The sequence below is a fragment of the Colletes latitarsis genome, chromosome 7, assembly GCF_051014445.1.
Source record: "Colletes latitarsis isolate SP2378_abdomen chromosome 7, iyColLati1, whole genome shotgun sequence".
Taxonomy (NCBI): domain Eukaryota; kingdom Metazoa; phylum Arthropoda; class Insecta; order Hymenoptera; family Colletidae; genus Colletes; species Colletes latitarsis.
In genome coordinates, this window is record NC_135140.1 from 2351309 (window position 1) to 2495487 (window position 144179).

Sequence of the window (144179 nt, forward strand, 5' to 3'; positions counted from 1 at the left end):
TAATGATAGATAGGCTGTTTTGTACTGAGACTTTGTAGACATATTTATTCATCTTCTAAGCATGTACAATATTTTTTTCATGGAAAAATATTAAAAATCGTGGGAATTATAACTTCTTATTTAATGGCTCTTTTGGAAAAGATGCTCCAATGGCTTCCAGGATTCCAGATAATTTGAAACAGAAGGGGTTAAAGTATCTTCATAAGGAAGGTTGTAGTGATAGCAGGAACTAGGGAGAAGTCAAAATCCTGATAAATAAAGAAATGGCGACGCTTCAAGTTCCGAATTTCTATTTGTTAATCGTTCTTTTGTCTTTAGCGTATCAAAAAAAATAGTAAAACTCAATATTTTTTTAAATCTCTAGTTCCAGCTATAAAGGCGTGTCTGCTGAATATTATCTCCAAATTTGAAGTCAATCGGTTTGCTGGATCTTGAAATATCATGTAAGCCAGTTTAAATGCGTTTTTTAAAACAAGAAGTTATAACTCTCGCAATTTTTAATATTTTTTGTTGAAAAAAATACTATACATACCTATAAGACACATAAATATATCTGCAAAATGTCACTACAAAACAACCTACCTGTCGTTAAAAAAAAAATCACAAAAAAAAGCCGAAGAAATGACAGCCTAGACAGCAATACTCCCTTAAACCATTAGATTAAATAAATATCGTTTTTCAAAGCAGTCCGACTCGGACATGAACGTTAAGGGGTTAGTGCACGATGTTCGTAATACTGCTACTTGCGTATGCAAGTTAGGAGTACGGTTACCGGTGGATGCATCGTGAACTCCTCATTCCACTTTCGTACATTACGCCAAATCACGTATACGTGAGACGTATACTCGTAGAGTTTCGGACAGTCGACAAAGACAAATCGATATTCGCCTACTTTCTCGATTCTCCGAAGCTATCCGAAGTGAGCGTGGATGCACTTCGGACCGTCTCGAGAGAGTCGAGAGAAAAGACACATGTGGACCTTTCCACCTCGCTCTCAAACCATAATGAAAACTTTTTTTTAAGGAAATACACGTTTTAAGTCCCCCTGATCATATTTTAACTATTAAAAAAAAAAATTCTTTTTACTATTCCTATGTATGAGCGTACATATGTATACACTTTACCTTCGTTCAGCTATTTGAACTTTTCATATTAATAATATAGACATGTACGCTCATCATAGAAATAGTACAAAAGATTTCTTATTTTTCAATAGTTAAAATATGATCAGTATGCTGTAAAGTATGCTTCTGTCTTTTCTGCTTAATGCTTGACAATGGAAATGGCTACTGATTATGCCTATTTGGACCACACCAAATCTTATTTAATATGTACAGAGTCACTTAGCTTACTATAGAGATTTAAAAAATCTCTTTTAGCCCTGAAACTAAATATTTTCAATCATGAAAGTACTATGAAAACATATTATTTATCAATTTAATTCATTTATAATACGTGCTATCAAGATTTCAAGGCATGTTTTTTTTCTATTTAATAGAGTTAGAAATGTGTAAAACATTCCTTATATTTATATTAATATACAATCAAAATCCTAGTGCATCTTTTCTGTACTTTTTATTTACATTCTCCTCTACCTTTCCCACTAATTTTTTAATTTTCAAAGATTCCAAAGTTGTATAATCCCATATAACTCCTCCAAGTATTATTCGAATCTATTTAATATCTATTTAAGTTTTTCAACCATTTTTTACGCATTTTTTCATCTAAGTAATTAGTTATAAACGATTACTGGAAGCGATACTTAAATCACCGCGTTAAAAAAGTTCCGAAATACGTGGCGCCATCTACGAACGGGGATTCTAACTATCGAAAAGTATCAGGATCATAGAATAGGAAAAGTGGTCGGACGCTAATAGAAAGAGAGGGCGATACTGTGCGAGAGAGACAGATATTTTCGCCCATTCGATTAATCAAACGACGGTTTAATTATTTACTAATTACTCTGTTTCTGTAATTAAATTATAACCTTTAAAATTTAATAATATAATATAGACCCTTCTATATTATATCGATAGCATCATTCAAGGATACTCTTTTTAACCATTCCGCTCGTAATTAAGAAGTTATAAACAAATATTAACGATTGTATTACTGTCTGCTTTAATCGATGAATTATCAACTTTTCTATCTCAATCTACATATTTTTGCACTATCATCAAACGAGTAAACATCCCTGGCAATATTCAAGGACCAATTTTGCAACGATTCTCGCTAAAATGAATTAATTATTAACGACAGTTCTCCAAGATAAGTTAAAACATTCGAAAAAATGTTCCGACTTCCGATATTCATTAACAACTATTTAATTGCGGACGAAATGGTTCCAAAAAGTATCCTTCAATATTGCCAAGGGTCTATAATATATTATTAATCTCTAAAAGTTTATAAATTAATCCCAAAAAACGAATAATTAGTAAATTATCAAGCAGTGATTCAATTTATCAAAATGGCGGAATTGTGATTTCTCTCCCTCTCTTTCTAGTCGACTGCACCGCTATCTGCGGCAGAACACCCAAGTTTATCGAAAAATAGTAAGTACGTTGTTTTCACCACTATAATTTATTACAAATAACGCGTATGTATCGGAATAACTAAAAAAACAACAAGATTTAGTACAATCATTATTATCCATGGGTTGATTATGCTCACAGTCTAATCAAACCTTGAAATGAGAGTATAGAACCTAAATGTAGAGTTTTATTAAAATTTATTCAACTACTTAGGCTCAATCGTATTAATAATATACGTGTGTACGCTCATACATAGGAATAGTAAAAAAATTCAGTATTTAACGAAAGTTCTGTATGAATAATACGTGTAACGGCGAGAATATAGCCTGGGAAACTATACCCGCTACTAGACGAACTCCGCGTTCCATCGAAAATTCCGTTGGTTCGATTCTCAGAGCGCATACAGGCACTGGTAGGTAGGTAGATAAATGATCGTGCTTGTGGCCGTGCACGTGCACAAGAGCACCATTCAGGGGAAAGGGGGATTATCGACGCCGTGCCGCGGCGCCTCGCGGAGAAGGAGAGTAAAAAGAGAAAGGAAAACAGAGGGTGCATATGAAGAAGAAGGAGATGAGAAGGAGATAGTTCAACCACGCTGCGCATAGGTAAAACCATAGGTGTAAGCTAGTGATGGGACTAATACCGTATTTATACTATAATATTGCATAGATGACTTTCATCAAATTCGAATCCAGGAGCGAAATTCTTGCGTCCAAGGTATTTTTTATAGAAGGGAACTGGAACATTTGTCTGACAAAGGTACATTTTCTCCTTCGTACCACTCCTTTTTACCACTCCCTTCACTTTCCGCTCCACTTCTTATTTCCCTCTATCCTTTGCCTCTATTCTGAATGTCTGAACTTTTGTAAATTATCTTCTATACCGTTTTTTCGCAACTCGAATGCACACCATAAACGCTCGCTTACACCACACATCACCAAGTTCTTTTTCTTTATCATACCGTTACAATATTCTTTTTTTTTTACTTTTCTTCTTAAGTTCAATCTAAAGATGCTTGTGGGCGCTGCTTTGCTGCGGGTAGAATACGGAAAATTTCGTAGAACAGAAAAGGAAAAGTGCCTTAGACGACTGGGATATTGGGAAGTCGATCGAGGATTGTGTATGTATATGTATAGCAACCGAGGGGTCGGTCGAACACTTGCGAGAGCGCAACCCCTCTGGTGGTGAGCATGGGAGGCGACGCCACATGATCAATGAGATTCAGGTTCAGAGACTGTGAAGGAAGGGCAGTTGATAACATACGTATATGGGATATTAAAACTAATCCATTGGCAAACAATATACGAGGTCTGTTTTGGATCATTATCTAGTTGGAAATAATAATCTGTTTCCAAATTTAATTTTTCTACACTCTGTTTTAGATTTTGTTTTAAAATACTCAAATAGTCGAATTTATCCATTGAATTTCCAACAATTCCAAAAAATTTCCAAAAAATCGTTTAATCACTAATAGATATGGTTTATTATTTACGAGGTGTTGTAAATTAAGTAATGAGACTGGCAACGTAGCTTTCGATCAGTCAATATTTGGGACGCGGTACTTGGAGAGACGGTAGGTGAACGTGTGATACGCCTTTGATACAAGTTTGTACCCGCTAGAGTCATTTGGTTGTCCGTAGCAATTGTTTTCGTAAAACAGTTCTAAAAATGAGTCAAAAGTCATGCTAATTTGCTTTTTCGATAGCCAGGAAATCGTCCACAAACAATTTGTGCCTCAAGGCCAAACGGTCAATCAACACTTTTACCGAAAGTTTCTAGAAAAACTTCAAAAAAGAGTCATGCGTGTGAGGCCAAACATTAAGAATAACTGGGTATTGCATCACGACAATACTCCTTGTCACACAACAATTTCAGCAAATAAGTTTTTGGCCAGTAAAAACATTCCTGTGGCTCTTCAGTCTCTTTATTCGCGTGACTTGAGTCCTTGTGATTTTTTCTTCTTTCCGAGATTGAAAAATCACCTCAAAGGACGTAATTTTGGGACACTCGAATACATTGAAGCGGCTATAACCGACCAGCTGAAGGCTACACCAGCATCCGAGTTCCAGCACTGCTATGAGGATTGGAAGAATCGTCTCCAGCACTGTGTGCCTTCCTAAGGAAGTTATTTTGAGGGAGACAATATTGAATTGTAATTCTATTCGAATAAAAAAATTTGTTTAAATCAGTCTCATTACTTAATTTACACACCTTGTATTATCGAATTGTCGAGTAGCTTTGGTATACATATAGGTATCGTATCCGTCCCGTCGCTAGGCGTAGCTGGTGGGTTTGTGTGAGATGGTGCATAGTAGTGTAGACCGCGTGCCGGAATACGCCGGTAGTGAATGGTGGGGAGAAAACGTGAATGATCCATAGAAGTCGGTAGCGTTGTATGGTCGTGTGAAAAGCGTGTGCTTGCGTAGAGAGCAGTATACACCAACGATAGAGAACAGAAGAGTAGTGGAACGGTGAGAAACGTCAAAGGTGTGGTAGGGATAGAAGAGGAAGGGAGAAGTGGGGTGCGGGTATGAGTTCGGCTTCGGAAATGGCCGCGGGAAAGTAGAGAGCGTTACGTCGTCCGGGGCAGGCAAATCAAAAGTTTTTGGTGTGCGCGGTGCTCGTTAACCCGGCGCTTCGGGCGTGCGATTCACCAGTCTCTCGAGCACGGTGCGATGTTCTAAGGAAAAGGAAACGCGGCCACGAAGATTCCGTAGGTGTACGAGTATCTGGTCGCGAGACAGGATCGCCGGACGGACAGCCAGCCGGTACCTCGTAGAGATCAGTGCGGGCGGTCGTGCACGAGGATGGCCGGCGACGACGGTGCACCGCCGAACAATGAGATCCTCGCCGCGGACGAAGGGGGGCAGGGCGCGTCAGTGCGGGGGGAACCGCATTCCAGAGTGGGCGGCATCCTGGAATGCGATCCCCCCGGTAACAGGAATTCGCCAAGCGAGCGAGCCTGTAACGACCACGACGACTGCGACGACGGAAGCGGTGAAACTGTGATTGCCGACGACGATTGTAACAGCGGCGGAGGCGTTGGAACCGCGATTGCCGACGATAACGGTGGTCTGTGCCGATATGCTATCGGCACCGCTAATACCGCTATGTCTTTCATCGAAGTTTGTCAGGTAACGATACGCACGATTGCCGGGTGTTGCGTGCTTTAATCTCTGCTAGCTGTCAATGAGCTCTATGTTCCTCTTTCTCAAACCTAACCGACTACTCTGTAGTTTCTCTTTTGCGCGCGTTTCTTTCCCCTCTCTTCGTCTCGCTCACGTGAGAAAGTCCGTAACCTGCATTTAAAACGAGAAGATCGATACCGGAACGTCGGACCATCAAATTTGAACGTCCTTCGTTTTACCCATCGGAATTTCTCGTCTCGGTCTCGTGTACGGAGAAAATTTCAACGTCAATTTGGTCCAGAGAGATCGTTTAACGTATCGAATTATCCGAACCTCGATGCAACGAGAACGAAGCACCGTTAATCGTTTAATTGCCATCAAGCTTTCTCCTACAAATTTCTGTATTTCGAAGGATTTTCATTGCTATGCGACCGGGTTATAAGAATTCGTCTCTTTTTTAGATTCGGCTGCAACATCTCTTCCCGCAATTAGTTTCATCCTCTCAGCGGTACAGCCTCTGCGAGGATTCCATCGAATTCACGGCGGAATGTTTGGCGAACGATGTGATACGATATCTACTGAAAGAAGATATTTATCTTATATCACGAGACCCGGTATCTCGTAGCATGAGACATAATGTATATCAGATGTTGAACAAGCACAGTATCTTATTCGCCAGTATGGTGAACCGTTTAAACGTTGTACCGGACACGGCGTACGAAGCGTTCATGGGAGTCGCGGACGAGCTCTTTTTACATGGTGGAGTTACATGGGCAAGGATCGTTTGTTTGTACGCGTTTATAGGCAGGCTCGCCCTCTGGGCACGAGACAGACGAATGCACGCTCTGAAGAAAAAACTACCGCTGTACGTTTCCCGATTTATTGGCGAGAAAGTTGCGCATTTTATCAAAGGATACGGAGGATGGGTACGTATTATACATAAAAATATTTAATAAAATTGGCAACCAAAATGGGCAACTATGACATTTTCGGCCATTTCTTATGCGACGATGTCATTAAAAGCAAATTAATCAAAATATCGATTTCGAAAATAAATATCTTGCCCTTTGTATACCCCAGACACTGAATAGAATTAATCTGAACAGAAATACATGTAACGTACAAAGAAATTTGTTGGGTCAAGACAATTTACTTTTTCTTTTGTCATTTTATATTTTCGATTCATTTTTTCATCTAGAAATACCATATTGTTGCTTGTACAATCAGTTACCAGACACCCTGTATACATATGCGTATTATGCTTTCTCAGGATCAGCTTTGTATAGAATATCCTGTGGCAGAAGAAATAAGCGGAGCCATCTGGAGAAGCCTTCTGATGACAGGTGCTACTCTTGGTTTGGTCGCAACAATTTTAACCGTAACTTCCTGATATCCCCTTACAAATCAAGTAGTACAGGCTAAATATTGCACAAGACCTCTTAGCGTACTTATATTTTACCAAAATGTGCTTAAAAACAGTTTCTAAGGGTTTATAAATTGCTCTTATATTGGCACAGAAAGTGGAATTGTGTGATTCGAAAGCCATTTTTTATTATGCATTTGTAACAAATGCAGGATGTAAATTTAACATCATCCTTGCAGTGCATACAATTTTCATATCGATGTAGCTCGGATTACAAACATTCTACTTTTTACGTAACTGCAACAAATATGTAGCACGAGCGAAGAATAACGATACAAGTTCCCTATTATATTCGTATTTTGTAATAATTGCAGCTCGATGGATTAGTTAAATTAGTAAAAACAAATCTTATTTAATATTAATCTAGATGTTTTTATCAAAATAATTTCATACGATACTCAAAATTGATGTTTCAGATATTTATGCCAAACAAGAATCTCAAAATTATATTGAATTTAGGTAGAAGCAATCTAAGTGTATTTATTTATAATTTATTTTAGGTAGAAAATATATTAAATAATAAATTTCCTCGTCATTCAAAGACCATCGCGGACGCTTAAAATTTATAAAAAAGCAATCGATATGACAGTACTCGTTACATATACGGGGTAACATTTTTAAACAACAATGAATATTAAATACGATAGCTTCTAATAACATTGCAAAAATTTTATACAAGTATTCGGAGATAATAAATGTTTCTACAAAATATCAGATTTCTTAGTTGTATCAATTATTTTATAAACCTGTAACAAAAATGTCATCTGCAGAATCATATAACGGTTACATTTTGCATGCATGTATTTAAACATTTTGTATTATTAAGGTATTTAGACGATATCATTTTAACTTTCGAATATTAAATTTTAGCAAATTTGGAGAAGACTCGACAATTCGATAAGAGTAGCTATTTTTACGAAACATGTTCAATCATTTCTATTGAGAATATTAATATATTATTTTATCGCTTAACGGTCGCATTTAATATAATATTAATCGATTATACGTGTTAAATAGTATCGATACTATATTCTAAAATATGTAATAAAAAATATCAGATTTTAATATATTTGATGATAATAAAAAATAATAAGTGGATGTAAAACAAAGTCACTGTCAATTTCATAAACAAGTATTCTTAATCATAATAATTTATATATGTCATTAATATCTAAAAAAAAAAGTAAAATGAAATAATAATTTAGGTTGCAAAATCTTATCTGTATCGAACAAATTAATCTCAAAAAGATATTTTTTTTAAAAGAAGACTAATATTTGAATACTAGAATTATTAAAAATATATTTTGCAGATATTGGTATAGTTTTATTTAAAGTAGTATACTTATTCAAACATAAATACAATCTACGTACTACTCAAAATATATTGATTTATCGATCGATACTAGAATGCAAGTATTTAAAAACCAAAAAATGTCTAAACTACATGATTAATATTGAGAGTACTATTATATGACTTGCATCTTTTACTCTTTGAACAAACGAGATAATATTACTAAAGTACCAGCGTGCAGCATTGATCTTTTGTTTGTAGAATTAAATACACAATTTTACGTGGTTTTTGTGTACATATTACCGATAATTGGAAATTATTAAATATAAAAAACCAGACAGAATATTTTCTCGAGTAACACTGTTGCTTTTGAATGTCAAATTCTTGACACCATTGAAAGATCCTAGTATGTACTGATTAAGTTGTTAACTTCTTCGGATATATTTAACAATTTAGAAGTCGAAAACTAATTGCTCAAATTTATCGCACACGTCTTAATAAATATATGATGACTTTAAGGGCGAATAATTGTTACACGGATTACATGTAAGTTTTTTAAGCTTTTTCTGAATATTTCTTACGTTTGAATATAAAAAAAGGTAATTCCATGATTATTATTTATAATTTTATGCATTACATGAATACACAATACAAAACCACGAACTAGAGAATAATTTCCTGTGAATATATCTAACAGTTTTCTTACTTCTACTCAAATTTTGTGACTGTACAGAAAACAACTGCGTTTACTTTTTTATTCTCTAACGTGGATAATAGTAAGAATCAACAACTTTTTTTTTTTTTTTAATAAACCTTCAAATGTTTCTACTTTAAGTTTGCTAATATTGATATTACAACTATATATACGTATGTATTATGCATTTATGTGTGAATATATAACTATATAACTGTACAAAACGGAACTCTTATTTCGTTCCCCACTTAAATAACAATAAGTGATCATTGTATCATGGTCATTAACCTTGAATTAGTTGGCTAGTGATATATGAAACATATCGTCAGCATTATGAGAATATCACATTGAATAAACTTGAACACAAGCGACAATATTGTCATGAAAAAAAAATACAAGTTGCTGAATTTTTTTTTTTTTCTTTCAAGTTTCGAACAAATAAAATTATGAAATGATATTGATGTATGATCACATATAATGAATATTAAACATTTGTAATCTAAATATTATGCTAATAAATTGAATCTTTTGTTAATTAATATATTAAAATTAAAACAGTGTGTACTACAACTTCCTAGAAATATTGGACCCCTTTATATTATGCAAATTCAATTCTCATGATTTATTCCGAACCAACGATCTAGAGTTTTACGAAAACTCCTCGACAAAAGACGCACGATCGGTTCGCTTGGAGATTTTTAATGACTATGGTAGACGATTTTATTCCAGAAATCGATTTGTCTTATATACACAGCCACCAACCGCGTGAGTTGTCGGGCCATTTACACTAAATGAACATAAACAGTGATGAGAATGATTCCAAAATTTTTATCGAGATACAAATCTGTGCTCTTACCAAGGAGTTTCCGTGCTCCATCAATATTTTGAAAAATTTTGTTTTCATAAGTGTAGATTAATTTTGGCTTTGTTGTTCCTATATGTACATGAATTATTAATTGTAAAAATAATTGCTTTGAATATCATCATGTAAAAAAGAGTAGTAAACATAAAGTAAATTGTAAAGAAACATAACAAATCGTACACGATACTGACGACATGCTCACGTTCATTCAATTTTCATAAAGATTGGCAATTATAGCCTGGACGTATTGCTGTCCAAAATAGAGCAAAATGTTAAAGTATTTTATAAGTCTTATTTGCACCAATAGCCTGTCGTATTCAATTATTTCTTCATAAATCGAATGCACAGGACTGAGAATAAGAGACACATTAAAGTATTCTAGTTCTATATTAACCTTTCCATGTACTATTTAAAGAACTCCTGAAAAGTCTTTCCTTAAAAGTTCAATTAATACCTTTTCAGAGAATCTTACAGTATTATGAAAAAGTGCACTGTATTATTACACTATGGCATTAAAATATATTAAGCAAATTTCAGTTAAATTTTTGTTCAGTACTGCAACACACTGCTCGATATCTTTCGTACCATCGTTTATCATCCGATGTGTCTGCATATGAAATTCATTTAAGATTTGAAAATATTATATTGCAAGGCTGAATATTATGAAGAATTTAAATATGGAACGATGAATAGCACACAGCAAGCGCAAATTAGCTTCAGTAATTAATACAAAAGTATTTTACATTTAGCCTGATATTAATAGGATTCAATTTTAATAAATTCAAAATTCATAACGATATATGTGTTGCCACAGATCATTGTGTTTAAAGTATGTCTAACACGTAAATCACTTAGTGACATGCTCTGTTTTTGTCTCTTGTCAGCTTTCTTGATTTATCACAGTTGGGGTAAAAATGACAAGAAAGAAAACTTGTCTCACACCCCTAAAAAATAAAGCTGGTATAGCTCTCTATTCCACATAGTCCCACCAGTCCTTTTCATAACCTTCATGTACATGTTCTAAAAGCACTTTTCTCCGACTGTCGCAATATCTTGAAAAATAAGAGAAATAATACAAATATATACGTATATACTTAACTGTAAAGTTTAGTTTTTCTTTATCAATGACATACTAACGTTAAAAAACACCAACAGAATACTCAAATGCTAACATTATTTTAATAATATGCCATTTAAAATACTATTTTCCTTGTAAATACAACTAACTTACCTATACTTATCTTGAACCTTTTGTTTAATATCAGCAAGATTTTCACTTGTAATGTCTCTTTCAAGATACTCCGAGAGACGTTCTGTTGTGCCCTCCAGGTCTTTCTGATTGTCTTCAAAAATCACAGACTGGTTATTTTTTCGCACGTAATAAGCAAAAACATAAGTATACATGAGAGTCTGTCTACAGGAACACAATATATCTACTGCTTTCTTTAAGAATTGCACCTGAAAATGATATTACGATTCATCTTAATGCTAATTACACACTTGCACGATGCTATTGTCCACTTAATTTTGATCAACTTTACCTCGATCCATGACATATTATGTTGCTGCATTTCTTCCATTTTTTCTTTTACACTTGCATAAAGTTTACTTTCGAATTTCAATGACTGCATATGATTCATATATCTATTGCAATAAAATAAGTATCTCTGTAATGCAGATCTTGATTTTTCTTGAGCATCCCTCGCAGCTTTAGCCTCTTCTTCATCGTAACGATTACAATTATACCAACTAGATCCATGTGGTTCCCAAGGCCCAAGACACACCCAACAAAAATGAGTTTTGCAATTTTGATTTTTGCACACCATATGGTTACATCCACCATCCTTTTCAATTGTGACAATACACTTAGGGCATTCCTTTGTATTTGCAGCAATCCAATTTGATGTTTCTGAATCGTCGTCGCACTTTTTTATCCATTTACGTAGTAAATGACATTTTACAGGATCATGCCAATTTTCGCCACAATGGAAACAGAATGTGTGTCCGCATTTACAAGTCACAGATCTTGCTTCTATATACTGTACTTTTATAGCATTGTTACAGTCCGGAGATGGACACCACCTTAATAACCTATTACACTATAGATTAAAATAATAATTAGTATACTTTAACGATAATTTTTCAAATTAATAGAAATGCACAACATTAATACTTACTTCCACAAAACTATTGGTTATTAAATGTTGATACTTCAGTTTAACTTTAGAGTCTTTTACAAGACGCATAACACTAGCATCATCAACTAAAATGTCGCAAGCATGTGCTGCACATGCAATTGTTTGACCAACCCCTTCTTCCATAATCTTAGTTGTAAGATATTCTCCCCAACAACCAGTACAAAAGCGATGTCCACACTCAAGTCCGGTCATCATCTAATTATTTTTTTAAAATATATAATTAGAAGATGATATTTCATTGTATTTACATTGTATTAAATATAAATTTATGTACACTTACTGCGGATGGTTGAATCATAAAACAGATTCCACATTCTTCAGTACCATTTGTTGACGTTCTTCTAGACTACAAATTATAAATGCATTACTGTTGAAATCTCTATTGTGTCGTTCATGTATGGAAAACAAAGAAATGAAAGCTTACTTACTAGAGAGCTTTGAGAAGATTGATTTCTATTTATTAATGGACCCTTTCTAAATGGGTTTATAACACGTGCTTCGGCAAATAACTTTTCTTGATCACCATCATAAAAGCGTTCCATTAATTTTTCTTTATCCCATTTAAAATGATTTAATAAAATACGCGTGGTTGTCGCTGGTATCTACAATACAGTTGAATCATAATGTACTATATTTAGATTTAAATATAATATATAATTTATGTTTTGTTGTATATAGCATTACTGTGATTGTTAAAGCTTTAAAAGAACAGGTATTCTGTATATACGCATGTGCATTTCTCATACTTTATTCATTTAACTTTAAGAAGTAAAACATTTTTTTACATACTTCTACAACCGTGTTTACTTCTTTTATAGAATCAATCATATGTTGCACTATCTCTTCTGTTGATAAAACTTCAAATGGATAATCGTCAACATCTGTTGTCCGTTCTCTTGGATTTTCTGCTTCTATTTCCATTGCAAAATCCACATCATCCCCGCTGGATTCATTGCCAGAATCAACATCGTCATACGTTTCTTCTTCGGAATCCATTGTGTCGTTAATTTATGAAGTAATTAAAACACGGATATATTTTTTTTTTATTTTGTATCGTTTACACCTGTATATAAAATGTTGCTATCAAAAGATACAATCATTGTATTTGATGCTCCATCTACAAAACCTCATGCCTTCTGTGTACACTTTGTTTTGTTTGTTCAACTACATAGTAAACATAGATTGGGAACAATGAAATCACTAACAAGTATGTGTCACAGTTAAGCGAAAACAGAACACATTTTTTATCTTAACTCGTGTTTCGTAGATTACTAAATAATTATGGGTCGAATAATAACACTAGCACGAACATAATTATTTTGCTATTTCGCTCGATGGATTTCAAGAAAATTTGAATACCACAAAGAAATATATCGCACCTGTACCCGCGAAATACTGTCGTAGCGGAACAAGGTGAAAACAGCTTATGTTTCAGCACATGACGTCATCGTTCTCTACTTCCCGAATAAAGCAAGAAGCTTTATCGTACGTTGTCCCTTACTTAATATTAATAGTATCACATAAAATTTACTGTCACAGCACTATGCAATCCGTTTATTAACACGTACAGTCAAACAAATTTCAAAATATTTCTAAGATACTCGTAAGCAAGGATTAAATCAGCTGCCAAAACATCCGAGTTGAACTCCGGTAGCTGTTACACCAAATGCTAAAGTCACGGCAAAAACGATGAATGAGTTACCGTGCCTTTAGCCAATTGGAAGCCTTCTTTACACATTTTTATCCAATAGCGTTTAGTGTTTATAGAATTGATATTTTATATTTTACTTTAGTTTTTATTAATATTTTGCTTTTAGAATTTAATAATTTAATGAGACAATCTCGGTAATGGTTAATAAATTAAAATCAACGTTGAAATAATCGAAATCTGTTTTGATGTAACATAGGTAGTACATTCTTTTAAAACGAACGTTTCTAAAGTTGCGACCCTACTCAATTGTTGTAAAACTTATATTTTACGTTAAATAAGAAACCTTATAAAAAGTTTATTAACTGTAATTAAAAGCTGTAACTTGTTAATTACAGTAAATTCTGTGACAAAAATTGTATTTTAAAATGATAGTATTCAAGTTAAATTTATGTAAGTAATTGTAACTATAATTATAATAACAAAAATAAAATGTATATCTTATTAACTCACGAAAAGATGATAATAATAATAAATTGTATTACATGACAAATCGTTATGCTATATGTAGGATATAACTACATAACCATCAAACCGGAAATATAAACGTTAAGGTTTAGCGAAGGAATCTTTTCTGCTTATTTCGATATTTGTTTCGACCTTCTTTAATTAACAAAAGTTAGGCAGCACGACATCCAATTTAATCGATGATTTTAACAAATACAAGAACACTAAACACACTTTACGCGATACCTCGAAAATTTATCGATGTTGAAACACATCACAGATTTATAAGATGTATTACCATGCACAACAATCTTTTCAGCCATTGCACCCAGCAAGTCACCAAATTAGTAGGCTTATCGGGTAAAACCATAAATTAAACCAGAATGCACCATTTGCCATGAAAGAATGGACGAGCTTATAGCTCGATTACTGCGATCACGTCCATAGTAGTGTGTGCCATGTCTTTTCTTCAACGATCGACTTAAATTTCCTGTTATCCTTTTCTGCGCTCACTGTTCGAAATTAAGGTTAGCTTGGTCGATGAATACAATTAGACACAAAATTTCGCGCAATACTATCCGAGAAATTGAAAATCTATCAGTGACGCGACAACAAAATGTCTCGTCACCAAGTGCCGTTTTACTAACTGAGTCAACTACTTGAAGTATGCTTCGTACGCGGCGCACAGCTGACGCACATGGGCGTCTCTACAAAGAGCACAATTGTGTGACATTTATTTATATATCTACCGCGTGTTAAAAAAAAAAACTGTCTTATAGAAATATTGAATACATTTAAGAATGTTTACAAAGAACCGGAAATTATCATAATTTTTTCCTAAAATAATATGATCTAGTGAATATATACATACATATATACATTTGATTAAACATCATTTAAACGATGTATATTATGCAAATACAGTATTTTCTCGTTGAATATCATATTTCACTTTATTGGAATTAAGTTCATATGTAAATAAATATGGGGTATGTATGCATATAAAGTAATATGTTGGCTATATGTATATACGTAATGTATCGGAACTTAGGAATAACACGTTTGCGGAACGCATTTCAAGTTACTACGCCAATGAATATACGAACGATAGTGAAGAAGCTCACAGCATTCTGTCAAGTTAAGTTAACCTTATAGTGTCGTAATAATTGGAGTAAATGTCGATGTGAATTAACAGTTATCGGGCAAAATGAGTTTGCCTAGTGTGAGTGATTATTCTTTGCTGGAAAAGATTGGTTCGGGAAGTTATGCGACCGTCTACAAAGCGTTCAAAAAGGTACGTGCGTTTTGAGGTTCGGAACGAAAGTAGACGAAGCATATTGTGACAGTGTCGTAACTACGTTCGCAGTAGCCACAATTTCACCCTTTAAATCGTAACTCGTATACATGTGAAATACACGACGCGGATCTTTTATTTTTTGTTTCTCTTAACGCGCATACAATTTTATGACCTACATTTTGTATCATTTAAGCTTAATGTGACTTTTCTCAGTGAACATTTAATACTTTTTTTACTTTGGTAGAATTCCGGAAAAAATGTATACTAAACATGTTATTAATAGAACGTAACAAAGTTAATTAGTGATTTACGATACAGATATATTTATAGTGTTTTCATTACACAGGAATTATGTCTATCGGAGTACGTGTATATGCTTGTGTTTACTTTTTACTTTGCATGCAAATTCAGAATAGAACACTGCAATGCAGTGTCGTAACGTCACACGGCATCTTCGGTCCATGCCGTGTACTAAACAATATTGTAAGTTAATAATTGCATCGTGATTCCAATGTCAATGCAGATTTGACAATTTTTAACTATTTATTTTTTATCGTAATTAAGTATGCATATTTGTATTCAGTGAAAAATTAATGAACTCTGTTTACTGCAAATTATCGCGAATTTAAAATGCGCTAAGTACGATCAAATTAAAATAATGCCATCGGAAAACGTCAAATGAGATAATTACGAATTTTTTTATCGATGGTAATAATAAAGTTTCTTAAAGCTTTTTAACATTTTCAAATTTCTTAAACTATCGTATCGGAAATGAAAACATAATATTTATAATTTTGTATACAGCCTGATAAATGAAAAATGTTAGTTAAGAATGCGTCTAAATTAAGATCGAAAAAGTAAGGCTGTGACCACATTGAGAACGGCTGGGTGGCTGAATGGTAAAGCGAATAGCAGCAAAGCGGTAAAAAAGAAATGAAACCTATAGATTCATACAGGGTGTTCGGCTACCCCTGGGAAAAATTTTAATGGGAGATTCTAGAGACCAAAATAAGACGAAAATCAAGAATATCTATTCCTTGACTGAGGCTTCATTAAAAAGTTATTAAAAAATTTCATATCATTCTGAAAAAATTATTTTTGGTTGCGGAGCTCAATTACAATCATTTTTGGTGAGCACACATACCTCTGAAATCCTACCCATTTTCGAGAAAAAAATTCGAGTAGATACTGAAATTTTTAGACGAAATTAAAAAATTTTAAATCAGACTAAAAAAATTATATTTAAGTACAGGGGAAAATTACAAGGATTTTTGGTGAATAGACATACTCCGAAATCCTACGCCATTTCGAGAAAAAAATTCTTTACCGAAAATCTAATGTAAGGTTAAGAAATGCTTCCCTGAAATTTCATGCGAATCTTTAAAATGTTATTACTCCTGAATGGATTGGAGGATTTTAATTTTTCAAAATGCAAACGACGCGTATTTTGGTGGAGAATATTGTAGAAATTCTAACAATATTGAAAAAGTTGTTTCTTAATACCGTAAAGTGAGAAAAACCCCCTAAAATTGGTCCAATTCTCAAACGGCCATAGCTTCTACAATAATAAAGTTATCTCATTGAAATTTTTTTCTGAAGCAGATCCCATGGGTACATATAAAAAAGTATTAAACAACATTTCTATACAGTGTCAAACAAATTTATCAAAAATGAAAAGCGAATTTTTAAGAAAAATCGACAAGGGGGTGTCTAAAGGCGAAAAAAAAATTTCAAATCGTTTTGGAAAAATTATTTTCGGTTGCAGGGGCCAATTACAATCATTATTGGTCATTAGACATACTCTCGAAATTCTATCCACTTTCGAGAAAAAAATTCGAGAAGGTGTGAAATTTTTCGACAAAATTAAAAAATTTCAAATCGTTCTGGAAAAATTATTTTTGGGTGCGCGAGTTAATTACAATAATTTTTAGTGAGTAGTCCTACTCCCGAAATCCTAGCCATTTTCTAGAAAAAAATTCAGTACTGGCGGAACTTTAAATGTTAATAACTTTTTAACGAAGCCTCCATCAACAAATTAGTATTCTTAATTTTCGTCTTATTTTGGCGTCTAGTATTTCCCAAATTTTTTCCAGAGGTGGCCGAACACCCTGTATAAAATGGGCTTAAAATCGGTTTCATTTCTTTTTTTCCCGCTTTCCTACTATTCGCTTTATCACTCAGCCGTTCAATGTGATCACGGATTAAATGTATTTGGTAGATTAATGAATTCATTGAGATACTAATTTCAGTCACAATGATTCGGTTTTTTTTTTACTATTTCGGTTAGAAACAATTTATTGCGTATAAAAAACGTATTTGTAGCAAACGCCATAATTAAATTAAATTAAATGCAAAATATTTCGATAAAACATAAATTTTATTTTGGTCGAACGTATTATAGAACTATGTATTAATAATCATCATTATTATGTGTATTGTATATGACGTAAGCTGATTCATGAAATCAATAAAGTTGCTATCGTTCATCGTAATAATTTCTTTACTAAATATAAATATAATAATATTAAATATAAACTTGTTCGATGACTTGAAGATAATTAATGTTTATTAATTCCTAGCTACTATTTCATTGACAAGATTATTTACGCGCGAAAGATAAGTTAACACGTGAATTTGTTAACGACATTGTATGTACATATGTATCAGATACTTGTATCAAATATTAAGGTTATTAACAACGATAAATAGATTTACTTATCGAGACACAATATTATTCTTTCCTTTTCTCTCGACCTATTTATTGATTAAAAACAGACAATTATGTCGTCGGGGATCATATCTTGTAAGATCTCGAACGACTGTTATTGACATGACTGACATTACACAAATGCCACGAACGTAATGCGTCCGTACACCTTATGTCGTCGATTGAAGTTTATACGAATACACTAACCTTAGCGTTAATTTATTTCTCTCATAGTACGTAGAAAAAAGTATGAGTTTAACAGCGTGTCACCGATTCCAGTGCTACTTGTTTTAATGTACACCAATAACTGGTCTCTATCCGTCGAGTGACACCGTTGATTTGAGATGTGGCCAGAAGGGTTGCATCGAAGCTTGAAAGAAGTAAGTTATCTCAAGGCGACTAAGCGTAATGCTATTGTTGGTCGTTTATAGGATGGATGCCGAGAGGTAGTCGCAATCAAGTGTGTAGACAAATCGTCGCTATCCAAATCGGCTATCGATAATATCATCACGGAGATCAATCTCTTGAAAATTCTAAAGCACGAGCATATCGTGGAAATGAGAGATTTCTTCTGGGATGAAGGGTTAGTTGATTTTTTCGAATTGTCTAAAAATTCAGCGTAAAAAGGATTGTAATTGCCAAAGTATCAACCAGTGAACGAATATACGCGAATCTACATTATTTCTCGTCAAATTAAGAAATAACAAAGTCTTGCCTTTTTCTCACTATTCCTTTACACGGATATTCGACACCTGATCGTATTATATTACGCAGAGACCTAACTTGACCCTCAGGCCGGGGGCACACAAGCGTCGAAGCGACGTACGTTTCTATATTCTTCCTTGTCTTGCAATCGAAAACAACGAAGATAGACAAGATCGGCGATCCTATGCTTTTCAATTGTAAGACAAGGAAGGGCATAAAAACGGACGTCGTTTCGACGCTCATGTGCCCCCGGCCTTAGTCCCTCTTCGTTTTTCATTTTCTATTGCTTTCTATGTTCGATTGTGTGGCAAAACGTAAGAAACATAGTCTTCTTTCGATTTCACATTTAACGCGATTTTCACATTTTCACATTTAACGCGGGAACTGCTACACGTTGGACAATTCGAGAAATTGCTAATTCGGGGCCGATAACGCGAAGCTACGGTACTGCTCAGTCGAGGCAAGTGAGCGAGCGACGCGACGCGTCGCATCGCGGCAGTAAAAGACCGTGCACCCGTTGCCGACAGATATTTTCTCGAATTGCTCGAATCCAAAGCCGCTTTGATATTCGTATGGGGGTAGTTCCTTTTTCGAAAAAGTTTACTAAATCCGATATCGTATAGACAATTCGTGCCAGGCAACGAACTTTTCGTAAAAATGCAGTGGTTATGTATTTCGGCACGTATTCAAATTTTGGCGGTTGTTTATAATTATGTACAAGCCTAAAATATTATAAAAATATTATAATTATTGATTCATACTGACATATTTAGGAATCTCTTCTCTATCATTTTTGTCCGAAATCAACAGTTTGTATAAAAATTCGTGTTTTTTGAAAACTGAAGATGATCGAGTAATTCGGCTTATAACTCGAGAAATTTTATTAGAATCACTCAATAGGTATTACAAGACAAAATTGGTATTGGACCGTGTTATCGATATAAGGATTAAACGTGGATTGTTAAATTTCTAAACCGTATCGTGATCATACAAAAATCATCTCTAGTAATGACATACAGGGTGTTCGGCTACCCCTGGGAAAAATTTTAATGGGGGATTCTAGAGGCTAAAATAAGACGAAAACCAAGAATACCAATTTGTTGATGGAGGCTCCGTTAAAAAGTTATTAACAATTAAATTCAAAAATTCCAAATCGTTCTGGAAAAATTATTTTTGGTTGCGGGGGTCAATTACAATCATTTTTGGTGAATACACATATTTCCGAAATCCTACCCACTTTCGAGAAAAAAATTCGGGTAAGTGCTGAAAGTTTTGGGTGAAAAAAAAGACTTTCGAATCGTCTTGGAAAAATTATTTTTAGTTGCAGAGGTCAATTGAAAGCATTTTTGGTCAACAGACATACCCCCGAAATCCTACTCAGTTTCGAGAAAAAAATTCCTTCCCGAAAATCTAATTTCTGGCCAGAAATGTCTGCCCGAAATTTCATGCAAATCTTTAAAATGTCATAACTCCTGAACGGATTGGACGATTTTAATGTTTAAAAAAGCAAACAACGCGTATTTTGGTAAAGAATATGTAGAAATGGCAAAAATATTGGAAAAGTTGCTCCTTGACCCCGTAAAATGCGAAAAACCCCATAAAAGTGGTCCAATTTTCAAACGGCCATAACTCCTACAATAGTGAATATATTTCATTGAAATTTTGGAGGAAAGTAGAGCTCATGAGTACCTACAAAAAAGTATTACACAACTTTTCTGTAGGGCGTCAAATAAAATTATTAAAAATTAAAAACGCATTTTTAAGAAAAATCGACAAGGGGGTGCCTCAATTTTTCGGCGAAAAAAAAATTTTTCAAAACGTTCTAAAAAAATTATTTTCAGTTGCGGAGGTCAATTACAATAATTTTTGGTGAATAGACCTACCCCCGAAATCTTACCCACTTTCTAGAAAAAAATTAAGTACGAGCGGAACTTTAAACGTTAATAACTTTTTAACGAAATCTCCATCGACAAATTAGTATTCTTGATTTTCATCTTATTTTGGCCTCTAGAATCTCCCATTAAAATTTTTCCCAGGTGTGACCGAACACCCTGTATACAGGTTGTTCGGCCACTTTTGGGAAAAATTGTAATGGGAGATTCTAGAGGCCAAAATAAGACGAAAATCAAGAATACCAATTTCTTGTCTGAGGCTTCATTAAAAAGTTATTAAAAAATTATTTTCAGTTGCGAGGCTCAATTACAATCATTTTTTTACATTCGAGAAAAAAATTCGAGTAGGTACTGAAATTTTTAGACGAAATTAAAAAATTTGAAATCATACTAAAAAAATTATATTTAGTTACAGGGATCTATTACAAGCATTTTTTGTAAATAGACATACACCGAATTCCTATGCACCTTCAAGAAAAAAATTCTTTAACGAAAATCTAATGTGAGGCCAGAAATGCTTCTTTAAAATTTCATGCGAATCTTTGATTTGTCATAATTCCTGTACGGATTGGAAGATTTTGATTTATCAAAATGTGAACAACGTGTATTTTAGTGGAAAATATGTAGAAATTCTAACAATATTGAAAAAGTTGTTCCTTGACTCCGTAAAGTGAGAAAACCCCCTTAAAACGGGTCCAATTTTCAAACGACCATAACTCCTACAGTAGTAAAGGTATCTCATTGAAATTTTTTTTTGAAGCAGAGCCCAAGGGTACCTACAAAAAAGTATTGGACAACTTTTCTGTAGAGCGTCAAACAAATTTATGAAAAATGAAAAACAAATTATTAAGAAAAATCGACAAGGGGGTGCCTAAATTTTTCGGCGAAAAAAAAAATCTCAAATCGTTCTGGAAAAATTATTTTCTGTTGCGGGGGCCAATTACAATAATTTTTGGTGAATGATCTACCCCCGAAATTCTACCTACTTTCTAAATAAAAATTCCGTACAGGCGGAACTTTAAACGTTAATAACTTCTTAACGAAGCCTCCATCAACAAGTTAGTATTCTTGATTTTCGTCTTATTTTGGCCTCCAGAATCTCCCATTAAAACTTTTCCCAGGAATGGCCGAACAGCCTGTATGTTTAAAGCTTTTTTTCTGTTTTCGTCATAGGTTCTAAGAACTCATAATTTTTATTATACAAAGATAAGAGTTTGTTGCCAGGACGAACTGCTCTTTACTCTTGCCTTTTTCGGCGGGTGAATCGAACAGTTTAAAAACCGATTTCATACAGAACGAACCTATATCTTTTAGCATAAAATAAAGACTATACAGGGTGTTTGGCCACCCCTGGGAAAAATTTTAATGGGGGATTCTAGAGGCCAAAATAAGACGAAAATCAAGAATACCAATTTGTTGATGGAGGCTTTGTAAAAAGTTATTAACGTTTATAGTTCGGCCAGTACTGAATTTTTTTCTCGAAAATGCGCCGGATTTCGGGGGTATGTCTATTCGCCAAAAATGATTGTAATTGACCCCTTCAACTAAAAATAATTTTTTTAGCACGATTTGAAAGTTTTCAATTTTGTTGAAAAATTTGTCTACGTACTTGAATTTTTTTCTCGAAAATGCGTAGGATTTCGGGTGTATGTCTATTCACCAAAAATGATTGTAATTGAGCCTCACAACCGAAAATAATTTTTCGAGAAAGATTTGAAATTATTTTTTTTTCGTCGAAAAATTTAGGCACCTAACTAGATTTTCGGTAAGGAATTTTTTTTTCGAAAATGCGTAGGATTTCTGGGGTATGTCTAATGACCAAACATGTTTGTAATTGATCCCCGCATCCAAATATAATTTTTCCAGAACGATTTGAATTTTTTTAATATTGTCGAATAATTTGTCCACCTACTCAAATTTTTTTCTCGAAAGTGGATAGGATTTCGGGGGTATGTCTATCCACCAAAAATGATTGTAATTGAGCCTCACAACCGAAAATAATTTTTCCAGAATGATTTGAAATTTTTGAATTTAATTGTTAATAACTTTTTAACGAAGCCTCCATCAACAAAATGGTATTCTTGATTTTCGTCTTATTTTGGCCTCTAGAATCTCCCATTAAAATTTTTCCCTGGGGTGGTCGAACACCCTGTACATTCATACAAATAAATATTGAAGAAGTATTTAATTATATAGCCCATAACCCCAAGTTCCAATATAGGCAAATACAGAATAAATCTAATTTTTTTTAAATTATTTCAATAAAATTAATTTAAAAAATGCAAACATATTCTTTAATATTATATAAATTGCAAAGCATTACTTTTTGAATGTGATACTGCCGGTCTTCAAGAACAAACTAGCGTTTAACGTTTTATCTGCCTGCTGCATTTTATATATGTGTGTATATTGCAGTAAAGTTTTCATGCTTAGTACATATTGTGTGTCTTAAAACGAATAGGATTGTTCTGTAAGATTTTAATCAGCGATCTGGACCAGACTCTGCTCGTGTATTGTTTGCTTGCACTTTCTGCGTTTTCTACTCTTCCTACCATACGATGGCACTACAGTCCTTTCTACATATGACTACGGTGGAGTCAACGAAAGAAGCGACTTGGGAGACCTCCCTTGTCTGTTGAGGGGACTTCTTTCCTTTCTTTCTGCCATACCTAGAGGCTTGGATGCTTCGAATTCGACAAGCAACAAAAGTAGCGATGGGATCGAACATATCGCATGTAACCTTATTCTTATGAGTATTATTGTTACAAAATGAACCTTGTATTCGTTTAATTGGTATTCTCAATATTGGTAATGATAATAAATATTATTGATGAAAAATTAAATTAAAATGTAACAACGTTGTTTAATAAGTACGACATTGTAAATGAAATTTCCGATCGCCAGGTCGATTCGATTTTTCGTTGACTACACTATAATCTATAATTATAATAAATTCGAAAAATTTCTCGAAATACATTGCTCGAAACAATTAAGGGGATCACGTATCTAGAATTTAGAAAAACAAAGAGAACATTAGAAACGAAAGAAATTCTGTGTATTTAGCTATTTCGTTCTATTGAGGCGACCATATAAGTAGGTATTAATTGTAAGTACACTTTGTAGATTGTAAAATCGAGCGACTGTCACAGACTGTACGCGTGCGTCATGGAGAGACCTGACTCGCGCGCAAGATTGTCCACAAATTGCTGTGATTTAGATGAATCATTAATTGTTAATGACTTTAAAACGAAGTCTCTATTGGAATATTTTATTCTTTTATTATAGAGACTTATTTTGGCTTGAAAAATCACTCCCTCAAAGGATGGTGATGTGATTGATAAATCGGTGTCGAGCTTTTCGTTTTGAGGTGGTTTCTGCAAGCGCGTCTACCCTCTGCTCATATGGCGTGTGTAGAGGCACTGGACTCAGGCTCCAACGTCGCACAGCGGGAAATTTTCTAAAAATCGTGGCCAAAATATATAAATATTGTATCTTTGAGTTGGACGAAATTTGGTATAGTAAGGTTTTCGTGGTAGCAAATTACGAATCTGAACTGAAAACTGTAACAAAAAAATGATGGATTTTAACACTTTGACTACCACGTCACCCATATGTGGGTGACAGAATTTTTAATAGTGGAACTAAAACAATTAATTCTCAAATTAAAATGTTAAAGAAAATAAATTTGAATAGGCTTCGTAAATTTTAACAAGGTTACAAAGGTAACTACTACGACAACTTTTAAGTTGTGAAGTTTACAATTGCCTAAAATCAATGTTTTGGTTTCGTAAACAATTTTAGGATTTTAGACTGGCAGTCAACGTGTTAAAGAATAACGGAGTACATCGAAAAAGTATTAAATTGTGATTAACAACTCCGACCATGGTAAAACTTGGTACACTGAAAGAATATTAAAAAATCTTAAACACGTATCAGCTGCTGATTTTTCCACCTCCAAAATACACTTCCCTAACACTTAGCAGCACAGAATTTCAGATAATAAAATAGACCTATGTTGCATAAAAATTTTATTGCGTTTTAAATTAAACAAAATTGGTATATTTTTTATTAATAAAGGTATCACATAATGTAAAAACATAAAAATATAGTAATAGTTTAATTAAATTTGTCGCAATAAACCTTCCGCTTGCAACAATTGATGAACCTATATTGGCATGTTGAATGTTGCCAACACAAGTGAATACATTTGTAACATTTGTTGAAGATATTGTAGGATTTTTGTAAAGGATTGGAGGAAAATGAAGAAATATATTAAACACACCGCTCGCTATCACGTCGCAAATATTATTAATAACAAAACTGCAATCGCTCCTTCGTTTTAAAACCACGCAACTCATGTCTCGCTCGCAGCCCCCCACTCTCACACGCGATTCAAACTAAATTGAACTGATCATCATTTACTATATCCTTCACTCCTACAATATTATCAACTGCTTTACGTAAATAAGACGAAATATAAACCTATAGGCATGCAGCTATTGCAATATTTCGAGGTGGGACTAAAAATGTCCCACCATGCATTACGGTGTATTAAAAAGGTGGAACACTTTTAATCCCAGCGTGTCCCAAAGAGTTAAGTATCTCAGAAACTAATGAAGGTAGCAAAAAATGTTAATGCAAGAAATGTATGGTTTTTCATGGACACTAAGATGATGTAAATGAAAATATTGTTAAATCATAGGTGGTGCCACTATTTTTGAACGGTACAATTATCGCGAGCTGTACCTACGGCACAATTATGATTATTCAATATACATCAACATTATAATCTGCTAATTTGCTGGGAACTTATTATTACAGACGACTAAAGAAATCTGTATTTAAGAAATACCAACTTTGCACTTTGTAGTATACTTCTAAAAGAACTACATATTACAGATTAATTACAATGGAGAACTATACTTCGATCATACATAAATAAGATACAATGCATACAGAACAAAAATTTGTTGGGTTTTGGCCACGATTTTAGGGAAATTCGCCACCGTGCGTCAAGTACCGTTATATCATGGATTTACGATATGGTAATCGTCATTGATGACGAAAGCTGGTCCCGCACATGGTCGCTAAAGTGCTAAATATTGAGGGGGTGGGAATGACTTCAAGAACCTTAATTTCTCGCACAATGAATTCACCTGATGGTTCTTATTTCCGAAAACTAATTACTAAAATTATGCGTATTGTACAACCAGACTTTAACGATTTTATTTCTTCGTCAACCGTATCTGGGTCTACTCTCATCCACGTCTGCAAGAGCCATAAAACATAGATATCTTTTTTTGGACAAGTATGAGCAAGATTTTTTTTCAGGATATTCTTTTACACATATTTATTAAGAACTGCTTTTCCAGCCCCAAGGAAATTAAAGTGCAAAAGTCTGTGAAGTGTGTGTCAGTGTTAAAAAACTTAAAGAAACATCTTGAAGATAAATTTAAAGATTTTGATCAATTAAAAACTGATATGTTAATGTTTAATAACTCTAAAGGATGTAATAGCGGAGAGCAGGAAATTTTATATCGATTGAAACTATGTTCTTTACAAACTGATCCATTTTTATTGAGCAGAAGCGAACATGGACTCAATTTCTTAAAATTGTTACCCGTCGAGAAGTATCCCAAACTTATGGATTTCGCTTTGAAGATTTTTTTAATCTATGGTTCCGCATATAATTGTGAAATCAGTTTTTCAATTTTAAGTAATATTAAATCAGTAAGTGACGAAAGACTATTTTCTTTACTGAAGCTAGCAACAACGAAAATATCTGTTGATATACCATTATTAATTGACAGAAAAACATGGCCGCAATGTTCACATTAGGAGCTTTGTATCGGTATGTATTTTGTTATAATTACAATCAAAATATTAAGTAACAATGCTATTTTCCAAATCTTCGAATAATATCCTCAGGGTGTTCGGCCACCCCTAGAAAAAATTTTAATGGGAGATTCTAGAGGCCAAAATAAGACGAAAATCAAGAATACTAATTTGTTGCTGGAGGCTCTGTTAAACCCCTTAACGTTCATGCCCGAGTCTGACTGCTATGAAAAACGATATTTGTTTAATCTAATGGTTTAAGGGATGATAATATTTGTTTTCTTTCAAATTATACGTTGGATACAATATTGTAAATAACAAAAACCGCATTTTTAGAAACAAATCCAATAAAGAAAACTGATCATTCTTGGTTAACCCGAAAAATATGAGCGTTAAGGGGTTAAAAAGTTATTAACGTTTAAAGTTCCGCCCGTACTGAATTTTTTTCTAGCAAGTGGGTAGGATTTCGAGGGTAGGTCTATTCACCAAAAATTATTGTAATTGACCCGCGCACCCAAAAATAATTTTTCCCGAACGATTTAAAATTTTTTAATTTTGACGAAAAATTTCACACCTTCTCGAATTTTTTTCTCGAAAGTGGGTAGGATTTCAGGGGTATGTGTATTCACCAAAAATGATTATAATTGAGTCTCGCAACTGAAAATAATTTTTCCAGAACTATTTGAAATTTTTTTTTCGCCGAAAAATTTAGGCACCTTGTCGATTTTTCTTAAAAATTCGTTTTTGATTTTTGATAAATTTGCTTGGCGCCTTACAGAAAAATTGACTAATATTGTTTTGTAGATACCTATGAGCTTTACTTCGCAAATAAATTTCAATAAGATACCTTTACTATTGTAGGAGCTATGGCCGTTTGAAAATTGGACCAATTTTAGGGAGTTTTCCCCATTTTACGGTGTCAAGGAACAACTTTTTCAATATTCTTAGAATTTTTGCATATTCTCCACTAAAATACGCGTTGTTTGCATTTTGAAAAATTAAAATCCTCCAATTCGTTCAGGAGTTATGACATTTTAACGAAGCATTAAAAAAGCATTTCTGGCCTCACCTTAGATTTTCAGTAAAGAATTTTTTCTCGAAGGTGCGTAGAAATTCGATGTATGTCTATTCACCAAAAATGCTTGTAATAGATCTCTGTAACTAAATATAATTTTTTTAGTATGATTTGAAATTTTGTAATTTCGTCTAAAAATTTCAGTACCTACTCGAATTTTTTCCTCGAAGGGTAGGATTTTAGGGGGTATGTCTATTCACCAAAAATGATTGTAATTGAGCCCCGCAACCAAAAATAATTTTCTCAGAATGGTTTGAAACTTTTTAATTTAATTTTTTAATAACTTTTTAACAAAGCCTCAGTCAAGAAATTGATATTCTTGATTTTCGTCTTATTTTGGTTTCTAGAATCTCTCATTAAAATTTTTCTCAGGGATGGCCGAACACCCTGTGTTATTCCTAGTTCAATGCAAACGTTTTGTACAAGAATACCGCAGCCTTCAAACTCTGTACGGATTGTTGGGAAATTTTCCAAAAACTATATTGTACTACATATCCACAATTTCATTAATTTAAGGCTGTAACAATATTACACTTTATGAGTAGAAACAAAGGCTATCCTATACTTACCTTTTACTTTTGCTTTTCTCTCTCTATATTTTCTGTCTCGTTTGCTCACCTACTTACGTATGCTTGGATATTCAGGTATCTCGTAGAGTACCTATCAACTCTACTTTCGACTTCCTCATAATATGGTTCACCTCGTAATAACACACAAAACTAACGAACGACAAAATAACATAAACAAACATACCCCAATTACAACTATGTTTAATCAGTAATTTTATCCCAATCTCTGTGTGGGGTGAAAAGTAATTTCGTGGCATACCAATTAACATAACTAACAATTGTAAAGTTAAGCGTAGAAAAGATATTGTAGAAACAATTCGTATCATATTGTAAATTAGAGATGCTTGGCTTTAACTTGTCAAAGTAATTGACACTGCGTCGATAGTTTCGAAGGTTTGAAAAAAAAATGTAGTAGGGTTCGGTCGCAAAAATATTAAGATGTTTTTTGTTTATCTCGATAAATACGAATTTCTGTGTTAGTACCAGAAACTTGTCCCAATATCGCGCAAAGTTGAAATTGTGAAAGTAACGGCGCCACAGCGAACAACGAAATTCATGTCAGTAGGTGATCCCCTGGCTATTTCGAACAATGTATAAAGACGTCTTTTTATACAGTTTCTATCACATAGCGTAACGCAGGCACATATATATCGTGATGGAATACTGTGACGCCGGTGATTTATCCAGTTTTATAAAGAAGAAATGCAAGCTACCCGAACAAATTTGTCGGAGATTCCTGCAACAACTCGCGCTCGCTTTAAAGTATCTGCGCAATCACAATATCTGCCACATGGACTTGAAACCGCAAAACTTGCTGCTAACGAGAAAGCCGCGATTGATATTAAAAGTTGGAGGTTCGTTCGCGTTTCGAAAATCTCTCGGTCTAATTCCCCGATCGATTTGTCACGAATAATTTTCTCTTTTCAGATTTCGGTTTCGCTCAATACCTTTCGAATTCGGAGCAAAGATTTGCGATTCGAGGCTCGCCCCTTTACATGGCACCAGAAATTTTGTTGAAACACAAATATGATGCTCGCGTCGATCTCTGGAGTGTCGGCGTGATCATGTACGAATGCCTTTTCGGCAAAGCTCCATACTCTAGTAATAGCTTTGACGAACTAGCGGAAAAAATCAAGGACAGTCGCCCTATAGAGGTGACTATAATATCGATATGCTTTGTTTAATGCAGAAATCCTCGTATTCTTTTTACCGTTACTTTCATCCCGTTAAACGATGTAGTAGACTCTCCGTTATCCGAACGCTCTATTATCCTAAGGTTCTATTATCTAAACGCGAATTGCCCTTTTCCGTATAGGAACAATCTCCTATAACGGTCGAAATTAATTTTGATCGCAAAATATTAGTATGGAACTTGCAACCTACCAGTACCTACCTACATACAGGATGTCCGACCACCTCTGAGAAAAATTTTACTGGGACATTCTAGAGACCAAAATAAGACGAAAATCAAGAATATCAATTTCTTGACTGAGATTTCATTAAAAAGTTATTAAAAAATTAAATTTAAAAATTTCATATCATCATGAAAAAATTATTTTTGGTTGCGGGGCTCAATTACAATCATTTTTGGTGAATACACATACTCCTGAAATCCTACCCACTTTCAAGAAAAAAATTCGAGTAGATACTGAAATTTTTAGACGAAATTAAAAAATTTCAAATCATATTAAAAAAATTATATTTAGTTACAGGAGTTAATTACAAGCATTTTTGATGAATAGACGTACCTCGAAGTCCTACGCACTTTCGATAAAAAAATTCGAGTAGATACTGAAATTTTTAGACGAAATTAAAAAATTTCAAATCATATTAAAAAAATTATATTTAGTTACAGGAGTTAATTACAAGCATTTTTGATGAATAGACGTACCTCGAAGTCCTACGCACTTTCGATAAAAAAATTCGAGTAGATACTGCAATTTTTAGACGAAATTAAAAAATTTCAAATCATATTAAAAAAATTATATTTAGTTACAGGAGTTAATTACAAGCATTTTTGATGAATAGACGTACCTCGAAGTCCTACGCACTTTCGATAAAAAAATTCGAGTAGATACTGAAATTTTTAAATGAAATTAAAAAATTTCAAATCATACTAAAAAAATTATATTTAGTTACAGAAGTTAATTACAAGCATTTTTGATGAATAGACGTACCTCGAAGTCCTACGCACTTTCGAGGAAAAAATTTTTTATCGAAAATCTAATATGAGGCCAGAAATGCTTCTTTGAAATTTCATGCGAATCTTTGATTTGTCATAATTCCTGTACGGATTGGAAGATTTTGATTTATCAAAATGTGAACAACGTGTATTTTAGTGGAAAATATGTAGAAATTCTAACAATATTGAAAAAGTTGTTCCTTGACACCGTAAAGTGGGAAAACCCCCTTAAAATTGGTCCAATTTTCAAACGGCCATAACTCCTACAATAATGAAGGTATCTCATTAAAATTTTTTTCTGAAGCATGGTCCATGGGTACATACAAAAAAGTATTAAACAAAATTTCCATACAGCGTCAAACAAATTTATCAAAAATAAAAAACGAATTTTTAAGAAAAATCGACAGGAGTTTGCTTAAATTTTTCGGCGAAAAAAAAAATTTCAAATTGTTCTGGAAAAATTATTTTCGTTTGCGGGGGTCAATTACAATCATTTTTGGTGAATAGACATACCCTTGAAATCCTGCCCTCTTTCGAGAAAAAAATTCGAGAATGTATGAAATTTTTCAATAAAATTAAAAAATTTCAAATCGTTCTGGATAAATTATTTTCGATTGTGGCGGTCAATTACAATAATTTTTGGCGAATAGACCTACCCCCGAAATCCTAGCCACTTTCTAGAAAAAAATTCTATACTGGCGGAACTTTGAACGTTAATAACTTTTTAACGAAACGTCCATCAACAAATTAGTATTTTTGATTTTCGTCTTATTTTGGTCTCTAGAATCTCGCATTAAAATTTTTCCCAGGGATGGTCGAACACCCTGTATGTGGTCGCATTTGAAATCACATCAGAAACGCCTACTGTAAAAATAAAACACGGGATGGTATAATTGTTGGAAATGAGGAACCCGCTACTTTTCTAATTAAAATTTTAATTGAATTAAATAATAATTTTGAATTCAATTAAAATTAACAAGAGTATACGGAATCGGTAAAATTATTCATCGTATCAGAAACAAGATTCAGACGATTTAAAGTGCAGGGAGAACTTTTAATAAAATCGTCTCTTTGCATCTTATTGTTTTACTTCTGTCATTGATACTTATTACTTTTTCTTGTATCAGCGAATGATCAATGTCGGAAAAATTATGTCTCCCCATTAATTATTTCCTTAATTTTGCTCCATTACACGCTTTAGTTGTATTATGTATTCAGTGTAAAAGAAAGGTCCAAGATTAATAAAATTGTACGAATAAAAATTTCGGAAATAACATTACAATATCAGTATAAGAAAATTTGTATATTTTAAACATTTAACGCTGTAAATTTTTTTTCTATTCAACAGTAACATGGTTTCTTCTACTATTTTTATTTTAAAAACGCGTAATACATTGAATAAAACGATGAATATTTAATACGTATGTAATATAACATTAGCATACTTACTTAAATAAATCGTCTAAATGTAAGAGAAAGTAGGTAGCATTCCTGTTAAAGTATTTGCACGAAATTACCTACTTATAAACAATAGAAGGAATTACGCCAATGTTAACTGACTTCTTAACTCAAACAAGGCCTTATCTTCTTTTAAACGACGCGGAATAGTTTAAATCAGGAAGAAATAATGTTCCTATTGTACATACTCGCCACTGTACATATTTACAGACATGCATAATTTACACACCTGTTGTATGTAATTACTATGCTTTTGTGTACAAATATAGAACATATGTAGCCAAGTATAGTTACGTAACTAACTATAATTATAGCTTATACATATATGATTTGTATTTACTTACATATGCAACATATGTCAATATACGTAGTGTGGCACGCAACAATATATGTATAATGTATTTGGCTATAACTGTATATAATATTGTTTGGATATGTATGTGTACGTACAAGGTTTAACATCTAAATATCTCAAAATTATAACAAGGTCAAGCCGCCGTGCGATTCTGAAGACCACTTTTTTAAGAACTCAACGTTCACAAATATGATTATGTTTACGAATATACAGGGTGTTCGGCCACCCCTGGGAAAAATTTTAATGGGAGATTCTAGAGGCCAAAATAAGACGAAAATCAAGAATATCAATTTCTTGACTGAGGCTTCATTAAAAAGTTATTAACGTTTGAAATTCCGCCATACTGAATTTTTTTCTAGAAAGTGGGTAGGATTTCGGAGGTAGGTCTATTCATAAAAAATTATTGTAATTGAGCTCTCTAGGTAAAAATAATTTCTCTAGAACGATTTGAAATTTTTATTTTCGTCAAAAAATTTAGGCACCTACTTCCCGTCGATTTTTCTTAAAAATTCGTTTTTGATTTTTAGTAATTTTATTTGACGTCCTACAGAAAAGTTGTGTAATACTTTTTTGTAGGTACTCATGAGTTCTACTCCAGAAAAAAGTTTCATTGAAATATATTCACTATTGTCGGAGTTATGGCTGTTTGAAAATTGGACCATTTTTATTGGGTTTTTTTCAGTTTACGGGGTCAAGGATCAACTTTTCGAATATTTTTGCAATTTCTACATATTCTTCATCTAAATACGCGTCGTTTGCGTTTCTGAAAATTAAAATCGTCCAATCCGTTCAGGAATTATGATATCTTAAAAATTTGCATGAAATTTCGGGGAACGATTCCTGGCCTGAAATTATGGCCCTAAATTATTTTCGGAAAGGAATTTTCTTCTCGAAAATGCGTAGGATTTCGGGGGTATGTGCAATGACCAAAAATGATTGCGATCGACTCTCGCAACCGAAAATAATTTTTTTAGAATGATTTGAAAAATTTTTTTTTCGCCGAAAAATTTCAGCACCTACCCGATTTTTTTTCTCGGAAATGGATAGGATTTCGGAGGTATGTGTATTCACCAAAAATGGTTGCAATTGACCGCTGCAACCGAAAATAATTTTTTCATAACAATTTGAAATTTTTGAATTTAATTGTTAATAACTTTTTAACAAAGTCTCCATCAACAAATTGGTATTCTTGATTTTCGTCTTATTTTGGCCTCTAGAATCCCCCATTAAAATTTTTCCCAGGAGTAGCCAAACACCCTGTATAGTCATCGACCAGATATTCAAATTATCAAAAGTGTAAAAATATTTAGATGTTTCGCCTTATTTGTGATGACTTGTAAATAGTTTATGTATGTTTTTATTTAAAAATATATTTCTATTTCTTTGCAACGTAATATTCAAAGACTGTATCTGTAAAAAGGATTTTATTTTTTTCTAAAGCTTCATATTTTGCAATATTTTATGTAAAATTTTCTTCTACTTCGTCAAGAAAGTATTTGTTAAATTTATCGTGCACGAAATTTCTAACGCTACTACTGTAAACTACAGTTACCGAGAGGATCGCACGTGTCGCGCGAGTGCAAGGATTTATTGATGTCCTTGCTAAAGCACGACCCCGACGAGAGGATATCGTTCGATGAATTTTTTGTCCATGATTTTCTGGATTTGGCTCATGCACCAACAAAGGAAAATTATGACAAGGCGGCAGAGTTAGTACAAAAGGCAGTGAAAATGGACGCGGAAAAAAATCTAAAAGAAGCATTTCATCTTTATTGCGAAGCTCTTAGATACTTCATTCCTATTCTCATAAGTAAGAAATTACAACTTTGGTATAAATAGAATAATGTCGTCATAAATCGATCAATAGAATGAATCAATAAACTAAAAATATATGCCACGTTTTTAGGCGAGACGGACGTAAAACGAAAAGAGATTTTGAGGTCACACGTAAATAATTACATTAAGAGAGCGGAAATATTGAAAGCGTCGTGTACAGATAATAGTAACGAGAAAAACCAATGTTTACAATTAGGGGGTAAAGGAAATACTTCATCGATCCAGACGATACCATCTTTAAATGAAACATCATCATTTGTTTATCACGAACTACGTTTGTATCGCAATTTCCTATGAATGATTATGTTATATAAAAGAATGCTCATAAAATAATATTTCTCCGTCTATGCAAAGTTAATTGGCCAACACAAACATATATTTAAAATTCATCAACGTTATATGTGTGTATACGCAGAACTATAATATTATAGATCGTCATCGTGTATGTTTATTGATAGGAACTCTTAGCAAAACAACAACCAGTATGGCGGATGCGCTCGAAATAGGAGAAGTTGGCGAACAATATCTTACGGAAGGAAATTATGCACTCGCGTTAGAAAAATTTCAATCGTGTCTAGGGATATTGGTACCCCTGTTGGGCAAAGAACCAGCAGGACGAAGAAGAGACTTATTATATAAACAGGTGATTATCAATTACTGTATAAATAATAATCCTGATCCATTCAAAATTTGAACTTTCAAGAGAACGTTCAGACATAGATTCCTGCTTAAGTAAACCGGGACAGAACGATTATATGTATACAATAGAGTTTGTATTACTTGGTATCCAGCTTTATCTAGGCATAGAATATATGTACCTGTTAAAAGAAAGGAACTATAAAATGAAAGAGAATCGTTTATTCTGATAGATCGCCCTCCATCTAAGCACAATCCACTATCGCAAGTTATGTATAAGTCTCATACCATGTTTATTTACCTATTTCGCTTCATGTACGAATAAACAAAAAAGAAAGTCTGAACTAAATGATTGCTTTCATCCCTCCTACAACTCTCAACTTTCTCCGCTCCCCACCATTTTTCCTTCCGCCATTTACGAAATTAAAAATAATTGATGCGTTTTATAGTCTGTATTTCTCCTAAAGCGTATATTTTATGTGCGAAATATTTTGTTTATCGAGGTAAAACTTATCATTTATGGAATAACAATTTTTACTTTTCGAGAACCTATTTCACCTCATAAATTTGAGATTAAATACAAACAATAAAATATATACGTTTTAAATTTTAACATTTAACAGTATATTTCAAAGAAAAGCGATGCCAGGCACTTCGATAATACCCCGTTAGTACGGGACCGCGCCGTGCATAGAACAGTAACGTATTTATAATGTTAATACCATAATTGTGTTAGCTCGACATGAAAGTAACAAGATATTTCTCCTTTAAATAAATAAAACATTGAGTTTAAGAAAATTCTAAGAAATTCTTGATAAATTCATTCTTTTTGTATTTAAAAACTTATACCACTTCATACATATACGATTGGTAATTTTATATTATGAATAAATATTCATACTAATTTCTACTCTATATTACAAGACCTATCACAAAAAATAAAATATTATAAATGTAATAAAACAGATTGATTAAAATCAATATGACGTAAAGTAAAATTGATTATACACAAATCCACGTTATCAACGATAAAGTATTGTTTCCAATATTATTTGTTATTTACAACAGGTTGATGGAATCGTTTCTTTTTATCGTAACATAAATGGTAGATTCATTTTACCATTTTGTTGTTAGTCAAACTATAACTCGAAGAAATTTAATTTCTTCATGTATAATTTGAACAGAATTTTTAATTTGAAAATGAGAATTTCAGTCTTTATATAATTCATAATATGCATATCTGCATATTTTTACTTATTTGTTTCTATAAAAATTCTGATATTGTTATTTAGTTCTTTGATTACTTTATTTACTTTTATTAATATAAATAACTTTCGCTAAATTGATTCTTTTTAACCTAAAAGTGATTTGTTGACTTTCTTATGAACTTGTTTTTACTAATATGTAGATATATATTGTTATTTTCCGCCATTAATCATACGAAATTATAGTTCAGAAAACTTCCTTTTATCTGATGAAATTTTAAAGACTTATTATTATTACTTATTATATGTTCTTGTTACATTTACTACAGTTACTATAGGCATGTATGTGTTTCTTTATTACATAATGTTTTATTAATGTATAGGTTCAACTTTGGATGAAAGAAGCCGAAAGCACGAAAGGTCTTTTAGCCACCAAAGATATTGAAGAATCCGTGCAACATGGTTCCGATTCGCCTAAGCAATGCACATTACAATAGTTTCGCATTTATCGTTAATAAAGATTGTTTTTATTATAATTGCATATTTAAAATTTGTAAATTAAATACAAGTCACATACTAATTTATGTAAAAATAAATAACTTTCTATTAAATTTTACAATATAAATTATATTATTTCATAAATAATTCCATTCCTCTATGATACATTATCTGTAATCTTATAATATACGGGTATGTACATACATATAGTATGTAAATATCGTACTACATACATACCGCTTGCAACAGTAAAATCTTCTCCGAATATATACATACATATGTATAAGACATAGTGTAAAATAACTAGTTTTTCGTTGATATACTATATAAAATAAAAATAAAAAATCCCAAAGGGGAAGTGTTTCACGATTTTAATTACATTTCCATTTACAATTAATTTGTATATACATCATACATTGTGCTTTGATTTATATATACATATGTAAATATACTTTGATTTATATATATATGTATATATATATATACATATATAATAGGGTAGTAAATACCTAGTGTTTGACTTTTACGACCTTGAACATGTAATTTATTAAAGCTATTACAATTCAAATTTAAACGCTTTATATGTATGTATACTCAATTCATCAGATTTGTCTCGACATTTTCAATAAATACAGAATAGGATATCTGTTTATATTATTCTCCTTACGTGTTGTTTATATTATTCTTGTTATGGAATATAGCACTGTTTTACGTTAGGAAGACTCTAGTATGACCTTGACGCTTTGAAGGAAATATGATTGTAAAATCCATTTCTAAATATAAAAAAATTGAAAGAGAGGACAAGAAAAACAGTAAGAATTGTGTAGGATTATTAAAAAATACTTTTATTGAAAAAGGAAGCAAATTATCCTCGCGTAGAACTTGGGACTTGTGACGGAAGATGAGGGCGCGCGCGTCGTGGCGCGTCGCCCTTACGATTTCCGGTAAAGCCACGTGACCTAGCTAACGGTCGCTGTTGCCCTGAAGCGTCATGGAAAATTCCCATTCCCGAGCAACAACCCTCTCCCCTCCTTTATGTACATACCCCCTGCTCGCCCCCACCCCCACGAAAGTCCCCACTATGGCGTTGTCAGGTACTTATGTACATCCCCCACTCCTTTGCGAAATTCTCCTTCCCCCACCACTTAGTCACTGGTACCGGATGTGCGGCAACGTCGCAACCGTTAAGTACATAAGGATGAGTGGAAGGGGGACGGAGGGGGATACGAGAAAGAACTGGCAACGTGTACCACATTCAAATCTGGACGGAACCCGGTCGGCCTCTCGGTTCACCTCTGCACAAAACAGCAGAAAACGCGGGCTACGAGAGAATTGCGTGCACGCTTGGAACGGGCAACCGACGAGCGTTTCGTGCGAACTGACTACGATCTTTTGTGTATACCGTCGTGTCTCGTTGTCAAGTACAGCAGCGAATAGATTACACCGTACAGAGCGCATTTCGCGGCGCCCTCGCGCGACGACCCTTTCGCTTTCCCCCGTAAGTGTGAATTTTGCGCGCGCGCACGCAGTTTAATGTAAATGTCACGAGAACGTAAGGGTAGCGAGACCGCGTGGCGGAAGTGTTGTTTCGTGTGGTGGAATTATGTGCATGGACATTCAGGTTAACAAGAAGAAGATGAGTGACAAGAGTGTCGACGAAGACGTACAAATCGTCGAAGCCCGAGTCATCAGAGGTAAGCTTTGAGGTTATGGGTGGCGGCGACATCAGACTCGCGCGTATCAACCCCCCCCCCCCCCCTTCTGTCTTCTTTCTCTCATGTGCTCTATCTCTATTTCTCCTTCTACTGTCTGCACTTGTCTCTCGTTGGCTCGTTCTTCCATCCTTCTTTCTCTTTTGCTGTATTCCTCACTCGATTTCCTACCACGTCCAATCACGTTACCTTCGACGTTGTGTGAGTGCCCAGTGCCTAGAAGTACACATCATGCTTTCTGTGTTTTGTTGTACGAGCTGCACCTCGTGTAGACCCGGCGAAACGTGGTTCCTCGATGTGACTACCTGTCAAACATCTGTAACATTTGTATTGACTACTTATTGCTGCAGCAGTGACACATGGAGCAGGAAAATACATTTTGCGTAGTTAAAGTCTATTATGTACTTTTCATCGCGTCTCCAATTTTTTTTAAATATTTGTACAACTGATTAATAGTACTTTTTGTCAGTGATTCTTCTATTTGAAAATACTCCATTTGTGGATACTATTTTATGATAGTTAATGAACAGGTTCATAGGTATATACAATATTTTGAGTTCGTGTATTTATACATTAATAAGTATTTAAATTCGACGATGTGTAAATAATTTCATTTTTAAGTGATACGTGCACGAAATTTTTAAAAAATTTTAGTGAATCTACGAATTATATTTGAACGATACACATTAATGCAAAAAGTAAGAAAGGAAAGTGTAAAGTTTTGGTATGTTAATTAATTATTTTACTGTACATAAAAGCCACGTGACTGTGCAATGACGGAATTAATTAAGAAATACAAAGCTTCTTAAGCTTGTTTCGACATTTCTATCAGCCTAAATCATTTGCAAAACCAATGGTTTATATGATTGTAAATTCTGTCAAGTACTAATTATAACTTTCTGTTTATATATAATAATATTTATAAATTATTAACAACGAAACTTATTTTCAATACGTCTTCGATCTATAATCAATAAAAGAATGTTAATTCTTATTTCATTTTATCCGCCTGTGCTTGCAGAGGATGACGTCACGGTTTATTTAAAGCAAATGGTAAGATGATCCTGGCAATATCATTGATGTTTTTTAGAAAGAAGCTGTATAACGAGTACTTAAATTAGAAAATCATGCAACTCTTATAAAGGTAAAATGTTATTTATACGAAGCTTGAAACGTACTGGCTTTTATTAACAATTTTTCCATACGAAGGATAGATATTTTCAAATATCAAGTATTGTTTACAAACGGAACATATTCTTAATACGTATAAAAGTGTACCTATCTTTCAATTACTATTAATGACTGTTACAAAGTCATCCGTTGTTTACTTAACACATTACAGTGTATATATGTATATAATGCGTGCGTGAGTACTCATTGCAAATGAAGGTTAGTGTAAGTGGGATATATTTTGTTAAACAAAAATATTTTATATTTATAGTTTGTATTATCAAGTTAAGTAACTTTATGGCACCGTCATATTAATGGCAATTGATAGATAAGAAAAATATTACATGCGTCTGTGTCAACGTAGTTTACATAAATGCAGTATACTTTTCGATTGTTAAAAATGATCGTGATTTGTTCATCAATCAATTCAATTTCATCCAATTTTTCAACTATTTTTATGTGCGGTTAAAACTTAGTCAATTGAAATAGAATTCCTGTCGAAATACTATACACGTACTGATACTACACAACACTGTGATTAGCAACATCGATGATCATTCCACTATCAGTAAGCGAAGAAATAATTGGTACAGCACCAAAGGTGGAAGAACATCGAAAGTTAATCGATCGCAGACATTGGCGGGGGATAGTATGGCGGCCCTCTTTGAGATTGTTATGATCAAAGAAAATGGTACTATTTTCCTTTCATACACAAAATAATTACAGACTTTTCGACGTCATATGTATAGCACGATTAGTAGTAGACAATAAACAGTTATTACCATCAAGTATGACATTCTAAATATACAAGGAATATTCTTAATTTTGAAATACTTTTTATTACTAATTTCTATAGAATATATAAATAAGAATTTCTATGACTAATGACTAATTAATGTTAATGATATTTAAACATTTTGTTTTATTAACACATCCTTTTAAAACATTTTTACCAGTCATACTCCAAAAATTTTGTTATATATAATAAATGATACTCTTTATTCTTGGAATACAATTTCCTTCAGAATTTAAATTTATATTTATATAAAAAATTAGTTTAATAACGAAATGTTGAAGAACATTAAAGTTCTAACTAAAATAACCTTATAAAAATTTTTGAACACTATAATATCATAGATTTCTAATAATCTAATTTCAAATAATAATTATTATATTTTACTCTAATTTATACAATTACCGATAACAAAACATCTATACTTCGTGTACTAGCGTCCGTTCTAGTTGCTCCGCATTTCTACGCCTCGTGTAACGCGGACCACAGCTCGCTCCTCCGATCGTCCGCCCGTTTGCTCCGCCGGCATATATATGCTAAGGCAACTATATGTACTGTACATACAAGAGCGCAAGTTGGGGGGAAATATGTGCAGCCGCGATACATAATGTATCCGCCCCTATGTACTACATAAGAACCGAAGAATGATGTAACAAAGAGGCCGTTTCACGAACTTTGCCGAGCGTTTCCGAGGCGGCGGCTTCGTGCAAGTCGCATGCGTGCTTGTGTACTATGGAACAGACACAATGAAACTTGTCAGCTGCTACAAGTGTACGCCGCCATGTGCAATTCTACTGAGTTGCGCAAAAAATTACGTCTACGAAAATGATAGAGCATACTTGGACGACTATTTTCCATCATTGCAATCGAACATTCACCCTTTTCGATTATATTCTTCTCTTTGTTATAAAATGAGCAAAATGATGACCTTCGCATCGTTTGTCTTATCACGATGGAAGGAAGCATATTTCATTTAAATGTGCCTAGGTGCACACATTTCACCGTGTTACGTAATGTTTGTACTTATGATTTCATAATTGAACAAAATGTAATAAGAAACGTGTCATTATTAGAGAGGAAAAACGAGTCTCTCAGAGAAGGACAGAAGACGTTGAAAAGATAGAGAAAGACATTGCAGTTATGGCAAAGAGACTGGATAGATTGGAAGAGGGCACATCCGGTTCAGCGCCATATTGTTCTTTAGTAATCTCTTCCCCCTCCATTTTCCATCATCTCCCCTCCCTTCAGACTAGTGTGCCTTTGCTCGGCATAGCAACAGCAGCAATAGAGGACTACTATAAATAGATCGCTATGACCTTCCAGTGTTGCCAAAACAACTGGCCCAGCGCACGTCGTGGAAGAAATCGGGCCAATCAAGGCCGCGTCAGCCATTTTGCGATGGCAACGTCGCATCATCAGAATGGTGATGTTTTTATTACTGCGGGAATAGCTTGTAGAGAAAGCGAATGAGTGATCGAGCATCTTCACTATTTTACATTTAATTAGTTTTCCAAATTTGTTATTATTCTTTCAAACTTCATTTATATTCGATTATCAATGTATAAACTATATATTCTAGTATGCTTTAAAAATTGACTCATATCGTGTTAATATAATAACGATAAACGCATTTTGTATACATTTTTTTGCATATTTCTTTAAGTATCGATCAAGCGACGTTGCCTTTTCCGCATACATATTCTATTCTATGTATTCGTATGTATTATTGAAAAGTGAAAAAAGTAAGAGAGAGTGGGCGTGCCTGCAGCAAGAACTGGCAACGCTGCAGCCGTAAATCATGATTAAAATAATAAGTATAATACATATGTAGTACATAGGAGGCTGTCGGGTATATGTATGTAAGAGCTGCGCAAAGGCACAAACAGCGATGTGTGTCTGGCCGGGTTCTGCGCAGCTTCAATTCCCCCACTTTTGTTATTTAACCCCCACTATCACGCAGAATCCCACGGATAAGTTCCAGAAGTGGCAGTGGGGGGTGAAACGCGGGCGTTAGGGGAGGGAAGGGCACCTGAAACCACGACTATATACCCCCGCGTGCGTTTACCAATCTTGGCACTTTGCCTGAAAGAGCATATCGACCGTGCGACGTTGTCACATCGTCCGTGCGATCTTACGCGCTGGCCCTGGCCACTCTTTGAGCGGTATGTACCTAGCTGCTGCAGCCGATCCCTGACACACGGTGCGAAATCTGATCAACGATATATGGTTCACCTATTTATATGATTCAGTAACGTACCTAGAGAAAATGCAATATTTCTTTAAATGGAAATGAATATCCTGAGATGATTAATACAAAAGTAATCAACACAAAGTCATGACTCTGTAAAGATAAAAATCGTAGAACCATAAAAAGTTTGTTGAATAGAAAATCTAATATAATTTAACGCATCGTTAACAATTTCTTCACAAAATGGAACATGTTTAAACGGTACATTTTATGATATTTTATAATTATTCTCACAGGGAAAAATAACAAGAAACAAAAATAGTATCTTGTAACTATTAAATCATAAATTTTCTTATAACATTTACAATGTAAATACAATAGGTATATTATTATTAAGTTTATGTATAAAACTTTATTTTATGTATAGTTTGTTCAAGTATTTATCCTTAATATAATAAAATCATTAACGTATTCTGTTCGTAACAGTTCGTTTAGTCGCACGCGTTATATCCATGAATTATAATGTTTAAATTCGCAGTTATTTTTATGCTACCTATATTATAATGGAGTCATGAAGGAATAATTAGTTAAAAATTAGTATAATTATTATTCGTGAACGTTCACTGTTGCTGACATTGTTATTAAATGATACTATTTAATACATAAAATGCGAAGAAACATAATTTATAGTTTTAACGTCTTTTGAAAACGCGTTGCTCCGTGTAAATACGATATATACGAGGAATGTGCTATAAGGTTTGCCACCCGTTTCTGCTTCGCTCCTCCTACAGTTCTTATTCGTTGTCGGCAATGTGCGTACAGTCAGTTTCAAATCGTTACAATGCGGAAATGAGGTTCATTGTGTAAATTTTCAAACATATATATTTCTTGTATGTTTATACATTATTAACTTGTTAATCTATGATAGAGTATGTTTGAAACGTGTGTGATAAAAACTTTTACTAGTTGAGACTTGAACATCATTCACATGGCACGGAACAGACATGCGTATTAACGGAGAAGGATATATAGATTTTCCTATTTTTCCTTAACTTTCTTGACACTTGTGTTTTTTTCGTTATAAAGTATTAAGATTGAAACAGCATTGCCAAGTTAACTTATACTTTTATGTGTTTTAATGTTTTGGGGCAAAAATTATAATACAGAACAATATTATGCACGTACATATATAGTCACAAAGTGTAAAATAATTATTTAAATCGTGATTTATACAAAATTTTACTAAGTTTATACCACAAAATTTAATACACCCTTCTCTTGTCACTGTTCAGCTTCGACTAAAGACTGCCGCCACGCAACGCTCTTATATACCTCTGTGTATCGAACATCAAAGTACGCGGCTATATCGCAATTAGTACAAAAAGAATTTCCTTTACATTTCATAAGTTATTTGTTAGTAATAGATCAACAAATAGTTCTTTACATTACATTACTTTTTTACTTACAACAACATAGGCATTATAATACATAACAATATATTCCTGTTTTAAATTTTTTGCGTTTAAGTTATTTTTACATTAACTTAAAACAAATTATCGACGCATGCGTTACATTCAGTTTATATCGAGAAATTAGATTTTATTTAATTAATAATATTATATGGAGTAGATAGATGGCGACAGTTACCGGATAGTTTGACAATTCCTTTTTATCTCGAGCAACAGATTTTTAGAAATAGCATAAAATTTCAAACTAGATTTTCAATTATTTAATCTTATGGCTGAAACGTAAACGTATTGCGAATTTATATATCGAATTGCAATTTTATTTTACAAAAGTCCATCGTTCATCATTTAAAGTTACGCATCGCGATCGAAGTCATAAAGATCAAAGAATATATTTTACTAAATTAAGAATAATTTTTATGTTTTACATTTTAAATTCTTAGCGTCAAGTAGCTCGCTTAGCTTCAGTAGTTAGATTTGTTAAACAAAAATATAACGAATTAAAAGCTAGATGTAAGAAGGATTGATTCGTCAAAAACATCAAATTTATATAAACGTCAAATAGATTCCTAAAAATGGAAAGTTAAAGTGAACTAGACATGTGTGCGCGGAGGACGATACTGGCACGTACCTAGCAGTACAGTCTGGATAGAAAATCAAGCGTGCCGCTTTGGTCTGTAGGATTCGTGGTTGGCTAGACCGTGGAATGCCTAGTGTCCCGTGCAGCTGCAGGCAGATAGCTCGATGCTACGGCATGGCCTACTGGACGGCCTGAAATCGGAGATTTACAGAGGCCAGGTCCGCGTAAAATGGCACTACCCTCGACCGAGAACACCTTAATCCATGGCAAAGCTTCGCCGGGGTCTAGAGGTACGCCCGTTCAAAGAACATGTACGTAGTCAGTGTCAACGGTACAGTCTACGTTCGTTTATCTACTCCCTAATGTATCCCTCGAGAGTTGTGCGTGGTGAACTGTTTCGCGCCACCTGCTATAATTGTAATCAGCAGACAAAGTGAAACGTCGAGGGAAAGCGTGAAAACTAGAAGTCAAGAGAGTCGAAACAGGGGAACTTTTCCGTGCGAGCCTGTTCGCTTCTCGTCGTGTAACATGGTCGTGTGTCGTCTCATCGACAGTGCACATCGGTAGGCAGACGCACTCGCGTATAACCTCTTCGCTGGTTTGCGTCCACCTTTGCATCCATCGAAATGTGATTACGATTAAAATAAAACACACGCTCAATCGTCGAAGATGAGGAACGACATTACGGACATGCACACAGCAAATGCTGATAGCAGCACGGATGCCATATGGCTAGAGAAAAGGAGTCCATCGCAGACTGCACCCGATCAAGTATCACTCAGTACGTCCTAAATACATCTTTCCGTATCAAAGAAAGATGTTGTGTTTTGCAAAATTAATCTATGAAGTCTAATAATGGTTTCTCGACGGTGTACGTCCGCGTATTTTCAATTAGCTCTTTGTTTTTATTGGTAATCCATGTTGATAGAAAAGAGCGTGAGGATCAGTTTCTTTTTCGTTCTTAAATTTGTCGATATAAACAAAAATTCGGTTAAACCCCTTATAATGTTTGTTAAGGAAACAATTAAACATTGTCTCGCCTGAATATTCACTCAAAAGTGAGTGCGGAAAACTACTAGACAGTGAATCGTCAATTAACACACGTCATGTGCACGGTGTTTTTGAAGTATCCGAGTATTTTATGAAATTACGAGTGCACATTTACGTACAGTTAAACATTTTATATTCCTACGTTCTGCGTCAATTACGTGTTCTTACAAAATGTGATATTTTTTAGACAAAAATCAGAATGTTTTAAAACTATAGATTAGACATAATAATTATTATGTATCATAAAAATGAAATGCAACGGTTCTTGTGTAAATATATTACAGAGTGAATTTTCAATGTTTTTTCCACAATTGTGCTTTGTACGAAAGTGTAAGAAATAATCTGTGCACAATTGTGATTAACATTTGTGCGTTACTAATTCATTAAATATTATGACTCATGATAGCAAGCAATAATTACAGTTTAAAATTTTAAGTAATTTCTTTTACCAATGTATTAATTATTTTTCGTGCGAATTAATTTTGGGTAAACAGTGTTTCTGACATGCGCATGGCTCACATACACGTGTACAGTTCGACCGTATCATAGAAACGTTAAAATTTTCTATATCACGAAAATTAATTTCGTATTAGGCAAAAAAGCTGTCTAAATCTTAAACGAATTAATTTGTTAAATAAAATTTAAGATTGTACAGAGTTATTAGTTTTATATGATGTGTACGACAGGTTAATGAAATAATTACTCGAATTCATTACCGACTATGTTGTATATCGTAATCGTGCATTGACACGCGATATGTTTTCCCGCGCTCTTCTCCATCGACTACCTGCGTCAGTTTCGTAGATTTAATAACATTCAGCAGCAGTGAACTTTTTATAGTGAATCGTTTTTGCAATGGTAATTCATTGTTTTGCCCTATTATGCGTTTATTGAACAATTTTTCTTTTACTATTTTAAATGTTACAAATACTAAAAGAATATGAAAACAATTTTTATCTCTTATTTGTTATTCTATTATAAACAATATCTTCGATTGTATTAAATGTATTCTCTTTTCTTAAGAAACATTAATCGTGTATATTTAATTCGTATTTAATGTAATTACATTTAAAATCGATAGTTAAGTAGTTTTACAGACTTTATAATTACATGCAATACAAAGATGTAATTGAATTATCAAGCGCGCATGAGTACGTTTCCCGCCAAGGGACAAATATTTCGTCTATAAAAGTGTATATAATTGCTGTTGCGATACGCATGTATGCGTTAAATGATTAATTTAATATTTATTTACTAACACGTTAACTGTTATAATAATCAATTTACTTTCTTTTTTGTTTCTCTTTTTTTAGGTCTTGATAAAGTTGTCGTCAAACAAGAACTTCCCGATGAAGCGGAAATCCGAGAACTGGCTGCCAAAATGGTGGAAGCAAACAAGGCGAAAATGGTCAGTGGAGTACCAGGAACACCGCAACAAAGACCTCAATGTCTCCTTCCGCAAACAAATCTTCCTGGCGTTTTAGGATATTTGAATAAACGACCGGCCGATTCGTCGACCGGCGTAACTACGAAACCCCTTCCTGCGGAAGGTAAAGTACCACCCGACGATGAGAGTCAAAGAGGCCGTTTCGGATGGACAAGCTTCGACGACTGCCATATACCGTACATATTTCGCTCTGGCGAGAAGTATTGCGCCGTACGAATTTTAGAATCTAAGTTGTTGAACAAGTACCTGAGTTATTTGCACTCTGACATCTACAGTTGCACGTGCATAAGAAGTTACTATATTACGGAAGCCGAGAGCAAGTTGTTCACCGAAATAAATGTGAAGCATTGCGAGAATCAGTTCGGTAGAGACCAATTTACGTGTAAGGATTTGGTGGTTCGACTTTCAGACGCTAAAGAGTTTTACACTTTTCTGGATGTGTGTTACACGAAATTAACGGCGGGCACGAATCCTAATGTGTCGGGCGGACATAATAAGGCCGACAAATGCGGGTTTATTCGAATAAACAAGGAATCTGTAGTTCCTTACACAGTGAAAGACGGTCTTCAATACGTCCCTCTATTTTATTTTGAGGGCGAAACCGAGAATCTGAAATTAAAAGCGGAGAAACTCGAAGGTTGGGACTTATCGTATTTGAAGTTTTGTTGCAAAGTACAGGGTATTCGTAATGAACTGTTTGCAAGTGAAACATGCTCGGTGATTAGTTTGAATGACATTAAAAGTTACTTCCCACCCGGTACGGGATTTGAGGACTATTGGCCAACTAAGGTTATGGACTCCCAGTTGTTAGTGACTAGCAAAGGTAGTGGTACTGGTGGTGGATGGACAAAACAACCTCCAACACCACCGGCGACGAAACCCGTTACTGTGCAAAATAATGTGAATAAAGCACCACTTAATGCGCGTGTTACTCCCATGCATAATATGTTATCACGTGGATCAGTCCCCAATGCATCGCAAGTACAACGTGGTGTCACTCAGCCAAGGCCAGTTGTGACTACGCATCCTGCACATTCTTCACCAACAGCACTTTCCTCTGGCAGGCCAAACATCGTAACACAACCAATGTTGAACACGGTGCAAAATGTTAATGGTTGGACAGGACTTGTTGGTGGTCAGCCCACTTTCCAAACAGCACTCGTTTCTCAAGCAAATTCTATTATACGAATGCCCTCAACTTTAAACATGCACAGTGTAAGTTTCTATCAGTGATTATTTTTTTCATTTTTTTTACGATATAAACTAAGTATTTTTCAATATTGAAACATATTTAAGAATACAGTAAATCTTCAAGTTTACACGGATTCATGGATACACGATTCTAACTCTAACTAAAATATTTTCTATATTTGCATGTATTTACATATTATATAAATTGTTCTTTTTCAAATGTTTATGTATATATAAGGATGTAGTATTATATTTATATGATTTGACTTACATGTAAACTTTTGGAACAAATTAACAAGGATTTACTACATTGTGTAATATAAGATAAAATGTTAATGGAAAAAGTTACTTGAAATGGAATGTTGGTTTAGTTTACAGTAAATTTACTGAGACATAAAAAGTTCACAATGTCATAAATAAACTCTTTGCTTCTTGTATACTAAATAAATGTTAACGTGAGAATAAATATTATTTTTTAAATTTAGGCTTAAGCTATATTGCATATTAAAAGTTTTATTTGTTATGCATTTTCAGTGAAAACTTATTTTAGGATAACGTTGTGAAAAGTTTCTAAACAATGTATTTTGATCAATGTAACATGAAGCTATAATTTTTTAATACATAATCTGGAATTATATATTGATTTATATATTTTTCGATTGCAGCAAATATCTACGCAATCAAAAAATTATTCGCAACAAACTAGTAGAAGTAGAGGGGGTGGTGGCAGTGCAACAGCAGCTCAGTACCCTGGAGTATATCCGGTTACAACTATGCAGACTGTTGCTCAGGCCCAACCACCCCCTCTTGTCAGAGCAACAGTCCACTCCAGTCAACCTAATCTTGGGTAAGTAACAAAAATTTTACATCTATTCCTATTTATGTGTTTTTTGATAAAGCATTCAAATATTGAGGACAGTTTTCTTACGAATTAAATATTGTTTCTTGCTTTACATAGCATTGATACTTTGTACTTATTTTTGGTTTAGCAATTGAAATCAATAAAACGTTAATTAGATGTGAGTTCAATGTTGAAAAACTCACAATGAAATATTTTTTTTATATCTATATATATTTAATACTATTCTCTACTTGAAAGTTAATTACAATTCCTTCGATATAATGCATCGTTTAAAGTGCATTAGATGAAAGAATGTTAAATTAAATATCAATGTTATATTCATTCAGTAATTAAATAGTTTGCTTAATATTTCAAAATTTATTATATTTATTAATCATTGGTATATTTATACATTCTTATAGTTTATAAGTGCATACAAAAATTTGAAAATGAATATTTAATACAGCATATATTAAAGTAAAATGAGCATGCAGTATAAAATTTTATATAACTATTTTGTTTGTTTGAAAGTACATAATAATATTTGTATCTGTAAAAGATTATTATTTATGTATGTGGAGAACCTGCACTATAGCTTTTTGCATTTGTACATACAACGTATGATTTTTTTGTATAGTTATCCAACCTATGGGAAGGATGACTGGTGAGTCCCTGTAAAATGTACTATAGTCATGATTACTACATAAAAGTAAGATAGCATGCACAAGAATACTATGATTAACAAACTTTGGTTTATGCAAAACTGCAATAACTACATATTGCCTATATTGCCTTGTTAAGCATTACTTATGTGTTTACTATTTTTATTCCTTCATTTCACTAAACATGTGTATTCCCTTTGGGAGTGTAGTTTTGTTCTTTTTTTTTTCACTTATAACTCAAATTGTAATAAACCTCTTTTTCTCGTAAACTTTATTAAATTAGATGTTAACATACATGGGAAATGTGAATCTTATTTATCACTATTATTATAAAATACTACATGTGTATTACAACTATTCAATTTATTTATTTATTATTCTATTTACAATAATATATGAATTTGGTTCTTAACTCAAAATATTTTTTTTTTAAACAATTAGTAAATAAAGTGCTACAAATTTATGTAAATAGTATAAAATACTGTTATAATATTATAATTTTGATGTTAATAAATATAATGAATCAATTTATACATTTTGTAGGGAATCTCTAATTATAACATCATAAATAGTTAATTAATATTTAATGTAGATAGTTAATTAATATTTAATGTACATATTTTAAAGTATTCGAAACTGTTTACAAAAAGGTATAGATTATACATGAAATGTATACAGTAGTGAATGTTATTAAATATTTCATAACTTTCCCAAGTATTATAAATCGCTTATTTAAAGTATATCTTAAATTTCTATATTTAAAAAAATTTAATATAAAATTTTTCTATTTTAGGGTTACATCTACATATACCACACCTACTTTAGGTGTACCTAATGCTGTCACTGCAAATACATACCCTCAAATGCTTGGTTTAAGTGAACAAGTACAAGCTTTAATGCCATCACCTACATCAGCATCTACATTGTTGCATTCAGAAAGGCATACACCATCCGTACATAACACATCTCATGCAAAATATCCACCACCATTAATACCAGTTAATGGCAACAATAATAATTCCAGGTACAAGATTATACATTTTCTGTTTTTTAAACAAAGAACATTGTTATAGGAAAAATAAGTAATTAATTTGTTGTTATTATATTGAATTCTATAATTTTAGAGATGCGAGAGGTAGAAAGCAATTGATACCAATACCAGAAACACATACATCAACCTGTCAAGTTCAACCTTATCAAATTCAGAAAGCACTTGTCGAAGACAAAATGGTACCTTGTATTAATTTCAAGCCATACATCTATTCTGAATTGTTGATGACACTTCCTGATTTCGTCGCTCAGTATTTTCCAGCCTATGACATCAATAGTTGTAGACAAGTTCTGACAGATGTCTTGCACATAGACTTATATCAAGGAAATAGGTAAGATAGTATTAATTGTTGTATACTCATGGGAAAATACCTAGAGATACTAATACAGATGCATGATTACCGCTAACGGAAAGAACACGGTACTTGAAAGTAGACTATATTGAGAGAATGAATGTTAACCATTTACCTGGATTTTCATACATTTTTTTTATAAAAATGGAATATAATAGTTTTATGCACACCTTTCCTTAAGTTGCGTAGCTAAATTTTTTTTCTGTGAGTGTATATATTTAAAGTCTCCGATTTACTTGTTTAATTTCTTACACTTCAATATATTCCCGTATACTGAAAATGCTCCAATTACTAAGTTCTGTTTAAATATATTTGTATCTGTTCATCACACTACTAAATTTCAAACTCCTTTTCCTATGTATATATTTACTATTCTAACTCTCTCAGTCAATATATGTTTTCTAGATACCTACACCTCCTTTAAACATATAGCTTGCACTTGGCAGAATCCTTTTACTCATGTTATGTTTAGGTTAAGTAATAAGTTAGGATTAAATGAAAGTAGGTTATTTGCTAAACCTCGTCCTTTCACACTACTTGATATACTCTCTAAAATAAAAAACAAATCTTATAAAAAATTTACATATGCATTTGTTCGTCCATAATAAAAGAGTTTTATAGATATAATATTTTAATTTTTTATATAAATATGGCATACAAAGTGTATTAATTTTAAAATGTAACTAAATGATATATTAAATTTAAAACACTTATCTTTCAAGGTTACAAATGAAAATGTTAATGGAAGCAGGAAAGTGTTCATCTTTGAATGAAGAGCTACCTTTAATACAAGTAAAGAGTATAATGAAATACATGCCTCAATTGAAATACATGTTCAATAGAGGAGATATGGTGATTCCACCTGCACCAGCACATTCCTCTGAGGAACATCCTGCCAAAAAGCGTCAACGCACCAGCTAGGACTGGCTACAGCCTTACTGGCCTACCTATGATTATTATCATTCGGCATTCTGAAAAAGCCGATTACTTTGACTCATATATAACAAATCAGCATTATATGCTCTGAAAACACGTAAACCACAGGTGGAATCTATACTGACGTCATGTGCCAGAGAGTGCATACAACTGATGATTACCTTTTATATACAAGGAATCTGTGACATACTACAAGCTACTTCTTTCTCCAAAGTGTATCTATGCGACGAGAGTCTGCTTGTAAATAAAACTGAGATGTATAAAACTAGCGTTGCACAGTTGGCAATTAAATATGCTTTTATATTAAGGTTAATAACACTTTTCTTTAATATTTCGTTTAGAACTCGAAACCGACAAGAGAAAGAAAGGCAAAAACAGAAAATATAATTGTCAAGACCATTCCTCATTTTTTTCTATTTCATTTCATTTCATTTTTCTACCTCTGCTGCAGAATATCTATCTTACGTGTAGTATTTCTTTGTAAATAAACTGAAAGTTCTAATCGTAATGTGATTCGGAGAAAGAAAGTGCTGATATACGATTCGTTAATGGACATGAAATGCTGTAGGTGTGTTGTTTAAAATTCACCTACATTGCATACTGAACGGATATCAAAAAAATTTGGCATTTGTATATTTAAAGAGATGGAAGTAATGCTTCTTCAAGTTCCTAGCTATTGCTAATACGTATCCTGATAACTAGCTGCAAAATAATTTAAAAATGTTACTAATTCACAACAATGGTTTAATATAAATTGTGACGTGAGTTTATCAAGACTTATTAGGTAAATATTTGAATATTGGAAAATTATATTTTCTAAAATTCAGTTATCAAGAACACCGTACACAGTGATGCATTTTATTTTGTTCAGATATTGTCAGTGTTGTAAATATTTAAGTCAACAAAAAAAAAAAAAAAAAAATAAAAAATACAGCTTAGGATACCATTAGAAACATGACACGTATTAACAATCAATGAGATATGTGTCGTCAGTGTCTACAAGAGATTTTCTACCATTTACTATTTTATGGGTATAATCATTCCAGAAAATGTATAAATCAAACGCAATCGATTTTACATTTTTTTTGTTCTTTTTTTTTGAGAATCAATAGATACTTCGTTCCTCTGTATTACGATTAATAAAGTATCGTTAATTATTTAACAAATTCATGGTTGAAGAATCATTTGTACAAAATAATAAACTGTACTTATTAATTCTTTTTTTATTAGTAAATTTCGTAATTATTAAGTATTCATCAAGAGTAACATATCTCATGAATGTTAATTTCAAACATCAATATGACATCTTAATTTCTGTAAAGAAAAAGGTGTAACATTTTACAAGGTTTTGCAAATAGAAAAACGAAAGAAATTATTCTTGAATCCAAACCTGACAGATCGTGGAACATGTAAAGCCGCCTGAGATGGTCTTCCGTTTTAATCGACAACTTCATATGGGTACAAAAGTTAAAGATATTTATTTAATATAATTTTCCATATTTACAAAAACATTCACTGAATGTTTTTTTACTCTGTTTAATGGAAAAAGTAGGGTATGACTAAGTAATAAAAATGAAATCCTTTATGGCGTACAAGTACGCAGTTTCAACTGATCCTGCTCCTAAAACAGAGGCTTAAATTAGTATTACTGACTGATTAACTTTCACATTCGCTATTACTATTACATAAAACAAAAATTAAGTATGTATATGTGAAAAAGATGTGTATGTATATATGTATGGAAATAGGTAATTATAGTAATAAATTAATATTGACCATCATGGATTTTTCATATAAGAGAAAGGCTTAGGCATCCTGTTACGGTGAAAATGGTCTATTTTGTTATTTATAAATTACATTTAGTCATATGATTTCAAAGATTCTATTGCCATTGAAAAGACCTAACTATTATGGACTGGTGTCTAACTTTTCTAATATTAACGAAAAAAATAACACAAGAAATTCGTACAGGAGAAATATTCAATGGAAAAGTCTGTAGAATAATATGTAACGTAATATTTATTATTTACACTCCATAGCGCGGCAGATTAAAATTGTTGTATTTTGGTAAAGTAATATAGACACCGGCGTGATAATTATCGGTTAACAAAAACTATTTGAATTTCATGTGTGTATAACATACTGATATAAAATATCAGTGAAGTTGATTTCGTTGATACGTTATTTTTATATTGCATTGTATACGCGTTGTTATAAATAAGTAAATGCAATTTTTGAATGTATGAATAATAACACGAAAGGCATAAACAAAGAATTACGAAATATACATTTTATGGAGGGCGCGCGAATATGAATTCATGAAGTATGAAGAATTTCTTGAATTATTTTAATAGCAATTCCAGTACATACAATACTGTACATTATTGATTGCTTCGTGTTATAACAAGGGGCTAGTAGAATAATGTATTACACGTACTGCGTTTCGAAATAAAAAAAGAAAGAGAAACGGAGGTTTGTGGGCCCAGTCCAAAAATTAGAACTTAATTATTTTTAGTATATTAGATTAGAGCATTTATTTGTTAACACATGTTAAAATAATGCGTGTATTATACTTTATCACATTATCATCTGTACATATAGACCATAAGAATTAGAAATACTAGACATTTCAAATAAATTCATGATATAATTAATGAAGTGTTAATTATTTTTCATTCGATGTTTTTACATGAATGAAACCATACAGACTAAGCTATTCAAAATGTATTACTAAAAATAACAAATATAGGACAAATTTAAATCATTTTTCGAAATTATTGTTCTATTTCTATTTTCGCGACAAGTTTTTTAAAATTGTAATTTAATTCAGTTTCAAAAATTATAAAATAAGAGCTTATATTTAAAATTTATTTCTTCAAAATAATAGAATATAAATAAATTTTCTCTCAAATATAAAGATGAATTTAAAAAATTTTTAGTTGCGTTATTGTTTTTTATGTTTTTTTTACTTCATTTTAATCTTCGATAAAAAATTTCATATATTTAAAGTATAAACTATTTTTATTTTGTTTCTCTAGATAAAACTGTTTCATTATATTTAAAATACCATTTTATATGCATTCGTTTGTTTCTTTATTATTTTAAATAGTAATCGGTTCGGCTTTTAAATGCCATAATAATTTCAACCACACTCAGCTGTACCGGAAAGACGTCATGTATATTTGAATGGTTCAGTGCTGGCATCTGTGACGGGAGCAAACGAAATTGCACGAGACTGGCCGAAGCAGTCAGTCGCGGTCGCCATTTTGTCGGGTAGTCATCGGGTACGTCGTGTTTCTTTCGGGTTGCTGTGTTTTTTGGGGCAAGCACCGCCGAAAAATTTGGGGTACGGCACTTACGTTCGCTCCCCCAAATGGCTTGTCTGATTACCCTTAAGCAGGAGATTAAAACTCTTGAGTCCGTCTTCCCTAAGAGCCATGAGAGATTTCAGATAATGTCTGCGAGTGTGGATGAACTCAGCTGCAGGTTCGTCGGTAAAAATGGGAAGAAATACGAAATACACGCCAATATCACAGTAAGTGTAACAAGCATGGTTACAATTTGAAACAGTAAATTGGTTCTGGACCATCAACAGCATTTTTCTGTTCACACGGTGGCACGTTAACTCCCATTGCTGTCTACGACTGATCGGACAAAGAAACAATAACATTCGTGTTATTATTTGAGGCTTTTGACAAGAGCCATGCTCAGGGAGAACTTTACCGTGTATTCACCATGCACGCTTTTGTTACAACGGTTTTTTGTTGCCTTGCAGAAGATTTTGTTGTAGCTACGATCGATTCTTTCTCGCTTCAATGAGGTAGTTCCCGTGGAGATTTTCAGACGAATTAATATTGCGGTAGAAGTCAATGTATGTTACAAATAGAGGGTTACCCCTTGTAATAATACCTATAACGTCCATTTGTACTTGCGAAAAAAGATTTAGCATATATCCGTTGCCTGTTTAAACAGTTACATCGTATTTGCACGGAACCAAACTATTTACTAATTTCGTGTACACCAGATAATTTGTATAGATAAACTAGATAACAACGAGACATATATCCATTTGCGTTGCTCTTACCGTTGCCATTACCGTTGCTTTTGATACGAAATTATCTATGTATATATAAATATTATGTATCGCACAATTCTTTGTCGAATATGTAAATATAGAAGAGAAAGACTTGTTTGTATCTCATCATATAGTATTCATATTGTTTAGAATGAAGTTGATTGATTTGTAATGGATAATTTAAGATACCGATTATCGAAGCTTAAATTTATTATCGGGTGTATATGTAAAAATATATCGCTTCTGTTTAAAGAATTACGTTTTACGTTCCTTTTGTTTACCTCGCTGAGTGAATTATTCTAAAGGGTTACAAACAAATTGAAATGTATGATAGCTACCTTTTTTTTTTCGTACTATTTAATTACGAATTGTGTGATATTCGAAATATGTCTGATATTTAACGCGAATAGCCTATTAAAATTTTGTCGTGTTTTATATCAAATGTCATATAACGTAACGCACATTTTTAATTTATAGATGCATTGATTACGTTATTATTTACATTTTGTTCGTCTATTGAAAAATCGATAATATTTGTCCACTTTACTTGACACTGTAACCAGTATTAATTAATTTACGATTCGTGTAATACCTATCTATGAACATGGCATTGACCAAGTATAATTACAGATGAATCCATATTTAAATATTGTACAAGCGTTTTTGATAAATATACGTTATATAAATGTTGCTTAACATAAATTTTTACTGTATAAACTATTACCAAAAGGAGTATTTTGCAATTATCAAATTTTCATAATTATGATATTTTACTAAAGATAAAATTTATTTTTAATTTTTTTGCTTTATGCGTTTCTGTTATTTTATTGTTATTTTGTTATTATAAACAAATGTAATTTAAGAATTTTAGTCATTATTGTCTATAGCAATGTGAGATAGTTTTCGGTGTATATTACTTTCGAAAGATTTGATATTTCTTTGGATCAAATAGTTTTTTAATGAAAAATTGTTATTTTCTCATTATATATGGTTCAATTAAGATTTTTGGTGTTCTAAGTTTTTTTTGCCATTTGATCTTTGCCAGCAAGAAAAATATATTAGACATCCAGTTTTACTTTACTTTTCTCTAGTATTATAATTAATTGATGAAAATGATTGATGTTTTTTTTGAGCAGCTTCATTTTATAATGTGCTCAGAATTTTTCGACTCTTTATATGTAGTTTTGATGCATCATCCACAGTGAAACAAACATTAATTCATGTTTGTTTGGAATTTACGAACTAACAATTTAGTTATACATATTGTCTGAAACAATGAATGAATTTTACTATATGAAATACAGAATATTTAACATTCTTGAAACACTATAACGGGCTTTAAAATATATGATTAAATGAATAGTTTTCTGGGAAAAGGATGTATGTTATATTTTATAAGTTTTAGAGGATCGTGGAAAAACTGTTAATTACTTAATACAGCTAGCATTACGTATGCAATTTTTCATTTTAAGAAGTAACTAATAATCTATTAAGGAGAAGGTACCTAAAAATTACACCATATTGATTATAGTTTTACAATAAAGTGAAGTTCAAGCATTTGTATCATACGTCCTTTTTCCAGGAAAGTATAGAAATATTGTTACTGATATAGAAAATAATTTACTTTTGAAACTAAAAATTTTTAAATACTGTTAAGTTCTCTAAAGTATATTGTGTAAGTGTTATTTTGTATGACTCATTGCATATATTAAATGAAAACTTGATTAATCAATAACCCTTTGAGTGTTATGGATACACATATGTGTCCTACTAGAGCTATCCGTGTGGACTATGGATGCATATATGTGTTTGTCAATTTTTTCAATCTCTCACTTACTGCAATAGAATTATTAGTATTTTAAAAATAAATTTTATTATTTAAGTTTAGGTATGTTTTAAATTTTAACGTATCTAATAAAGTAGTTCATTAAGAGAATTTGATGAGCACTTTGGCCAAGAGTATTCAGCTCTCAAAGGGTTAAGATAATTTAGTATTGTTATACTTCATGAATTGTTATAAATCTTAATGAATATTTCACAGGAAACATACCCTTCTACACCACCAGTATGGTTTGCAGAGTCAGAGGAGACGAGTGTCACGAATGCGGTACAAATTTTAAGTAATACCACAGGCCGTGACAACCATCTCATTAATCAAGTTGGGATTCTCTTGAAAGAATTATGTAGACTTCACTCATTACCAGAACCACCTGACGTTGAACGATTAAGAACAGCTTTGGATCCATTGCGCTTAGGAGGACCAAATGAAACTGCTGCGCAAAGGATGGAAGCTGACGATGCAGAAGATATTGACGAAGATGAGGAAAGTGAGACTGAAGAAGACCTTCATTTAGATATGGACGAGGGAGATGTGAATGCCAAGAGTAAGGTAAACATGGGAGAATATTAAATACAATTATTTCTATATTGAAATATCTGTATTTAACGATTCTACTAAAATGTATTTCTATTGTATTCGTTTCTTTGAATTTGTATTCGTTCGTATTAGTATTGAGATTACTTTAAAGGGTGAGGAAATGGATCTAGAGCATCTTGCAACACTAGAAAGGTTGAGACAGAATCAAAGACAAGACTACTTAAAGGGTTCTCCATGTGGAAGTGTCCAAGCTACAGACAGACTTATGAAAGAATTGCGCGACATTTATCGAAGTGACAGTTTCAAAAAAGGTAACTTTGTAATAATCTTATCTATTTATATTTATATTACGGAATTTTATTAATTGGTACTCAATTAAAATTTCTCAATATGTTTGACTATTTTGCTTATATCTATCACAGGAATGTACAGCATAGAATTAGTGAATGACAGTTTGTATGAATGGAATATCAGGTTGATGTGCGTTGACCCTGATTCGCCACTACACAGCGATCTTATACTTCTGAAAGAAAAGGAAGGCAAAGATAGTATTCTACTCAACATGCTTTTCAAGGTATATTTAAATTGATTTAAAGCTATTTCTCTTAAAACGAATCATTTAGTTATATTGATCTTAAAATATTTTACATATAAATAATATTTTGTTGTTTTTAAGAATATACTTAACATCATATAAATAAATGCAAAGTTTTGAAATCATTTAATTTTTATGTCAATAACCGGTAATAAAAATATCGCAAAACTGCTTTGGATCTCCATTCTTTGAACAATTTCACATTAACTTTACGTTTGATGAACAAAAATATATGCACAGAGCTTTCATTTGTACAATGTTAATATAGAATACAAAATGATAAATTTACGGATAAAAATATTTATCATCTATTTTTACACTTGCAGGAAACTTATCCATTCGACCCTCCGTTTGTCAGAGTTGTCCATCCTATGATTTCTGGTGGATATGTCCTTATAGGAGGCGCTATTTGTATGGAACTCTTAACGAAACAAGGTTGGAGTTCAGCGTACACAGTAGAAGCAGTCATCATGCAGATATCAGCAACATTAGTGAAGGGAAAAGCACGCATACAGTTTCAAGGATCTGGTAGTGCTGGCAAAGTATGTGGTGGACAAGGTCAATACAGTCTAGCACGTGCACAACAGTCATTCAAGTCTCTTGTACAAATACATGAAAAAAATGGTAAGTCGTTCATTTCATTTTATAATAAATTATAAAAAAATGCAATTAGGGTAGGGCGTAAACCAAGCGCGTGCTCACTATTTGCTCATTTAGAATAAATACTTAGACAAATACACGGCTTTAGAAAAAGTATAATACTGTATATAAGATTCTTACTGGTATTCGAGTATAATGTTCTTATTATCCATAATTTTATTGTAATAATATGCATACTGTGTATAGGGTTGTATGTAGTTTGTAGTAAAGTATATTAAAAATTTGTGGAATCTATTTGTAAACTTTGTATGCAATGTTGGCATTCTGTGATTATTTGCTCGTATAAATTTGGTTTTAGTATGATTGAATTTTTTAATATACTTGTTACAGATTTCTTACAATTAGAAAAATAAAGAAATGGTAAAAAGACTTGTATTTTTTCGAAAATAGTTCCTCATTTATATCTACTTTTTTCATATATAAAATTGAATATGTAACCATGTATTGATGGTGCTGTTTCTAAAGGAATTACATAGAATATATCGTGTATTTAAATATACTTATAGGTTGGTTCACCCCACCAAAAGAGGATGGCTAATGAATATGAATCAGGAAGAAAGAAAAGTTTGACGTGTGCTTACAGCTGAGACTTTAATTCGGTGTGTGCCCAACAAATAATTGTTACGATAATGATTTAATACACAAAACACAACATTAACTAGGTAACTTAAGATACTGAATTAATCTAAAGCATAATTCCTTTGATGGCTAAGAAGGCTGCCGCGCAAACAGTGAAGTGTTTGGTTCCGTATGCATAGATTTTTCAGTAATTAGTGATTAGATCGCCAATCGCATTTGTGAATGTGAGATATGATCATTTTATCTGGAATTGATTCTTACGTTCGGAATTACTAAGAATCGTAATTATTCCAAATAATATTAATCTTAGTTTTTCTTTTTACGAGTACACATGTTGTACGTACGTACGAAACTGTGTAAACATTCTGTGAAATGCGTTTGCGCAATCCATGCTTCCTGTCTTTTCAACAGGGCGGACACGATGGTTAGCAATTTAGATAGTTATATTGAGAATTTTTCTAAGTGTTTTTTATCATTGTGAGCTTTCATTCGTTTCATTCTATCTTATTATATTTTAATTTTTTCATTCATCGTGCAATTCATTAAAAAGTTGTTTGGGTATATACATTTGTTAAAAGTAATCAGTAAACGATTAAATATGAAAATAGCGATATTTCTGGGGGTAAACGCGTGTTTTGTTATTACCATTTGTATTTACTGGACGATTTCGTTCGTTTAATTCAGCCACGAGAACGAGCACACAACCAAGCTACTACGTGAAGAAGTATCTTGAAATAAGACACTCAATTTTCACAATGGTAATCTTGCAGTTGCATATTACAAGGTTTTAGAAGATATGGCATCGATTATAAACTTTTTCAAATTCTGCACATCATAGAGAAATCAAGAATACCTTAGTCATTACTAATTCGTTCTATTCAGATAAAAAGATTGCAAGTTTTTCATATAAAGAATATTTTTTTACACTTTCAAGCAGTAAATCGTGCAGTTGTAGTTACTAAAAATAATGATTGTAGATACTTTTAATGCTTTACATTTAGTATACCATAATTATCATTCGTATTTAATCCGTAATTAGTAACATTATGGAACATTTATCTTAAATTCTGTTCTAAACAGCTTTGGAAGGTTACGTTTTACATTTTGAATCGTATTTATACGTGTAGGGATCGCATAGCAATATTAGGTAGTATATATTTCCTTAATGTAACGGAGTAAAATAAATAAGGATTGTATAGATGTACATACATATATACGTTGGTATATCGACATCTCGAAAGTGCTCTTTAGAGTCCAGTTTTTTAAATCGAGGAATAAACATACGCATAATTAAAAAAAAAAAAAGAAAAAAGATACAAAAATATAAGATTTGGTTGTGTGACTCGTTTAGTATGACTCAGTTTTGTTATACCGTTCTACAAAGCGGTTCATGTTCTTGGAATCGGCACGAAAGTTTAATCTGTATGTTGGGCGTACGCTCACGAAAATTTGTAGTAGTACATATATGTATATATATGCATACATATATATATATATCGTGACATTTGTAATTCGAGCTCTATTTATGTGATGTATGAAATATGACATTTAACGAGTAATGGACGAAATTTATTTGTGCCACATTAGAGTTTATGTTGGCCAGTCAATGAAAAGAATAGGTCATAATAAAGAGAACAGTCGTACATTAATGTCACCACTAGAAACGTTAGACGAGTGTTGCTTTTTAAAATTAATACACGCGTATTATTACACATGTATTTCTAAAATTTACGTGACTATGGCTATCCATGTACCTACGTCTTTCTTTGCGGAACGTTTCTTCGCTTATGAACAGGTTTCGCTTTTCGTTATGTATGCCGTTACGGAATTCCGTTTTCTTTTTCCATGGTGATTTAATTCTGGTGAATAGTAATGATAAGTTTCGCTATATGGCAAAATTAATGTTCAAACTATTATCGAGTATACGTTATTAACAAGCGAATTTCAATCCTTTTAAATGATTCTTTTGCTTTAATATACTTGAGAATACTTGATTCCACTCCCAGAACGTCTATGCGACTTGTTTCGTACATACATACATACATACATACATGCATACATAAACACACGTATACGTACATGCACTCATGGAACACATCTTATAGACACACATGGAAATACATCCTCATATAGACACACACGTACGTACATCCATGCATATATGCATTCATATACATGCTCCAATTCGTGTATATAAATATACATATTCCGTTCTTTGTGTTTCATCTTCGTACATTGTCCATACAAATTCTTCATTAAAGCGTTCAGCGATGGAAACATTTTAATGGTAAGTGCATCGTTTAATCGGAAGAATTGAAATTGCACAAAATTTTCAACAAAAGTATATAGTTCATTGTTCATTAAACATTAATCCATTATTTCTTGACTTATCGATACACCGAATTAGATAAGGAACGTTAGTATTAATGTAACTCTGAAAAGAACTGCGAACAACTGTACGAAGATGAAGCGGTACATATGTTATTGGCAATAACGCATGTACGATGCATTCATAAATATAATTATTGGACTAATCGAGCGGAGTAGCATGGGTTACTAGTTTTGTTCGTGGTGTAATTAAAAATCGTTTGTGAAATTCGTGCGACCAGTATCATAATGAAATCTAGATTCTTAAGTATAAGTGTACAATCAACGAGCTCATTGTCAGTGGGTATCAATGATTTGTACAGCCGCGCCTGACTGACATTGAGTGCTGGTTGTTCGACGTCGTTAACCGTTATGTTCTTTATATATAAAAAAAAAAAAAAAATAGCTTTCTTTTCTCTTGTGTCTGTTAAGTTTTTCTTCTTTCTTGTAAGGACTTGCGAAGCGTATATATTGAAGCCGTCACGTGGCCTGTATATTTTTGCTACAAATATCGTTAGTAGTACCGTTTCTAAAACGTTCAAACGTTCTTGCGTTTCTCCTTTTTCTTTCTGTTTTTAATCAATATTACGTTCTAAAGAAAGCCGAATGAAAAGTAATACCACCGATGTAACAGGACAAATCGAAAACGGATTAATGGTTTATATTGAATAACGTACATAAATTGATACGAACATTTCTCAGCTGTTAAACAAACGAATATCTTACTTAGTAGATGCAAAAGTAACGGGAATTTTTCGTACAGAAATAAAGCACGAGTATCGTACAAGTATTTTTTATCCAATGGTATATCAATATTCAATAAAGAACATTCTGCCCATTTGGAACTAAAATTTCGTTTCTTTTTCTGTCACAAAACTAGAAATGCTTTTATCAAGGTAACATTAAGCTTAAATAAACATGAATGCATCCCCGTTAAATCCAGAGTTTTACTTTTTTAATATGATGAAGAAATTCTCCTCACTCTTGCATCGATATGACAATGTTGGAAAAAGATACCGACTCGTTCATTTCAAGCGGATTGAACCTTCTTTTAGATGTAATACTGCTGAAGCGAAGACATAAAAGAAACTTCATTAGTAGCTAATTTTTCAGAAAATAACCAAATAATTTTTACGAATTCGCTTTATAGGTAACATGTGTAGTTTATCCGAGATATGCTTAATGAACTTTCGACTTTTCACAGTGATTAACGGTGGACTTTCAATAAGAAGACTGATTAAAACAGGAACTTTCGCGTTCCTCACTTCCATGCCACGTACCAAGATTCGCGTTGTTGTGTGACGCTTATGACCACCATGGAATTAAAAAAGTAGCGCAGAAACAATCGGCCTGTACGCATTAAAACTGTTTTTTCTATACAGTTCACGGTATAAACTAACAAAAAAAAAATACTGGCGTTCCCGATTACAATAACAAAGCCCTGTCGATAGCAGATGTATTTAATTCCTGAATGTATTTGTGGCAAAAATAGTGAGTTCGTTAGAGTGTCTAAAGATTTTTTTTTCTTTATTATTTTTTCTTTTTTTTTTTTAACTCCGGAGTATCTTGATACTCACACAGTACCTCGGTTTTTTCACGACTCACACGTATAATTACACATTTTTTGTTGATCAAACAATTTTAATCTTTATTCGGAAAGGTAACTTTTAATTTGTTAGTAGGTCAAGTGATTCACGTGGAACGTGTAATTAAGCTGAAATATGCCTAACTTCTGCAACGACAAATTTAAGCATTGTTATGGAACGAATGATGCATAAAAATTTTAAAGAAACAATTTGTGTCTCGCGTCTATAGTGTCACCGTTTAGAACTGATTACCATAGTTTCGTCGTAACCGCTACCATCGATCATTATCCATCCAGCCACCAGCTATAAGTATACAAACATTGAGTACCATGGTATTTATATGGCATTACTTAATTCTCGTATTGTAATACTTTTTTGACGAAGGCATTGAGAAGAGAACGTCGTTCGTATTGAAAACGTCACTGATGGACATTTTTCTCCCTTCTGTTTACGGATTCGATGCCTTTGTAGAGGATTTTCTAATGATTTTCTATGCGAACGACACTCTTCGAGCCTAAATTTGTAATCTTATTTTACCTTCTCCATTGTATCAGCCTATACAGGGTGTTCGGCCACCCCTGAGAAGAATTTTGATGGGAGATTCTAGAGGTAAAAATAAGACGAAAAAAAAGAATATCATTTTTTCGATTGAGGCTTCGTTAAGCAGTTATTAAAACATTAAATTAAAAAATTTCAAATCATTCTGAAAAAATTATTTTTTGTTAGGGGGCCAATTACGATCATTTTTTGTGAATAGACATACCCCCGAAATCCTATCCACTTTCGAGAAAAAATTCGAGTAGGTGGACAAATTATTCGACAAAATTAAAAAAATTCACATCGTTCTGGAAAAATTATATTTGGATGCGGGGGTCAATTACAAACATGTTTGGTCATTACACATACCCCACAAATCCTATGCATTTTCGAGAAAAGAATTCCTTACCGAAAATCTAATTAGGTGTCTAAATTTTTCGACGAAAAAAAAAAAATTTCAAATCGTTCTGGAAAAATTATTTTCGGTTGCGGGGGTCAATTACAATCATTGTTGGTGAATAGGCATATCCCAGAAATCCTAGGCATTTTCGAGAAAAAAATTCGAGTAGGTAGACAAATTTTTCAACAAAATTGAAAAGTTTCAAATCGTCCTAAAAAAATTATTTTTAGTTGAAGGGGTCAATTACAATCATTTTTGGGGAATAGACATACCCTCGAAATCTTAACCATTTTCGAGAAAAAAATTCATTACTGAAAATATAATGTCTGACCATAACTGTCTGTTACACTAAAAATTGTAAAGTTTCAAATCATTCTGGAAAAATTATTTTCGGTTACGGGGGTTGATTACAATCATTTTTGGTCAATAGACATACCCTCGAAATTCTAACAATTTTCGAGAAAAAAATTCCTTACCGAAAATATAATTTCGGGCCAGAAATGTTACTTGAAAATTTATTGTATATCTTTAAAACGTTATAACTTCTGAACGGATTGAAGGATTTTAATGTTTCAAAATGCAAATAATGTGTATTTTAGTGAAGAATATGTAGAAATTCTAACAATATTGAAATATTGTTCTTTGACCCCGAAAAGTGAGAAAACCCCATAGAAATGGTCCAATTTTCAAACAGCCATAACTCCTACAATAGTGAATATATTTCAATGAAAATTTTTTCTGAAGTAGAGCTCATAAGTATCTACAAAAAAGTATTAGACAACTTTTCTATAGAGCGTCAAGCAAAATTACTGAAAATCAAAAACGAATTTTTGAGAAATATCGACAAGGGGGGGGGGTTGTCTAAATTTTTCGGCGGGAAAAAAATTTCGATTAATTCTGGAAAAATTATTTTCGATTGCGGGGATCAATTACAATCATTTTTGGTGAATACATATAACTCCGAAATCCTACGCATTTTCGAGCAAAAAATTCATTACTGAAAATATAAAGTCTGACCGTAACTGTCTGTTACCCTGAAAATTGAAAAAGTTTCTAATCATTCTGGAAAAATTATTTTCGGTTTAGGGGGGTAATTACAATTATTTTTGGTGAATAGACATACCCTCAAAATCCTATGCACTTTCGGGAAAAAAATTCAGTACCGGCGGAACTTTAAACGTTAATAACTTTTTAACAAAGCCTCCATCAACAAATTGGTATTCTTGGTTTTCGTCTTATTTTGGCTTTTAAAATCTCCTATTAAAATTTTTCCCAGGGGTGGCCGAACACTCTGTATACCCATCCAATTAATTAACCAAATCACCAATCAATCGATCGACTGATTGTTTCATCCTGTCATCGTCAATCTATTAATCTTAAGGTTATTCTACGTGTTTTAAATCTGCTCCATATATATGTCGTACACACTATTTACTGACTTGAGTGAAAATTTCAATGATTCTACTATACAATGTTATACTTTTTCTCTCGCTTCTTTTTTCTCTCTCTCTCTTTCACCGCAATTTTTACATTACGTTATGTTTATTATTATTTAGAAGAACGCTACCAAACACGGAAAATAAAGATTTTAATAAAAAAAACAGAGATCGCCGAAGTGCGAAGTGATTCCTGCACTCCCCATTTTACTAGTTGTGCTGATTCTTTTGTACAAGGTTTGTTAAAAATATTTATCGTAACTTACATAGATAAAGCTGTGCAACTGTAGTATCAGCACAGACGAGGTATCCCAGTAAACCTTTCACTTAATGTATTTTTTCGGCCCGTTTCTTTGGGGTTCTAGAGCCCCATTACCATTTCCGTGTCACTCGCAACGTTACCAACAGATTTAGAAATGAACACAAGAGGAAGTGAGACAGAAAATGAAAGTACAGAAATTTTATTATTTTTTAACGGAATGAAAGCTGTACGGTCCATCTTTGGACATTAATCGATTAATTTCATTGGAGTAATCAATCGATTAAGATTATTAAAAAATTTCAATATTATAAAAATACCTAAGGATGTATCTCATTGATACGTACACCGCAAATCCTCTATTTTTTATTTTAAATTGTAATACATCATTTATTTAAAAAATAACCCGGCAAAAACGTATTTGCGACGCGAAATCAATGTTATTAGATCACGCATCGGAGGTCCCAGGAACTCCTCATTCCACTTTCGCACACTATGCCCAATTGCGTGTACGTGAGCTCGTAGAGTTTCGGAAGAGCCGAGAAGAACAGGCTGATACTCGCTTTCCTTCTCGCTCTTGCATCGCTGACGTCGTTTACATTTCTCGAAAGCAGGCCTGGCATCGCCAATCGCCACACGTTCGAATCGTCAGTAAACGACAAAAGTCATCGTGACTGACAGACCTTACATTTCTTGAAATCGGACCTGGGCGCTGTTTGAAGATTTATTGACTTTCCATACGAAGCGACCATGCGTTATATACATTGTATACATGTTATACATGCTAGGAACGATAAAGTTGTATAGCTTTCGTCGTATACCTACTTTCTAATAACATGGGAAAATTTTAAAATATAAAAAAATATAAGAATACTGTAGAATTTTTGCAATGGAGAATTATTGAAGGAAAATGAATTGATTATACATATGTATATAGGGTGTTTCGGCCACCCCTGGGAAAAATTTTAATGCAGGATTCTAGAGGCCAAAATAAGACGAAAATCAAGAATACCAATTTGTTGATGGAGGCTTCGTTAAAAAGTTATTAACAATTAAATTCAAAAATTTCAAATCGTTTGAAAAAATTATTTTCAGTTGCGGGGGTTAATTATAATAATTTTTGGTGAATAGACATAACCCCAAAATCTTGCGCATATTCGAGAAAAAAATTCAGTACGGCGGAACTTTAAACGTTAATAACTTTTTAACGAAGCCTCCATCAACAAATTGGTATTCTTCATTTTCGTCTTATTTTGGCCTCTAGAATTCCCCATTAAAATTTTTGGTAATTATTGAGATTAGGTTCCTCCTCATCGATTTTGATGAAATTTAAATATGTTATAGAACTCAGCATTTTGAACAACTTTTTCCTATACATATAACGCTCGGCCTTAGTTTTCGAGATATTTTCGAAAAACTGTCGGAACTAGTGCATTGAATTTTGCCTGTCGTGTGCATCCGTGTTACACTTCACGCGATAGTATGCGATTGCAGTTTTTCTACTGTTTTGCAGGCAGCAGCACACCGACGAACACCAATACATATACACATATATAACGAGTGGGCTTAAAAATCAAATTTAACTAATTTTAGTGATTTTGAATCGAAGTTTATGTCTGGTCGCCTAACGGCGATCAGAATATTACCTTAGACTTTAACCTAACCTAATTCATTGATTAGGAATATTAGATTAGGTTAGGTTAGGCTATTGTCCATTCCCGGTTGCCGTGAGGCAGCCGTCACACGCAGGTTCAAATAGAAAATCGTAAAATTTGGTTATTTATATTTTATTGTCACTATTTACAGTTGGAAATATTTCAGCCATAATATCAAACAATTTTATTATTCAATTATCAAAATCGTGTTGCCGCCGGAACAAAAATTCAGCTAAATACCCAACATAATGTTTATGGCGTGTACCATATCTTGGAATATTTGCCCTTGTTTCTCGCCACAAGCGTTCGATATTTTGTGTCTGCGCGTTCGTTTGTGGATCTACAAAGTTTATTCTATGATTCACTCTTAAATGGATATATCCTTCTTTTTGAAGGCAATCATAAGATTTCCAGCAATCGGATATAATGGTGGTCCCAGGTTTGATCCACTTCCGGTTGATATCTAGCAAGGTGTCTGATGATCTGTCTGGAACTGGCACGATAAAGGCACATTTACTGGAACGTTCAATTTCTCCAAATATCCATTGGCCCGTAAGAAGTCGTCCTTTATTAAATTTTCGTTTCCCAATCTTGGCCTCATCAATCTCGACGACTTCATTTTCACCACCGATTGGAACGGAATGTTTTTCCACCCACAATGTACACAACTCACGACAAAAACTGGCCCACTCTACAGCTGTCGTCGATGATATGTTTAGTTCATTTTGTAGAAATTCTTGTCGCGGTGGTTTTATCATAAAATGATAACCGATAAATCGACAAATGTCTTGAATAGGGGCACGTATTTCACTAAACCATGTATTACGTAATGCGCTAATTTTTGAATTGCAGTTTATTTTCACTTTTTTCTTATTTCGATTTTTAGAATAGCAATAATTGTGGCACTTAAATACTAAATTATTACGGTCAAATGTCATTGGGTTTTCACTTCCACACTTCATGCAATACATGGATCACTTTTTTTCAATTAAAAAATCAATTAAATCATTATAATTATTACATATATTTAAATATTCGTATAATTTCATTTTGTATTATTTCCAGAAGTACACAAGGTTTCGAATGGTCACTGGTCGACGTGCCGCTGCCTGCAAAACAGTAGAAAAGCGGCGATCGCATACTACGCGTGAAGTGTAACACGGATGCACACGATCAGGCAGAATTTAATGTATTAGTTCCGACAGTTTTTCGAAAATATCTCGAAAATTAAGGCCGAGCGGCGGTTATATATTATGTATATGTATGGGAAAAAGTTGTTCAAAATGTTGATTTCTACAACATATTCAAAAATCATCGAAATCGGTGAGACCCCCCCTTTTCTAAATAATTACCAAAATAAATTGAACATAATACAGTTAACTACAAATTATCCCTACCTTCTGCAATATAGAAAAGATTTTATATTGTATATGTCGGAATCCATTAAAAAGTTTTTGTTTTGTTGCTCTCAAATTGAATATTACTTCACGTTGTGCAAATAAAGTTATATTGGCTCTAATCAATATTTAAATGTATTCGATGCAAAGAATGTCACCGGAAACGCAAACGTGCGTCTGGTTGGCGTTGACGTTTGGATGTGGCCTTTGAAGGTAGTCGAGTTGGTTGTCTGGTTACCGGAACGTTTGAAAAAAGAAGGATTCGAAAAAGAAGCGAACAGATTTAAAAAGGTTTCCAGACTGTAAAGACGTGCGGGAAAAATTAGATAAAGAATCCCTGCAAAGGACTCATCAGTTATCGTTGCACATTCTTCCGTGTTGTTTAAGTGTTTGTGTTTGTGTTATAGTTATCAATTATAAGTTTATTTAGTTAAAAGAGTTAAAAAAATAAGATATGCATAGAGCTACGAGACAAAGGCTTGATCGCCCGAGAGGACCTAATGCAAGTCGCCCTAGAGAGATGGTCAACGATAATGTTTCTCCGACATATATTTAATTTTTATTTTGATTTTAATTTCAAGTTTTAGCTTTTGGGTGACTATGTGGGGCAAATAGAACCTCGCGATTCTCTCCGCTATCCAACTAAGGCTTTTCGCGTTTTCGATCGCCTCGCTCGCGTCTCTGGAAAAGAAAAACCAATCCCCTATTTCGGGGGAACGTCATGCGTCGTGTCCAACCATTGTTGCCGTGGCGAAATCGACTTTTTTGCCTTGGCCTTCGAAAAAGATTAAGTAAAAAAGTTTCCTTCATTGAAAGAAGAAACACTTTCCAGTCTTTTATTTTCAGCAGGGGCGGTGTCAACTTCCATTCATTTTCATCTGATTGATTTTAACGAGTCAGCGTTTTTTTAAATTGCTAAACAAAGAGGACAAATAGGATAGTATTTTCAAATTTTTTCAAATTTAAAAATTTAAAATTATATTGAAATTCATTCGGTTGTTTAGACTCAATCGTATTAATAATATAAATATATGAACGCACGTTCATAAGCATAGTAAAAAAATGTCTTTTTTTTAGTAGTTAAAATATGATCAAGGGGTTTTAAAATGTGTATTTTCGTAAAAAAAATTTTCTACATTTTTTTTCATTATGGTACTTTCCTTATACCTTACATAGGTCGGAAAGTAAAAATGCTGGGGCAATCGAGACTTGGAATGGTATGCCGATTATCGCGAGATCATATTTCAGCTGTTTCAAAAGCAAGAAGGAAAGGCTCACATTAGCGTTCTTTATCGTTTTCCCGAAGTTGTACGACGTACCGAGCTTACGTATACGTGGCTCGTGCGGTACTATCCCTGCTATCCCCACCACTCCGTTAGACGTTAAGGAAGTTGTTACTAATGTCAATTTCGACGCACTCAATTATGCCAGATTTGGCCACACTGACTACAGTGCCGCATTGGTTGTGTTATCATATTGTAATGTTTGTCAACAATCCAACTTTACAGTGAGTGCTTCAGTGTCAAGAATTTAGTATAGTTTTAAGGGTATGTATTTATTAATTATTTGTTGACATATAAATTCATGTATCAAGACATTTTTCAGAACAAATAAAGGTATATTCCTAGCAAACGGCCTGTTCACCGATCGGGGTGAGTTAAACGTCATTCGATTCGTCTAATTCAGTACATTATTGATATGCATTTCATTATCTGCGGAAATTCGTTATTTTTTTATAAACTTGTCGTAAAGTTACAGTAAAAAGTAAGGTTAAGTACATTTTTTGACAAATTCGCAGGTAGAAATAAGTGACTATCGTTACTTTGTTCAAAATGCCAGGTAGTCAAATGCTAATTTGTTAAAAATTTATTGAAATTTCTGCTATTTCTGCTAATATTTCATTGAATAAATCACCATTTTACTATTAGGTACATTTACTAAATACATAATGGTTCAGGTATCCAATGAAGTTGCTCTTCTTGAAAATATAAAATATTGATAGTATTATATGTTATAAAAAAGATTAAAAAATGTGTGGCATGCCTCCAAGTGGTTTCAATTTAATTCGTGTAAGCATCAGTAATGGGATCTTCAAAAGAAAAAGAAGAGTATAAACACCTCATTGTAAACCATAGTTTACATTTTAAAGACCCAAAAACAGGTGCTCATACAAACACAATTGAAACTACATGGAGGCATAGTAAACATTTTTTGCCTGAATATTGTCGGTTAGTATTTGCAATTTCACACATTTTTTAATATTTTTTGTAACATATAATACCATAAATACTTTCTATTTTTAGCAAAAAAGATAATTTCATCGGGTATCTAAGCCATTATGTATTTTACAAATCTTACAAGCAGGGGAAGGATGATTTATTTAATCAAATATTAAAAGAAATTTCTGAAATTTCTTTTGACTCTGTAGAAAATGAAAATATACCAGATCTAGACAATAATGAAATTTAATAATAAAAAAAGTTAAATCAATGCACTACATACAATTGTAATTTATTATATTGTCTACCTGTAATCAATGTCAGAGGGGGGTGGCAACATTTTTTACTGTTGCTGCATGTACTGTCTAACTATAAGTACTGTCTGAGTAGGTCTGGGTTATATGGGTGGGGGGGCGAGTAATTGTTGTTGCACATACTGTCGACCTGATCGACTCATGAAAAGTCTATGCGTAAAAAAATGATTTTTATGCATACACGTTCTACAAATTCCCATTTGACAATGTAGCATTATCAAATTAGATCAATCATTTATAATTTGTAACATGAACATAGCAACGATAGTCACCTGTTTCTACCTGTGAACCTGTCAGAAAATGTACTTAAGCTTACTTTTTACTGCAACTTTACGACAAGTTTATAAAAAAATAAGGAATTTCCGCAGATAATGAAATGCATATCAATAATGTACTGAATTAGACGAATCGAATGACATAAATTAACTCCGATCGGTGAACGGGCCGTTTGCTAGGAATGTTCCCAAATAAAGTTTATGTCATGTACATCAATGTAGTAATAAGTACTCTTTTTATTCCTTTCTGCTTTTAGGATTCATGAAAAATATATTTATAACAAATAAAGTTAATAATGAGTTTATATAGTGATGCAGCACCATGTGTTACATTACATAACGATGTAAATGGAAAAAGATTGAACAAAAATATTTTACGGAAAATAGAAGATGACCTTGATATTGATGAAAAAATATCTATTTTATTCTTAATAATGGATAATTATACATGTGGTTTTCAACAAATTTATAATTTGTTACAAAGGTTTAAGGTGCATCGTTCATATATACTTACAGAATTCATAGATAGCCATCCAAATAATTGGGAAAATAAATTATTGGAAGCAATATGTATTATACAAAATCGGCAGATTATACGGAAATTAGGAATTTCGTATAACAATTTGGAATTATTTTATTTACCAAAGAATGGATGTTGTTCACGATATTTGAAACGAGTTGTAAAATGTTTGTACTTACTGTGCGAATCACTTACAGAAGACAGAATACAGTCATTATTGAGGTGTGTTAGAAATGATTTAATCGAATACGAAGAAAATCTTAAAGATACAGATTATCTTGAATTACATATGTTATATTGGATGCAACGTAAATATATTTCAGTTTGTTTGGGTTTGTTCATCAAAATTTTTTCACACTACTTTACTTTTTATGATTTACCATGTGTTCTATTTTGACCTACCATATTATTATTTTATATAATATTTATTTTTTAGATGGCAAAGTAAGCTTTGGAAATTTACTGAAACATTTGAAAAAGTTTGACGATTTAGAACTTATTTATGAAGATCTTAAAAACTACGAAGATTATCAGAACGTGTTGGATACACAAAATGCAAATTTTAAAAGTACATCTCAATTACAAATATTCTCCGTAAAAGAAGAAATACAAGTTGAAGTAGACGATGTAAAAAAGATAAAAAAAGGACTTTGTATTATTATAAGTCAAATGTTCTTTTTGGGTCAAAAGGTAAAGGGCTTTGTATTTAGTGTCTATTAATTATATACATGTTATGAAATTGTTGAGTATTGTATACATATATGTATACACTTTTGTTTCAGTTTGAAACTCGATTTGGGACTTTGGCCGATTGTGTTATGTTATCAGAAACTTTTAATGGTTTTGGTTTTACTGTTAAAGTATTCAAAAACCTCAAAGAAGATGAAATACTTAAAAAGTTGAAAAATATTCCAGAAGAATTTGGTATTGATTATGACTGCATCTTTGTATGTATTTTAAGTCATGGGTGTAAAGGTAAAAAATAGTAAACCATTAGTGTTTATTTTTACTTTAACTATAAATATTAAGATGTGAAATTTATTTATATTTCAGGTGGTATAATTAGTGCAGATGGAAAAGAAGTTTACATCGAGACAATAGAAAATCAAATTTGCTGTGAAAAACTAAAAGATGTTATTAAAATCGTTATTTTACAAGCTTGTCAGGGACAAGCATTAGGTGAGAAATATTTTAATTTTATATTGTTACGTTGAGAATTGTTATGTAATGTTACTACGTTGTTGCAGGTCAAGCAAATGATGCTTTAACTATAGACGGTCCTAGTAATTGCAGTGTTTCAAATATTTTAGCATATCAAAACTTTTGCATGTTCATAGCAACAATGCAAGGTTTTGTATCTGTACGTCATAAAGCGGAAGGTAATAATTAACAATAATATAGAATATTATATACGTCAAATGTTAGAATTTGAATTACAATATCGACTGTTTTTACTATAAATTTATTTGCGTTTTAGGATCATGGTTTATACAAGAGTTTTGTAATGTTTTACAAAATGTAGGATATAAAATTACTTTTTTGTCTGCTACCAGAAAGATAATTCAGTCTGTCACGCAGAAGCGGGGAAATTTAAATGGAACAAATTCCATTGCACAGTTACCTGAACTGCGGTCATGTAGACTGCTTACAGATTTTCAGTTACCGGAATATCGAACGAAAAAGCGGTAAAATAGCAATATAACGTTTATATATGACAATAAGGTTGTTCCGTACTTTATATTAGCAACATAAATGATTTAATTTAAGAAAAGCGTGTAGGCGTGCATGCACACATGCATCCACGTTATATTTTTTTATTCTAATTTATTATTATTAGTAGTTTATTTAGTTCGTATTTTTTGTATTGCTTCGATTGATACATGCGTCTTTTATAACACTAATAATAAAAAAATAAATAAATTCAAGAATAGACATAAGGCTAAAGCCAGCGAATAATCCTAGAAGGCCACCAAACGTTGCTAAAACAATTATTTATATTATTCATATTAATTTGTGTTTATTAGAAATCATTTACTTATTTTATGAAATATTTTGTCTTACCAAATATATGACGCCAATTGTAGCGTACGTCACGACGAAATTGAACGGATACTAGATCGCCAAAAAATATATGTATTACGCTCTGATTTCTCCATATTATACTTTCGCTAAAAAAATATTTTGAGTATTTTATAAAATTATTAAATGATTGTTGCAATGATATTAAAAGTGCAAATTTATAATTATCTATACGGACATTTTTAAAAATTATTGAATTAATTATAAAATTATAAATAGACAGTAAGTTCTAATGATAATCTTTGCCAAAGTAAAATATTATTAACAAAGATTTCTTATGTTATTATTGCACTGGGTTTACGAGTTTTTATATTATCTCTGCTTGTTTAAAAATTAAATTGGAAAAGTTAATTTTATTAAAATCTATACATTTTTATTTTAAATTTTGTGTTGTTAATAATACCCTAACGTAACCTTATCTAAGTAGAATCCATCAACCGTCCGTTTTATTCAAATGATAAAACCCTAGCTTGTGTGTTAATTTTCTTATTAATAAATGTATTACAAAATTAGTAATATATGCATGGATTTTTAAGCATAATATTCGTAACTTTTGTAGAACGTATTATCTCTGTTATGGTTTTAAACAAAGCATAATAAGTAAAAGGTTGCTAATGGGGATCAGGTGGCTACACGAAATCGAACACCTTTTGGAGTAAGTTTTCAAATTACGTTCAACTTTGAATATGTTGTAGCCTGTAGCGATATTTAAACGTATTCTAAAGAATTTTTTAGAATTTTTGTTAGGGGATAATCTTCTGTGAATGACATAGGTGGTGATTTGGTTGTGAAAGTTGGCAGTGATGATGGGTGAGGTTGGTAGTAAGGAGTGAGAGAGGAATACCGTGGTTGTCAAGGAGACAAAAGAGTCACGAGGAACAAGCGAGTTACATAGGTGTTGAGTTTTTTAGTTAAGCTGTTTTTTGTATATTATTATAAATAAATCTGTTATTTAAAAAGAAAGTAATACAACAATTTTGAAAATTGTTGCAGTTGCAAACGTATAAAGTTGAGTGCTACCATCTTTTGAAAGAATTGTAACCGCTGAACCACAGACGAGGTAGACCTTTCATCTAATGTATTTTTTCTAGAGCCCATTACCATTTTCGTGTCACTCGCAACATTACCAACAGGTTACAGAAATGAAGACAAGAGGAAGTGAGATAGAAAATGAAATTACACAAACATTCCAGGCCACACATATTTTCGGTAAAGAATTTTTTTCTCGAAAGTACGTAGGATTTCGGAGGTATGTGTATCCATCAAAAATGATTGCAAATGACCCCTGCAATTGAAAGTAATTTTTTTAGAGTGATTTCAAACTTTTCAATGTCGCCGGAAAAATCGTCTGCTGTCACTAGACAGCCCCATAGACAGCCTTGAGATTCAGGCGGATGTTTAATCGTTAATAATTTTAATACAAACCCACTACCGGAATATTTTAAAAGAATACTTTTAATATAAAGTTTTATTTTGGTTTCTAGAATCACCCCCGAACAACCTATGTATAGTCCAGGCCAAAATATAGCGAGGTTGTAAACTCGAGTGGGTGTCAAAGTTTACACGTTTCAGCTCCCGAAACAAATGAATTGACAGAAATATGAGCAGCTAAGGGCCTTAGACCATAGTCAGGGCTGTACGAAGAAATATTTTATTTAGTGTCGCCATTTTTAGAAAGCCATTTTTAGAGGTATAGTAACAGGTAAAGGTCTTACTCAAGTCTTTAATTTCTTAATTTACCTGCTTATAATACAGGGTGTTCGGCCAACACTGGGAAAACTTTTAATGCGGGATTCTAGAGGCCAAAATAAGACGAAAATCAAGAATACCAATTTGTTGATAGAGGCTTCGTTAAAAAGTTATTAACAATTAAATTAAAAAGTTTCAAATCGTTCTGGAAAAATTATTTTCGGTTGCGGGAGTCAATTATAATCATTTTTGGTCAATGGGCATACCCTCGAAATCCTAACCATTTTCGAGAAAAAAATTCCTTACCGAAAATATAATTTTAGGTCAGAAATGTTTCCCATCATGCGAATCTTTAAAACAACATAACTTCTGAACGGATTGGACGATTTTAATGTTTAAAAAAGCAAACGACGCGTATTTTAGTGTAGAATGTGTAGCAATTATAAAAATGTTCGAAAAGTTGTTCCTTGACGCCGTAAAGTGAGAAAAACCCCCTAAAACTGGTCAAATTTTCAAACAGCCATAACTACTACAATAGTGAACATATTTCAATGAAACTTTTTTCTTTAGTAGAGCTCATGGGTATCTATAAAAAAGTATTAGACAACTTTTCTGTAGGGCGTCAAATAAAATTATCAAAAATGAAAAACGAATTTTTAAGAAAAATCGACAAGGGGGGGTAAGATGCTAAAATTTTTCGGCGAAAAAAAAAATTTTTAATTAATTCTGAAAAAATTATTTTCGGTTGCGGGGGTCAATTACAATCATTTTTGGTCATTATACATACCTCCGAAATCCTACCCACTTTCGAGAAAAAAATTCGAGTAAGTGCTGAAAGTTTTGGGTGAAACAAAAAACTTTCAAATAGTCTTGAAAAAATTATTTTTAGTTGCAGGGGTCAATTGCAAGCATTTTTGGTCAATAGACATACCGCTGAAATGCTACTCACTTTCGAGAAAAAAATTGTTTACCGAAAATATAATTTCTGGCCAGAAATGTCTGCCCGAATTTTCATGCGAATCTTTAAAACGTCATAACTTCTGAACGGATAGGACGATTTTAATGTTTAAAAAAGCAAACGATGCGTATTTTAGTGTAGAATAAGTAGAAATTCTAAAAATATTTGAAAAGTTGTTGCTTGACCCCCTAAAATGAGAAAAACCCCATAAAAATGGTCCAATTTTTAAACAGCCATAACTCCTATAATAGTGAATATATTTCAATGCAACTTTTTTCTGAAGTAGAGCTCATGGGTACCTACAAAAAAATATTAAACAACTTTTCTGTAGGACGTCAAGCGAAATTATTAAAAATCAAAAACGAATTTTTATGGAAAATCGACAGGGGGTAGGTGCCTAAATTTTTCGGCGAAATTGAAAAATTTCAAATCGTTCTGGAAAAATTATTTTTGATTGTGTAGGTCAATTATAATCATTTTTGGTGAATAGACATGCTTCCGAAATCTTACCCACTTTCGAGAAAAAAATTCAGTACTAGCGGAACTTTAAACGTTAATAACTTCTTAACTAATCCACCATCAACAAATTGGTATTCTTGATTTTCGTCTTATTTTAGCCTATAGAATCCCCCATTAAAATTTTTCCCAGAGGTGGGTGAATATCCTGTATATGCATGTAGAAAATGAAAAAAGATAGTGCAGTTACGGACACAGAAAGACATTCAGAAAGGCACCCTCAAGCAAGATGTCATGTACGGCCCTAAGTACCGCAGCAGTAGTCGGTCCCAACCCTCAAGAGTTCAGTTTACGATCTCGCTATATTTTGGCCCGGACTATCCATTCTTCCACGAGAAGAAGGCACAGCGTGTTTACATCCTCACTCCTGTTGCAGTCCGCTGACTCACAGGTATTGGCCGAAAACAGTGATGAATATCAGTGACAGCCAATCAGCAGACTGCAGCAAGAGTGGGGATGTAAACACGCTGTGCCTTCTTCTCGTGGAAGGACGATACGTATAGCAAAATGTTTTCTTTGCTTACTTTCTTTTGATTCATCTGATTTCACTTATACATATAGAATGAGATATGGCGTAGAAAAAATATTTTCTCCGTACTTTTTCTCAGAAAAAATAAAGTAACTATTTAAATTTAATTTGTATAGCAGAATTAAGCGTAGAAATGTAACTTAATAGGGAACCAAGGTAGTTTTGTGATATTTTATAAATAATATAGAAAATTATGAAAAGGAATACAAGGGTTAACGGATATTAATTGTTGTTATATTGTATAGAAATTACCTGGAGTTATTTGTATATTTATAGCCGTTGTCAGAAAACTTTTTGTCAAGGTTTCCCATCGAATTTTCCATGGAAAAACGATAAAAATCACAATCTGGTCTGCAACCGCAAGGCGTCAACTTGGTGTTCACATGTATATACGGTAAATTTCTAGGCGACATGTCCGTTCCTGGCCAAGATGTTTCGAACCAGGCTGGAAATTAAATTTAATTACTTTGCAATCTATATTGGAACGTTAATTGGATCGATATAACGTTCTGTATTTATAATTGTGTAATATGTATCGTACGATATACATATATTCTTTGTTATACGTTTACGCTGCTCGGGTTTCTGCACTCACATTTGTACGTTTCCATGCACTCAACGTCCCTTAGATTGCATATTCTAGTACCTGTGTCGGAATGTATTTTATTAAAAATTTTAGTACGGAGGATAATGGGAAAAGATTTACATAATGTAATAGACCAACCGTTTTATGTCAGGACTACCAATCTGAATTAGCAAACGAAGAATCGTATTGTTTTAGCTTACACACCTACAGTGGCTGACATGCAGGGTGTTTGGCCACCGCTGGGAAAAATTTTAATGGGAGATTCTAGAGGCCAAAATAAGACGAAAATTAAGAATGCCTATTTGTTGATTGAGATTTCATTAAAACGTTATTAACGTTTAAAGTTCCGCCTATAGAACGGCAATCTGCCAACTGCTACGTTCACGCGATAGTGGTTCTCATTCAGGAAATTGTAAGGCTGGGGATACATCCCTAAGTAGAGTTTCTCATGCTGAGTGAGAACCACTATCGCGCGCACTCCACTGTTCGCAGATTGCCGTTCTACACGTGGAACTTTAAACGTTAATAACTTTTTAACGAAGCCTCAACCAACAAATTGGTATTCTTGATTTTCGTCTTATTTTGACTTCTAGAAGCTCTCATTAAAATTTTTCCCAGGGGTGGCCGAACAACTTGTATACTTACGAACATGCTAATAATTACACTTTCATTGTTGTTATTTTGTTATAAAAAGCTTTATTACTTAAATCGTTCTATTTTTATTATACAGGGTGTACAGCCACACTCCTGGGAAAAATTTTAATGGGAGATTCTGGAGGTCAAAATAAGACGAAAATCAAGAATGCCTATTTGTTGATTGAGATTTCGTTAAAAAGTTATTAACATTTAAAGTTCCGCCTATAGAACGGCAATCTGCGAACAGCTGCGTTCACGCGATAGTGGTTCTCACTCAGAAAACTGTAAGGCTGTCGATGAGTCAGTAAGTAGAGTTTCTCATACTGAGTGAGAACCACTATCGCATGCATGCAACTGTACGCAGATTGCCGTTCTACGGGCGGAACTTTAAACATTAATAACTTTTTAACAAAGCCTCAACCAAAAAATTGGTATTCTTGATTTTCGTTTTATTTTGACTTTTAGAAGCTCTCATTAAAATTTTTCCCAGAGGTGACCGAACAACTTGTATACTTACGAACATGCTAATAATAACACTTTCATTGTTGTTATTTTGTTATAAAAACCTTCATTACTTAAATCGTTGTATTTTTATTATACAGGGTGTTCGGCTACTCCTGGGAAAAATTTTAATGGGAGATTATAGAGGCTAAAATAAAACGAAAATCAATAATACTAATTTGTTGATGGAGGCTTCGTCTAAAAGTTATTAACAATTAAATTCAAAAATTTCAAATCGTTCTGGAAAAATTACTTTCGGTTGCGAGGATCAATTACAATCATTTTTGGTGAATACACATGTCTTCGAAATCCTATCCACTTTCGAGAAAAAAAATCGGATAGGTGCTGAAATTTTTCGGCGAAAAAAAATTTTTCAAATCGTTCAAAAAAAATTATTTTCGGTTGCAGGGGTCAATTACAATCATTTTTGGTCATTACACATACCCTCGAAATCCTACGCACTTTCGAGAAAAAAATTCCTTACCGAAAATCTAATTAGGTGCTTAAATTATTCGACGAAAAAAAGAAATTTTAAATCATTCTGGAGAAATTATTTTCGGTTGTCGGGGTCAATTACAATCATTTTTGGTGAATGGACATACCCCCGAAATCCTACCCACTTTCTAGGGAAAAAATTCGAGAAGATGTGAAATTTTTCGACGGCAAAAAAAAATTTCAAATCGTTATGGAAAAATTATTTTCGGTTGCGGGGGTCAATTACAATCATTTTTGGTGAATGGACATACCCCCGAAATCTTGTGCATTTTCGAGAAAAAAAATTCAGTACGAGCGGAACTTTAAACATTAATAACTTTTTAACGAAACCTTCATCAACAAATTGGTATTCTTGATTTTCGTCTTATTTTGGTCTCTAGAATCTCTCATTAAAATTTTTCCCAGGGGTGGCCGAACACCCTGTATATTGCTTAAAAATATACATATATTTTTCGTAACGAATTTCTCTTGGGGAATGAGGAGAAACTAGCAATTCAAAGTATGTATTTGTATTTTTTTGGTAAATTTATACATTTTAGCTTGGATTCGTATCACGATTAGATTTAGAATTTTTGAATAATTTATATCAATACAAACACATAGATGAAGCAATATGTAATGCAACTCGTTAAAAATTTTGCAATCCCTTATGGTATTTGTCACCAGAGAACATAGCATTACTCTTGTTTCACTCGGATATTTCTGCAGAAACGAAGAAAAAAATGGTTCGAGCCCTTGAAAACGAATGTCAGCAAAATTTAAAGAAATTAATTATTCATATAAAAGACGTAAAACATTATACAAATATTACTATTGATAATATCATTTCTACCTAAATGTTTAAATTCTTTTTCTCGGGTTTAAATAAATATAGATTTTTACAGAAGTAAAGACACAGCGTTATGGGAAGCAGATGTAGCGGAATGAGCTTTTAAACTAATGAAAGAATATACAAACTGTATTATAAAAGACAAAAAAGAAAAACAGGATATTCTGCAAATTGTAACGGAATATTAACAGCGTTACCCTAATATAGACAAAAAAACACTAAGTCAAAATTTGTAACAAATATGAATATTTGCAAAGTCATTTCTAGTGTCTTGTACCTCTTTCCTTTACATGCAAGCTAATTTTGAGTTTATACTCGGTAATCAACATTTAAGATAATATAAACGACTGTCACTGAGGATTAGTCATCGTAACAACTAAATTAAACATAAATAAAATTACTGAAAAATTGTATTTTAATGTTCTCTGAGATTGTATTATTTTCATACGAAATAATGCGACACTAAACATTCCATTTATTGTTTAAACAAATTCTTTTAATTTTTAATAAATAACTTTTTTCTGCTACAATACATTATAATTATACAGATTTTAGTCTAAATAGACTCGTACTAATCAAATAACGTGATAAAATCAGCATTTTCTCATTTTTAATGAAATTTAATTTTTTTACATAAACAAAAACGTCGTGGCACGTCTTTTTGGTATCCAATCGATTTGATTTTTTGTAGAAATTACTTTTTTCCAAAATGGAATAAATTGAAGGGGTCGCACGATCAAAATTCTAAAAAAATTTTTGACAAACGGTCCGGCTTCGATTTTGATGAAACTTCGTACACTTATAAAGCAGCCAAAAATAATCGACGCGGATTTTTTTTAGCTGCGGTAACTCGAGTTTAAGGGGTGAAACCATCCCTTGAAATTTTTTAATTTCATCTAAAATTTCAGTACCTACTCGAATTTTTTTCTCGCAAATGGGTAGGACTTCGGGGGTATGTGTAATGACCAACAATGATTGTAATTGTCTCCTGCAACTAAAAATAATTTTTTCAGAATAATTTGAAATATTTCAATTTCGCCGAAAAATTTGTCTACCTATTTGAATTTTTTTCTCGAAAGTGCATAACATTTCCGGGGTATGACTATTGACCAAAAATGATTATAATTGAACCCCGCATCCAAAAATAATTTTTTCCAGAATGATTTGTAATATTTTAATTTCGCCGAAAAATTTGTCTACCTATTCGAATTTTTTTCTCGAAAGTGCATAACATTTCCGGGGTATGACTATTGACCAAAAATGATTATAATTGAACCCCGCATCCAAAAATAATTTTTTCCAGAATGATTTGTAATATTTTAATTTCGCCGAAAAATTTAAGCACCTATTCGAATTTTTTTTCTCGAAAGTGCGTAGGAATTCGGGGGTATGTCTATTCACCAAAAATGCTTATAATTGAGCCCCGCAACCAAAAATAATTTTTCCAGAATGATTTGAAATTTTTTAATTTAATTTTGTTAACTTTTAACGAAGCCTCCATCAACAAATTAGTATTCTTGATTTCCGTCTTATTTTGGCCTCTAGAATCTCCCATTAAAATTTTTCCTAGGGTTGGCCGAATACCCTGTATAGATGAAAAACTAAGTTACAGTGTACTGCTATTCTGTTGAAAATGAACCAAGATGCCATATTTGTGGTGACGTGGCAATAATTAAATGCGCATGGTGTAAGAAATCTTTATGATTCAAACAATTTTTCGACGAGTACCACTATTATCGAAACTACATAGAGTAATTGCTATACACACTGTATGTATTTATAATTTATAAATCGCTCCACCTTTGCCACGATGCCATAGGTGGGTAATAAAAACAATTAATCTTTTTATTGCTGTTAAGAAACTTGTTACTGTTATTGTTACTTGTTTCTTGTTATTGTATAATTTAGTGCAAGCCTACAGTGCTTTATTAAAATCAAAGTTAGAACGGCTACTAGCATAGTGGATGTACGCGCAAGATGTAAATCATCAAAATCTGCAAAACTGTAGGAGGCAATTTTAAAATATTACATACCAATAGATTTGCAATAAAACGCTCGTCATTTTTTGTCATTATGAAAATTTCAATAAAATGAAAAATTAAGTTAACAAATTTTTTTTGTTATAAATAAATTGTATTTTGTTAAATTTTTTAACACCATGTTATTGTACATAAGAAATCATTAAGCTCGCCCATTAACAATTTTTTCGTATGTCTTTCCGTTTTCGAGATAGCCGTTTCGAGCCAAAACTTCAAGGGATGGTTTCACCCCTTAAACTCGAGTTACCGCAGCTAAAAAAAATCCGTGTCGATTATTTTTGGCTGCTTTATAAGTGTACGAAGTTTCATCAAAATCGCAGCCGGACCGTTCGTCAAAAATTTTTTTAGAATTTTGATCGTGCGACCCCTCCAATTTATTCCATCTTGGAAAAAAATAATTTCTACAAAAAATCAAGTCGATTGGATAACAGAAAGACGTGCCACGACGTTTTTGTTTATGTAAAAAAATTAAATTTCATTAAAGATGAGAAAATGCCGATTTTATCACGTTATTTGATTAGTACGGGTCTATTTAGACTAAAATATGTATAATTATAATGTATTGTAGTAGAAAAAAGTTATTTATTAAAAATTAAAAGAATTTGTTTAAACAATAAATGGAATGTTTAGTGTCGCATTATTTCGTATGAAAATAATACAATCTGAGAGAACATAAAAATACAATTTTTCAGTAATTGTATTTATGTTTAATTTAGTTGTTACGATGACTAATCCTCAGTGACAGTCGTTTATATTATCTTAAATGTTGATTACCGAGTATAAACTCAAAATTAGCTTGCATGTAAAGGAAAGAGGTACAAGACACTAGAAATGACTTTGCAAATATTCATATTTGTTACAAATTTTGACTTAGTGTTTTTTTGTCTATATTAGGGTAACGTTGTTAATACTCCGTTACAATTTTCAGAATATCCTGTTTTTCTTTTTTGTCTTTTATAATACAGTTTGTATATTCTTTCATTAGTTTAAAAGCTCATTCCGCTACATCTGTTTCCCATAACGCTGTGTCTTTACGTCTGTAAAAATCTGTATTTATTTAAACCCGAGAAAAAAATTTAAACATTTAGGTAGAAATGAAATTATCAATAGTAACATTTGTATAATATTTTACGTCTTTTATATGGAAGTTTCATCAAAATCGAAGCTGGACCATTCGCGAAGGTTCCTTGTTAGTTATACATATACATAGATTTACTTTAATGATAAAAAATAAATATATACTTAATAAAGACTGACCATTCTGTGGATAATAATACGGGATACATCCGCATTTTGCCTTTATTACAGTGGCTCGGCATTGCGCCATGCAGTTTTCAAAGGAATATTTCGCGGTGGCGAAGTTTCTTTCTCTATTTCTGAACCCTTCGATCATAGTTGATTCGTCGCTAAATATGCAAGGTCTTTTAGACAATGGTAACGATTTAACGTTGGGCGTCGAGTAGGTTTTTTCCGGTTTTACGGTCAAAAAGGAATATTTATCGATGCCTATTAATTTAGCGGGTGCATCAAAATCTGGATAAGTGTACGGATCGTGTAACATGACCTGTCGTAAATTTCATAGTGTTATTAAATTTTCTTTCGAAGATTTACACGGGGAAGAATTACCTTTACTCCTACGGATCCCAGGATACTGGAATGGTAATCGTCCGGTTTCAAATTAATCTTAACGCCGAGTCCACTTTTGTATCCGCAAGAAGCCGATCTAACTGGTTTCCATCTTCGGAATAAACGAACAATTTAAAAAAGAGTAAAGAATTTCGTTATTGTTAAGAGTGGGACACTCGAAACTTTGAATCCGTCGACAAAATCGATACATTTAACACTTTAATGGCCGCACGTATTATGCGAAGACCGTTGTCCGTCATCACTGATATTGTAGACCAAAGTGAGATACACGAAGATGCTAGAAATATTATTATAAGGAATTATAAATGTAACCTCAACAAACGTAATAAGTTTAATGTATGATGAAATGGTGACTGATACAGTAGATCACGCACACGTGATAGTGGCCAACGTTTGCTAGTTTGCAAAGTCACGTATACGTGACAGCGGCCGTCAAAGTGTTAAGTTTCGTTTAGTTATATTCAAAAAAATGGATTGATCGATCTTCTATAAAAACAAACAAATTTGTTATGGTTTTAACCATACTACTGATACAATGGGTAGTTTTTAGAAACACAAAAAGAACGTTTTAGATTTCGAGAGTTTTGATACCTCGCAAAGTCTCGGATTCGAGTTCCGCGAAACTAAAAATTAGGTTTCGACCCACTTTTAGTTATTATTTGACTGCGAATATTTATGCAAATACATACACTCCCAGCCAAAAAGATAGCACATGTGTGCTATCTTTAATTTCTCACTGACACACGTACAATTTTGGGTTTGTAACGCATAATAATGTAAGCTTACGAGCTCAGAACATGCGGATCACTGCAAAAATGTTGCGGCATCACGTTGTTTTGTTTTTCAAAACAGAAACAGTGTTGTATTCTAGGAACGAAATGATAGCACACTCCGTCTACATGTTTATAAACTGCTCAGTATTTCGCGATCTCTTAGGTATTCAAGATGCGAAAGTATTGCCTAGTAATTTACAAGAATGGAACGGGGGAAAAAATTAACGATATCAGAAATAAAGCATATTCTTGAACTGAAAAGGCAAAATTTATCAGTATCCAAAATTTCGAAAATAACTAGTAGAAGTCGAAAGGTAGTCCATAATTTACTTAAAGACGTGGAAAATTATGGTAAAAAGAAGAGTAGTGGAAGACCATCATCGTTGTCACAACGGGATAAACGAACTGTTTTGCGTATAGCTTCCAATACCCAGTGTACAATAAAACAAATCATGCAAAAGGCTGGCATGAATGCAAATGTTTCAAGTGTTCGTCGTGTATTACAATCATGCAAGCACATTAAAAGACTAAAAATAAAAAAGAAACCTGCATTAACTCCACGGCACAAACAAGAACGTTTACAATTTGCTAAAGATCGAATACACTGGAAGAAGAAGTGGCGAAAAGTGATATTTTCCGACGAGAAAAAATTTAATTTAGATGGACCTGATGGTTTAAACTATTATTTCCACGATCTAAGAAAAGAAAAATTGTCAAAAATTCGGCGAGCAATGGGCGGTGGTGGAGTAATGGTGTGGGCGGCAATCGGTTACTTCGGTAAGACGGAAATAAAATTTATTCATGAAAAAATGAACAGTAAATATTATTTGGATTTGATAAAGCAACAAATTAAAAAGCATGCCCTACGCATATCTGGGTCTGGGTTCATATATCAGCATGATAATGCAGCGGTACATACCGCAAAACTTGTAAAAACCTATTTTGAAAAAGAAAAGATACCTGTTTTATCATGGCCTGCGCGCTCACCGAATATTAATATCATCGAAAATTGTTGGAGTCAACTCAGTCAAATAATTTACAAACATGGGAAACAATACGAGAATGTCCATTAACTAAAAGAAGCTATTGTCGCGGAATGGAGCAATTTAAATCAAGAAAATATTCAAAAATTATATAAGTCGTTACACAATAGAATGATTGAAATTATAGAAAATAAAGGAGGATGTACTCATTATTAAACAATTAATGAATAACTATATAGATTAATAATAAATTAAATAAATGTTTATTATTTTATAAGTGTGCTATCATTTCGTCCTTGGTATACAACATTGTTCCTATTTTGTAAACAAAACGCCGTGATGGCGCGACATCTTTGCAGCGATCCGCATGTTCTGAGCTCGTTAGCTTACTATATTATGTATTACAAACTCAAAATTGTACGTGTGTCATTGAGAAATTAAAGATAGCATACATGTGCTATCTTTTTGGCTGGGAGTGTATATTCCTAGGAAATAGATAAAAGAGTGAAACTTAAATAGAAGCTTGTTTCATCACCAGAGGTCCTTAACACTAGATTTACGGGCACTGATAGCACGTATATTTATTGATAGCTTTCATGTTGACGATTACCTTAAAATACGATTTTTCTTTTAATTAGAATATGTATTCATGCCAATGCATCACTCAAATTCAACATAAGTTGTTAAAAAATAATATTTACGTGTTCTACAATTTTAAATATGGAACCTGACACCCGTCAAATTGACGGCTTTCGTAAATCTAGTGTTAAATATATATTTTTTATTTTGCATATTTTGCATATGCCATATGTTTCACATGTCTTGTGGTTCGATAGAATATAAAATGTAATTTATTCGGGTCTAATACACCATAGAGCGAAATTACAGAGGTAGTGAAGAAGAGATGTTTTATCCGATTGAAATACACAAGCACGAGAATTCCCCGCGACCGCGTGGCGAGCTTCATTCGAGGGTTCTACGGTCGACCAGTAGTGTGGCGGATCAGAGCCCTGCATTACCGACCGTCCCTACTGTTGGTCGTAGGAGAAAACAAATGCTACAACCGCACGTGGAAGCCATCGTAGAGCCTCGTTTTGTACAATTTCTCTTCGACGTACGCCGAAACTCTGTATTCGAAATAAATTGTTGATTTTACTGGTTAGAGTGAAAGAATATGTGTTCCTTGGTTGATCCTAGTAACCAAGTACTCCAACGTAAAGCGCCATCGTGCGGCCATATGCGCGCCACATATCTTTTATAAAAACATGTCGAAACATACTGCATATGTCATATATATTTATTGCATTTCTTTTCCTAAAATTAATGCTTATATGGGCTTTCGAATATTTATTTTAGTTTACTAATTCAACGTTTGTGTACGATAGAGTATTGTTGTTGGTGACCGATGCAGCTGCGTATACAGGGTGTTCGGCCACCCCTAGAAAAAATTTTAATGGGCGATTCTAGAGGCTAAAATAGGATGAAAATCAAAAATACCAATTTGTTGATAGAGGCTTCGTTAAAAAGTTATTAACGTTTAAAGTTCCGCCTGTACTGAATTTTTTTTATAGAAAATAGGTAGGATTTCGGCGGTATATCTATTGACTAAAAATGATTGTAATTGAACCTCACAGCCGAAAATAATTTTTTCAGAACGATTTGAAAGATTTCAATTTCGCCAAAAAATTTAGGCACCTACCCTCTGTCGATTTTCCTTAAAAATTCGTTTTCGATTTTTAGTAATTTTGTTTGACGCCCTACAGAAAAGACGTCTAATACTTTTTTGTAGGTACCCATGAGCTCTGCTTTAGAAAAAAGTTTCATTGAAATATATTCACTATTGTAGAAGTTATGGCTGTTTAAAGATACGCAAGAAATTTTCATGTGACATTTCTGGCCTGAAATTATATTTTCGGTGAGGAATTTTTTTCTCGAAAGTGGTTAGGATTTCGAAGATATGTCTATTGACCAAAGATGATTGTAACTGACCCCCGCAAACGAAAATAATTTTTCCAAGACGATTCGAATGTCTTTTTTTTCACCCAAAACTTTCAGCACTTACTTGAATTTTTTTCTCGAAAGTGGCTAGGATTTTGGAAGTATGTGTATTCACCAAAAATGATTGTAATTGACCCCCGCAACCGAAAATAATTTTTCCAGAATGATTTAAAATTTTTTAATCTAATTGTTAATAACTTTTTAACGAAGCCTTCATCAACAAATTGGTATTCTTGATTTTCGTTTTATTTTGACCTCTAGAATCCCCCATTAAAATTTTTCTCAGAGGTGACCGAATATTCTATATATATACAGAAAGTTGTGTTTTGAAGTTTATTCGTAAGATACCTTTCTCTTTTATGTCGAATATTTGTTCTTAAAGCATGCATTTTAAAAATCTCTACAAAAATATTGAATAATTTTCCTTTGAATGTGCATACTTATAATTAGTACTTTAACTTCATACAGAATATTGACAAAGTACGTTGAAATTTTTTAATTTTCATCAAATAGGAAATAAAACGCCCTTGAAAGCAATTATTTACGAAAAAATGGTGGCTGGTAATTACGCAAACATTCTGTGTATAAATTTATACAGACTACATATTTCTCTCAGAAAACAAACAATAAGAATAAAAATGAGTATTGGAAAATACATGTACGTATACTATAAGAAAAGTCGTAAAGTTTAATTGTGCTAAAATAACATTGTTTGTTAGAAATTCGAAACGAAATTTAAAAAACGATCATTTGACCGGTCGTGGTAGGTGTAGTGTTAAAACTACCATGGTACCTTCGATGTGCTCAGATAGTGAACGTAAACGTAAATATTGCCAATCTCTGCCTACATTGTATCGCTTTGCTTTTCATTATTTTAACGGCGACGTATAAAAATTGAAAATTTTCAAGTGATTTTATGATACATATGATGCTTTTAATATAGCACAAGCTAAATAGCAAAATTTTGATCGAAAAAAAGTCTAGAAGTACAAAGGGTGCAAAAGCTGTGGGTTGGTCGATTAATTCTGAAAAAGCTTGTGTAAATTGATACATAACAAACGTATAGGCATAAATTGTACTGATTATTTTCGGTGATTTGCTTGACTGTGATGTAATTATAACTGCAGCATATTCCTTCGCGGGTGTAACTCATTTCGAACAGATCACTGCAATTCTGGGCAATAGATTTCACTACGCAAGCCGCCAGAAAATTTTCGCAAGGCTCCGTCACCTGAAATCCAGTTTTATTCCTTCGATTTCTTGGGCTGTGCAAAATCATTTATCGTTACAAAAAAAAAAAATTGTTCTATTAATAGGGCCATTCGAACTACATTTGTTTATAATTTCAAAATTTTTTTTTTAATTATCGCGAACCTTCCTTGTTCGTTTAAAGATACGTATTGGGTGTTCGGTCACCCCTGGGAAAAATTTTACTGAGGGATTCTAGAGGCCAAAATAAGACGAAAATCAAGAGTACTAATTTGTTGATGGAGGTTTCGTTAAAAAGTTATTAACGTTTAAAGTTCCGCCCATACTGAATTTTTTTCTAGAAAGTGGGTAGGATTTTGGGGGTAGGTCTATTCATGCAAAATTATTGTAACTGGGCCCCGCAACCGAAAATAATTTTTCCAGAACGATTTGAAATTTTTTAATTTTGTCGAAAACTTTCACACCTTCTTGAATTTTTTTCTAGGAAATGAGTAGAATTTCAGCAATATGAATCTTCACCAAAAATGATTATAATTGACTCCCGTAACCGAAAATAATTTTTCCAGAACGATTTGAAATTTTCTAATTTTGTGGAAAAATTTTACACCTTCTCGAATTTTTTTCTCGAAAGTGGGTAGAATTTCGAGGGTATGTCTAATTACCAAAAATGATTGCAATTGACCCCCGCAGACGAAAATAATTTTTCCGTAAAGATTTGAAATTTTTTTTTTCGCCAAAAAATTTAGGCATCTACCCTCTGTCGATTTTTTCTTAAAAAAATGTTTTTTATTTCTTATAAATTTGTTTCATGCTCTACAGAAATGTTGTCTAATACTTTTTTCTAGGTGCCCATGGGTTCTGCTTTAGAAAAAAATTTCAATGAGATACCTTTACTATTGTAGGAGTTATGACTGTTTGAAAACTAGACAATTTTTATGGGGGTTTTCTCATTTTAGGGGGTCAAGGAACAACTTTTCGAATATTTTTATAATTGCTACATATTCTACACTAAAATACGCGGCGTTTGGCTTTTTGAACATTAAAATCGTCCAATCCGTATAGAAGTTATGGTGTTTTAAAGATTCGCATGCAATTTACGGGAAGCATTTTTGGCCTGAAATTATATTTTCGGTAAGGAATTTTTTTCTCGAAATGGTTAGGATTTCGAGGGTATGTCTATTGACCAAAAATTATTATAATTGGTCCCCGCAAACAAAAATAATTTTTTTAGAACGATTTAAAATCGATTTAAAAGGCGTCAAGGAACAACAATATTATTAGAATTTTTAGATATTTTCCACTAAAACACGTGTTGTTTGCATTTTCAAAAATTAAAATCCTCCAATCTGTTCAGGAGTTATGTCGTTTTAAAGATACCCATGAAATTTCAGAAAGAATTTTTTTCCCAAAAGTGGGCAAGATTTCGGAGATATGTGTATTCACCAAAAATGATTGCAATTGACCTCCGCAACCGAAAATAATTTTTCCAGAACGATTTGAAATTTTTGAATTTAATTGTTAATAACTTTTTAACAAAGTCCTAATTCAAGAAATTGATATTCTTGATTTTCGTCCTATTTTGGCCCCTGGAATCTCTCATTAAAATTTCTCTCAAGGGTGGCCGAACACCCTGTATAAGAATCAGCAACTAAGATCTTATGGATTCTCAACGATAAAAAACATTTGATTTTAGGTCGTGCAGTGGCCGATGACGATTGGTTGCCAAAATCATGTATCCGCGATGGCGGTCACCGGTGTCCGTCACAGCGCCAAACGTGATACGGTACTTATAATTTCGTACGTACGGAATTAATCGCCGTTGGAATCGACAAATCGTTCCTGTCGAGGATACTTTGCAATCGCGTGAGGTTGTTTTGAATGTTTCCTTGGTACTTCCCAGGATACAATAACTCGTTCAACAAGCTTAGCTCTTCAAAAATAAATTCTTTCGATATGTCTGGCGGGAGCTTTCTGCGACAGTTTTAACGCGATTTGTTAAACAAACGATATATATAAAAAAAAGAAGCGGAAAAATTATAAGAACAATCATGAGTAGGTAATTATTTAGAAAATATATTTGAATGGTATCGAAGGTGGAATATGAAAAAAAATTTGTCTTGTATGGTATTCCTCTCTCGATATCATCTAAATTACATCATAAATATTTGTTGTGCCATTGAAACTAAAGGAGATATTTAGGTGGCCCTTTTTAGCTGAGGCAACCGGTATAAAATGAGCAATTATCAAGGTTCAACACTGATTAATATTCTGGTCTCGTGATACGAGACGAGGTATAAGAAAAACTTACAATGTTTCAGCCAATTTCCACGTCAACTTGACGGACATACGATTAATATTGCACAGAGTCACTGCCGGAAACGGATAGTTCCATATTCCGTGTTGGGTCGATTCGATGACCGTGGAAACTTGATGCTCGGTATAAAAATCAAATGTGAATTTTATTATTACAAGTGCGATGCACATAAATGTAATTACTATTACTGCCCACGCAACCCTGTGGAAATTAATAAAAAATCGCGCGATTCAATCAGATTACAGGTTCGATTTAAATCATGTTTCTACTCAAGTCACGCGATCGAAACAGTGAATAAATATACGGTGCGTTTATGGAATTCGTAAAAATACAACTATCAAGAAAATAACTTTGTTTCTTTTTTTCGACATACAGTGGTGGACATACAGGGTGTTCAGCCACCCCTGGGAAAAATTGTAATGCGAGATTCTACAGGCCAAAATAGGACGAAAATCAAGAATACCAATTTGATGATGGAGGCTTCGTTAAAAAGTTATTAACGTTTAAAGTTCCGCCGTACTGAATTTTTTTCTAGAAAATAGGTAGGATTTTGGGGATATGTATATTCATAAAAAATGATTGTAATTGACCCCCGCAACCAACAATAATTTTTCCAGAACGATTTGAAATTTTTTTTTTCGCCAAAGAATTTAGGCATCTGTCAATTTTCCTTAAAAATTCGTTTTTGATTTTTAGTAATTTTGTTTGACGCCGTATAGAGAAGTTGTATACTTTTCTGTAGATACCCATGAGCTTTACTGCAGAAAAAAGTTTCAATGAAATATATTCACTATTGCAGGAGTTATGGCTGTTTGAAAATTGGACCATTTTTATGGGGTTTTCTAACTTTACGGGGTAAAGGAACAACTTTTTCAATATTGTTAGAATTCCTACATATGCTCCATTAAAATACGTGTTCTTTGCTTTTTGAAACATTAAAATCGTCCAATCCGTTCAGAAGTTATGATGTTTTAAAGACACGCAATAAATTTTCATGTGACATTTCTGACTTGAAATTATATTTTCGGTAAGGAATTTTTTTCTCGAAAGTGGTTAGGATTTCGAAGGTATCTCTATTGACCAAAAATGATTGTAATTGACCCCCGCAACGGAAAATAATTTTTCCAGAATGATTAGAAACTTTTCAATTTTCAGGATAACAGACAGTTACGGTCAGACATTATATTTTCAGTAATGAATTTTTGTTCGATAATGCGTAGGATTTCGGGGTTATATGTATTCACCAAAAATGATTGTAATTGATCCCCGCAACCGAAAATAAGTTTTCCAGAATTATTCGATAATTTTTTTTCGCCGACAAAAGCCACCCTCTGTCAATTTTCCTCAAAAATTAGTTTTTGATTTTTAGTAACATTATTTGACGCCGTATAGAGAAGTTGTACAATACTTTTCTGTAGATACCCATGAGCTTTACTGCAGAAAAAAGTTTCAATGAAATATATTCACTATTGCAGGAGTTATGGCTGTTTGAATATTGGACCATTTTTATGGGGATTTTCTAACTTTACGTGGTCAATTGGAACAATTTTTTCAATATTGTTAGAATTCCTACATATTCCTCACTAAAATACGTGTTTTTTGCCATATGAAACGTTAAAATCCTCTAATCCGTTCAGAAGTTATGACGTTTTAAAGATACGCAAGAAATTTTCATGTGACATTTCTGGCTTGAAATTATATTTTCGGTAAGGAATTTTTTTCTTGAAAGTGGTTAGGATTTCGAAGGTATATCTATTGACCAAAAATGATTACAATTGAACCCCGCAATCGAAAATAATTTTTTCAGAACGATTTGAAAGATTTCAATTTCGCCAAAAAATTTAGGCACCTACTCTCTGTCGATTTTCCTTAAAAATTCGTTTTTGATTTTTAGTAATTTTGTTTAACGCCTTATAGAGAAGTTGTCTAATACTTTTCTGTAGATACCCATGAGTTCTACTGCAGAAAAAAGTTTCAATGAAATATATTCACTATTGCAGGAGTTATGGCTGTTTAAAGATACGCAAGAAATTTTCATGTGACATTTCTGGCCTGAAATTATATTTTCGGTAAGGAATTTTTTTCTTGAAAGTGGTTAGGATTTCGAAGGTATGTCTATTGACCAAAAATGCTTACAATTGATCTCCGCAATCGAAAATAATTTTTTCAGAATGATTTGAAATTTTTTAATTTAATTTTATTAATAATTAGTTACTTATGTGAGATGTTAGTGCACGCAGCTGTACGCAGATTGCCTATCTACAGGCGCAACTTTGAACGTTCATAACATTGTAACGATGCCTCAGTCAAGAAATTGATATTTTTGATTTTCATCTTATTTTGGCCTCTAGAATCTCCCATTAAAATTTTTCCCGTGGGTGGCCGAACACCCTGTATAAGTATTGAAATTGCAACACGGTGCAGTAAAACGTCTTTTAAGATTATGTATGTTTCTCCGCGTGCGTGAACATTTATAAAATTGGCTCGTTTACCTGACTGGGGTAGGACGGTGAGTCTCGGCAATATATTTGTAACCATGTAGTCCAGTTTCGAGGCAAAAATCCATAGTCTGTTTCTTTAAAGTGGTGAGACATTTTCGCACTATTTTCCCCAATATCTCTTTACATAATATTTTCTTTTTAAAATCCGTGTTCCTCCTCAGCGACGAGAGATTCGAATCCATGAATGCAATTCTCTTAAATCGAATCTATTGCTCGATGCAACGTAGTTAGAATTATTATATATCTTATTACCGTGGATGTTTCATCGAGCAAAGAATACAAAATAATGTTTGTTAAAAAGATCGTGGTTATCGCGACAACGACGACAGAATTCGTGAAACTGTTTAACGATAATAAAAACCGTCTTCACAGGATAACGACTGGATTGCGACTGTCGATCAAAATGGTAGCTATGCGTTATTCAAGAATGCGTCGCTCGATGTTCCATTAAAAATTCATTTGACCTTCTACCGATTATTTTCTAACGCCTTTAAACATGGAATATTTCTCGGTAATTAAAAATAATTGCGTGCAAAGGTAGATCAACGACTCGGTTATTAACTATAATATGTATAATGCAATATCGAAGCATGATAACTCGCGTTAATCTGACCATTGTCTCGCGGAAGAAAATTTACGTTGCTTATTATTTATTCAGCATGTTTGTCGTGATGTTTGCAACGTGATTCTTTCCGTCGATAAAGTTTAATGTCACGTTTCTAGAAATGTCGTAGAATGTACGATAAAATAGAAAACTAAAAATTGAAATATGTAAAAAATTCGTTCGAAATAAATTAAACACACGAAACACGATAATGTAATATGTAGTTGCGGGCAGAATTAAGTGGACAGATAAAGGAAATAAGTATAAATTAAATTTAATCATAGTATAACTATTATACACTTAAATTTTATATATTATATCTTCATGGTACATACATTATTTAACGCATAATTGAAATTAATATTTACATTTGCGTTGAAATAAGGTATACTTAACGAAAATGTTGGTCAAATAAGTGGATACGTAATAAAATATACAAAAATGTAAAATTAATATGTAGTATGATCATTCTTTGTTGCAATAATTGCTTTTAAACATCGTGGAATGCTATTTAGCAGATTTTTAATGGAATTTTTATCAATACTTTCAAACGCCGATCGTAAATATTTAAAGCAATTATTCTTGTTCTGCCATTTTTCTAATCACACGCTTGTATTCAGCACGCTCCATAAGTTTTCGATTAGATTCAAATCCGGACTTCGTGCCGACTATTTCAATAATTCAACATTCGAATCCTCAAAAATTTGTTTGTTTTATTATTATTTCAATATACTTGTTTGCATTCGTTATTCCGTCAATCTGTACCAAGAGTTGCCAACTCCATTACACGAAAAACACCTTCACAACATTAATGATCCTCCACCAAATTTAACAGTGGACTTTTTTAATTGCTGCAGTTTATATTTGTTTTCATCGCTTCAGATTATTTTTCTCAAGAGTGATACTGATATACATATACAGGGTGTTTGGTCACACTTGGGAATAATTTTAATGGGAGATTCTAGAGGCCAAAATAAGACGAAAATCAAGAATATCAATTTCTTGACTGAGCCATCATTAAAAAGTTAGCAAAAAATTAAATTTAAAAATTTCAAATCATTCTGAAAAAATTATTTTTGGTTACAGGTGTCAATTACAAGCATTTTTTGTGGTAAGATATGCCTCGAAATCTTATGCACTTTCGAGAAAAAAATTCTTTACCGAAAATCTAATGTGATGCTTCTTTGAAATTTCTTGCGAATCTTTAAAATGTCATAACTCCTGTACTGATTGGAGGATTTTAATTTTCCAAAATGCAAACAACACGTATTTTAGTGAAGAATATGTATACATTCTAATAATATTGAAAAAGTTGTTCCTTGACGCCGTAAAGTGAGAAAAACCCCCTAAAACTGGACCAATTTTCAAACGGCCATAACTCCTACAATAGTGAACATATTTCAGTGAAACTTTTTTCTCTATTAGAGCTCATGGGTATCTATAAAAAAGTATTAGGTAACTTTTCTGTAGAGCGCCAAACAAAATTACTAAAAATCAAAAACGAATTTTTAAGAAAAATCGACCATAACTCCTACAATAGTGAACGTATCTCATTGAAATTTAGTAGGGAAGTAGAGCTCATGGATACCTACAAAAAAGTATTAAACGACTTTTCTGTAGAGCGTCAAACAAAATTATTAAAAATCAAAAACGAGTTTTTTAGAACAATTGACAGGGGTAGGTGCCTAAATATTTCGGATAAAAAAAAATTTGAAATCATTCCGGAAAAATGATTTTCGTCTACGGGGGTTAATTGCAATCATTTTTGGTCGTTAGACATACCCTCGAAATTCTACCCATATTCGAGAAAAAAATTCGAAAATGTGTGAAATTTTTCCACAAAATTAAAAAATTTCAAATCGTTCTGGAAAAATTATTTTCGGTTACGAGAGTCAATTACAATAATTTTTGATGAATAGACCTACCCCCGTAATCCTACCCACTTTCTATAAAAAAAATTCAGTACAGGTGGAACTTTAAACGTTAATAACTTTTTACCGAAGCCTTCATCAACAAATTGGTATTCTTGATTTTCGTCTTATTTTGGCCTCTAGAATCCCCCATTAAAATTTTTCCCAAGGGTGGCCGAACACTCTGTATATTTTTTAGCAAAAGCTAAACGTTTCCTCACGTTGATGTTAATGTTTAGGTTGCGTTTGCATTTGTAGTATCTTAAACCCGCCACCTGCAACCTTCGTCGTACTATTTTTAATGACATTTACGAGTAATTTGATGATCTTCTCTCGCGGTGGTGCAATGGTTACGTCCGTTGCCATTTAAATTTTCAGCAGTACTATGTAGTAAATATTTTTTGAAAACTGTCATCCGTACTTTTAGGAAAACTGTACTTTATTGCTACTGTACAGTAAGTTAATTTATTTCGACAGTTCGCTATAATCAAGTTATGAATTTGATTTGAAAATTCTTTTCTTAAAGAGATTCTGCTGCTTCTTTAGATATAATCTGTTTTATTTGAGATTACTGAGTGAGATTGAAAAGAATACCTCGCGCTTGTTTACATTTTTCGCGTTATACTAATATTTTGAACGAGTTTCTACTTATTTTTATCCTTCGTCAATTAACCAACGTTTTCGTTAAGTATATCTTAACTCAAATGTAAACATTAATTTCAATTATTCGTTAAATAATCTATGTACCATAAAGATATACAGGGTGTTCGGCCAACCCTGGGAAAAATTTTAATGAGGGATTCTAGAGGCCAAAATAAGACGAAAATCAAGAATACCAATTTGTTGATGGAGGCTCCGTTAAAAAGTTATTAACAATTAAATTCAAAAATTTCAAATCGTTCTGAAAAATTATTTTTGGTTGCAGGGGTCAATTATAAGCATTTTTGGTGAATAGACGTACCCTGAAATCCTACCCACTTTCGAGAAAAAAAATCGAGTAGGTGTTGAAATTTTTTGGCAGAAAACAAATTTTTCAAATCATTTTAAAAAAATTATTTTCGGTTGCAAGAGTCGATCGCAATCATTTTTGGTCATTACACAAACCCCCGATATCCTACGCATTCTCGTGAAAAAAATTCCTTACCGGAAATCTAATTTCAGGCCCAGAAATCGTTCCCCGAAATTTCATGCGAATCTTTAAGACATCATAACTCCTGAAAGGATTCGACGATTTTAATGTTTAAAAAAGCAAACGACGCGTATTCTGGTGGAGAATGTGTACAAATCGCAAAAATATCCGATAAGTTGATTCTTGACCCCGCAAAATGAGACAAACCCTAAAAAAATGGTCCAATTTTCAAACAGCCATAATTTCTACAATAGTGAATATATTTCAATGAAACTTTTTTCTGAAAAAGAGCTCATGTGGTACCTACAAAAAAGTATTAGACAACTTTTCTGTATGGCTTCAAATAGAATTATCAAAAATGAAAAAAATTTCAAATCGTTCCGGAAAAATTATTTTCGGTCTTTTTTTGGTCTAAACATTTTTGGTCTAGAGACATACCCCCAAAATACTAACCATTCTCGAGAAAAAAATTCCTTACCGAAAATATAATTTCAGGCCCAGAAATCGTTTCCCGAAATTTTATGCGAATCTTTAAGATATCATAACTCTTGAACGGATTGGACGATTTTAATTTTAAGAAACGCAAACGACGCGTATTTAGATGAAGAATATGTAGAAATTGCAAAAATATTCGAAATGTTGATCCCTAACCTCGTAAACTGAGAAAAATCTAATAAAAATGATCCAATTTTCAAACAGCCATAACTCCTACAAAAGTAAATATATTTCAATGAAACTTTTTTTTGAAGTAGAGCTCATGAGTACCTACAAAAAAGTATTATACAACTTTTCTGTAGGGCGTCAAATAAAATTACTATAAATCAAAAACGAATTTTTAAGAAAAATCGACAGGGTTGGTACCTAAATTTTTCGGCGAAATTGAAAAATTTCAAATCGTTCTGGAAAAATTATTTTCGGTTGCGGGGCTCAATTACAATAATTTTTTATGAATAGACCTACCACCGAAATCCTATCCACTTTCTAGAAAAAAATTCAGTACGGGCGAAACTTTGAACGTTAATAGCTTTTTAACGAAATCTCTATCAACAAATTAGTATTCTTAATTTTCATCTTATTTTGGCCTCTAGAATCCCCCATTAAAATTTTTCCCAGGGATGGCTGAACACCCTGTATAACACTTAAGTGCATAATAGTTATATTACTTTGAATAAATTTAGTTTATACCTATTTTCCCTACCTGTCCACTTAAGTTTGTTCGCAACTAGACATTTAAATTTAAGTAAAAAACTATTTAAGCGAAATTAAAAGGACGTTACATCTGTTTATCCCTTTCGTAGATGAGCCTTAATTAACTTTCGCGTAGTAAGACGTTTATTCTTAATTTTGAATATACACTGATTTATTTATAATAAATATGGCACAGAACGAAAAAGATGCAATTACAATGTTATCGATTACGCAACAAAAAACAATATACAAGCGCACAAACGATAAACGTCTCGAGCGGTTACTTCGCTCGAGCGGTGACTTCGAATATCTTAACACTTAATTTTAGTGAATATTTGATAAAAAATGTAATATTATCGATACTTCTTATAATACTAATATTAAAAATTGATCTCGATTCTGGGTCGATGAATCTTGTAGAAGCAGAACGGTGGCTGTTGTTTACATCGTGGTCCCTCGATTTTTATCAGGAGATTTCTCGCCCTGGTAACTCAGGAATTCATTCTCTTGGTATTTTTTTCTTTATATTCAAAGCACTCGTTGGCGGTAGGTTCGCGCGAAATGAAAGGCGCTCTCTATGTACTCGTTTGCCGTCCAGGGACACTCGATTCGCCAGGGTGAAGGATATTGGAAGTGAAATGCTCCGGCCACGAGTATACACTCGAGGCCAGGAGTACAAGTCCGCGAGTAGTCGGCCGAGTGACTCGATTCTTCGGATATTAAACTCTGAAGATGCCGCACTTCGCCGCGGCATCTGACTCAGCGAGTGTCATTAATAACTTGGAGGAGATAGATAAAGTGTTAAACACCGTGAACCGTGTGCTCGAGCACACGTCATTACCCTGACTACCGCGGCTCGATTAAGGGTGCCTAATGCACCGACCTTGTCGAGGTCGGCTCGCTTTCAAAGAGGAACCTTTTTACCTTATTCGTCCGATACCTCCGCGCCGGCTACGCTCGATGAAACGATCCTCGAATCAACATTTTAATCTTTAATTTACTCCCTTTGCAATTTCGGAGCTTCTATCGTACCATACTGTGCCTCCGCGAAAACTTGGTGTTGAGGGGTTGAGCAAAATGATTTTAATTTGGTGAAAGAAATTTTCTGTGGGAATTTTGGGGATGCAAATGAGCAATACACAGCTAACTTTCGGCAAACACATTTATTCGGCACGAGGCTTTGTTACAGACCAAAGACACACGGTTCCAGTGAAAAAGAAGGTAAGTAAGATTGTCTCTAGGTGGCGCAGAAACAAATGGCGCTTTATTTTCAACACCCCCCCGTAAAGTGCAGTTTCTGAGCCGATTGTACACAATAGACGAAACAAATGATTTTAACATCTTAAGCCTATTTCTTTAATACATTTTTCATGTTTTGGCAACGATAACCCTTTAGTTAAGATGTCAGCAGGCATCCTTTCGGTAGAAAGATACCCAATTTTTATTTCACCTTCCTCTACTGAATGACGCACAAAATGATGCTTGATATCTATGTGTTTCGTGCGTTCATGAAACACTGGATTTTTCGTCATCAGTCCGGCACTTTGGTTATCACATAGAATTGCAGTTGTTTGTAATTTTCCTACAATTTCAGATAAGAATCTTCGTAAATAGATGGTTTCCTTTGCTGCTTCTGAAAGTGCCATATACTCTGCTTCAGCACTCGACATAGCCACTGTTCGTTGCTTCCTCGACGACCAACTGATCGCACCACCAGCTAACTTGAACAAGTATCCCGTATACGGTCTCCTGTCGTCAACACATGCTCCCCAATCAGCATCCAAGAAACCAACTAGCTCCTGATCCGTTTTAGTGAAAACGATTTCCATGTTTATGGTTTTCTTTAGGTAACGTATCACACGTTTTGCAGCTTTCCAGTGTTCTTCGCCAGAGTTTTCACTGAACTGACCAAGTGCGCAGTGGAAGCGTGCTGGGCCCATAACCTGTGGGAATTTTGGGGATGCAAATGAGCAACACACAGCTAACTTTCGGCAAACACATTTATTCGGCACGAGGCTTTGTTACAGACCAAAGACATACGGTTCCAGTGAAAAAGAAGGTAAGTAAGATTGTCTCTAGGTGGCGCAGAAACAAATGGCGCTTTATTTTCAACATTTTCTACTATGCTCAACTTCACACGTTAACGTTAATGACGAGTGAATGTTTGTAGGATACGGAAAGTAAACGTTTGAATCACAATCAGTGGAATATTATAACAACCAATAACTGTTTATTATAAGTCGGATAGCCGAAATGTACAAAGTCTTGAATCTACTATTGATCAGTGATGTTTGAGTATCAATTTTTGTCTGCTGTCTCGGCCAAGATTGTCCAAGAAACTAACCTCGCCATGGGCGTACCCAAGGCAATGGGAGGCAGCATCGGTCTTCGATTGGTCAAAATTGTTAATAATACAGACCAATCAGTTTGGAGGCGACGTTGGTCGATGGAAGGCGGCATGTAACGGGTATTTTTAATAATTTTCCCTCGTCTGGGGTTTTCCGCGTAGCGGCTACGGGCCCAGGTCAACGTTTGGTGCCCCGATGTTTCCTGCGATACCTGACTCGCCATAAAACATTTGGCACCGGTTTTCGATGTTATTGCATATAGTAAAATCATAGAACGCCTGGATTTGGAAGGCCATGCAGGTTTGAATGAATTTAATATTTAACTAGCCGCCTTAATGGTACTTCGGTATAGGCAAAACTTGATTGTATGAAAGGTCTGACTCTACATCCGATGGCTTTATGAATTTACTATTACGCTGCAATACAGAAGAAATCGAAATGGTTATTGTGCGCCGTAACACTTGGCTAGCGAAAGGAATGCGGGTCTGATTGGCGCTCCGATTCCCCCACTCTAGTTTAGAGTCCCACCACACACGTATTCTTGCTATTGGCCGAAACGACGAAGCTGGGGATAGGTGGAGCAAACGAAGCACTCCTTGTCCCCTGTGTCGTCTCGCTAGCGAACTTCTTTTTACAAATGCACAGTAGTATCGTGCAGAAATTATGACGTCATCTCCCGTATTCGCCACCAGAGGGATCGCTCTCTGACAAACGCACGACCGACCTCCAGTTCCTATACAGGGTGTTCGGCCACTCTTGGGAAAAATATTAATGGGAGATTCTAGAGGCCAAAATAAGACGAAAATCAAGAATACCAATTTGTTGATGGTGGCTTTGTTAAAAAGTTATTAACGTTTAAAGTTCCGTCAATACTGAATTTTTTCTCGAAAGTGGGTAAGATTTTGGGAGTATGTCTATTCACCGAAAATGATTATAATTGACCTCCGTAACCGAAAATAATTTTTCCAGAACGATTTGAAACTTTTCAATTTCGCCAAAAAATTTAGGCACCTACCTACCTACTATACAGAGATGACTTGTTGGCTAGGCACGCTGATTGGCCGTAGCGTAATACCGACGCCTGCTCTCTCACGCATTGTCATTATTGGCTGAGCCGCTCACAACTACAATTCCATCGCGTGACAAAGGACGTGAACGAAACGTATAGAGACAAAGTAGGATAGGACAAGGACTGAGAGGCGTTGACGTAATCGTACGCTCAAAATACTAGCCGTGAGTAGGACAAAAATGTATCTCTCGTGGTTATGGAGACCCTACTACTATGCAGCATGACGTCAGAACGGGTCTCTCTAGTAGAAATAAGGAGGCGCGAAAGACCTTCTCTCCTTGCCCTTGCTACGTTTAGTTTGTGGGTGCCTAGCCAACAAGTCATCACTGGACTTTACCTACCTACCCCCCTGTTGATTTTCCTTAAAAATTCGTTTTTGATTTTTAATAATTTCGCTTGACGTCCTACAGAAAAGTTGTTTAATACTTTTTTGTAGCTACCTATGGGCTCTACTTCAGAAAAAAGTTTCATTGAAATATATTCACTATTATAGGAGTTATGGCTGTTTGAAAATTGGACTATTTTTATGAGGGTTTTCTAACATTACGGGGCCAAGGAACAACCTTTCCAATATTTTTATAATTGTTACATATTCTACACTAAAATACGCGGCGTTTGGCTTTTTTAACATTAAAATCGTCCAATACGTCCAGAAGTTATGGTGTTTTAAAGATTCGCATAAAATTTACGGGGAGCATTTTTCGCCTGAAATTATATTTTCGGTAAGGAATTTTTTTCACGAAAATGGTTAGGATTTCGAGGGTATGTCTATCGACCAAAAATTATTATAATTGGTCTCTGCAATCAGAAATAATTTTTTTAGAACGATTTAAAATTTTTTAATTTTGTTGAAAAATTTCACACCTTCTCGAATTTTTTTCTCCAAACTGGGTAAGATTTCCGGGGTATATCTATTCATCAAAAATGATTATAATCGACCCTTGCAATCGGAAATAATTTTTTTAGAACGATTTGAAAAATTTTTTTTTTCGCCGAGAAATTTCACCACCTACCCGAATTTTTTTTTCGATGGAGGGTAGGATTTCGGGGATATGTGTATTCATAAAAAATGATTGTAATTGACCCCTGCAATCGAAAATAATTTTTCCAAAACGATTTGAAATTTTTTAATTTAATTGTTAATAACTTTTCAAAGAAGCCTCCATCAACAAATTGGTACTCTTGATTTTCGTCTTATTTTGGCCTCTAGAATCTCCCATTAAAATTATTCCCAGGGGTGGTCGAACACCCTGTATATACGCTCCTTGACCGATTACCCAATATTTCGACGTTTAAGGCAGGGTGTTAACTCCGTAGGTGATTCGGGGAGTTAATTATGTAGCAAATCAATGTCTAATCGATTTACAAAAAACAATTTATTCAACAATAACAATAACGTTTACTATATCGATCACTTGTAAGGTGATCTAGTAATAGTCCAAATTTAAAAGGGATATCACTTGTAAGGTGATATCCTTGACAATGTCCAAGTTTAAGAAGTACAGTTCTCTTGTTCGCGTCCAGTGCGAAACCAAGTTCAAAGGTCCAAGTTCTTTGAGAATACAGCAAATTCTGATCTTGCCCAATATCCAGTCCTGGAGGAAGATTCCGTATCTCCCTCTTAATGCCTCCTTGGAGGCGTCGATGTTCGGATTAGGCAGAACAAGGCCCAATCCGAATTTTGGACAGTTTTTGGATTGTGCAACGCCCACAGCCTGGTTTGTTTCATCCTGCAAATCCAGGTCTGCAGGACGTTGCACAATCCCTGGGTTGATTTATTATCCATTCTTGTTCTTACGTCCTAGTCCTAGTGGTCAACACGTGAGGGTTTGCGATACATCAATTGCCGTCGAGGGTGGTTTAACCGGGGACCGTTTTCAGAGAAATCTGAAACCGGCATCCGGCCAGACCTACTATTCAATGATGACTTGTTGGCTAGGCACCTACAAACTAAACGGGGCAAGGGCAAGGAGAGAAGGTCTACGCGCCGCCTTATTCCCACTGGAGAGGCTCTACTGGGGGTAGTAGGGTCTCCATAACTACGAGAGATACATTTTTGTTCTATTCATGGCTAGTATTTTGAACGTACGGTTACGCCAGTACCGCTCAGTCTAGTCCTGTCTTGTCCTATTCTACTTTGTCCCTATACAGGGTGGGGCAGTAACTATTAGCACCTCAGATATCTTGGAAACTATAAGTTTCACAGAAATATTTGCTAAAGTAAATTGCACAGTACGAAGGGCGCTATTGGCTGGCGATAATAGTTTTTTTGCAGGTGGAGGTACTTCGGACATTTCAAGGTCACATCCATTTCTTTAAATGGATCGGTATGTTTTTGCTTCCGTATCACGATAGAGGATCTTAAAACGAGTTCAACGACCTATTATACAAGGTCATTGAAGGTCATAGAAAGTAGAGAAAGGCGATAATACTTACGGTTTTCGTAGTAAATGAAACATGTTTATAGTAGGTGTTCGAAATGATGACATCACTGTCAATGCACCGTTCGATTCTTTTTACGATTAATTGACTTGCAAGTCTTACAGCGTCAGAACTTATTGATGCACAGGCTGCAATAATTCGCTGTTGCATATCGTGAGATGTAGTTGGTACTTCTTTGTACACTTTCTCTTTCAGTGTTCCCCACAGAAAGAAATCTAAAGGTGTTATGTCTGGTGAACGAGCTGGCCACAATATTGGACCGCCGCGTCCAGTCCAACGATTTCGAAATTATTCATCGAGTTCCCTTCGCGCAATCGATGAATAATGTGCTGGGCATCCATCATGTTGATACCACATGGTTTGTCGTGTAAATAAAGGTAACTCTTCTAGCAAAAGACCCAATGTATCCTTAATAAAATTAGCATAGACGTTGCCATTCAAATTTCCATTGATAAAATAAGGTCCAATAATTTGATCACCTATGATACCGCACCTTACATTCACAGACCATTGTTTTTGATGTTCAACCTGTCGCAGCCAATGTGGATTTTTCGCTGCCCATAAATGCATGTTATGCAAATTAACATTCCCGTGATTTGTGAATGTTGCTTGATCAGTAAATAAGACGGTATTAAAAAAAAGCTCATTGTTTTGAATCTGACGTATAGCCCATCGACAAAACTCAACGCGATTCATGAAGTCGTTCCCATGCAATTCTTGGTGAAGACTAACGTGATACGGATGAAATCTGTGACGATGCAAAATGCGAAGTACGCTCCTCCTACTAATGCCAGATTCGCGTTCAATTTGTCGCGAACTAATATGAGAATTTCTAGACACACTAGCGAGCACACCGACTTCCATTTCGTCGTTAATTACTCGTTTCTGGCGTTCACTTTTACGAACACTTAAACTACCAGTTTGCCTAAGTATGGCATACACATTTTTAAATGTTTGACGCGAAGGCTGAGACCGATGTGGATATCGTTCAGCATACAAGTTTTACGCCCTTGCAGAATTTTGTTGGCATTCGCCATAAATAAGAAGCATATCAACCAGCTCTTCAAACGGATACATCGTGCCGGATTGACCGATTTATCGATACTAATCTTATGATGTTTATCTTACTCTGCAAACTATTAAACTGTCCTTCAAGCAGTATTTATTCTCAGTGAAATAAACGGTAAGCATTACGCATTCCTCTACTGTTGACAATACGTATGTTTCATTTACTGCCAAAACCGTAAGTATTATCGCCTTTCTCTACTTTCTATGACCTTCAATGACCTTGTGTAATAGGTCGTTGAACTCGTTTTAAGATCCTCTATCGTGATACGGAAGCAAAAACATACCGATCCATTTAAAAAAATGGATGTGACCTTCAAATGTCCGAAGTACCTCCACCTGCAAAAAAACTATTATCGCCAGCCAATAGCGCCCTTCGTACTGTGCAATTTACTTTAGCAAACATTTCTGTGAAACTTATAGTTTCCAAGATATCTGAGGTGCTAATAGTTACTGCTCCACCCTATATGTTTCGTTCGCGGCCTTTGTCAGGCGATGGAATTGTAGTTGTGAGCAGCCCAGCCAATAACGATAGTTCGTGTGAGGACGGGCGTCGCTATTACGCTACGGCCAATCGGCATGCCTAGCCAACAAGTCATCTCTGTATAGTAGTCCTTTAGAAATTGCATGCGATCCGTGAAAAATTGTAACTTCCTCAAAAACGGCACTGTTCATTGTCGACTGCAGCGGAAACCCTTCACGTGGCGGCAACACAGGGCCTGCTAGAAAGCCTTACTGATGAGTCCACTAAGCCAGGCCCGGGACGAAATGCTCCCCTCTCCTTTCCTTGTGTGCCTTCCTACCATCCTTCTTGTTTCCTAGACAAGCAAAGCAGCGTCGCAAAATTATACTCGGTAATGCCATCTTCTGGTACATAGTGATATACTTTAGGTTGATACTTGAGAGGTTAGGCAGTACAGTATTGTCTCTATAGAAGCGACGCTCTCGGGGCTCAACGCTCGGCTATATCGTGGACGAGAAACGATTTTTGATACTTTGTTGACGCCTACTGGAGGCGGCGAGTGTAGAAAAGAACAGCGAGCATATGATAAAGAGGGACTGAGCGCCCGAGCATCGCCGAATTTGCTATCGCTTCCTTTGCTTCGTGTTGGCTGTATCGAAACACAGGCGATGTTTATGCGAGCCTATACCGAATCGGTGTTCTAATTCTGACCTCTACCTCTCTTGGTAGAGGTCGCAGAATGAAATACTGATTCTGTATAGGCTCTCGTAAACATCGTCTGTGTTTCGATACAGCCGACGTGGAGTCACCTGAGCGATGCATGCCTTTGATCGCTTATTGCGTTAGTAAATGGGATCTAAATTGTATATCGTATTTGGTGTCATTTTAATCAGAAAAGTGTCACGAATATGTTGATGAAGTTTGAAAAAAGGAAGAACAAAAATAAAGATAAATTTCATTGTTGATTTATTATTGTGTACTAGTTAAATCGTATCATAACTTCAGTACATATATGTATGTATCGCTCGTTTATTGTAATAGTGATACGACACAAAAATATACAACTTGTGAATTTAAACTGTTTAACCAACTTATTTTACTCTGAGTTGTCTCATGATTTCAGCAAATAAATGATAGGTCAATTAAATTACAATTCCTTTTTTCAGATGAGGATATACTTTAAAGAAAGGACAAATGTATATTATAATTTATAAAAAACAATAATAAAAATTATGTTGTACTGGATCTTAGTTAAATCAGAAAACTGCCACAGACATGTTAAAAGTTTCAAAACAAGAAAAGGAAAAATAAAAAATTTGTATTATTGCACTAGTGTTGCTTTAGTAATTTGAACCCGTATCGTATGACAATGTTCGACGACCGATCGTCAAGCGCGCCGCTATCTTGGGGAATCGCCCATAGGAAGGCACACTCGCCGGTACAGCGAGTGCTGGGTTCTAACAGTACGCAGTGGGCATAAGTAGAGGGGATACGATATTTGCCTATATCGTGGACGAGTTCCGAGCTTATACAGGGTGTTCGGCCACCCCTGGGAAAAATTTTAACGAGAGATTCTAGAGGCCAAAATAAGACGAAAATCAAGAATACCAACTTGTTGATGGAGGCTTTATTAAAAAGTTATTAACATTTAAAGTTCCGCCCGTTCCGAATTTTTTTCTCGAAAATGCGCAGAATTTCGGGGGTATGTCTATTCACCAAAAATAATTGTAATTGACCCCTGCAACTGAAAATAATTTTTTTAGAATGATTTGAAATTTTTTTTTTTCCGTCGAAAAATTTCACACCTTTTCGAATTTTTTTCTAGAAAGTGGGTAGAATTTCGAGGATATATCTATTCACAAAAAATGATTGTAATTGACCCCCGCAACCGAAAATAATTTTTCCAAAACGATTTGAAATTCTTTTTTTTCGTCGAAAAAATTTAGGCATCTAGTTAGATTTTCAGTAATGAATTTTTTTCTCGAAAGTGCATAGGATTTCGGGGGTATGTGTAATGACCAAAAATGCTTGTGATTGACCCCTCTAATTAAATATAATTTTTTTAGAATGATTTGAAAATTTTTTTTTCCGTCGAAAAATTTCACACCTTCTCGAATTTTTTTCTCGAAAATGCGCAGGATTTCGGGGGTATGTCTTTTCACCAAAAATGATTGTAATTCACCCCCACAATCGAAAATAATTTTTCCAGAACGATTTGAAATTTTTGAATTTAATTGTTAATAACTTTTTAACAAAGCCTCCATCAACAAATTGGTATTCTTGATTTTCGTCTTATTTTGGCCTCTAGAATCCCCCATTACAATTTTTCCTAGGGGTGGCCGAACACCCTGTATAGAGAAAATACTGTAGTAGGCAGCAGCAAAATCGCCTAGGGACCCAACCACGCTGCAGAACTGATCGCTCGTGACGTTGCTGCATATCGTGATGCGTACTGTTGCGTCTCTTTTTATTCATAAGCGTAATCGTTCTTTCGTCAGTGGCTCGGTAAAGGCGATTCCTTACTTTATATTTATCCTCCGATTTATTTCACCATTTATTATTTTCAAAGCTATTAACATTACGCAACATTCCTTGTCTTATTTTAATCAAGAAGGATCCATATTCTTTGAAAAACTGTTTTTTAAGCCTTATAATTGCATTCATAACATAAAAATAATAAATAAATTTTTATTTTATCAATTTTAATTAAAAATAACAATTCTGATCTTTTAAAAAAGTCACAATCAGTTTCCTCAAAAAATCGTTAGTAAAATAAAAGTTTAAAAGTGCAGCATTCATATTAAAACTGACGATTAATGAATTATTAATAATCGTATCGCGATCTATTCTACATAAGAGGTCACACTACATTGATGGGTCCAAAACGAGCAGTATTTTTACGAATTTTTCATAGGAAATGTGTGCGTTCGATCGAAAGTACCTATTTACCATGTATAAATCATTTCTTGAACGTTTGGAAGCAATTTTTTTTAATTGCTGCTGCTTTGTTTGACTAGGAAATCGAGAAAGGTCGTAGGTGGGTAGAAAAGGAAAGAAGACGGGAGGTGTTTCGTCCCGGGCCTGCTAGTGGACTCCTATTCTGTGATCCTGATACTTTTTACAATAGAAAGATGACTTGTTGGCTAGGCACCTACAAATTGAACGGGGGCAAGGGCAAGGAGAGAAGGTCTTCGCGCCACCTTAAGGTCGATTTATACTATCCGTATACGGTACGAACGGATACGGAACGGTTCGGTGAGGTAAATGCGTCTTGTGTTAGGACGTCCATTTACAGGGTGTTCGGCCACCCCTGGGAAAAATTGTAATGGGGGATTCTGGAGGCCAAACTAAGACGAAAATCAAGAATACCAATTTGTTGATAGAGGCTTCGTTAAAAAGTTATTAACAATTAAAATCAAAAATTTCAAATCGCTCTGGAAAAATTATTTTCGGTTGCGGGGGTCAATTGCAATCATTTTTGGTCATTATATATACCTCCGAAATCCTACCCACTTTCCAGAAAAAAATTCGATTAAGTGCTGAAAGTTTTGGGTGAAAAAAAAGACTTTCGAATCGTCTTGGAAAAATTATTTTTAATTGCAAGGGTCAATTGCAAGCATTTTTGGTCAATAGACATATCCCCGAAATCCTACTCAGTTTCGAGAAAAAAATTCTTTACCGAAAATATAATTTCTGGCCAGAAATGTCTGCCCGAATTTTCATGCGAATCTTTAAAACGTCATAACTTCTGAACAAATTGGACGATTTTAATGTTTAAAAAAGAAAACTACGCGTATTTTGATGGAAAATATGTACAAATCGTAAAACTATTCGAAAAGTTGGTCCTTGACCCCGCAAAATGAGAAAAATCCCATAAAAATGGTCCAATTTTCAAACAGCCATAACTCTTACAATTGTGAATAGATTTGAATGAAACTTTTTTCCGAAGTAGAGCTCATGGGTAGGTACAAAAAAGTATTAGACAACTTTCCTGTAGGGAGTCAAACAAAATTACTAAAAATGAAAAAGGAATTTTTAAGAAAAATCGACAAGGGGTAGGAGGTGCCTAAATTTTTCGATGAAAAAAAAATTTTTAATTCTGAATAAATTATTTTCGGTTGCGGGGGTCAATTACAATCATTTTTGGTCATTATATATACCCCCGAAATCCTACCCACTTTCGAGAAAAAAATTCGAAAAGGTGTGAAATTTTTCGACGGATAAAAAAATTTCCAATCCTCTTGGAAAAATTGTTTTCGGTTGCGGGGGTTAATTACAATCATTTTTGGTGAATAGACATACCCCTGAAATCCTGCGCATTTTCGGGGAAAAAATTCGGTACGGGCGGAAATTTAAACGTTAATAACTTTTTAACGAAGCTTCAATCAACAAATTAGTATTCTTGATTTTCGTCCTATTTTGGTTTCTAGAATCTCTCATTAAAATTTTTCCCAGGGGTGGCCGAACACCCTGTATATTATCCGTTCAGGCACGTAACGTTTACAGCATCTCCAGTTCGGGCAGACATTATTGCAGGTATTGTAATGCGAATGTTTATACATGTCGGAGAAACATTATCGTTCACAATCTCCCTAGTGCGACTAGCATTAGGTCCTCTCGGGCGACCAAGCATTTGTCTCGTCGCTCTATGCATATTTTATTTTTTTTTAAACTCTTTTTTTAGCTAAATAAATTTTATAATTGATAACTATAACACAAACACAAACACTTAAACAATACGAAAGAATGTGCAACGATAACTGATGAGTCCTTTGCAGGGATTCTTTAACTAATTTTTCTTTTCCCGCACGTCTTTACAGTCTGGAAACCTTTTCAAATCTGTTCGTTTCTTTTTCGAATCCTTCTTCTTTCAAACGTTCCGGTAACCAGACAACCAACTCGACTACCTTCAAAGGCCACATCCAAACGTCGACGCCAACCAGACGCACGTTTGCGTTTCCGGTGACATTCTTTGCATCGATTACATTTAAATATCGATTAGAGCCAATATAACTTTATTTGCACAACGTGAAGTAATATACAATTTAAGAACAATAAAACAAAAACTTTTTAATGGATTCCGACATACATATATATATATATACATATAATATCTAGCGTTACGGCACGTTCAGGCACGTAGCGTTGCGGATAGGCAAAGATCAGTCCACGCACCCGTTTGGTTGTCCAGACGGTAGGGGAGGTGAACCCCTACGTGGCGCGTCCTCAGGTGGCGGATAGGGGCAGCCACTGGCATAAGATGCGGGGATGGCGTCATTAACCTGAGAAGGCTGGGGGCCGTATCCCCGCATGGCATCCCGGAGGTCGGAGCGAAAGCTCCCGCGGACCAAACACCGGTGTGAATGTGTGTGTGAGTGGGCTGGGGCATGGAATATTTGTCGCGGGTCTTACCTAAGGCCGCAGGTTGGCCAGTTGACTGCGCGTGAGTCCTGCGGCCAACGTGGCCAAGCGGCTTAGTCCCATGTCATGGGACTGCGGGCGCTGGTGACCAGGCGCTTGCGGTTGAGTGGGAATGCGGTGGGAGGAGTGTCTCTCACCGGGAAGGGCCTGAAAAGGCGCGGAGGGGGACTCTGTGATGGCTCACTAGAGTTCCCGGTCTCTCGCCAGGCGCCTGAAAATGGTTACCGTGGGGTTTTAGCCGGTAAGAGTCCGGCACTACCCACCGGCCCTCCCTTCGGTGGGCCCGCGGGTGTCTATGAGGATTTCGTACAAAAGGAACCGGAGCATCGTACAAAAACAAAAGGCAAAGATTAGTAATTCTCTAAAAGAATGTTTGGGTTCCAGCGTACGTCCGGGCCCCACGATTCCTAGTGGTCCCAACTGAAAAAGGACCCGACTATGATCTAAGGTCCTTATCTGCTCGTATTTCTGTCAATTTGCTTGTCCCGTTAGCTGAAACATGTTTTCTTTGACACCCACTCGATTTTACGAGCTCGCTATATCGTGGTCCGGACTATTATTGTTATTATTATTGTTGTTGTTTTTGTTATTTTACATTTTACATTATTCAATTATTAACATGATGACCTCTTGATCTAATTCTTTTATTTTTTAATTGCGTGATTTTATACGTATATCTGAAATGTATGGGTCGGAGGTCGAGAGGAGCATACATTTCAAATATATGCATAAAATCACGTAATAAAAAATTAAAAGAATTAGATCGAGAGGCCATGGAGTTAATAAGTAAACAATATAAAATGTAAAATAACAAGAACAGCAACAACAACAAAACATTAGAAATAGTTTATTTATTTGAATGATTTTTTTATTATACATCATTTTTTTATTATCAATATATATGAGTCAAAGTTTTTATTTATATTTATATTAATTCTGTTGCTTCTTCGCTTGAATCATCTATATTATCTACATTCAGGGGAGACTGACATGAGGCTAAAAGTCCCGAGAGATGAACTCCCATGGCCGGAACCGAAACGTTACGTGCCGAAACGGATAATATAAACACAAGACGCATTTACCTCAACCGAACCGTTCCGTATCCGTTCGTACCGTATACGGATAGTATAAATCGACCTTAAGGTGGCGCGAAGATCTTCTCTCCTTGCCCTTGCCCTCGTTCAATTTGTTGAATTGGCCTAGCCAACAAGTCATCTTTCTATGGTAAAAAGTATCAGGATCACAGAATAGGAGTCCACTAGCAGGCCCGGGATGGAAACGCTCCCCTATTCTTTCCTTTTCTCCCCCCCTCCCCCACTCCCCTACCTTATTCCCACTACAGAGGCCCGCTCTGACGTCACGCTGCATAGTAGTAGGGTCTTCATAACCACGAGAGGTATAGTCCGGGCCACGATATAGCGAGGTCGTAAACTAAACTCTTGAGAGTTGGGACCGACTACTGCTGCGGCACTTAGGGCCGTAGATGACATCTTGTTTGAGGGTGCCATTCTGAATGTTTTTCTGTGTCCGTAACTGTACTACCTTTTTTCATCCTCTACATGCATATATTGTGGGGTGAGTGGCCCGGTGTGCGTGCGTGCGAGCGACCGGGTCATGTTGCGACAGACCGGCGCCGGTATATTTGGAAAACTCGAGTGACTGAGAAGGCGTGAATGAAGAGTGTTTAGAACTGAGCGATAGGAAAGTATAAATGTCTGTATGAATGTAACCCATGGACCCAAAAGACAGAGTGCAAGCGAGATGAATGCAAGGGGATGGACAAATACTTAAAGCGTGAATGTTCAGCGGGCGAGTTAGTTGCGGAGTCGCGTTCAGCGTTATACATAGTTCCTACGGAGCAGAAAATGTAATATTAGTTTAAATATAATATATATATCCATCAACGCGTTAGTGGAATTTAAACCTTCCCTTTCCTCGAGAATCCTACAATATTATAAGCAGGTAAATTAAGATATTAAAGACTTGAGTAAGACCTTTACATATTACGATACCTCTAAAAATGGCAACACTGGATAAAATACTTCTTCGTACGGCCCTGACCATGGTCTAAGGCCCTTAGTTGCTCATATTTTTGTCAATTCACTTGTTTTGGGAGCTGAAACGAGTAAACTTTGACACCTACTCGAGTTTACGACCTCGCTATATCGTGGCCTGAACTATACATTTTTGTTCTATTCATGGTTATTATTTTGAGCGTACGGTTACGTCAATTGTCCCTCAGTCTTGTCCTATCCTACTTTGTCGCTATACGTTTCGTTCGTGTCCTTTGTCACGTGATTTTGAATTGTGGTTGTGAGCGATTCAACCAATAATGACACTGCGTGTGAGAACAGGCGTCGCTATTATGCTACGACCAATCGGCGTGCGTAGCCAACAAATCCTCTGTCTATGGTACTGTTGGATTCCAATGAATTTAGCAACACTTTTATTAAGAAAACTCTTACAAATGTTGGGTCGGCTGAATGCTGAACTCTTTCTGAGAGGTTTTTCGGGTTTTCAGGCGTTTTTATGCTATTGCTGGAAATAGGCAGAGGTAGGGACGATGGTCAAGGGAGAGTGTGACTCAGGAAGGGTACGAGGTTCAGGATGAGTAAGGTTTGGGAATCGTGACTAGGATGTTTGGATGAGTAATGTTTGTAATGTGACGGAATGGTGTTTGTTGGGTCGTGTTGGTCATCCAACACCTCCCCCTTTTAGTTCGAAGATCGTAGTCTTCGAATTAAAGTTTTCCCTTATGATCTTAGTTCGTAGTGCATAAGTCTTAATTCATAGATACAATTAAACTTAAAGTAGTTTGTAACTTAATTACGATATGTGTGTTTATAAGTTATAAAGGTGTTGTGCTTTTTCGAGGTCGAGATACATTGGATCGGAGATAGTATCTGCTTGTAGATGGGGGCGTTGATCGCGGCTGATGTTGGCCCATGGTTGGTTCTGTAGAAACTTGGAATTCCCCCTGCCTCTCGTATATAGCCAATTCTGTAGAATGTTCTCGATGTTCCGTGTGGTCGCTTGAGTCAAAGGTGCAGTTGACAAAATTCTTTATTGCAGGAGGTATTATTTCCCCTGTGTTAGGACTTCTGGTGAAGCAGCATAGTCGTTTCAGCAACCTCCAACATCCCAGCCAATGGCAGCAGTTTCCGCAAACGATTAGAAATAGAATGGCACCAATTACGCATAGGATAATTGTGTACCAGCTTGTGTGCGTGACAATAAATGGTTCCTTCAATCGTTGAGTTAGTATTTCGTCGAATTCGTTGAGTTTCTTGTTGTTATATTTTAAGTCGTTTAAATCGATATTCACGAGTTTAATTGGTTTTAAAGCTGTTGGTGTGACTTGTTTAATATAGTCGGGTGCTGATATACAACAGTCACTCGATATTATGTTCATTCTTGGAACGAAGTGGGTTATATTTCTATTCACCTGGCTGGTAGGTTCTAAAGAGAACAGCATAGTATATCCTTTGCAGTTATTGTGTAGTTGCAGCATCCCTGTTCTTTGAAGGACGATATCCTCCATGTGGTCCTTATTTTCCCCGCAGATGATCGTCAGAGTAGTAGGATGTTGCAAAACATAGAGCCATTGGTTGTTCGAAACATATTTCCATGTTTCAACTTCGGCGTGTATTGTTTTGGTTGAGCAGTCCCGTGGTAGGTGGTCCATATGCGAAGTCAACAGTAATACTTCGCAGGTGGAGTCCTCGGTAGTTTTTGCCGTGTGTATATCGGTGCATAAGTACTTCCCGTCCAGATACTCATTACAATCCTTCATTTCCGATAGGAGAGTGTAATGGGATTTAGATTGAGAGAGGAGTAGGTACGGTTTTCGTGGTATAATAAATGAAAAGATTGAATTGTTTGCATGTTGGACAGGTAAGGGTATTAGGTGATACAAATCGAAAGTTGTCCTCCTTACGAGCGGCATTTTGATAACGAATACTACGAGATCGTTCATCATTATATTCTGAAGCTTGATTAATTTATATATTTTTGGAAGGTTCTTGTAACTCGGTGTGATTACTAATTCGAATTCGCCCTTATAATTGGCCAATTCTTTACAAAGGTCTTTGGGTGTTATTAAAAATGGAGAAATTATATTATGGTTGCTCAAGTTAATTGCTTCGATGTATTTGTTGTAATAGTCAGAGATCTGAGTGCACAGAGATAATAAAGTGGAAACTTGTTGTAAAATAATTGACTGTACCGAAAGATCAGAGATGAGATTTCCTGTTTGTAACATGTATTTGTTGATTGTTTTCATATTGCTATTCATTATAGTTTCTGTTTGTTTTAAAGACTGTATGGAATTATTGAAGTTCTTTATTGTACTCGTAACGACTTGTATTTGAGATTTTAGAAGAACTTGAGTTTGTCTGTTATCATTTAAAAGAGATTTAATGCTTTCGGTATAGTATCGAGCGTCATCCGCGTCCGGCGTTCCTATCAACCAGTTTAATACGTAAGAAGCCCCGTTGATTAATCCGCGTCGTTTGCGATTCTCGCGACTACTTCCGGTTAAGGCATTGAGTATTTCTGCCTTATTTTCTATATTCTCTAATTCATTCCGAACAGATTGAAGGGTCTGCTCACATTGAAAATGTTCACTATTGCTATTTTCAGTTCGGTTTAACATTAAATTACAAAGTTTTTGTGATCTTGTCAAATAGTTTTCCAAGAGAAATTTAAGTTGCGACAGGTAGGTTATATTAATATGCGTTACAAGATGTAGTTCCGTGTTGGAAATTTTTGTTATTCCTAATTTTTGGTAAAAGATTCCGCTCGAGCCAGAGAGAGGAGTATTAACATAGGATGTAGCGAAAATGAGGCTAGGGATCAAGAGTATTAGAACTGTTATTTCTTTCATCTGGAACATAATGTTTAAGTAAATTAGTATGATATTTGATTCTTTTCTTTCCTACTAGAATTTCTATTGTTTTGTTAGGGAAAACATTGGTAATTTTGTAAGGACCCTTAAAATTAGGTGAAAGTTTTTTGTTTAACCCTGGTTTGATTTGTTTTTGGTAAATACATACAAGATCATTGACTTTGAATTCGACAGGGTTACATTTTTTATCGTAATATTCTTTACTTTTGTTTTTTGAATTAATTAAGTTTTCCTTTACTAATTTAAATGAAATATTTAATTTATTCTTTAAAGAAGATACATAATCGTCGTAGGTATATTTAAATTCGGGTTCTTGTGTAATAGAAGAAGGTAGATATGCGCTACGACCGAAAAGTAATTCGTAAGGAGTATGGTTAGTAGACTTGTTTATTGTTGTATTGTAACTGAATGTAGCAAATGGAATGTAATCGTCCCAATCTGTTTGATTAGGTCTGATATAATGTTTTAGGTAGTCCTTGAGTGTTAGATGGTAGCGTTCAAGAGAGCCGTTAGTTTGTGGGTGATACGGAGTTGTGGTGATGTGTTTGGTTTTAAACAAACTACTGAAATTTTTGATCAGGTCCGACATAAAGTCGGGTCCTTGATCGGAAAGGATTGATTTAGGAATTCCAAATCGCATAAATAATTCAACTAGGGTTTTAGCTACGGTTATTGATTCGTGGTTTGGTAGTGCGTAGGCAAAACAATATCTTGTTAGATCATCCTGTGCAGTTAGAATGAATCTATTTCCTGATTCTGTTAAAGGTAATGGACCTACTATATCTATAGCTATTCTATCAAATGGAAGGTTAGATGTTGAGGTAATTTCCATAGGTTGCTTAGTTGGTTTAAAATTCGTTTTGTTAATTTGACAGGAGTGACATGACTTTATATAATTACGAATATCCATCTTAATTGTAGGCCAATAGTAATGTTCCTTGATTCTATTATATGTTTTATTAAATCCAAAATGTCCTGTTAGTTTATTATCGTGATTTTCTTGCAAAATTTTATTTATTTCGTCCTGTGTTTTTGGCGTTATTTTATTATTATGGAATATCTTTATGTCGTTTGTAGCAAATACGTATTTTAGCATTTCGTACAATATATTAGATTTCAAATTGCTGCTCTTATGAGGATAAATAAAAACAAAACCATTGCTGTGAATTTTAGAATGTAGTGATTGGAGGCATTTGAACAAGTGTTTGTATTCTATCTTATCGAAATGTAAGTTTGATGGAAATAGCAGATATACTGTCTGTCTTTCGTTTTTTAAAATAGATGCATCATGTAAGATAGGCTGTAAGTCGGTTAAGTCAAAATTTGATTGTATGTATTCGGAATATTGGTTACTTTCGTCTAAATCTAAGGACCAAATTAAAACAATTGGTTCGTTGATTTTTGCGAGACTTCGGGTCTCTACTGGGAATTCTACCGGCTGTAGTTGTGTATAATGGAATTTTATAAAATCTTGATATGTTTGAGATCGTGTATTGGCGATTTGCGCTTGATTCATTGCAAAAAGTCGTGAAAGTCCATCTACGTTTGAATTTATACATCCTGGTTTATATCTAATTTCGTAACTATATTCTTCTAGTTTCAATCGCCATCTTACTAATTTTGAAGAGGGGTTTTTGCAGTTAAACAACCATTGAAGTGGTCGGTGGTCTGTGTAAATGATAAACGTTCTGCCGTATAAATATGGACGGAAATGTTCAATCGAGTTGACGATTGCTAAAAGTTCTTTTTCTGTCGTGGAATAATTGCGTTCTGCGTCGTTCAGGGTACGAGAGTAATACGCGACAGGGAGATCTTGATTGTTCACCTTCTGCGAGAGAACTGCTCCAATTCCTACATCGGATGCGTCCGTGGTTAAAACGAATTGGTTCTCGAAATCTGGGTACTGAAGGATTGGTTTATTAATTAATTTTTCTTTTAAGGTGAGAAATGCTTGCTCTTGAGATTCTGTCCATTTGAATTCTACATTTTTCTTTAACAATTGGGTTAAGGGTTTAGCTATAATAGAAAAGTTTTCTATAAATTTTCTATAATATCCTATCATTCCTAGGAACATCTTGATTTCTTTGATATTACGCGGCCTTGGGACCTTTTGTACACTCGTGACTTTATTTGGATTAGGTTCGATTCCCTTATCAGATATAACATGGCCTAAATATTCGCAGGATTTCTTTAAAAATTCACATTTATCTGGCTGAAGTTTTAATTTATGTTCTCTAAGTTTTGAAAGTACGTTTTTTAATTTTCGATTGTGATCCTCTAGTGTGGATCCGAATATAATTAAGTCGTCCAGATAAACAAAACATTGTATGTTATTTAACCCGGTTAATACGTTATTCATCATGCGTTGGAAACAGGATGGAGCATTTTTCAGACCGAATGGCATTCGGGTAAACTCGTAATGCCCATTAGGTGTGGAGAATGCAGTTTTAGGACTGTCATTGGGGTCCATGGGAATTTGGTGAAATCCATTGGCTAAATCCAATGTTGTGAAATATTGTGCATGCCCTAGTTGGTCTAATGTATCTTCGATATTTGGGAGAGGATATGAGTCGCCTATTGTTTTCTGATTTAGTTTCCGATAGTCGATTACTATTCTCCACTTGCGTTTCCCAGATGCATCGAGCTTTTTGGGGACCACCCATAAGGGGCTCGACCATGGACTAGTCGACGGTTTGATAATACCGTGTGCTAACATTTTTTCGATTTGTTTTTCTACTTCTGCTTTATGGATTTGAGGATAACGATAAGTTTTCGCTTGCACCGGTGTATCGTCTGTAGTTGGAATTTTATGGGATGCCGCGGTGGTACGTGTAAGTAAGTCGGAAGGAAGATGGAATATGTCGTTGAATTCTGAGCAAATTTCTTTAATTGAATTGAATTCTTCTGAGTTTAAATGATTTAACCGTAGATTTTGATGCAATACTTGTAAACGGTTTGACTCCTTATTATTGTCTCGATTTTCAGCAAGGCTATAAATGTACGAATGGTTAGGGATAGGTTCAATGAATATTTCAGGAATTGGAATTTCAAGTGATTGAATAGACGTATTTAATATCGTTACTAACCCTCGATTATTGTGATCGATTTTAACAATTGCGTCTGGAATTAGGAGAGAATTGTTTGAATTTAAACTCTGCCTAGACACAATTCCCTCTTGAATATTAGATGGATTTATTAATTTTATAGGAATTATAGTTTCGGATCGTCCACAAATTCTTATTGTTGTTTGAGAGCATTGCGGAGTATTCCGACCGAGAGATATAGGAGTTGAAATTGAATTTAGTGATAATAGAAAATCTTCATAATTGATTTTGGCGCGATGTGCTTTCAGAAAATTATCACCTAAGATACCGTCAAATGGAATATTTGAAGCTACGTCCAAAACTTGGAATTTACCGATGATTTTGCCACTGCGAATTGCTAACTCTATTGCTGTTTCCCCAATTGTTTGAATCGTGGCGTGCGGAGCTATCCCGTTTAAAATCGTGTAATTATTTTTATCAACTGTATAATTTTGAATAGATGATGCCTTAATTAAGGATATGCTAGCTCCCGTATCGATTAGGAATTTTAAAATACCATCATCTGCTATGGAATGGTGTGATTCAAATAACACATAAGGTTGATTGTGAGGTGATGATGATGCAGTAGTGAAATTATCTAATATTAGAGGTTGTTGAATTCTGACGTCATTGCTTCTACAGATATAGGGGGATTGGGAAGATCCTGGGCATTGCAAAAATTTGTCGTTCTAGGAGCAACGTTGTTGTCATTTGAGGATGTATCGTGATTGATAACGTTTTGTGGTGAAAAGGAGTTTGTCGAAGTTTGTCCAGGGGTGTATTTAAATCGTGAATTTGGAATTTGATAGCGATTCGTGGGTACTCCTTGATGTTGGAGATTGGCTTTAAAATTTGAATTTTGATTGAAATTTGAATGTGTTCTAGAGTTATTAAATTCGCGTTTTCTACATTCTTCTATTACATGTCCAAACCGTTTGCAATACCTACACTGTTTAGGTTCACTTTGAGGTACTCTGTTTCTATCAATTTGATTATAATGAACAGGTCTGTTAATGGGCGGAGTAGCCCTATTGCGATTATTGAAACATTCATTAGTAGTGTGGTTTGTTTTATAGCAAATTCTACATTTTCGCGTTTCTACCTGATTGTATTGTATTCGTAATGCTTTCTCTTCCATTACGGCAGCAGTAAAAGCGTTATTAATATTTTTGAAATCGCGATATCTTAGCATTTATGAAATTTGTGGATGTGAGTGATACACGAACCGATTTAAGGTCATTTCATTAATCATCGCTACACGTCCTGATAATGTATTGTCTTCAATATCTGCGGAATGAATTGTACCTAGAATTCTGGACTGAAGTTCTTCTAAGCGTTGATAAAATTGTGAAATAGTTTCGTTACGCATTTGTCTAATAGAATTCAACTCCTCCATTAATTGATCTAGTGTCTTTTTATCTTGATATAAACTTAACAATAAATCGGAAATTTCATCCCATGTGGTAAGGTTACAATGGATATCGACTTGATCTCTAGCTTTCCCTACTATTTTATTTTTTACAAATAGTAACAACACTGGCTTCTGTGAAGAATTAGCCAATTCGAACACGGAATCTACTTGTTTGATGAACGATCGTAGCTTTGTCCTATCTCCATCGAATTCATTTGGTAGAAGTTTAATTAAATGATCTAGAGATACCTCTATGGAGGTGACAACTGAATTTGTAATATTATCGGTTTGAGACATTTTATAGGAAAAAATGGAAATTTTCGGAATTGAAAGAAGTATTTGGAGTTCAGTACTTACAGTGCGACCGTAAAATGTTTTTCTCCTGAAGAAAAACTGCAACCTCCAGTGGTGTTGGATACACGTTGATCCAATGAATGCAACCAGTTGTGGATGAGCTTCAGGGTGAGTTTCTTCTTTTTTTTTTTTCTTCGATGTAACCAATTAAAATTGGCGCCTTTCCTCAGTGAGACGATCAGTGATTGTCCAAAACGCAGCTGAGTTGAAAGCCGTCGAAGAATCCCGCTTCTGACACCAAATTTGTGTTGGATTCCAATGAATTTAGCAACACTTTTATTAAGAAAACTCTTACAAATGTTGGGTCGGCTGAATGCTGAACTCTTTCTGAGAGGTTTTTCGGGTTTTCAGGCGTTTTTATGCTATTGCTGGAAATAGGCAGAGGTAGGGACGATGGTCAAGGGAGAGTGTGACTCAGGAAGGGTACGAGGTTCAGGATGAGTAAGGTTTGGGAATCGTGACTAGGATGTTTGGATGAGTAATGTTTGTAATGTGACGGAATGGTGTTTGTTGGGTCGTGTTGGTCATCCAACAGTACATACTGTGTGTTCAGCCACCCCTGGGAAAAATTTCCATGGGGGATTCTAGAGGCCAAAATAAGAAGAAAATCAAGAATTCCAATTTGTTGATAGAGGCTTCGTTAAAAAGTTATTAACAATTAAATTCAAACATTTCAAATCGTGTTGGAATAATTATTATCGGTTGCGGGGGTCATTTACAATCATTTTTGGTGAATAGACATACCTCTGAAATCCTACCCACTTTCTAGAAAAAAATTTGAGACGGTATGAAATTTTTCGACGGAAAAAAAAATTTTCAAATCGTTTTGGAAAAATTATTTTCAGTTGCGGGGGTCAATTACTAAATCTACTCAATTACTAAAATCTTGCGCATTTTCGAGAAAAAAATTCAGTACAGGCGGAACTGTAAACGTTAATAACTTTTTAACGAAGCCTCCATCAACAAATTGCTATTCTTGATTTTCGTCTTATTTTGGCCTCTAGAATCCCCCATTAAAATTTTTCCCAGGGGTGGCCGAACACCCTGTATAACAACGGAGAGGTCGGTCGAGTGCTTGTGAGAGCGCGACCCCTCTGGTGGCGAGTACGGGAGACGCCACATTTATAATGGAGAAAATAACTCAAAAACCGTTCGATCGAGTGTAAAGAAATTTGGTACTCAGATTCTCAATAACATTCTCTATCTGTTGATGTATCGTTTTTTTTTTTAATCATTTCTCGTGATATGATAAAAAAATGTCGTTGGAAGACCCATTTTCTATAAGCTGCTATAGTTTTATTGGCTTATTAGTTAACTTATTTTGTGGTTAGAACGTAACAAAATTCAAATATTGTTTTTAGTTTAAAAACACCTGAACTTCGAGGAGATATTTGTAAAATAAAAATTTGATGTATATTTGAAATATTGTAGAATTACACATCTATCCTTTTCTCAAATGAAAATAAAGCGTTTCTTTGAAAATTAATGTGTGAAACTTTCTTCGCAGCAGTTAATGTTGAGCCCCAACACAGGTAGCGGCAGAAGGGTCGGAGCAGCCGAATATTTTTAGGCTCGACAATTACCACTCTTCGCGACCAGAACCTTTCCATAAAACTTGACCTTACCTACAGCTGCACATCACGTGCAAATCACCGCAATAAAACTATTACCTGCTAGCCCTAACTGAACAACATTTCCCAAAAATGTTTAAACATCCAAGCTCCACTTCAAGACCATTTTTAGATCCACCCTCACAATATAACCGACCAATCCAAAATCATACAGTTTACCTTTCCCCAAAATGACATCAGCCAATCAGAACTTTAACCTCCTCGACAACCGAGCAAACACGGTCGATCAGATCAGAACTCAACCAGAGGTCAAAGAAAACACATCAAAGGTTCACTTACTACTTCGTCAAACCACTTGTACAGATATTATTGTGTATTAAAGTTTAAATAGTGTTACCAAAAACCTCTTGTAAAAACTCATTGCAAAATCAACCATTATACACACAAATCTTCGCGCATTAAGTTGCACGAAGAAGAGCGAACGCAAACGATCCGTTGAACCGGACAGATCGTCATCCTGCGTCGCAACAGTTAATGTATCAACGTCATATTCGGCCATTTTTGCTACGGTATACGTGGTTCCGTAACATCAGGTCCTTCGAATAAAATTCATCGTTTGGTAGTCGCTTCGTCGTTGCAATGGTCGTTTTCATGCTTTAAAAATGAATAGCAACATGTGTAGCGGAGGTCGGGGCATAACACGAGTCAGTGCTCGAATAGGATTGGCTAAGAGGTAGCCAAAAAATTAACAACGTCGCCGCTACACGGCCAACCTCTCACGCATCAAAGTAATTCGGGTATAACTGTCTAACCTGATATCCTTCGAGAAATTCAGTAGGGGAAGAGTAGCGTAAATTATTTTTCCATAATGTGTAATGTTGCAATTTTTGTCTAACCTACATGAGAAATAAATAAATAAACCCGATAAACTTTATAATTTGATTCAGAGTTGAACGAGACAGCTGGAGGAAAGAAAAGGAAAAGAAAGCGTTTCGTCCTTGGCCCCTAGTAGCGGAATGGTCGGTCTACACTGTAGCCCTCTACTGGTAAGCACGAGAACTGTTGCTCACAGAGTTAACACTAGATTTACGGATGTTGATTATATACCTATTTTTACTGAAGTGAGCCAATTTGATTCATACAACAAAATTTAAGTTGTTTGCAAAAAAAGATAGCTCCAAATCAATTTAAATGAAAGATTTATTATTAAAAATTTCATTGAAAACATTTTTCACGTATACACACTGTTTTTAAAATACAGTTAGCAAAGGAAATTTTTTGAAAAGAAATATAACATAATTAAATTGCAAAACGAAGTAATTAACAAAACAATTAGGTCTTAGTAACATAAAATAATAGTTTTTAAGAATAGAAAAATAATAATAACCCTTATAATAATTAATTCTTAATAATAATACTAAAAATTATGAAAATCGTTCACATTAAGAAAAATAATAAATCTAGTAAGGAAAATAATTAACAACAATAAATATAATTAGTTTTTACGTATTTACAATCTTTGAACATGCAAGTTCTTTTTCTAATCTATGATAACCATATTACCACATGAACTGCCTTATCTCCCGACGTGTTCGGATAAACAAGGTTCTACTGTATTGATATCTAAAGTTTGTGTTGTAACGACAAATGTATATCGGTGTAAAGTGAACATTAAATCACGATATACTCGATCAAAGGTTTGAAACGTTTTTACGTTCGTCTGGAAAATTTCTACCTCATCCAGCGGAAGGATAGAATTTGTAAGTTGCTGATCGCGAGAAATGCCGTAATATCTTTATCTCTGTAAAGAAATCGGAAATTTAGTAACCCGTGCGTTATATAGTCTTAGTAATATGATATACGCGTGTCCCGTATATTGATATAATCCAATATTAGGGCGATTTCGCGGCACCCCTAGCTGAACGACACGGAGAACTTTCGTTCCGTGGAGGGCAAATGTTTTAAATCGACGAGCAAAGAACGGAGGGAAGAAAGCTGGTATTTGCCACCACTCTGCCACCGACCATTTCTCGCCGCTTAAACGCTTTGACGGCTGAAATGGGAAAACTTAACGAAAAGCCATTTTAAAAGTAACGCGACGCTCCTACACCAGCCTCGAGATAAACGAAAATATTAATTCAATAGGAAAACTTGAATGCGAGTAAGGAACCTGTGGGAATTTTGGGGTTGCAAATGAGCAACACTCAGCTAACTTTCAGCAAAACACATTTATTCAGCACGAGGCTTTGTTACAGACAAGAGACACATGGTTCCGGAAAAAAAAGGTAAGTCAGATTGTCTCTAGGTGGCGCAGAAACAAATGGCGCTTTATTTCCAATAGAACCAGAGTGATTGTGCTTTGCATATCGTTTGCATCAGAAATTCTTAACCATTTTTCCTATGAATTTCTTTTAGCAAATTTATTTAGATCAACGTTTTTCAAACAACGCTCTGCTGAATAAGATTTTATATTAGACGGAAAGGAATTTGCTCTTTAGTGTCTTTAGGTGTGCGCAATCTTTGTTTTCGAAAGAAATTAATTCTTCCATTATACATCTTCGTAAGTTCAAAAATACTGGGGTACTTGTGCCAACATCTGAAACGCTTTTGAAAACAATATAAATGAAAAAATGGTAATAAATATTAGGGTCAGTTGCCCTAATATGGAATATTTTTTTTTATAACACATGTTTCACTTGCTTGCAAAACTTTTATAAAAACTTAACTATTGTGAATTTATAGGCAATTTTTGAAAAACGCTTTTGAAAACAATACAGGGTGTTCGGCCACCCCTGGGAAAAATTTTAATGCGTGATTCTAGAGGCTAGAATAAGACGAAAATCGAGAATACCAATTTGTTGATGGAGGCTTCGTTAAAAAGTTATTAACAATTAAATTCAAAAATTCCAAATCGTTCTGGAAAAATTATTTTCGGTTGCGAGGGACAATTACAATCATTTTTGGACAATAAACGTACCCTCGAAATCCTAACCATTTTCGAGAAAAAAATTCCTCACTGAAAATATAATTTTGGGCCAGAAATGTCACTCCAAAATTTCTTGTGTACCTTTAAAACGTCGTAACTTCTGAACTGATTGGAGGATTTTAATGTTTCGAAAGGTGAACAATGCGTATTTTGGTGAAGAATATGTAGAAATTGTAACAATGTTGAAAAAGTTGTTCCTTGACCCCGTAAAGTGAGAAAAATCTCATAAAAATGGTCCAATTTTCAAACTGCCATAACTCCTACAATAGTGAATGTATCTCATTGAAATGTTGGGGGTAAGTAGAATTCATGGATAACTACAAAAAAGTATTAAACAACTTTTCTGTACAACGTCAACCAAATTAGTTGCACATGAAGAAAAATCGGCAGGGGGTAGGTGCCCAAATTTTTCGACGAAGAAAAAAAATTTCAAATCGTTCTGGAAAAATTATTTTCGGTTGTGGGGGTCAATTACAATCATTTTTGGTAAATAGACATACCCTCGAAATCCTAACCATTTTCGCGAAAAAAATTCCTCATCGTCAATATAATTTCGGGCCAGAAATGTCACTCGAAAATTTCTTGTGTATCTTTAAAACGTCGTAACTTTCTGAACTGATTGGAGGATTTTAATGTTTCGAAAGGCGAACAATGCGTATTTTGGTGAAGAATATGTAGAAATTGTAACAATGTTGGAAAAGTTGTTCCTTGCCCCCGTAAAGTGAGAAAAACCTCATAAAAATGGTCCAATTTTCAAACTGCCATAACTCCTACAATAGTGAATGTATCTCATTGAAATTTTGGAGGGAAGTAGAATTCATGGATAACTACAAAAAAGTATTAAACAACTTTCCTGTACAACGTCAACCAAATAAGTTACACAAGAAAATCGAATTTTTAAGAAAAATCGCCAGGGGGTAGGTGCCTAAATTTTTCGACAAAAAAGAAAATTTCAAATCGTTCTGGAAAAATTATTTTCGGTTGCGAGGGATAATTACAATCATTTTTGGTCAATAAACATACCCTCGAAATCCTAACCATTTTCGAGAAAAAAATTCAGTACGGGTGAAACTTTAAACGTTAATAACTTTTTAATGAAACCTCAATCAACAAATTGGTATTCTTGATTTTCGTCTTATTTTGGCATCTAGAACCTCCTATTAAAATTTTTGCCAGGGGTGGCCGAACACCCTGTATAAATGAAAAAATGGTAATAAATATTAGGGTCAGTTGCCCAAATATGGAATATTTTTTTTTATACACATGTTTCACTTGCTTTTATAAAAACTTAACTATTGTAAATTTATAGGAAATTTTATGCTTTTTTGACTGGTAACAGTCAAAAACATATAATAACGATTTAGGAAATGTTTACTTTTTTTACTGAGGTTTTCATTTTCCATATTAGGCTCATAGTGCTCGTAATATGAAATACTATATTATAAATATTTGAAGAATTAATCGAACTAGCACAAAGCTGATCCACTTACCATATTAGGTCAATAATCACCTTTCAAAAACTCAGACTCCGAATTCGGGCATATGCACGCTAGTTGCAACAAATGATAATCGTATAGTCCAGGCCAAAATATAGCGAGGTCGTAAACTAAACTCTTGAGAGTCGGCACCGACCCCTGCTGCGGCTCTTAGGGCCGTACATCACATTCTGCTTGAGGGTGTCAATAATAAATTTACATATGATTTTGTATTTCAATTAATAAATGATATTTTATCTACAAATGGGAAACGTATAAATACTAGTCACTACCTGAAATATTTGGAATGTATTTCTGTGTTCGTATCTGCACTACTTTTTTCATTTTCTACCTAAGATATTAAATACCTGAGTAAGACCTTTACCTGTTTCGATACTTTTAAAAATGGTTTTCCCCAGAGGGAAAAACCTTAATTTGTCATAGCTGTAGTTTTCAATAAAGATATTAGAACGAGCCTGACCTTCATACTGTGAAGATCTGTTATAGCTTGCATTTCTACGTTAAACGAAAATAGTGAAATATTTTTTCAGTGAAATATTTTTTGTCTGAAATATTTTTTCAGTGAGATATTTTGCACGTGAAATATTTTTTCAGTGAAATTGTGGTGCCTGTTAGAATAATGATTCTGGAGGCATCTGTACAAACTTGCGGAAATTAGGGTTTTACGACTTACTGTTGGTGAAGAAGATTTACTTACTTACTAAGATATTTATTTCACTTGTTTGATATTTATTCTTTTTTATTAATTAAAATAAAAGTTTGAAGTCAGTCTGTCACAAGTTCTCGATGTACAAGCTCATATACATTTGTTGTTAATAAAATGTTTAATGTTTAATGTTTAATTAATGTCTCTATTTAATCTGGCACAAAGTCTGCCATATTAAAAATTTTTAAGGCACCACATTTTGTGCGTGAAATATTTTTTAAGCAAAGCATCTTTGAGCGAAATTTTTTTTTCAGTGAAATATTTTTTGTGTGAAATATTTTTTCAGTGAGATATTTTGTACGTGAAATATTTTTTCAGTGAAATATTTTGTGCGTGAAATATTTTTTGAGCAAGACATCTGTGAGTGAAATATTTTATAATATTGCATTCATCACCAATAGAGGGCAAAATCACGATTCTTTAATATTGTGGTGTGCCAAATTAAGAATGTATTCCATGTTAGAGCAACTGATCCTATTTTAAAGATATACAACGAAACGCAACGATAAAAAATTTTATGGTTTGTCTTTACGGTTTGTAGAGAAAAAGAAAATTATCGACGTAATGTATTTTGTAACGTTTATCGTCGGAATACCGGTACTAATTTCATCAGTGACAATTAAGCGATAAGCAACAGGCGCGTAGATTAACCGTGACAAGTGTAAAATAAACTGAATAGGGAATACATGTATCGTAGGTGTGTTCGAGCGTCTGAGTGTCGTGGTTTCTCGATGTGTACGTGCAGTACGGTAATTTTAATTATGAGATAGTTCACCCCCGATGTCGGTTCCGCGCAGAGAAAATTACTGCGCGTGGAAGGGGTGAATTCGGTGGATGGGGTAACAATGTATTATGCGTTCCCCCGACGACCCCTCGCGTTAACCACAAACCCCTTCTATTCGGCCCCAACAATTCGTTAACTGCTATCGAATTGACTTCAGCCACCGTAAGTTGAAAGTGCAACCCCGTTACTTCTTGCTGCTTCCATCCTTCTCGATGGAAAGTTCACGAGGTCTCTTCGTCGAAATGCGAGTAATCACGTTTTGTTTACGCGCGCACGAACAACGACAATGGCGACCGACCCGCTTCGACGAAACACACGGCTCGAGGCGTTCGTTTTAAAGTGAGCGATCAAAATGAACAAACACGTCGCAACACTTATTTTCTTGCAATTTTACGGGCTCATATTAGTGGAAATTACATTGTAAATTAAATATTAATAATAACTATAAGGCGGTGCATAATTATAGCGCCACCCAAGTTTTTTAATGTTTCGAACTTTTGAGTTGTAATGCAAGAAACTTAACTATACAAGGTGTTCGGCCACCCCTGGGAAAAATTTTAATGGGAGATTCTAGAGACCAAAATAGGACAAAAATCAAGAATACCAATTTGTTGATTGAGACTTTGTTAAAAAGTTATTAACGTTTAAAGTTCCGCTTGTAGAACGGCAATCTGCGACCAGCTGCGTACACGTGATAGTGGTTCTCACTAAAAAAACTGTAAGGCTGTTGATGAGTCAGTAAGTAGAGTTTCTCATGCTGAGTGAGAACCACTATTGCATGCATGCAGCTGTACGCAGATTGCCGTTCTACAAGTGGAACTTTAAACGTTAATAACTTTTTATCGAAGCCTCAATCAACAAATTGGCATTTTTGATTTTCGTCTTATTTTGGCCTTCAGAAGCTCTCATTAAAATTTTTCCCAGCGGAGGATAATTTTTTCAGAATGATTTGAAATTTTTTAATTTAATTTTGTTATTAACTAGTTACGCATGTGAGACGCTAACACACGCAGTTGTATGCAGGTTGCCTATCTACAGGCGCAACGTTAAACGTTAATAACTTTTTAACGAAGTCTCAATCAACAAATTGGCATTTTTGATTTTCGTCTTATTCTGGCCTCTAGAAGCTCTCATTAAAATTTTTCCCAGCGGAGGATAATTTTTTCAGAATGGTTTGAAATTTTTTAATTTAATTTTGTTAATAACTAGTTACGCATGTGAGACGCTAGTGCACGCAGCTGTATGCAGGTTGCCTATCTGCAGGCGCAACTTTAAACGTTAATAACTTTTTAACGAAGCCTCCATCAACAAATTGCCATTCTTGACTTTCGTCTTATTTTGGCCTCTAGAAGCTCTCATTAAAATTTTTCCCAGGGGTGGATAATTTTTTCAGAATGATTTGGAATTTTTTAATTTAATTTTGTTAATAACTAGTTCCGCATGTGAGATGCTAGTGCACGCAGCTGTATGCAGGTTGCCTATCTACAGGCGCAACTTTAAACGTTAATAACTTTTTAATGAAGCCTCTATCAACAAATTGGTATTCTTGATTTTCGTATTATTTTGACCTCCAGAATCTCCCATTAAAATTTTTTCCCAGGGGTGGCCGAACACCATGTATGAGTTTAAAGAGGGTTTAAAAATGGAGGGTTTAGAAATCAATCAGTGTAAATCCATTAACCTTAAAATTAAAATAAATAAGGATTTTTCAAATTAGTTATAGAAAAATAGCAATGCCATTAATAACGAAAAGCACAATTGTTATTATAAGATGACATATAAATAAACTTTACTCGGAGAAAAACAAAAGACAAATATTAATGGTGTTTTTTTGGAGAAAGCAAATTAAATGACAGTGTCCAATGTTGAGTGTCCACTGAAAAATGTAATAATGAATGAGAATTTAAATAAGTCAATCTATGTATTCGTCCGAATTATCACTTTCATTACCATTTTCTGCATCAACATTTATTTGATTCGATCCTGAGATTGATGCTAGTGTTTCTTCATTAATTGTAGGTAAACGCTTAACTATGTCGTTTTGAATGAGCCCACGAATATAAATGTATCTTGTTTGCTATTATGACCTAATTTATAAAAAGACTCAAAAATAACTTGGCTTTCATCAAGACAAACTGTCGTAAAACATTGCCGAGCACATTTACAATCTGTGTTTTAAAATTTTTTTACAGGAATGTTGTTTTCACTTCGTGTCGTATAAGCTTCTCCAGCATATCTTTCAGCAACATTTACTACTCTTTTCCATGTCTTTTTATTCCTTCCTCGCTTTCTTCCATTCGCTTGACTTTCTGCAATATTAGTGTTCTCATTTTCGTATTCATTACCCTTTAACTCGACCTAACTATTTATAAAAATTTGAATGGGAGATTCTAGAGACCAAAATAGGACAAAAATCAAGAATACCAATTTGTTGATGGAGGCTTCGTTAAAAAGTTATTAACGTTTAAAGTTCCGCACTTAACAAAAAAAATTGTAATTAACCCCCATACCCGAAAATAATTTTTCCAGAACGATTTGAAATTTTTGAATTTAATTGTTAATAACTTTTTAATGAAGCCTCAATCAAAAAATTGATATTCTTGATTTTCGTCTTATTTTGGTCTCTAGTATATCCCATTAAAATTTTTCCCAGGAATGATCGAACACCCTGTATATACACACTTTAAGTATATATGTAGATATGTTGCGCATGCGCATGGGTTAGATTATACGATTATACAGGGTGTTCAGCCACCACTGGGAAAAATTTTAATGGGGGATTCTAGAGGCCAAAATAAGACGAAAATCAAGAATACCAATTTGTTGATGGAGGCTTCGTTAAAAAGTTATTAACGTTTAAAGTTCCACCCGTATTGAATTTTTTTCTCGAAAATGCGCCAGATTTCAGAGGTATGTCTATTCACCAAAAATGATTGTAATTGACCCCCGCAACCAAAAATAATTTTTCCAGAACAACTTGAAATTTTTGAATTTAATTTGTTAATTACTTTTTAACGATGCCTCAGTCAAGAAATTGATATTCTTGATTTTCTTATCTTGGCCTCTAGAATCCCCCATTAAAATTTTTCCCAGGGGTGGCCGAACACCCTGTATAATATAAACGAAACATATCTTTATACAGGGTGAGGCAATAACTATAAGCACCTCAGATATCTTGGAAACTATAAGTTTCACAGAAATGTTTGCTAAAGTAAATTGCACAGTACGTAGGGCGTTATTGGGTGGCGATAATAGTTTTTTTGCAGGTGGAGGTACTTCGGACATTTGAAGGTCACATCCATTTTTTTAAATCGATCGGTATGTTTTTGCTTCCGTATCACGATAGAGGATCTTAAAACGAGTTCAACGACCTATTACACAAGGTCATTGAAGGTCATAGAAAGTAGAGAAAGGCGATAATACTTACGGTTTTGGTAGTAAATGAAACATACGTATTGTCAACAGTAGAGGAATGCGTAATGCTTACCGTTTATTTCACTGAGAATAAACACTGCTTGAAGGACACTTTAATAGTTTGCAGAGTAAGATAAGCATCATAAGATTAGTATCGATAAATCGGTCAATCCGGCACGATGTATCCGTTTGAAGAGCAGGTTGATATGCTTCTTATTTATGGCGAATGCCAACAAAATTCTGTAAGGGCGAAAAACTTGTATGCTGAACGATATCCACATCGGTCTCAGCCTTCGCGTCAAACATTTAAAAATGTGTATGCCATACTTAGGCAAACTGGTAGTTTAAGTGTTCGTAAAAGTGAACGCCAGAAACGAGTAATTAACGACGAAATGGAAGTCGGTGTGCTCGCTAGTGTGTCTAGAAATTCTCATATTAGTTCGCGACAAATTGAACGCGAATCTGGCATTAGTAGGAGGAGCGTACTTCGCATTTTGCATCGTCACAGATTTCATCCGTATCACGTTAGTCTTCACCAAGAATTGCATGGGAACGACTTCATGAATCGCGTTGAGTTTTGTCGATGGGCTATACGTCAGATTCAAAACAATGAGCTTTTTCTTAATACCGTCTTATTTACTGATGAAGCAACATTCACCAATCACGGGAATGTTAATTTGCATAACATGCATTTATGGGCAGCGGAAAATCCACATTGGCTGCGACAGGTTGAACATCAAAAACAATGGTCTGTGAATGTATGGTGCGGTATCATAGGTGATCAAATTATTGGACCTTATTTTATCAATGGAAATTTGAATGGCAACGTCTATGCTAATTTTATTAAGGATACATTGGGTCTTTTGCTAGAAGAGTTACCTTTATTTACACGACAAACCATGTGGTATCAACATGATGGATGCCCAGCACATTATTCATCGATTGCGCGAAGGGAACTCGATGAAAAATTTCGAAATCGTTGGATTGGACGCGGCGGTCCAATATCGTGGCCAGCTCGTTCACCAGGCATAACACCTTTAGATTTCTTTCTGTGGGGAACACTGAAAGAGAAAGTGTACAAAGAAGTACCAACTACATCTCACGATATGCAACAGCGAATTATTGCAGCCTGTGCATCAATAAGTTCTGACGCTGTAAGACTTGCAAGTCAATCAATCGTAAAAAGAATCCAACGGTGCATTGACAGTGATGGTCATCATTTCAAACACCTACTATAAACATGTTTACTACCAAACCGTAAGTATTATCGCCTTTCTCTACTTTCTATGACCTTCAATGACCTTGTGTAATAGGTCGTTGAACTCGTTTTAAGATCCTCTCATACCGATCCATTTAAAAAAATGGATGTGACCTTCAAATGTCCGAAGTACCTCCACCTGCAAAAAAACTATTATCGCCAACCAATAGCGCCCTTCGTACTGTGCAATTTACTTTAGCAAATATTTCTGTGAAACTTGTAGTTTCCAAGATATCTGAGGTGCTAATAGTTACTGCCCCACCCTGTATATTCCACTGTGTTAGAATTATTGAACAGAGCCGAACATTTTTATATTGACTAACATGTATAAACACTCTCATATTAGTCAATATAAAAGTATTCGACTCTGCCCAATAATTCTAACACAGTGGGATATATAAAGATATGTTTCGTTTATTGCGTCGAAATTGTAGCGCGTGGGTTATATTATACGATTGAAACAGGCGAATGGATGTACGCATCGGGTAGGGGAATTTTCTGTGCGTACGCGGAGACAGATTCAGTTTCGGGTGTGTTTTAAAGTCCATAGGATTCAATGTTCCGCGAAATACGTCGCTCCCTACCCATCGGTTCTATAATACAGATGCTGTATAGATGGCTACAAATCCCCCAGAATTCTTCATATCTATAACCTCTTTTCATTCCTGACAACGAGGGCTCACGCGCGACAGGGTGGTTTTAAACAATTCACTCGTCGAACCCTCCCACGTGGTTAACTTTATTGCTATTTCCGGGCATAGGCCGTCAGAAGCACTTTGATTTCATCTGTTATATCCACTGAGAAAGTACCGATCGTTTTTATTTATTTATTTAATGCGAGGGTGAACACTTTAGCAGTTTTCGATATCAGTAAAAGTGTTTTAAGTAAAAGGAAATAATAAATTTGTATACAGTATGGTGCAAACCTATAGCATCAAACGATAGGTGTGAAGTATAATAATAATAATGATATAATTGAGATAGTTTTTCATCTTTTAGTAATCAGTAGGTTCTTCTTTATTTGATATTTATTCGATATGTTCTAAAATTGAAGATTTTCAGCATATACTTTTCTAACAATAAGACGTGTACTCTGTACTGTCTATTCTCGTGAATGGAAAAGTCAGATTTATCATGCAACGAATATAACCAGTTAACTATGGCGATCTCTTTGCAAAGCGCCCACCAGTGTGTGTCGCGATAATCAAGCGATGACGGGTATAGTCATCAAACACAGAGTAAGTGGCGCTGTTGAAATATTGGGCCAAAAAGACGACTTTATTTTAGAAAATGAACAATTTTATTAGTAATATTTACACAGTCGCTCAACATGAACATATATGTATACATAATGAACGGAAAACTTAGAAAAAAAAATCAAATATTTATAGAAGTTGAAAATCACCGCAGATGGAGAATCTAGTATACTTTGTTTTTTTTTTAGTTTTGATACATCAAGATCCAGTGTTACTGCACTGCTTACGAGTTAGCTCTTAGGAAGTTATGAATCCAACTCAAATTATTTATAATTTTCATTTGTTTGTTTCATTTCGTCTTAACCTCTAAACATTTTAAACATATTAAAATTTACAAATATAATTTAGTTTCCGCCAGAATTACAATTTACAAAATTGTAACAAAATTTTACGCATGACGGATATAATCGTCATGACACAAAATTCTGCCACATCTCCATGACGGATATAGTCGTCAAACACACTTAACTGGATAAAAAGCTTCCCAGGCCATTAAACTTCCGCCATCGTAGTTTCTTTTTAAAAAATACCTTAAATTTTTTCTTAAATCCGTTTGGCTCGTCTAAATTAAATTTTTCCTGAAACCATTACGGAATTCTCAAACTGTTTCAAATTAAAAAAAAATATTTTTTCTTAAAAATTAACGTACGATCGTCCAATCTTGGTGCGTAATTCGTCAAATGTACTCTAATTTGATAATTTCATGCCGTTTTAAAAGTTTAGGTTCTGACACTAACTTTTGTCTAATAATGTTAGGACTCTTTTTAAGAACTCGATGTTCGGTCCATCGGGAAACATTAAAATTGTTTTCCTTCAGTATTTGACTACAGGTTTTCATAAAATTGCTTGCAGCTTTTATTACAGTACATTCAGCTCGGGGACTTGGCTTTTTCTTTGCACTACTACTTTCATTCTTGTTATAATTATCTACGTCATTCAAAAAGTTTATCTTAACTTCGTGTGATTTTTTTCAGCACCCAGATACGTACCACGCGGCATATTTGTATATAAACGAATATATTAAATTTAATTTAACTTAACATGGAATTCAATTGTACACTTCTATTCACTTCCCGCGATTCGAAACCTAATGAAATTAGCTTATTCACAGTAGTGCCATAGTTACACAACAAAAATCGCTTCTTTAGTTGCCTAACGCTTTATACAGGGTGTTCGGCCACCCCTGGGAAAAATTTTAATAGAGGATTCTAGAGGCCAAAAGAAGACGAAAATCAAGAATATCAATTTGTTGATGGAGCTTTCGTTAAAAAGTTACTAACAATTAAATTCAAAAATTTCAAATCGTTCTGGAAAAATTATTTTCGGTTGCGGGGGTCAATTACAATCATTTTTGGTGAATACACATACTTCCGAAATCCTACCCACTTTCGAGAAAAAAATTCGAGTAAGTGCTGAAAGTTTTGGGTGAAAAAAAAGACTTTCGAATCGTCTTGGAAAAATTATTTTTAGTTGCAGGGGTCAATTGCAAGCATTTTTGGTCAACAGACATACCCCCGAAATCCTACTCAGTTTCGAGAAAAAAATTCTTTGCCGAAAATATAATTTCTGGCCAGAAATGTCTGCCCGAATTTTTATGCGAATCTTCAAAACGTCATAACTTCTGAACGGATTGGACGATTTTGATGTTTAAAAAAGCAAACTACGCGTATTTTGGTGGAAAATATGTACAAATCGCAAAAACATTCGAAAAGTTGGTCCTTGACCCCGCAAAATGAGAAAAACCCCATAAAAATGGTCCAATTTTCAAACAGCCATAACTCCTATAATAGTGAATATATTTCAATGAAACTTTTTTCTGAAGCAGAGCTCATGAGTACCTACAAAAAAGTATTAGACAACTTTTCTATAGAGCGTCAAATAAAATTACTAAAAATAAAAAGCAAATTTTTAAGAAAAATCGGCAGGTCTGGGTTAGGTCTGGGTGCCTAAATTTTTCGACAAAAAAGAAAATTTCAAATCGTTCTGGAAAAATTATTTTCGGTTGCGATGGACAATTACAATCATTTTTGGTCAATAAACATACCCTCGAAATCCTAACCATTTTCGAGAAAAAAATTCAGTACGGGTGAAACTTTAAACGTTAATAACTGTTTAACAAAGCCTTCATCAACAAATTGGTATTCTTGATTTTCGTCTTATTTTGGCCTCTAGAATCCCCCATTAAAATTTTTCCCAGGGGTGGTCGAACACCCTGTATAAGAGTAACTTCAGTGATATTTACTTGAAAGTCATTATTTGGATGATTTAGAAGCCAATCAGTGTAAGTCCACTTTTCTTTTTAAATGTGTTACGCAAAGAAAAAACATCTTTATCATAGGAGCTTTCGATCGATAAATCAATGTAGTCGACTCATAAATAAACAATAAAAAAGTTATTCCTCATAAATAAACAATAAATAGCAGCACTTATATTGATCATAGAACGACTCAACAAAATTGTTGAGAGGGCAGATAATGTAAGTCACACGAAAGATGTTTATGATTTACTGTTTACTAGTTTATGCTGTATTGTTTACGCTGTCTAACTTACACCATGAGTGACAGTGAATCCGAGTACTTACCAGATAATGACGAAAATTTGTCTCATTGCGATGATGATAAGAAAAACCTAAACTTAAAAGAAATTTGTGGTATTTATATACACATGTTTTACGTGTACTTGGAATATAAATATTGAAACACATTGTTAACGTGCATTTAGAATATAAATATTAAATATTAATAAATAAAAATTTCAAATCATTCTGAAAAAATTATTTTCGGTTGCGGAGATCAATTACAATCATTTTTAGTGAATACACGTACCCCCGAAATCCTACCCACTTTCTAGAAAAAAATTCGAGGAGGTGTGAAATTTTTCGACGGAAAAAAAAATTCCAAATCGTTTTGGAAAAATTATTTTCGGTTGCGGGGGTCAATTACAATCATATTTGGTGAATAGACATACTCCCGAAATCTTGCGCATTTTCGAGAACAAAATTCAGTACGGGCGGAACTTTAAACATTAATAATTTTTCAACAAAGCCTCCATTAAGAAATTGATATTCTTAATTCCCGTCTTATTTTTGGGTGGCCGAACACCCTGTATATATACATATATTAGTATTTTTATTTCTCCATTTTTCATCACTTTTAAACCGGGTGAGCAGACAGTGTGCCAGAGATCAATTGATTTTAAAATATTGTCTTTTGTTTGATTACAGAAATCTGTAATTACTTAGTTACCAAACCAATAGTATTATGTCGTCCCATATGTTCGTGCCGAGTTTTCTACTTCACTTAAAGCAATATTTTAAATATACAGAGTGTTCCGCATTTTTCCGTCACACTTCAGCAGTGTGCTCTACAAGTAAAACTAAAACTAAAATGTTATATAACAAAAAATCCATAAATGCTTTGTTAAGAAGCTATAACAAAAATATGAATTGTGAATGATATGATAACGCTGTTTCTCTCATCCCGATAATAATATTAACATTCTAATGACAGACTTTAGAGAAATATTAAAACGAGACTGTCTTTCAAACACCACAAGGTTCATTAAAGAACAAGGGAAGGAAAAAGGAAAAGAATATTTTGAATTCTTTTATACAGAATTTAACAAACCGTGGTTCTAGGGTAAAAAACTCACACGTGAGCTTACCACTACAATCAACCGTTGTAGATCCAATCACTACAATCTTGCTGCTTCCCTGTCTTGCGTTGGCATAGTTAACTGCGCAAGATATAATTGTAACGCCGAGAAGCAGGATCTAAACCACATTGTTTTTCAATGCCCTCTGTACGAAACTCAGAGAGTCGAACTTATAGAAAGGTTTAAAAAAGAAAATCTGTATCTCCCTCTGGACATGAGATCCCTCCTCATAAAACCAAATATTGTAGCGTGTATTCATGTATACTGTTTTCTTAAAAAATGTAATTTACAAATTTAAGTTATTGACACCACCTATAATCATTCTTGTAAACTGTTAAAATCATGTATAGCTATATAACTCTCACAAGAGTTTCACGAAGCTAAATAATAAAAAGAAAAAACGCTGTTTCTCTCAGTTTAATTCAGGATAGTTTAATACAGAGAAAGATCATTTCAACATCAATTCAAATGCAATGTTTGGTTGGACATGTGTGATGAATTCTTAATCGGACTTTATTTCCTTTCTGAGCGGTTCACGGGAAGATCTAACGTTTTTAACAAATGATCTCCCGCCATTGTTAGAAGATGTGTCTTTATCATTTCGTTAAAACGGCTGGATACAATTAGATGAATGTCCAGTACATTATGACCGTCGTGTAAAAAATTGACTTAATAGACACTATCCCCAACAATGGATTGGTCGAGGGGGGCCAATTTCTTGCCTCCCTAGGTCACCTGATTTTACCCCTTTAGAGTTTTACTTATGGAGCACTCTGAAAGAGAACGTTTACAATACAGAAACACGTACAAGAGATGAATTAACTGCTAAAATCAAAATCGCAACCAATTGAAGTCAACAATAAATTCAATAGTACGTCAATGCCAAAAGTGTCTCAACGAAGACGGGCGTCACTTTGAAATGGAAACACAGATATATTCAACAGCGTTTGCATCACATTTCATATTTTTGTCATAACTTCTTAACAAAGCATTTATGGATTTTTTGTTATACAGGGTGTTCGGACACCTCTGGGAAAAATTTGAATGGGAGATTCTACAGGTCAAAATAAGACGAAAATCAAGAATGCTAATTTGTTGATGGAGATTTCGTTAAAGAGTTATTAACGTTTAACGTTCCGCCTGCACTGAATTTTTTTCTAGAAAATGGGTAGGATTTCGGAGGTAGGTCTATTCACCAAAAATTATTGTAATTGACCCCCGCAACTGAAAATAATTTTTTTAGAATGATTTGAAAGATTTCAATTTCGCCAAAAAATTTAGGCACCTACCCCCTGTCGATTATTCTTACAAATTCGTTTTTGATTTTTAGTAATTTCATTTGACGCCCTACAGAAAAGTTGTGTAATACTTTTTTGTAGGTACCCATGAGCTTTACTTCAGAAAAAAGTTTCATTGAAATATATTCACTATTGTAGGAGTATTGGCTGTTTGAAAATTAGACAATTTTTATAAGGTTTTTCTCACTTTATGGGGTTTAGGAACAATTTTCGAATATTTTTGCGATTTGTACAGATTCTCCATTAAAATACACGTTGTTTGCTTTTTTAAACATTAAAATCGTCCAATCCGTTCAGGAATTATGACGTTTTAAAAATTCGCATGAAATTTTGGGCTGACATTTCTGGCCAGAAATTATATTTTCGGTAAGGAATTTTTTTTTCGGAAATATGTAGGATTTCGGGGCTATGTGTAATGACAAAAAATGATTGTAATCGACTTTTGCTACCGAAAATAATTTTTTTCAGAGCGATTTGAAAAATTCTGTTTTCGCCAAAAAATTTCAGCACCTATCGAAATTTTTTTCTCGAAAGTGGGTAGGATTTCAGGGATGTGTCTATTCACCAAAAATACTTATAATTGACCCCTGCAACCAAAAATAATTTTTCCAGAACTATTTGAAATTTTTTAATTTAATTTGTTAATTACTTTTTAGCGAAGCCTCAGTCAAGAAATTGATATTCTCGATTTTCGCCTTATTTTGGCCTCTAGGATCCCTCATTAAAATTGTTCCCAGGGGTGGCCGAACACCCTGTATAACATTTTATTCTTAGTTTTACTTGTAGAACACACTGCTGAAGTGTGTACGGAAAAATGCGAAACACTCTGTATAATGAAATCTTATGAAAAATAGTAAACCTCTTCTCGTTCGACAACTCCCACCCCTTCGTTTAGCAAAGCCACTGTATCGTTGCTACGAAACTTTTTAAATTTTTTATTAGAATGTAGTTTAACGCTTTTTTATAAAACGCACGATATATTCAAATTGTTTATCTACTAATGAACCTAGAGATTGTTGCATTTTATTTTTTATAACGTTTGGTTTTATCATATGTTAACAAAATATTCATGCAATCAGACTCAAGCACGATTAAGAAAATTTCGTTCGGTGGAAGCCAGTGTAGATTCTTTGTTTTGACACAATTTTTGACACAATATTTATTTGTTTCAAATTTGGATTAATTGTTAATGTTAGTATGTGTAAAATTTCAAAAGTCCCCTGAACTTACAAATTTTCTTCATTTCCTATTAAATTGCAAATTTTATCCTCGTCAATGTTGGAATATCGAACAGAGCACGTCTTTAAGAGACGACGTTATACAAGTTGTTCGGCCACCCATGGGAAAAATTTTAATAGGGGATTCTAGAGGCCAAAATTAGACGAAAATCAAGAATACCAATTTGTTGATGGAGGCTTTGTTAAAAAGTTATTAAAGTTTAAAGTTCCGCCTGTTCTGAATTTTTTTCTCGAAAATACGCAAGATTTCGGGGATATATCTATTCACCAAAAATGATTGTAATTAACTCCCGCAATCAAAAATAATTTTTCCAAAACGATTTGAATTTTTTTTTTTCGTCGAGAAATTTCACACATTCTCGAATTTTTTTCTCGAAAATGGATAGGATTTCGAAGGTATCTGTATTCACCAAAAATGATTGTAATTGACCCCCGCAACCGAAAATAATTTTTTCAGAACAATTTGAAATTTTTTTTTTCGTCCAAAAATTTAAGGCATTTAATAAGATTTTCGGTAAGGAATTTTTTTCTCCAAAGTACGTAGGATTTCGAGGATATGTGTAATGACCAAAAATGATTGTAATTGATCCCCGCAACCGAAAATAAGTTTTCCAGAACGATTTGAAATTGTTGAATTTAATTGTTAATAACTTTTTAACGAAGCCTCAATCAAGAAATTGATATCCTTGATCTCCATCTTATTTTGACCTTTAGAATCTCCTATTAAAATTTTTCCCAGGAGTGGTCAAACACCCTGTATAAAGACCCTGTTTAAGGACACCCTGTATTAACTCCTATAATAATCATTACTTTTGTATGAGATAATTATCTTGTACTCGTGAAACATTATCAAATATATGTAGAAAAGCCTAGAACCATACGATCTATTGATTCAAAGAAAAAAATTCTCAAAGAGGGCAAAGAAAATTGTGACTCTGCGGAGCCGTTTAAAGTTCCTGCCACCACGCGAGGCACTTTTAACCGAACAGGTTTTTGACAAAACTATTTCTATTCAGGCACAACCTTTCCCGCGCGAGATCCTCGCAGCGAGAACCCTTCGATTACGTACGTATACCTCGACGATAAAACCTCCTTTGCGTGGATTAGTCCGCTCAATCAGGAAATATACTCGAGGCCCCCATAAAGTTCTCCCACCGTGCAAACCCCTATATGCGCCCTATGTACTACCCTCTATGTGCTTCCCTTCTTTTACGCATCCTCGTGCGCCGAGTCGCTCATAGCGACAGATAAGACGTCCTATCTTAATTGACCCATCGAATAAAAAATATTCACAAGAGTTTTTATACCTCTTTAAGTTTCATTAGCGTTATCAACGAGCTCAGACTTTCGCGATCTTATTTATTATTCTCTCGCAGGCGTCGAGGGGCCAACTTCCACGACGGTTTTAAACCTTGAAAATTATTATAAGAATATAATTGGAAATTTAATACAAATGTATCCCGTATTCGAGATCAACTCGCACGAATCAGAGTATTTTCCGCTAGTGATTATTATATGGCTCAGAGATTGTCACTGGCAGGCTGTCAGTGACCTGTTACGATTCATAAAACTTGACGATTGAAGGGTGGAAATGAGAAAAAAGGCTGTGGAACAACTGTGC

At 34.0% G+C, this 144179-nt stretch overlaps 7 protein-coding genes and 1 pseudogene across 26 annotated transcripts; 5 read left to right on the forward strand and 3 right to left on the reverse strand.

Moving 5' to 3' along the window:
* Positions 1-5009: 5009 nt before the first annotated feature.
* On the forward strand, positions 5010-9178 carry LOC143344145 (uncharacterized). Its single transcript, XM_076769900.1, has 3 exons — positions 5010-5665; positions 6121-6585; positions 6930-9178. Exons 1-3 carry the CDS (start codon positions 5339-5341, stop codon positions 7047-7049), a joined length of 912 nt encoding a protein of 303 aa, XP_076626015.1. The 5' UTR covers positions 5010-5338; the 3' UTR covers positions 7050-9178.
* A 1119-nt stretch (positions 9179-10297) lies between these two features.
* On the reverse strand, positions 10298-14916 carry Ari-1 (E3 ubiquitin-protein ligase ariadne-1). Of its 8 annotated transcripts, XM_076769884.1 has the most exons (9): positions 14581-14916; positions 13507-13796; positions 12917-13190; positions 12556-12729; positions 12408-12473; positions 12107-12322; positions 11471-12028; positions 11161-11387; positions 10298-10981 (listed from the first exon to the last, which is right to left on the reverse strand). In XM_076769884.1, exons 3-9 carry the CDS (start codon positions 13121-13123, stop codon positions 10900-10902), a joined length of 1530 nt encoding a protein of 509 aa, XP_076625999.1. In that variant the 5' UTR covers positions 13124-13190; positions 13507-13796; positions 14581-14916; the 3' UTR covers positions 10298-10899. The 8 variants fall into 8 exon arrangements, with proteins under 8 accessions (XP_076625999.1, XP_076626004.1, XP_076626001.1 ...); XM_076769889.1 differs by lacking the exon at positions 13507-13796 and having other exon boundaries at positions 14672-14916; XM_076769886.1 differs by lacking the exon at positions 13507-13796.
* A 28-nt stretch (positions 14917-14944) lies between these two features.
* Aduk (unc-51 like kinase 3 homolog Aduk) lies at positions 14945-36635 on the forward strand. 5 transcript variants are annotated; one of them, XM_076769893.1, is made up of 9 exons: positions 14945-15271; positions 15334-15576; positions 18718-18869; positions 29002-29216; positions 29290-29516; positions 33906-34167; positions 34264-34467; positions 34652-34836; positions 36418-36635. In XM_076769893.1, exons 2-9 carry the CDS (start codon positions 15490-15492, stop codon positions 36529-36531), a joined length of 1446 nt encoding a protein of 481 aa, XP_076626008.1. In that variant the 5' UTR covers positions 14945-15271; positions 15334-15489; the 3' UTR covers positions 36532-36635. The 5 variants fall into 5 exon arrangements, with proteins under 5 accessions (XP_076626008.1, XP_076626011.1, XP_076626010.1 ...); XM_076769894.1 differs by lacking the exons at positions 14945-15271; positions 15334-15576 and adding an exon at positions 15583-18666; XM_076769896.1 differs by lacking the exon at positions 18718-18869 and having other exon boundaries at positions 14945-15576; positions 28978-29216.
* A 1042-nt stretch (positions 36636-37677) lies between these two features.
* On the forward strand, positions 37678-53752 carry LOC143343194 (uncharacterized). 6 transcript variants are annotated; one of them, XM_076767829.1, is made up of 8 exons: positions 38099-38226; positions 39266-39297; positions 46805-48153; positions 48795-48976; positions 49608-49634; positions 50426-50656; positions 50757-51014; positions 51758-53752. In XM_076767829.1, exons 3-8 carry the CDS (start codon positions 46873-46875, stop codon positions 51954-51956), a joined length of 2178 nt encoding a protein of 725 aa, XP_076623944.1. In that variant the 5' UTR covers positions 38099-38226; positions 39266-39297; positions 46805-46872; the 3' UTR covers positions 51957-53752. The 6 variants fall into 6 exon arrangements, with proteins under 6 accessions (XP_076623940.1, XP_076623944.1, XP_076623942.1 ...); XM_076767827.1 differs by lacking the exon at positions 39266-39297 and adding an exon at positions 44543-44752 and having other exon boundaries at positions 38211-38226; XM_076767828.1 differs by lacking the exon at positions 39266-39297 and adding an exon at positions 44543-44731 and having other exon boundaries at positions 38211-38226.
* Positions 53753-55228: 1476 nt separating this feature from the next.
* Positions 55229-63414, forward strand: LOC143343411 (ubiquitin-conjugating enzyme E2 Q2). The gene is made up of 6 exons (XM_076768301.1): positions 55229-55506; positions 58088-58435; positions 58575-58734; positions 58846-58997; positions 59345-59642; positions 60185-63414. Exons 1-6 carry the CDS (start codon positions 55345-55347, stop codon positions 60214-60216), a joined length of 1152 nt encoding a protein of 383 aa, XP_076624416.1. The 5' UTR covers positions 55229-55344; the 3' UTR covers positions 60217-63414.
* A 7883-nt stretch (positions 63415-71297) lies between these two features.
* On the forward strand, positions 71298-76295 carry Dredd (Caspase-8 Dredd). 4 transcript variants are annotated; one of them, XR_013080065.1, is made up of 8 exons: positions 71298-71441; positions 72960-73554; positions 73659-73912; positions 74005-74197; positions 74276-74401; positions 74470-74601; positions 74700-75956; positions 76075-76293. XR_013080065.1 is itself a non-coding variant. In XM_076769890.1 (7 exons), exons 2-7 carry the CDS (start codon positions 72999-73001, stop codon positions 74909-74911), a joined length of 1473 nt encoding a protein of 490 aa, XP_076626005.1. In that variant the 5' UTR covers positions 71298-71441; positions 72960-72998; the 3' UTR covers positions 74912-76295. The 4 variants fall into 4 exon arrangements, 3 of the variants coding, with proteins under 3 accessions (XP_076626005.1, XP_076626007.1, XP_076626006.1); XM_076769890.1 differs by having other exon boundaries at positions 74700-76295; XM_076769892.1 differs by having other exon boundaries at positions 71299-71445; positions 74700-76295.
* On the reverse strand, positions 75068-95870 carry LOC143343477 (sodium channel protein Nach). The gene is made up of 10 exons (XM_076768418.1): positions 95496-95870; positions 92998-93204; positions 92495-92660; positions 90560-90711; positions 85706-85817; positions 85337-85643; positions 79589-79639; positions 79246-79438; positions 75284-75390; positions 75068-75201 (listed from the first exon to the last, which is right to left on the reverse strand). Exons 1-10 carry the CDS (start codon positions 95684-95686, stop codon positions 75068-75070), a joined length of 1620 nt encoding a protein of 539 aa, XP_076624533.1. The 5' UTR covers positions 95687-95870.
* A 5799-nt stretch (positions 95871-101669) lies between these two features.
* LOC143343478 (uncharacterized) lies at positions 101670-102275 on the reverse strand (annotated as a pseudogene).
* Positions 102276-144179: the final 41904 nt, after the last annotated feature.

Coding starts and splice junctions, on each gene's coding strand:
- LOC143343194 (XM_076767824.1), top strand. CDS start 45,111: ATGAGGAACGACATTACGGACATGCACACAGCAAATGCTGATAGCAGC. Junction 45,223..46,804: donor ACCCGATCAAGTATCACTCA/GTACGTCCTAAA, acceptor CTCTTTTTTTAG/GTCTTGATAAAGTTGTCGTC. Junction 48,977..49,607: donor TCCAGTCAACCTAATCTTGG/GTAAGTAACAAA, acceptor TTTTTTGTATAG/TTATCCAACCTATGGGAAGG.
- LOC143344145 (XM_076769900.1), top strand. CDS start 5,339: ATGGCCGGCGACGACGGTGCACCGCCGAACAATGAGATCCTCGCCGCG. Junction 5,666..6,120: donor CTTTCATCGAAGTTTGTCAG/GTAACGATACGC, acceptor TCTCTTTTTTAG/ATTCGGCTGCAACATCTCTT. Junction 6,586..6,929: donor TCAAAGGATACGGAGGATGG/GTACGTATTATA, acceptor ATGCTTTCTCAG/GATCAGCTTTGTATAGAATA.
- Aduk (XM_076769893.1), top strand. CDS start 15,490: ATGAGTTTGCCTAGTGTGAGTGATTATTCTTTGCTGGAAAAGATTGGT. Junction 29,217..29,289: donor ATTGATATTAAAAGTTGGAG/GTTCGTTCGCGT, acceptor TTCTCTTTTCAG/ATTTCGGTTTCGCTCAATAC. Junction 34,837..36,417: donor GAGACTTATTATATAAACAG/GTGATTATCAAT, acceptor ATTAATGTATAG/GTTCAACTTTGGATGAAAGA.
- Dredd (XM_076769890.1), top strand. CDS start 72,999: ATGAGTTTATATAGTGATGCAGCACCATGTGTTACATTACATAACGAT. Junction 73,913..74,004: donor TGTTCTTTTTGGGTCAAAAG/GTAAAGGGCTTT, acceptor CTTTTGTTTCAG/TTTGAAACTCGATTTGGGAC. Junction 74,198..74,275: donor TTTAAGTCATGGGTGTAAAG/GTAAAAAATAGT, acceptor TTTATATTTCAG/GTGGTATAATTAGTGCAGAT.
- Ari-1 (XM_076769889.1), bottom strand. CDS start 13,123: ATGGATTCCGAAGAAGAAACGTATGACGATGTTGATTCTGGCAATGAA. Junction 12,323..12,407: donor TTATGATTCAACCATCCGCA/GTAAGTGTACAT, acceptor AAAAATAATTAG/ATGATGACCGGACTTGAGTG. Junction 12,029..12,106: donor TAACCAATAGTTTTGTGGAA/GTAAGTATTAAT, acceptor TTTAATCTATAG/TGTAATAGGTTATTAAGGTG.
- LOC143343477 (XM_076768418.1), bottom strand. CDS start 95,686: ATGGATTCGAATCTCTCGTCGCTGAGGAGGAACACGGATTTTAAAAAG. Junction 93,205..95,495: donor CACCGTCCTACCCCAGTCAG/GTAAACGAGCCA, acceptor TAATTTCCACAG/GGTTGCGTGGGCAGTAATAG. Junction 85,818..90,559: donor CAAATCACCGAAAATAATCA/GTACAATTTATG, acceptor TTTATTCCGAAG/ATGGAAACCAGTTAGATCGG.
- LOC143343411 (XM_076768301.1), top strand. CDS start 55,345: ATGGCTTGTCTGATTACCCTTAAGCAGGAGATTAAAACTCTTGAGTCC. Junction 55,507..58,087: donor AAATACACGCCAATATCACA/GTAAGTGTAACA, acceptor AATATTTCACAG/GAAACATACCCTTCTACACC. Junction 59,643..60,184: donor ACAAATACATGAAAAAAATG/GTAAGTCGTTCA, acceptor ATATACTTATAG/GTTGGTTCACCCCACCAAAA.